This window comes from Hoplias malabaricus, chromosome 6 (genome assembly GCF_029633855.1).
Source record: "Hoplias malabaricus isolate fHopMal1 chromosome 6, fHopMal1.hap1, whole genome shotgun sequence".
Lineage (NCBI taxonomy): Eukaryota > Metazoa > Chordata > Actinopteri > Characiformes > Erythrinidae > Hoplias > Hoplias malabaricus.
The window spans coordinates 38288929-38433107 of record NC_089805.1 but is presented as its reverse complement, the minus strand read 5'-3'; the positions used below and the strand labels follow the sequence as shown (position 1 = coordinate 38433107).

General features: G+C 41.3%; 2 protein-coding genes across 3 annotated transcripts in view; one reads left to right on the top strand and one right to left on the bottom strand.

Annotated features, from left to right (window-relative positions):
- The first annotated feature begins 24756 nt into the window (after positions 1-24756).
- phf14 (PHD finger protein 14) lies at positions 24757-105908 on the top strand. 2 transcript variants are annotated; one of them, XM_066674239.1, is made up of 18 exons: positions 24757-24861; positions 25511-25627; positions 28191-28891; positions 30656-30797; positions 43718-43877; positions 44616-44727; positions 46555-46692; positions 50119-50265; positions 50614-50884; positions 53394-53500; positions 57401-57496; positions 61347-61453; positions 61582-61713; positions 64129-64291; positions 68034-68090; positions 68282-68403; positions 83576-83693; positions 104456-105908. In XM_066674239.1, coding segments are annotated over exons 1-18 (2766 nt in total). In that variant the 5' UTR covers positions 24757-24860; the 3' UTR covers positions 104531-105908. The 2 variants fall into 2 exon arrangements, with proteins under 2 accessions (XP_066530336.1, XP_066530337.1); XM_066674240.1 differs by lacking the exons at positions 83576-83693; positions 104456-105908 and adding an exon at positions 69114-71604.
- Positions 105909-133458: 27550 nt separating this feature from the next.
- Positions 133459-144179, bottom strand: part of smap2 (small ArfGAP2) — a 21406-nt gene continuing 10685 nt past the window's right edge. The window contains exons 2-10 of the mRNA XM_066674401.1: positions 140704-140837; positions 140476-140561; positions 140300-140378; positions 140152-140211; positions 139985-140060; positions 139489-139598; positions 138952-139135; positions 138237-138535; positions 133459-137280 (exon numbers count right to left, since the gene is read on the bottom strand). Coding sequence (XP_066530498.1) covers positions 137158-137280; positions 138237-138535; positions 138952-139135; positions 139489-139598; positions 139985-140060; positions 140152-140211; positions 140300-140378; positions 140476-140561; positions 140704-140837 — 1151 coding nt within the window. The 3' untranslated portion in view covers positions 133459-137157. The remainder of the gene's footprint in view (positions 137281-138236; positions 138536-138951; positions 139136-139488; positions 139599-139984; positions 140061-140151; positions 140212-140299; positions 140379-140475; positions 140562-140703; positions 140838-144179) is intronic.

Genomic DNA, 144179 nt, shown 5'->3' with positions numbered 1-144179 from the left:
TGTCCCTCACTCTATTATATTTAGACTAACTATTCAAGCTTAAACCACTTGAATGTTTTGACGTGATAAAGATGGTAAGAGGTTTACGATGTAAGCTGACCTTTCAAGTTTTTTTCTTTTAATCTAATTTACAAATTGTTACAAATGCTGACTTCATAAACATAATATTATAAATGAAGACACTTGCTGTCAAAGTTCTTTCGATTTTCATGAGTCATTAGGTTAATGGAGCTAATAATGTCTTAAGTTTCCGTTTGTTTTTTTGTGTGTTTTGTTCTTGTTCCTGTTCTGACTTTCCTGTCATTTTCTGTCTCTTTTTATCCATGTGCCCCATTTGTTTTCAAGTAACATTGTTTATGTTTTGGTCATTGTCTCCTTATTCTCCATGTTTTATCTGTATTTTTAGATAATATTGTCTCTCTCATAAAGGGCAGCACGGTGGTGCAGCAGGTAGTGTCGCAGTCACACAGCTCCAGGGGCCTGGAGGTTGTGGGTTTGATTCCCGCTCTGGGTGACTGTCTGTGGGGAGTATGGTGTGTTCTCCCTGTGTCTGCGTGGGTTTCCTCCGGGTGACTGTCTGTGAGGAGTGTGGTGTGTTCTCCCTGTGTCTGCGTGGGTTTCCTCCGGGTGACTGTCTGTGGGGAGTGTGGTGTGTTCTCCCTGTGTCTGCGTGGGTTTCCTCCGGGTGACTGTCTGTGAGGAGTGTGGTGTGTTCTGTGTGGGTTTCCTCCGGGTGCTCCAGTTTCCTCCCACAGTCCAAAAACACACGTTGGTAGGTGGATTGGTGACTCAAAAGTGACCGTAGGTGTGTCTGTGTTGCCCTGTGAAGGACTGGCGCTCCCTCCAGGGTGTATTCCCACCTTGCGCCCAATGAGTCCAGGTAGGCTCTGCACCCTCTCAGGGCTGTTTGTTTTTTTGTTTTTTTTTTGTGTTTGTTAAGTTTTGATATTGCTTAATTGAGTTTCTTTCAGATGCATCTAAGTCTCCAGTCTTCGACACATAACCTGATAAAGGCACTTAACGTATGTGTTTTGAAGGGTCAGTTTTCCCATACATGGATTAAGCCTAGTCTTAGTTGAATCGTTAATAGTAAACATACATTGTAATGTCTTTTTCATTCTGGTTATTAGTCTGGGTCTGAAAACTGGCCCAGAGTGTAATAAACATACAAGAGTATATTTGACCTCAATATAAGTAGAGGGTGGTGACAGTTTGCGTGGCATGAATAAGTGCATGTCTTGAGCCACTTTAAAGGACTTGCATGTAACTTTTTCCTTTATTAATCATTGCAAGTCCATTCAACTGATTATTCAAATATATAAACGGTTAACTGAGACAAAGTTATTCAGGGTTGTGTAATTTAACATTGGCTCATTACAGAAAAACAACTCCATGTTTAAATAATATTTAAAAAAAACCTAGGGTTTGCAAAATCTACAACGCAAGTGAAACCTCATCTCAGACTGTGGGAAATCAAGGTGTGAGGCAATGTACGTTTTTTAGTGTAGATTAGGACGTCTTAAACTCTTCAAACATCTGGTGAAAGATTCTGGCCTTGTGAGTAAACCACATCTGACCATTTGGAGTAAAATTGTTTATAATGTAACAGTTTACCTATCTATCTATTTATCTATCTATCAAATGCCATGACTGCAGGCTCAGCACTAGCAGACAGCAAGCAAAATAATCCCAGAGGCCTTTTGCTAGACTGGTAGACTTTGCCAGACAGGACATAGCTGTTTAACTTGTGTTTTCCTGGCTGTCTTGATTATATTATCAAACCAAGTTGTCAGAGCACATTCAAAACTTTAATTTGACTGAAACAGATCTTCTAGCAGATTACTGGATGCAGCAGAAATGACACACTCTGAGAGACAAAAGCTGGAGAGAGGAGAAAGAGGATGAGGCATTCTTCAGCTGCTCCCTGATCTACTAAAGCTCCCCACTGCTTAAGCCACTTTCTATAGAGGTGCGTGCATACTAATGACTGCCAAAGACAGTTCCTTGCCTTTTTTAATTGAACTGAAATTAAGTGGAAGAAACTGCAAGACAATTAACTGGGTTGTCCCCCTCCCCCTCTTTTTTTTTTTTTTTTTTTTTTTATCTGGGTAGTGCAGTCTGGAGCAGCTTCAGTGGCGAATTGGTGGTGGGCTGCTGGAGCTGCCAGGCACAATCTCATCCTCACCATTTCAGGGGGCTCTGTTTATCTCGTTTTTCAATTAACCTCCCCGGTTTAACTCCCCATCATAAAGCCATGCACATGTTTGCTCCAAAGAACAAATAAAATCGCCTCTTGTCTACGTTTCTCTCTCTCTCTCTCTCTATCTCTCTCTCTCTCTCTCTCTCTCTCTCTCTCTCTCTCTCTCTCTGCTGTGCTTCACAGAGCTGAGGCGGATTTTGAGGCAAAGAAGGGAGGGGGGGCACATGTTTCCGATTAAAGAGCCCAAATCTGTCGTAAGCAGAGAGAGCTTTGTAGATATTGCAATTTTGTGATAACTTCCTCCTCATTTGCCGCCATGGCTTCCTCTCTGGCAAAGCTAAGCAGAGACCAGAGTGAAAAAACAAGGATGAGAGAGAGAGAGAGAGAGAGAGAGAGAGAGGGAGGGAGAGAGAGAGAGACATTTCAAAGCTTGCAAATTTGGTTGGGTTTTATTTTCCATCTTTTCCTAAATGTAAAGAACAGATCGCTTCACTTTGTTTTCCTCATATAAAGTTCCTTACAAGGTTACTTAGATAAACGAATGCTTGTTCTCTGGCATCAGTCCTGGTGTACTACGCCATATTTAGGAAGAAAATAAAACGTAAAATTAATATGATATGTCTATTATGCACTGACAGATACACTGTCACTGTGGTGGTCCCCTCAAGGCTACATTTCAGTACGTTCAGTTTGGGAACATTATTGTATCATATTCTATTATAATTGTATCTTTAAAAACGGTGTAGATTTCATACGCCCCGTTTCATCTCCAGGACTTATATTACCTTCTTTTATTTTACACAGTTTTATAACGAAAGATTATAAACATTCACCTCTTCTTCCGGAGGAAGAGAGTGTAATGTACCTTTAGGGAACAAAACTGGACTTCAATAAGTTGTAATTTTAAAGGTACATTTACATTTTTTGTACTATTAATGACCAATATACCTCCACTCTACCTTTTTTCTGACCACACTGGTTTGTCAGAATTTACCATTCTTATTTTAGTAGTTCATTTTGTCAGCATTCTGTTGCTGTAATACCCAGCAAATGGTGATTAAATATTTTTATATTTTCATTCATTCATTCATTCATTATCTGTAAGCACTTATCCAGTTCAGGGTCGCGGTGGGTCCAGAGCCTACCTCGAATCATTGGGCGCAAGGCGGGAATACACCCTGGAGGGGGCGCCAGTCCTTCACAGGGCAACACAGACACACACACACATTCACTTACACACTCACACCTATGGACACTTTTGAGTCGCCAATCCACCTACCAACGTGCGTGTTTGGACTGTGGGAGGAAACCGGAGCACCCGGAGGAAACCCACGCAGACACAGGGAGAACACACCAACTCCTCACAGACAGTCACCCGGAGCGGGAATTGAACCCACAACCTCCAGGTCCCTGGAGCTGTGTGACTGCGACACTACCTGCGACACTACGGCCACCGTGCCGCCCTTATTTTTATATTTTCTAAATAAAGTTAGAATCACATGGTTTAAAATATCAAAGTGCTTTGTAGGCCCTGGAAGCAGTACACACCCCACATAGTAGGTCACCCACATGAGGCAACCATGTTTAAAATAGGTTTAGTCTAGAATCTCTGACACATCCAGGCCACTAGGTGTCAGGATTCTGTCGCTTTAATAACATGGAGAAGAATTACTGGGAGACATCACTAATTGCTCTTTTAAGTACATTAATATTTACACTTTTGAATTCTTCATCACTCTTTGGAAAACATCTTGGGTTACAGATAATCTGAACTCAGGGCCAATTCAAAATGGAGGCTGACAAAATGGAGTCCCCTTGCACTAGCTCTCCCCGATTAATCATCACTAATGAGCCGCAGACCCTGGGGAATACAACAAGAACCAAAACAAATTAATTGGGAGCAGTGCAGGAGATTGTAAAGTACTCATTACGTTTTTTTTTCTTCCACTTCCCTCTTAAACATGGCAAACAATAATTCCCTCATGCAATCAGAGCCATGGTTTATGAAATCAAACATACTATTGTCTTGGGAGAGCTGCTCTTTTGACAGGGCTGTGATTGAGTGCATCCATTATCCTTCCTCAAAGAAACGTTCTGTTCCACACACTGTAGCTCCAGTCTTTCTGGGGTTGGAGCGGTCAGTGTGTTCAGTGGTTCTTTCTACTCTTTCTGTTGTTGTCCTGCTAGGCCGTGTTTACATTTTGTTCATGTTACAAGCCTTATTTCCTCAAGATCCCATCTTCCTGGCCTCATGTCAGTCAAAGTGCCCTCAGTAATACTTTAATGGAGGTCAGGGGTATTCTGTTTCCCCAGGTCTAACTCCTTGGTCTCATAGTGGCATTTCACCTTGCTGCATTTGATTAATGCAGTGTTTTTAAAGCACATAAGAAACACTGGTTTAGAACCGGCTATAGAAAATAAATAACCATGAACTGCTTTGTCCGTTGATCTTTAAAAGTTCAGAATAAACATTCTTTACTTAAGCACAAACCATGCATTCCTCACACTTACATCCGTCTCAGGGCAACTCTATAAAACTGACCTGTCACAATCATTTGAATCAGTGACCATATTAACTGGATTAGCTATTTGTTTTTTCTATTACTGCAGTAATTTAATTTATTCATTCATTCATTATCTGTAACCGCTTATCCAATTCAGGGTCGCGGTGGGTCCAGGGCCTACTTGGAATCATTGGGCACAAGGCAGGAATACACCCTGGAGGGGGCGCCAGTCCCCCATAGGGCAACAAAGACACACACATTCACTCACACACTCACACCTACGGACACTTTTCAGTCGCCAATCCACCTACCAACATGATTTTTGGACTGTGGGAGGAAACCGGAGCACCCGGAGGAAACCCACGCGTACATGGGGAGAACACACCAACTCCTCACAGACAGTCACCCGGAGCGAGAATCGAACCCACAACCTCCAGGTCCCTGGAGCTGTGTGACCTAATTTAATTTAATGTAATATAAATTTAAAAGTAACAGCCCAAACAAATATTGTTTTACTAAGGTTATTATTTATTTGCTTTAACTTTTTACCAATTGGTCACAGATCCAGACAAAACCATCACTCTGTGCAGGTCTGGACCAAGGTCTGCCATCTTGTGATGCCTCTTAAAGACACAGAGACCCCTCCAAACCAACAGAGGTCGCTGTCCTCTGAACACTGGGTATTTGTGTATTCTTTGCACTGGGACGTAGTTTGTAAGATAATTAAGCTCTATTTTTTTCGTCATACTTGCAAAGCATTGCTGGAGCCTACTGTTTCTGAAAAGCCTACTGTTTCTAAAATTTCCTGGTTTTCAGACTTTTTGGTGGATACACTGGTTTGCTCTCACCCTAGGTTTTGGTGTGATTTATGATGGACATCTATGAAGACTACACCAATGCTAATTTTTATTATAGGGCGAATATGACTGATGCAGCCTTTAAGACAGCTGACATTTAATGAAATAAGTCTTTACACATGCTTGTGCAGGTTTATGTAAGCTGTCATGAAAGGCATATGTGGGTAGCATTATAACATCTCCCATGAAAATTCATGGCAAGGGTTACATGACACTGGATGTACAGTAATCTGTAATGACACATAATAACATCCTTTGACATCTGGTAGAACATGGTAATATCAGTGTTATATATCAGGAATCTAATAGCCATGCTTTTTCTCGCTGTCTTTGATTTCTATCCTTGTCATGAACTCTGTCTTGCACTTTCCCACCATGTGCTCTGTGTTTGCTTATGTCAGCCATGTGCTTGTGACTCCTCCTGTAATCTCTTGCCACACCCCCTTCTGTGTCATGTGACTGATGTTCACTGGCGTCTCTCCTTTCCCTGTATGCATATAAGCCTTCTTCCTTAGTCTTCCCCTGTGTCCCAATTCTTGCCCTAAGCCCTAAGGCCTTCCTGGAAGTGTGCACTTTGATGAAGTTTGATGACGTTGTCGAAGGGTGAGCAAAAGGGTCACTAGGGTTCAAGTGTTCAAGGTATCAGGCTGTTAATGCCCTTCAGTTGTTAACATCACTACGACTTTACAGTGTACACGAGAATTGCTCAATACGTTAATTAAACGAGTCTGTGACCTCCATTACATAGAGCAACATATATCAATCCAACCTTTACATAGAATTGTAAATATTTGTGCATAAATGTCTGGTTACCAGTGATGTCCTCTTACGCATAAAGTGTGCATAGGGGGCGCTCATGAGCACACTTGTTTTAAAGAATAAATGAATTGGGATACCCTAAAGCCTAGCACACTTGGCGGGCTTGTGCAAACGAAGGGTGCGAGGGCACAAGTGAGAGTATTGGGATGGAGGTTTGTCTTGTTGGTCATTTTATCTGTTCCTTACTTAGTTTTATTTATTGGTCATTCTCTGCCTCAGTCCTGTGTTAGGTCCTAGGTTCTCCTCTGTCGCTGTTTAGTGTTTAGTTCTTTTTTTATCTCTGTTTGGCAGTAGTTTAGTCTTGTTTTGTCATTAAACTCCACCACCTGCATTCGCCTCCTGATCGCTTCCTTCCACACTCAGTGGTACACAAATACATTTGAACAGAAAATGTAAGAAAATACACACTATGTCAAACTGCACACAAACTGATCTGAGCCCAGTTTTCCCAAAACGTTTTAATCTTATAATCAGAGAGAGTGTTTAACTTTACCATTTAAGGATGATCTTAATCCTACAAAGCCTTTGAGAAACCCCACCGTAGACAAAAGCACAAAGTGGAAAAATAATAGTTCCAACCATCTTTAAAATGTAATTCAAATGGACATGACTTCTTACTCCCCTGACAAATAGGTAGACTCATAAGTCCACATGTGTCATATGTTCGTGGATGCAGGATGGAATGTGTGATTCAGTTCACGCTTAGCAGAGAGGCGAAAAGCAGCAGCAGCAGCCAGAGAAAGTCTCTATGATTACTACTCAGCCATAATCCCTTTTCTCTGATCTCTGCTGATTTTAGTTTAATATTCCTGCGACTTTTTTAGAGGAAGGAATTATTCAAATACAAGCGCTCAGTGGAAATCTCTTCTCCACCTGCAGGCATTCAGAGGGAACTTGTGGAGGGCGGGAGTGATGGAGAGAGGGTGGGGGTGGGGGCAGCTGGGGGGAGGCAGGAGAAGATAAATCACAGGAAAGTGCTCAAATGCCCTCTGAGGATTTTTTTCCCCTCATGTTTCTCTCTGCACAGGGGTGGTGCTGGCCATCTTTAGCGCTGGAGGTCATTTCTTCTCCTGCCTTGTTAATTTAGGCGCAGGCCAGCGTTTAGAGCTGAGCCCTCGAGGCCACCGCGGCTTGAACTCTGATCTGGAGAAGCTGCTAATAGCCGGCTGATAGCGGCTTTACTCCGGATTTCATTCCACATCTCCCATCTCTCCGTGTACTGTATGTCCCATACTGTCATGGGTCTAATTGCACAGAGACCCTTCCATGTTAATTAAATTGAAGTGGAAATCTCATAGAGTTCCAGTGATAAGAATCGTAAGGGACGTAAAGCATGTAGACACTGGGCTGTGGATCGGTGGAAATTCGTTTTCTGGAGTGTTGGAACACCATGTAATTCCTTTGGGATGAGTTGGAATGCTGTATAACTAAGCATCCAACACCTGACATCACTAACAGTCTCGAAGCTGAATGCCATCAAATCTTTGCAGCAATGTTCCAACATCTAGTGACCAGTCTTGTTAGCTTATGCAAGCTTTGTTTGACTCTAAACTGTAAATATATTGTTGTGTATTAATCTTAAAATTTAACAATCCTTTCTGTATGACTTTGAAACTATAATAAATTCTACAAATGAAGACCTGAACCGGTACTGACGTACAGACTAGGTTTAAAGTCTTCAACTCATTCGTCTCAGCACCACGACTGGGCTTAGGCGAAACTGCATAAGTCCATGAAGATGTAGCTGACTTTAGCATAAGCTGCTGTGGAAGCTAGCGCTGCGGTGCAGAGTGATGTGCGTGTGGCTGCAGACTGAAGGTTTGGGCTGGAGGATCAGGTCCAGAACGGCTCCTCCAGCTTTCATCCTCGACTAGCTTTGAGTCTGCGCCAGCCTCAGCATCCACAGCCCGGGAACAGTCAGCCCTGCTGTCATCACACAAACACAACACAATGAGACTAAACCTGCTTATGTACCCTGACAATGTGCAGCTTAAAGCCCTCTGCCAGCTATCTGATTGAGGTGGCATTCAGCTGGAGATGCCAGCGGTAGCGCCAGCGTGGAGCCTCCAAGAAGGTTTAACATCAATATCTGAGTTTCTGGAGGCCACCTGTAAATGGATTTGCCAATGGTCTTCGATAAAGACGACCTCATTACATCCAGACGCCTTTGGTGGGAGTTGTTTAACATAAACACAAATGAGCGAAAAAGCCATTGTTCCTTACTTTTCTTCCATTGTCCAGACTACTCTCATTAAAATACTGTTTCTAAAACATAGTGAAACTGTAAATGAGACGTGCAACTAGGAAGAACCTTGGAGCCTCCGCAAAACGGTTCTATGTGAATAAATATGGAAAAAACAAATGCAATAAAATGTGCATCATTTAAATGGATTTATTTGTTTGTGTATATTTTCTTTTATTATATGTTTATGTCTAAAAGATTTATCTACTGATATATTTTGGGTTGAGATGGTGGTGGAGTCACAGGACATGTTTTAGGATGCGTTATATATTAAGTTTATGTTTTGCGAAATATACAGTACATGACTGAACATTTAATCCTGGTCCATGTACCAAAACACAACTAATAATAAAATGGATTAGAGTATTTATGGTGTTATATTTGTGAAACCAGAGCGTCTACTAAAAAAAAACTCTTGAAGAACTATTTTAAACGGTTAGAAAAGACCATATCTTGAAGAGACTCTTCAGAGGCTTGAGTGTAATTCAAACACTGGAGAAAAGCATTCAACACATACTCTGTTAAAAGACATGCTTTCACTGCAAACTGAGCTGCCAGCATATTGGCACATAGAGTGCCATCTGGAGGCATTTTACATACTGCAACTTTCCATACAGCCTCTTTCACCACACCTCCTTTATAACTCAGGAGGTTTTTCATTTTTTCCATCTTTTAAACACTTCACACGGTCAGGAAAATGAACTGTGTATCTCAAATGTTACACTATGTTCACTTATCCAGGCGGAAATGTGCATCTATGTCTTATTTTCTAAAGATGTTTTAAAAAGAATCATGAAATAATAGGCTGGAGTTATGAGAGGGTGTTATGTTTCATCACTAAATGTACTGACAACATACCCCTGAGGGGTCTACCTATGTTTTTTACCTCACAGAACAGTAAATACGCCACTAAACACTAACTAAAACAGTTACATATCATTGCTGTCAAACCCTTTTATCTCAAAATGTACATTTTGTAAAATGAGAAAAATTAATTAATTGATTAATTCATTCATTGTCTTGTAAGCGCTTATCCAGTTCAGGGTCACGGTGGGTCCGGAGCCTACCCGGAATCACTGGGCACAAGGCGGGAATACACCCTGGAGGGGGCGGGAACTCAATATTTAATGAAAATGAGATTGTAAAGAGATTTTATTTGAAGTCATTTTGATGTGTGTTTGGGTCATGTATCATGACATTATCATGTAGCGTAAAGAACAGCTTGCTTGATTGATGGCTTTATTTATATAAAAAAGAGATAAGAAAAATCAAACAAACCACACATGTATGTAATCCAGACAACGCAGAAACCCACAGACCAGCCCATAGTGTCTACAGCGCACCCAGGAATGAGTGGCAAAAACTGAGAAGAGCGTGTGTACATTTTGGGGCAGACAGATGAACGGCAATTAATCATACAGACAAACACTCCAGAACCCAGCACTGTTTCCCCTCTGCGCTTCCTCTCCATGCGGCAAATAACGGCCTGCCTGACACAGTCAGACACTCTGTCAAACAAATATGATCAAAACAAAACTAATGACGTGTAAATTGTTTATGATGTTCACTGCAACCAGAAGCCCCCATGAGTGTGTCTGTGTGTGTGTGTGTGTGTGTGTGTGTGTCTGTGCACGCTTGTGGGAGGTAATCACTGCCATCGGCTTGACATAATCAGGGGGAAATGAATATGAACATTGTACATCACACTTGGACTAGAGTGGAGCGGGGATCTGCAGACGTGTGATGAAACCGCTGCCATTTTCAGGTTGCCATCCTCTGTTGATGAATATTTGCAGAAAGGTGCGACTACAGACTGTAAATTGTGTTCGTGTGAAACGGAATCAAATGAAATGGCTTCCAGTGTTCTGGTCCTTTGTAATGTTCTGGATGAATGACAAAAATGCGTAGAATTATCTGCAAGTGTTTTACAAAAGAACCTTACATTTCTTTGGCTGTAATTTTCCATATGTGCTATGAATGCTATGTGTAAAAGAACACTGCTGTTTGCTAAAGAGGGAAGATTGAAGAGGGGTTCGGCAGGTTGTTGCTGGGGGTGGAGCTATAGAATAAAGCTCTAGAATTGCAGTGGAAAAAGGAAGATGACCGAAAAAGGCAGTACAAGGCTACAAACTGACAATATTTTACAAGCTAAGCATTTAGTCCATTTTGTGAATTTTAAAATTAGTTAATTGGGTTAAAATGTATTTATTAATTTACATTTATTAATTTTTAATAAAAATTATTATTGATGATTACATACATTACACAGACAACATCGTCGCTGTCCAGTTCAAAGTTTGTGTCTCCATTTTTGTGGATTTGTAGTTTACTACATCATTTGAACAAAGCAGCTGTCTTTCACACAATGTGAAAATGTAATGGTGAATGGACCAATAGAAATGCTCCAAAATTACTTTTGAAATAAAATTTTTTTACACTGACTTCCATTGAAAGTTAGGAAGTTTTTTCCTTCTGTAAAGTTATTTTGAAGGTTTTTCACTGGACAGAGACAATGTCAATGAAAGGGCAAGTGTGACCTGGTCACATGCTGTATCTGATGATTAAGAATATATGATTAAGATGGCAGGTTTAAGAATGTTGATGGAGAAGACAAAGTAGGAGCATTAACTGGCAAGTTCTGATTTTTTACAGTGTCCATGAATGTGCTCACTATTTGGCAAGCAACAAGAGGACATATTTCTGTAAGTACTTGTGACTTAACTAACAATTAATCTAATTTCAACCCTTTCTTATTTATTCATTCATTCATTATCTGTAAGCGCTTATCCAGTTCACCAATCCACCTACCAACGTGTGTTGGGGAAACCGGAGGACCCAGGAAACCCACACAGACTCAGGGAGAACACACCAAACTCCTCAAACTCCTCACAGACAGTCACCCGGAGGAAACCCACGCAGACACAGGGAGAACACACTAAACTTCTCACAGACAGTCACCCGGAGGAAACCCACGCCGACACAGGGAGAACACACCACACTTCTCACAGACAGTCACCCGGAGGAAACCCACGCAGACACAGGGAGAACACACCACACTCCTCACAGACAGTCACCCGGAGGAAACCCACGCAGATACTGACAGAACACACCAAACTTCTCACAGACAGCCACCCAGAGCGGGAATCGAACCCACAACCTCCAGGTCTCTGCGCCACCATGCCGCCCTCACCCTTTCTTAGTGTAGTCATATTGTTATTTTTGGTGAGGGCTGAGTAATTATTGTTGCTTCAATGGGTACAACCACTCCATCCTTTCTGGAAAATGTGCCATTGCTGATTTTGCTGATAGGCAGCACACATGCTCCACACTGCAGACACTGAAAGAATGAAGAGAGGCAGATGTTTTGTAGCATGTAATAAATTGGAAAACACACCCACACACACACACACATAGAGAGAGCAGGGTTTAACCTCCTCTGCTGCACAGACCGACAGACTTCCTGCTCTCGTATGAGGCTGAATCAGCTCCTGCCTGCAAGTCTGTCACACGTACACACAGCCAAACGGCAGCATTAGCAAGACTAATCCCACACACTCAGCCAGGGTGTCCTACTGCTCAGAACAATAACACACACACACACAAACACACACTCATTTCATTTCTGGAGGGATGCTTAGTCTTTGTTGGCCGGTAGTGATGGTAACTGAAAATGCTATTTTTGACAGACGGGTTGAGAATTATGGAACAGAGTATTGAAGCAGGCTGTTGCTCTGCTGTATCAGCAGCCACTGAAGTAACAAAAGAGACAAATGCTTGTTTTTAAGCATAAATATGCCATGGCTTTTGGAACAGAAGCTCATCTTTCTTAAAAAGACATGATATAAGACAGAGAAAAAAAATTATAAATGGCCCATATTCCTTTGAAAGGTTGTACCAACATCAGCCATATTTTTTTTTTTCAAATGGGCTTTTCCAACCTCTTCTTTATTAATATTGAACAGGCTGTTTTTGTCCTGATTTGACTGGCTGTCATGCGTTATTCCTTATTCAAAAAGCAGTTTATCACTCCAAAGTGTATAGGTGCAGATGAGAACAAAGGATTAAGAACAGTTTAATTACAGCTGGGTTGTCATATAAAGACATTGGCAAATTCAGCTCCAGAAAGTACAAATCCTTCTTAAAAATTTCAGTTGCCTGTCGGTTCTGAGGCTGGTTTGAAGTGATTAGTGAAGCCAGGCAGTTTGCAGTTGGCATGAAATATTGCAAAGGATTTTAATTTTACTTTTTCCACCTCATGTGTGGACTGTTTGAATGGGGCAGCAAACTGTGGTACATCAAAGTCATTTCATTTTAAAAATAAAGAAATAAAGACACATTTTTACTTTATTCTTACTTCTCATCCTCCAAGACACTTTAACTATTGAACAAAAAGACAGGGTTTTGTTCTGCCATCTGCAATATTAATTAAACTGGAAGTGTGCCATGGGTTCCTGAGAATCAGCTGGAGACTTACTCAAATCTGCAGTGTTCAAAATATAGATTTTGCTAAATTAATTTACTATATTTTATGCAATGTACAAATCATTGAACAAGGCAGGAATATGATAGAAATAATGTATGAATGGCTTTAATTGAGAGAAGAATCACTGTGGTGTCACACTTCCTGCTCCGTTTCTGTATTTTCTGAGTTCCCTTGTCTACCATGTGCTCCTTTATCATATGGCTCTGTTTTTGTTTTGTTCCAGTCTTCTCCCTTGTCTCCGCCCTCGCCCCACCTTCATCCTGCTTTGTATTCAGTGTTTCCACCTGTGTCTCTTTTGTAATCCTGTCCCCTCATTTCCCTTCTCAGGTGTTCCTTGTTTGTGCTGCTGTGTGTAAATATATATAAAACCCCTAGGTTTCAGTGTTTGTTTGTCTGGTGTTGTATGGAGATGTTTTTCTGTCTGTCTGTCAGTGGTTTACTCATGTCTACACCAGTTCACAGCTGTCTCCTGTTTAGTTTTATTTAGTTGTTTCTAGTTTGTTCTCTGGTTTATTTGTATATGGTTTATTTGTTTTGTTTTGTTTGCTTTTGTTTAGGTTAATAAACATATTCCCTTGCGTGTACGTCCACCTCTTCATTCCAACACAGAGGAATTTGTTCTCCACATTTAACACCAATCCGTGCAGTGAAACACACATTTACACACACACACAAACTAGTGAACACTAGGGGCAGTCAGCACATGCCCGGACCAGTGGCAGCCCTAGCCCTAGCTCAAGGTCACTTCAGTCATGACCTGCCGACTCCGGGGATCAAACAGGCAACCTTCCGATTCCAAGACCATTTCCCTAACCACCAGGTCACGGCTGCCCCTGACCTAGCCTGGCAGTGGTAGAATTATCCCCACAATTACCCTACACCCATGCACCTCTGAGGTTGTGTATATTTGTGTAATATTTCACAGGTCCATATAAAGAGACTGAGGTCTGAGAGCTGGTTTTGGGAAAAACACATTTCACAAAACCTCAAAACAGGACATTTTAAAACATCAACGTGTTTCCACCTTAGTAAAAAGACATATCCAAGATGGTGTCAGAACTTCAAGCCATTTCCGGTTATGTACCTGGGCTACACTCACTTCCATGGTTACGCTAGTGATGAGTTGTTAGGAGTAGCATGCGATGTTACTATCTAAAGGCTATGGAAAAAGTCCAATCTTGAATTTAGTTTTTTAATTTTTAAACTGGCAGATGAAGGGAAAGGCAAAATAAGCTGTGTTGAGAACACAAGCCATTATATCTGCACTATCTTTAATAACGTTACATTACCTAGCTGTACATAACCAGATAAATGGTGAACGTTTTTAGCTGCAGAGGTCATCACTTTCATTGTACCCACACTATGAAATTTTATAGGCTATATCCCCAAAACTATGCCCTGGGGACATATATAATGAAAGTGTTTTACTTACTTTTAACATGTATTATATCATGTTAGTGTCCAGCAGTGACAGTGAATGCAGAGAAAGATGTTTCATGTGCAGTTCACGCTACCTTTAATTCCTCCATGACTCTGATGTTGATACTGATGCAGTTTGTTATGTCTGAGGCTAAAGAAAACACGAAATTCTTCGACACAATCGCACAGCGCTGGAGATGGATTTCCCCCTCCAGGAAGCGATTGAACAAAAGGAACATTCAATATGTAATTACCTGCCATAGACACAGTCACACTCGCACAGGGAATTCAATATACACCCATGACACTTCCAGCATAATGTGACAGAAATAAATGTTTGCCTTGGTAGGTGGAGGACAGGGGGCTGGGATCATGCTGGAGAAATACGAAGACACTTTGTTCATCACGAGGCGTGTGCACAGCCAGACGTTTTGTCTTCTAGACTCCATACGTTTGCTTGTTCTGTGGAATGGACTCTGAACACCTGCTTGTTACAGGTGAAGATTTCCTCCGATGTTTTGGGGCTGGTTTTATTTCTCTCTCTCTCTCTCTCTCTCTCTCTGTATTTTTTTATTCTTATTAACTGCATGGGTGCAATTTATTTTGCTCTGCGGCGATGGAGGTGGTTGGAAGTGGGGGAGACTCTGGACGGAGCTGATAAGCCCACACTCACATTCAGGCCTGCAGCAGGGACCAGATTTACCAAGAAGACAATGTCCACTAGGTCTCACACCGTCTTACACATGCACACTCACTCACACGTGCACACACTCACACAAACTCCTTCAGAAGTCTTACATTTAGCGCTGATAAACTTTAAAGAGCCTTTCCTGACATTTTATTTTTCAGGTCAACCTATAACGTGGATGTGGTTTAACCAAAATGGTCATAATTATTATTTACATGAACATATCCAACCCTACCGTTTATGAGGCTACGTTTATGTCACATTTAAATCTGATACATGTTTCATATATGAACGGCCTTTACTCGTTTATGCTTATATACGGTCACACAAGGCACACTGCAGGGCACGCTGCAAGGCAGCCAATCAGGTGTGAGTGTGTGTGTGTAAGAAAGAAAGACGTCTCAGTTCTGATTGGCTGTCCTGCAGTGTGCCTTATACGTAGACATACAAGAATAAATGAAAAATTGTGCATATATTTACGGACACAGTTCATATAAGAAAATTAATTAGTTGTGTTAGGGATTGTTATAACAACCAACATTACAACCTCACCTACTGGGCATACTGCAATTTAGCCATGCTAAACTTACCTGGTTTTGAATGAGGTACAATACAATGCAGCCCACACACAGTGGGTGAAATTTTCCTGAGGAATGGACAAGTAGAAATGCTCTAAAATTACTTGGAATACATGTTTTTACATTGATTTCCACTGAAATCTAAGAATATATAAATATACATGTGTTTGTGTGTGGATAATTACCTGTGTTTAGTCTACGTATTGTATCAAATATTCCCTTTAACACATGCCTGCAGTGGACAAAGAAGAATCAAATGCAGATTCAAACACACACACACACACACACAGGCTCATACACACACAAACAACACACCAAAGATTTGCATTGCTTTTGTGGAGACCTTGGCTAACCTTAACCATACCTACTACTTCATTGTGGTCCCCACAAAGAAGGCGAGTCCCCATAAATGTAGTGTGTAAACAGATTTTGGATCCCACAGTGTGAGTGAAACCTGGTAAACACACAAACACACACACACACACACACAGGCTCATACACACACAAACACACACATGACCACACACAAAGTATCCAGTCTGAGCAGTGTTAAAATGCATAGTTAAAAAGCCAGGCAGTAATGTAACACTATTGCTCTCTAGTCGACTGTTTGTGTTTATGTCTGGATGCAGGGAGTAGAAGCCAAACGATAAGAGAGAAAAACGATGGTGCGCACTCTGGCGTCAGGAGCGCGGAGACGTCTATAAACTAAAAGAAGCACTGCTCTGTCGGAATATGACAGCCGATCCATCAGGGAAATAGAAGCTCCGTCTCCTGCACCAAGGAGAGCAGCCAGAACTTTTATAAATAGCCTTGCGTTTTTAAAAGAAATTGGAAGTTGTCAGACATATGCTATCCGCATCTTTTTTTTTTTTTCCGCAGGATCCTCTGACTTGGTCGTGTTGGTTGAACATGATTGAAACATCAAAGCATACAAAGTAGCAGAGTTGAAAGGCTACCTGGAAGGGGGGCTGCGGCTCCACTGGCCTTGGGGGAATATTACCACGGCCTCGTGTCTGGAGTTTAAGGGGCAGAAGGATAAGGACGAGGAACCGGTGTAAAACGCTGATAGTGTTTTCTGTGTTCCAGCTTTAGTTGGTGAGCTTTACCATGGTTATGTGTCACCCCACCCGTCAGAGACAGAGAGAAGAGAAAGAGGACTTCTCAATTTCATTCAGAAAACCCACAACCGCAGCCACTTCAAACATGAATTCTCAAAACCCAATCACAATCTCTATGGGAGAACTTTTTTTTTTTTTTTTGCATATTGTATTTTTTTAAGTAAATGGTCAATGAGGAGACATACAAAAAATGAAATATAAATTGAACTTCAAAGAGGCAACACAGTGTATCTAATTCAAATAATGGCTGGCTGAAATAGGCAAGAGAGGCGGATGATTAAAGCTGAATATCTCCTCACATGGAAATGTCAGGCAGCTGGATGAGAGTGCGTGTGGAAGAGAAGTAGCTGCAGGCCTCGGACCCAAACGTGCTCGTGGAGCTGTGGCCAGGCTTTCATCTCCACACGCCGGCTGAGGAAGATGGGCACAGAGACCCACACTATTAACCTTCAGAAAACTAGCATGGCCTTAGAGTCCTCAGGTACGTTTATACTGTGATTGTATAATCTTGTACAATATGGGCTTCTCTGATTTCTAAAACGCAAACATGTTCTATATGATGGGCCTCAGTTTTGACATCTAATATTAATACTTAAAATATCAATTTGCTTGCATAATGCCATCATATTTCAGTCAAATAAACTCCCTCAGTCAGTAAGAAATTAAGAAGTTTTAGTAAGAAATTGTTCGTTTGAGAGAAACAAAACAACTAATATTTCTGTACAGTTGTAGTGATAGGGACCAGTGCTGGTGATGTCTACAAAACATTCATTCATTCATTCATTTTCTGTAAGCGCTTATACAGTTCAGGATCACGGTGGGTCCGGAGCCTATCCAGAACCACTGGGCACAAGGTGGGCACACACCTCGGAGGGGGCGCCAGTCCTTCACAGGGTGTCACTGTCACACAGCTCCAAGGACCTGGAGGTTGTGTGAGGAGTTTAGTGTGTTCTCCCAGTGTCTGTCTGGGTTTCCTGTGGGTGCTCCAGTTTCCTCCCGGTTACAGATAATGATGATGATGACTTCATGGCACAAGGGGCTAAATAAAAGATAAGTCTTCATGAAAACTAGCATCACTTCATCTGCCAATCCTTGCCAAAGCAGGAGTATATCTATTCAGAGCTGAAAAATATATCAGGAAACATAGTTAATTCACAGTTAATCAATCGCTATCAATAATGCTGCACATGATTGAGTGATCTCATAATTGCTTGTAAGAACTATATATAATGTAGAATTAGAATGACTCATGGGATAAAGTGAATGGTGTAGTGTGTTGTACTACTGCCCTCCACACAATGGCTAGGGTTTGTTTCCCAGTCTGGAAAGGAACATCATACCAGTCGTTGGGTAAGACTCTTAACTCTGTATCAGCTTCTGTGTTGAACATGCACAGAAATGTGCATCATTCTGCAAAATGCCATAAATGTAAATGGGCATGTGAGGTTAAGTAAATGATTAGTTATGACCAAAAGGCCATGATCAATACTTTATGACTACACTCACCCTCTGAATGTACTAAGACATCAGTCTGGACAGTTCCCATTCCTTCTGACCCGAGATGAAAATAATCCTATCTAAAATGGCAATTAATTTGCTGTGGCCCGTTGGGGGAGGCACAAAGATAACATCTTCACGCTCAGAAGCACTGCACTTGTTATCAAATTCACTCAATTTCAACCTTGCACTTTAGCCAAAAAAAGCTTGCGGGAAAAGCAACGGGGCCTCAGTGAAGATAAACGATGCCCAACATGGTGTCGTATGATTTACACCATATGAATGGATAAATATTTCAATTTAAATGCAAAATGTTAAGGTGCTGGTGGAGTAGGGGCTTTACATGCCACTCCAGGATTCATAAATAATGCCCTGTGCAATTATTCCTGCTCAAATGAGGTTTTTAAAGCTGCCGTGGTAGGGTGCGTCTTTATAGTAATGTTTTTATTTCCTAAACCGTGTGTTATTCTTGTTCTTAATGTAATTGGTTCTGTCTTCTGGCTCATCGAGCTGACAGATATCAGTGCTGGGACAGTTTTTCAACATCTCTGTGTAGTGCCATGGCAGCAAGGCTTGGAGAAGCAAAGAATTTTTTTCACTTTAAGTCAAGCCATGAGGTCCTGGAGCCAATTCCACATTTAGGAATTCCACAAAGGAATTCAGCAGTCTAGAGTCTTATTTTCTTAATGGAAACTGTAAAATATGTCCTCTATCCATGGTTATAGAATCCTGATTATCTGGACCAGATGTGTCAGAAGTGGAAACAGAACCATACACTGGCTGGTGGGGGTCACCTAGGACTGGATTAAGATTCTCTGCAGTGTGCTCTGCTATAAGCAGATGACTTAGATATATTTGTCTGATAGAAGGGACACCGAGATCTAATCACTGTGTTAGGTAAGCAAATCCTTCTGTACTATAGAGATCAAGGGCCAGGCTCCTATACAGATATGGAACCTCAGGAATATCAGAATCAGTCTTTTTGTCCAGATAAGAAAGGCTTAGAGAGAATTGGATTTAGCAGTTGTAAAAACTACACATTGTTACAAAGCATATGCTAAGAATACATTAACTTTAAGTAAAACATTTTTTTTTCACATTGTTTTCACTGAAAAAAAAATCATTCTTTTTTTTAATACTCTGATGTCTGCAACACACTCTGAAATAAATTGGGTAAAAATAAGAATGAAAAACTGTTTCCTCATTTCATTCATTCATTATCTGTAAGCACTTATCCAGTTCAGGGTCGCGGTGGGTCTAGAGCCTACCTGGAATCATTGGGTGTAAGGTGGGAAAACACCCTGGAGGGGGCGCCAACCCTTCACAGGGCAACACACACACTCACGCATTCACTCACGCCTACGGACACGTTTGAGTCGCCAATCCACCTACCAACGTGTGTTTTTGGACTGTGGGAGGAAACCGGAGCACACGGAGGAAACCCACACAGACACAGGGAGAACACACCAAACTCCTCACAGACAGTCACCCGGAGGAAAACAAACGCAGACACAGGGAGAACACACCACACTCCTCACAGACAGTCACCCAGAGGAAACCCACGCAAATACAGGGAGAACACACCACACTCCTCACAGACAGTCATCCGGAGGAAACCCACGCAGACACAGGGAGAACACACCACACTCCTCACAGACAGTCACCCGGAGGAAGCCCACGCAGACACAGGGAGAACACACCACACTCCTCACAGACAGTCACCCGGAGGAAGCCCACGCAGACACAGGGAGAACACACCACACTCCTCACAGACAGTCATCCGGAGGAAACCCACGAGGACACAGGGAGAACACACCACACTCCTCACAGACAGTCACCCGGAGGAAACCCACGCAGACACAGGGAGAACACACCACACTCCTCACAGACAGTCACCCGGAGGAAACCCACGCAGACACAGGGAGAACACACCACACTGATTGTGGTAAAACAGTCAGAAATGGGGAAAAAAGGCTTTCTCTGAGATTCTTTGCTACCAATTCAAATAATGTCTTTTTAGTTAGAGCATTTCATGTTGAATCATCCTGAACGATAACTTACAGATTCATCATGCAATAACCCTCTTTAAAGAGTACCACAATATATTATAAAATCTAGAATAAAAACTACATTAAATATGAATAAAAAAAAATACAGTTCCCTTTGCAAAGTGTCATACTCCAGAACCAAGACTCAGTATTAAGGGTTTAGTTCAAGGACCCCTTGTAGACAACTGTTAAAAATGTTATTTTTGTCACGATACAATAAATTATGATTAATACCACCTTGATTAAAGTGTGAAGACGTAAGATTTGGTTTGCACTATGTGTCAGCTGCAATACTTTTAAAAAAACTATTACATTCAAAACTGACTAAGATGTGTGTGAGTTAATCTCTTCATATGGTGACTGCCCTTACCTTCTCCACCTTTAATAAATTAGTTAAACACCCCTGAAGCGTACCTATTATGGATGGATACGACTATTACATTAATAGATTAATAGATTATCCATGAAATGAGCAGGGGTTAAGCAGTTGAGATGAATCAATTATTAATTGATTACTGTTTTCAACAAAACGTATTGATCAGTTTTCAGATTTAATTGAAATGCCAATCCCTGCTACCTATATAACAGATTTGATCATTATCCCCTTCCTTTTTTAGCCACTCCCTGCCAGCTACTAGCCTCCGACAAAGTGGACTGGATAATTGAAAGTTGGCATGACGTTACTAACAGCAGGTACAGCAGGGTGTCCTGTAAAGTAACTGTACCTTTTGACCTTTGTAGAATAAAAGAATGTGCTTTTGATTCTCTTGAAGCTGGAGTAGGTGATTTTGTTTGAAACCAGTGTGTGAACACGGATGCTACTTCCAGCACTTCTTCCAAAGCCACTCCCCTAAAACACACGTGCACAGCTTGATGAGTCACACTGAGAAAAGCCTTCAAGCGCGTGTCTTATCAGAACTCAAGCGGGGTACAGTGGGTACAAACCCAAGTGGGCTACAGTGATGTAGTAGACAGGCTGGTAAACCACCCAAGCATTTTGTTTGGATGGAGATTTTACAGTCTGTAAAGAAATATTACGTGAAAATATTGCGTGAGTGTGTGGCAAATGACATTTGTTGTTGGAAGCGCATCCTTTCATTCTTAGTTTAAAAGACAGTTGCCTGTAAGTAGTAAAATGATGAATATTTCATGGTGTAATTCCATGTATACGATGTCCAGACAGGAATTATATATACACAACATTCTATTATAGTATACATACATATATAGAGGTTCCCTATGAATGACAGTGATGCAACAGAAGCACAACAGAGGGGAAAACACAGGAGCGGTTCTAAACCCAGCTATAGTTATGCAGGAGACGGAAAAAAAACACTTGGCAGGAAAAATTGAATTCTACTGTAATGTGTGTATTATATTGACCTTGGTTAATATGGAGCATTATCTATTTCATATTTAGGCAACATCAACATCATGTACAACAGGAAGCACAGGCAATAAAAGAGAGGTGACAGTGATGATGACGTTGATGGCTATGATGATATCCCAAAAGTGTTTTGATGCCAAGAGATAAAAAACGGTTGCTTTCCAGCACAATGCAGTGCCATTTGTCATCGGGCAAGGACAGTCGTAATCATCCCTTTCGCTCGCCTCCCCCATCAGTCTTCCCCTGCCGTGTATCAGGATCAATCTAGGCTCATTTATTTTAATCGTCTCCTGTTTTGCTAAACTGGCAAAGTCAAAGGAGGACAATAGAAACAAACCTTGCTCTGAAAACAAGCCAAAACAGTAATTTCCCCCAATCACACTGATGCTCTTGTTATTCACCATTCCACATACACATTCCCTAGCATGTTCAACCTTTAGGTTACACTTCAGTGCCCAAGAAACCTGGCTACATTGAATCAAGTGATCATAAGCTCAGATTTCTCTGTAAGCCTTTACAAAAACCAATCTGCTGAAAATGCCATGGTATGTAAATGAAGGCAGGGTAAGTATTTAATGCTCAGTTTAATACTGTCTTTAAACTCAGTAACTCACCTAGGCCTAAAGGCAAAAAAGACCTTTTCTAAAACAATGGAATAATGACAATCAATAGTATATATTTACAGTCCTCGCAACAAGGCTGGAATGAGATTTCTCACTCCATTAGACCTTGGCACTTCTATGGAGGAGAGAGGGGAAATGTGAAGAGAGTGAGAGATAAGACCCTCTCCATGACCCTGCTGACTCTGAATCTTCAGCAGTAAGAGTGTAAGAGCTGGCTGTGCACACAAGAGAGGCCGGTAGTCGTGGTGTTTCACTCTATAAATAAATGAAAACAAAAATCAAACCAAAAAGAAATGCTTGATCCACGGAAGCAAACCTCAGGGCTCCTCAAGTATACAGCAAATACTACATCAGTGACTTACAAAGGTATACAAATGTGTAAAATATGATGAATAATGCCAGTGAAACCAGCAGGTAGTGTGGCAGTAACACAGCTCCAGGTCTGTGAGGAGCTTGGTGTGTTCTCCCTGTGTCTGCGTTGGTTTCCTCCGGGTGACTGTCTGTGAGGAGTGTGGTGTGTTCTCCCTGTGTCCGCGTGGGTTTCCTCCGGGTGACTGTCTGTGAGGAGTGTGGTGTGTTCTCCCTGTGTCCGCGTGGGTTTCCTCCGGGTGACTGTCTGTGAGGAGTGTGGTGTGTTCTCCCTGTGTCCGCGTGGGTTTCCTCCGGGTGACTGTCTGTGAGGAGTGTGGTGTGTTCTCCCTGTGTCCGCGTGGGTTTCCTCCTGGTGACTGTCTGTGAGGAGTGTGGTGTGTTCTCCCTGTGTCCGCGTGGGTTTCCTCCGGGTGACTGTCTGTGAGGAGTGTGGTGTGTTCTCCCTGTGTCCGTGTGGGCTTCCTCCGGGTGACTGTCTGTGAGGAGTGTGGTGTGTTCTCCCTGTGTCCGTGTGGGCTTCCTCCGGGTGACTGTCTGTGAGGAGTGTGGTGTGTTCTCCCTGTGTCCGTGTGGGCTTCCTCCGGGTGACTGTCTGTGAGGTGTGTGGTGTGTTATCCCTGTGTCCGTCTGGGCTTCCTCCGGGTGCTCCGGTTTCCTCCCACGGTCCAAAAACACACGTTGGTAGGTGGATGGGCGGCTCAAAAAGTGTCCTTAGGTGTGAGTGTATGTGTGAGCGTGTGTCGCCCTGTGAAGGACTGGCGCCCCCTCCAGGGTGTGCTCCTGCCTTGTGCCCAGTGATTCCAAGTAGGCTCCGGACCGGCCGCGACCCTGAATTGGATAAGCGGTTACAGATAATGAATGAATATGTATTTTAGCCTTTAATTGTATAATTTATATATCTTTCAGCTATGATTGTATATTTTTACACAAGTACATTAGATTTTGCTCAGTCTTTATTTTGATTCATTTTCAGATTCAGATCACTCTTTTTCTTTAACATTTTTTATTCCCCAAATCACACTGTCTTCAGTAGTTTCAATTAAATATTTATGCATATTATGTCTCACGTTCTCTTGGAAGTTTCTGCCTATGAGTTTGTAGGTCTTTTTATAAGCTGATATCAGGATTTGATTATTCAAGTGGCCAAGGAACAAAGGATACCATGAAACATGTGGTTGACAAAGGATATTGGATTTATTGAATAGTCAGAGTTGAACATTTCTGACAGCTGGCCAACCACTAACCACTGCAATTTTCCCCTTCTCTGTGTTTTGGTGTCAAGATATTTAGCTACTGACAGCTCCCAACTTGGAAAGTCTGTGCTAATAAAAACAATCTGACATTTTAAAATTTTGTCAACAGGACTTGAAGGCAGCAAATGATTTCTGAACTCAGAAGTAGGAACTTTTAAAAAGGGCTTTAAGGCAGCAATAGTTTGAGGCTGTTGCTTAAGAAACAGACTCAAGAATGTGAGTAACCTTGCAGGAACAAACTCATTTTGTTGCAGTGAATGATGAGACATTCAGAACATTCTTGTTGTCAAGTCACAGTCTGATGCATCCTCGATATTTAGGATGAATAAAGAACAACATGGGTACTTTAAGTGTTCTTTGTATTTGTGTCCTTTAATATTGGAATGGGAAGATGAAGTCAAGCAAGAACACCGGGTCGTAAATATATAAGAACGTGTACACATTTTGAATAGTAAAAAACACGCAAGTTTTGAGCACTTATTGCTACATCATTTATGCTAATCGTTGTTGTTCGCCTTTGACGACGTCACGAAAGTGTGCACTTCAAAGAGAGCCTTAGGGTAAAAACTGGGGCCAGGGCCGTAAATCACAGGCTTCAGATTGGGATACGGCCGCTGCCTCAGCGGAAGACAGTGGAGGGGGTTGCTATGGTTTCAAGTCCAACCCTTGCGCACTACGTAGGCACACAGTGAAGACGTAGTGCGCAGGGGCTGAGGAGCTGCCCATTGTGCTGCTGTTCAGTGAAAATAGCAGAGACCGAGCTCTATAAAGTAGGTGATGCGTTTCGAAATGTTTTAAGTTCTGTACAAGTAATAGTTGTTTCGTTAAAAGAATTAGCAGCGAGTAGCTAACTCCTAGTCCGCGTGTACGTGTGTTTATCTGGGTTGAATGATGCTATTGTAGCTCGCTAAGCTAGCTTTGCTTAGCCTCTCTGCTCTGGTTCATTTATAAGAAGCCAGGAAGCTAATGTAATACTGCTCCCTCCTTTTGCAGTGTTCATTTACTTTCTCACATTACTCCCTTCTCCATTAGCCAGTCCTACTCACACAGCTCCATACATATTAACAATGAGGTGGCTGTTGGTGCTACAAGTGTAACGTTTATATGATTGTAGTTTTTGTCACTCATAATGGGCTGAATCCCAAATTAGTCAATGTTGGACAACAAGTATGCATTGTTTACTTTAAAAAGCACTGTTCAAAGCTCGTGTAGTCCAAAATGTAAGGACTCACCTTGAATATAGCACCTTAATTCACACCCTTACTGGTTTCATTCTGTGTAGGTGTTTATCTCATAGCCTTAGAGAAAAGGGATTTCTGTTGTTTGTTCAGATACAAATGTTTTTCAAATGACTATGTTGGGACAATATTGTAGGCATTCTTGTCATACATTTCTTTTAATATGTCTTCCCTCCTCCAGTGGATCGGGCCTCCAAACGCAGGCAGGTGAAGCCCCTGGCTGCCTCTCTTCTAGATGCTCTGGATTATGACAGCTCAGACGACAGTGATTTTGAAGTGGGAGATGCTGAAGGTTCTGGTAATAAATGCCAGTTTGATTAAACTTTTATATTCTAACTTTTTTTTTGGTTTAACTTTTTTTTCATCCATCCAACATTCAAAATGGGCATTTTAAAGGAACATTGAGCCCTGGCTGACAATAACACCCCACCAGTCTCACTCAGCAGTCATTTAAACCTGATGCAGTCATAACTATAATCCAAATATCCAAAGAAGCTATACAGAAAGATATGTGCCTACAAAAAAGTTCTTTAATATCTTTTTGTGGACAAGTTGGATGGAGATAAATGTCTGCCACGACAAGGGGAAAGTACATATTAAGAATAATAGATAATTAGTGTTCAACTCTGAAATATGACAAACATAGTCTCTCTGAACATCTCAAGAGGAAACCGCTCGCTTGTGTTCAATTGGTGTTTACATTTTTGAAGTGTATTGATGAATGTTGTCAGCTTTTGAGGACGTTCCTCTAAACTAAGCCAGCCATAGGCAGAAAAGTGAGGAAAGATCTAAATAAGGGTGGCTCTGAGAACTGAAATTACTTTGCCATACTAGAAATTGCACTCTCTAAAACGTGTTATTGTTATTAGGCCGATACTAGTTTTTTGTGTTGGTATGTCAGTGAGGCGTTGTTTACATGTTAGAAGAGGTATCATGCACAGCATATGCAGTCAGTACCATGGCTGAGCATTGAAACTGCAGAGTTCCAGAGACTCTGAGTAGATAAGGTTGAGAGCTTCTTACAATGACATTGTGGTTGTAACTGACCTCTTCAGAAGGGACCACGTGTAGTGGTGTGGGAGAGTGTTCTACTGACTGCAGGTGCATGATATCAGAGCTCAGTGAAGCCTGGGCAGCATTATAGAGGCAATGTAACTCTGGAAGGAATATAATAAAATATTAGTTATTTATGTTTTAATCAGCACTTTCTGTTGTTTATTATTTTAATAATTATAATATCATTTTTAGACTGGTTTAGAATTTTAGATCCGTGGTTCCTAACCTAACGGTTGACCTGTGGGTGTCATGCTGTGCAGACATTTGTGTTTTTTCTGATCCACAGACTGACCCAGCATGGAAGGAAAGTGGAGTAATTGTGTTAAAGGAAGGAAGTAACAACCATGCACATTGTGGGGCTGGTAACTTGACTGGGGTCTTGAACCCTTGTATGATCTGAGGGCTGTGCATAGTTAACTGCAAGATAACTAATTAAACAGGTCAGCAGGTTTTTTACTTGCTCAACTAAATGCAGTGTCATGCCAGACCAGCCTGCAACTTGTTTCCTGATAGCATTAGAAATTCTTACTAAGGTGGAAATGAAGAGTTCATCACCATGTGCCACAGTGTCTGTGCCCTTGTCTGTAAACTAGATCTTCTCAGGCACAGCCAGTTACACTGGTTTTTGCTCCATTTCCCTGTGATGGATGAGAGGTGGACACTGATGTACCTCATCTGGACTATGTCAGCAATGGTGCCGAAAGCTTGTCAGCTGATAATGAGATTCTGACACACTCTGATTCCTGTAACTCTCAAAGTATATCATGTGAACTTTGATGATTTGGAATAACAAACTTCTAATGCCATGGGGTAAAAAAAATAGTCACAGTGTAAATGGGCAACAGAATCTTCTGACAACGTTCACAGGAAGTAGTCTACATGGTAACAGTGTGCCTGACTGAGCCACTTTAAATATCTGTGAACGCAGAGCTGATGTTGTCACAGGCCACCTTTCAAAAACCTGTTGAAAACTGTAGGCTGGGGATAACACCTAATATTTAATTTTATTTCATGATATCATTTTCCTTTTCTGCAACTGCTTCATCCTGTTCAGGGTTCCGATGAGTCCACAGCCTACCCATAATCATCGTGCACAGTCTATCACGAGGCATCACACACTCACCCAGTCAATCTCGCACACACTGACACTTTTTGCGTAGCCTCTCCACTGACCAACATTTGATTTAGAACTGAGGGACAACATCGAAGCACCTGGGGGAAGCCCACACAGATACAGGGATAACACACCAAACTCCTCACAGAGACAGACCCAAAGCAAGTTCTGTAGCTATCATTACATTCCTCAGCCTCAGTGTATTGAAACAATTTACAAAGGTATTCTTATAGATTTTAAGTCAGTTAATGTGAATAACTCACATTTCCTGGGTTTCTCAGTGGCGTTATTGGTCCTGTATTTGATCCTTGCCTCGGGTCACTGTCTGTGAGATGTTTGGTGTATTCTTCCTGTGTCTGCACAGGTTTCCTCCATGTGATCTGGCTTCCTCTCACAGTAATATTGTTAGCTGGCTACTATGCGGACTTGCCCACTTGTGATTAATTATGATTTTTAAGCATTTAAATCAGACAGCCCTCACTTGTCCATTCCAAATATGGGCATAGTTTTCCCAAAATGTCTCCTACCTTCAAAAAGTACAATATCAGAAAAAGGTTTTAAGAAAATCTTGCTCTAAACACTACTCTGGAACCCCTGTAAACATGTTTATGACAGATGTGTGGGTTATTACATTTTAAATTCAACCCCAAGTTAAACTAAGTGGAAACCCCTATGTTTTTCTCTCTGTTAGGATCAGAAGGCACAGGTAATGGCAGTGATGAGGAGGGGTCTAAAGAGAGCGCTGCAGGCACTGACAGTGACTCGGATGCTGATGCCGCTGCCTCTGCGGATGAAGAGGGCATTGATGAAGAAGAGACCAAAGACCAGAATGAAGAATCTCTGGAAGAGGAGAAGGCCAAAGAGCAGCCTTCCTCAGAAGAGACAAACAGCAAAGAAACAGGGGGAGCCTCCAGAAGCCGCAAAAAAACTGAAAAAAGTGCTGAAACAGAACCCAATGGCAGCAGCTTAACAGAAGAAAACGCAGCAGAACCCAAAAAGTGGAATCTTCGGCGGAACCGGCCTATGCTGGACTTCACCACTATGGAGCAGCTGAATGAAATGGATGATTACGACAGCGAGGACGACAACGACTGGAGGCCGTCGGCAGGGAAGAAGAAAAGCAAGGCTGCTGGGAAGGATAAGGGAGGAGGGAGCGAGGGGGAGGGGGAGGAGGGGAGTGAAGAAGATGACAATGATGACGACGACGACGATGATGATGACGATGACGATGACAATGATGATGACAATGAAGACGATGATAACAATAACAGCAGTAGTGATGGAGAGCAGGTGGTGAAGAAGTTGAAGAAGAAAACAACCAAAAGCACAGGAACGTTTGATGAGGAGGAGACCAATGACAGCCATAGCACCTCCCAGGGAAAGGGAAATGAGGTGAGAGCCCCTCAAAAATCAGAACAGGTGGTTGCTTAAAGAGCTGTTTTGTCTGTAATTTTCATATAATGTACATGGTCATTTTGATGGATTGCAGTGCACTGACAGACACTATAGGATCAATTTCTTCTATTTCCGTAAGAGAAAAAAAAAGATTAGTTGCACAGATGGAAATTTGAGTAATGACAGCTCAGTGATAGAACATTCATTCATTCATTATCTGTAAGCGCTTATCCAATTCAGGGTCGCGGTGGGTCCAGAGCCTACCTGGAATTATTGGGCGCAAGGCGGGAATACACCCTGGAGGGGGCACCAGTCCTTCACAGGGCAACACAGACACACACACACACACACACACATTCACTCACACCTTCGGACACTTTTGAGTTGCCAATCCTCCTGCAACATGTGTTTTTGGACTGTGGGAGGAAACTGGAGCACCCGGAGGAAACCCACACAGACACAGGGAGAACACATCACACTCCTCACAGACAGTCACCCGGAGTGGGAAACGAACCCACAACCTCCAGGCCCCTGGAGCTGTGTGACTGCGACACTACCTGCTGCGCCACCGTGCCACCAGTGATAGAACAACATAAGCAAATAAAAGAAAACATAATAGTTAGGTTAGCGGATATCATTTAACAAAAGACACTTTCATAGAACTGCCCTAATTAGGGTGGCGCAGCTCCAGGGACCTAGAGGTTGTGGGTTCTGTGAGGAGTTTGGTGTATTCTCCCTGTGTCCGCGTGGGTTTCCTCCGGGTGCTCTGGTTTCCTCCCCATAGTCCAAAACACACATTGGTACGTCTATTGGCGACTCAAAAGTGTCCATAGGTTTGAATTTGTGTGTTAGCCAGAGAGCATACTTGTTTCAAGATACATTCTGATGACTTTAAATTGTTGCAGTGCCAAATTTACCTACACATCACATCCTTTTCTGATGTAAATCAGAGTTAGTTTGTAATTTAAAGAAACTGTTCCATAGACAGTTTAAATAGGCGGATTCAGACAACCATGGTTTCTTGCATCATAAACCTAAGGAGCCAAACCCTGTGAACTTGTAGGACAGATTTAGGGACTTCATATTCATAGATCTGCACAGACTGCCTGACGATGTAGAGCTACATCTAAGCCACTGCTAAGGCAGTAGGGGATAAGTACTTGGAAATACCTTTTAAAAATGTCATTGTGTGTTGGCCCTAGTTGCAGCCCTTCAGGCTTTGTTGGAATTTACTTGCAGTGCAATTTCGCACCTCAATCTGACGGTTGATTTTGGAAGTGTCCGCTCACTACAGACAGCTGAAGTGGCAGCTCATTGTAATAATGTATTGGAAAGTTACTCTTGTATAGAAAACAAAGCTGATCCCAGATTTAAAGGTCATGGATATAATTTGCAGTGTGTCCAAGTGAATGCACATGTGAGTTCTGAGCTGATCAGTCAGATAATGCAGTCACTGGCTTTTATGCCAATCAGATTGAACTTTTCAAAAGACTATTAGTTCTTTCCGATAATCGACTTATCTGGAAACTTGGAGGCAATGTATAAGACGGACTAATCTACCAGTCTCTGAGGTGAGAGATTGTCAGTGGCTTTGCTGGCATTTGGTGAAATGTGTAATTTTGCTCTACTCTGAGATCAGGCTGCTGTTTTAGGGCTGATGTTTAACACCCATCCTTGGGAGTAGAAAGCTGCTCTGAGATCAGTGCAGATGAACTGTGTTGTTTGCTGCCTGAGCTGGTTTTTTCTGGATGCTGTCCACAGGACTCCCTGCTGGACAGAGCTCAGCCATGGAGCACTCAGAGGATGGAGCACATCCTGATCTGCTGCGTGTGTCTCGGGGACAACAGCGAGGACGCCGACGAGATCATCCAGTGCGACAACTGTGGTGTGACCGTGCATGAAGGTAAATCCACACGCACACAGCTGTTCTCGGCTTAAATATTTATCTGAACAAACTTTTGAGTGTCAAACAGGTTCTAGGACATACTTTAAAATCCAGATGTGTAGATACCTTTAAAACTTTTCACATACTTTTTCCCCTACATGCTTTATCATTGTGTTAGGATGTTAGTTAGAGTTGGCCAACAGTACAGATGGTCTTTTAACTGATATTTAAAGCTACACAAGATCTCTCTTAGCTCCTGAGCTCTTCCTACTGTTGTAGAATGTCAGTCGCTTTCCCAGCACTGTCCCAAAACAAAGGGGGTCCTCTGAAAGTTACAAAGTGCAGTGCTGAGCCTAGAGTAGCAACAACAGAGGCTCTGTTTTCCCTATTAAATGTCATATAGGACAAGGTTAACTCATAGTTCCCCTCTTTCTCTGCATTCTTTGCACATGTTCATTTATGTGCCTGTAAAAGGCATGTGTATTTGAGGCCAGTGGCAAATCAATGAACAGCAATGGTATAAAGTCATGTAAATAACATTTGCACTCATCCTCAACCTCGAACGTTCCCTGACCTGATTTGATCCCATGTAGTTTAGCACCCCGCTGTTCTCTAGAACCGCCGAATCCTCTCGAGCTGCAGAGAGAGAAAGCGTGTGTGCGCGCGAGAGACAGAGAGAGAGAGAGAGGAACGAACAGTGAATGGAGAGTAAGCTTCATCATCCCACTTTATTAGCTCATTGTGTCTGTGACTTGTTGGAAACAAAATCAATTACTCTTTAAATCGTCTTTTAGCCTCCGCCTTCTCTTTCAGACAGACCTAGTTAGCGCTAGCCATGCCTTGCTGGATCAATGTGACACCGCTAATTTCCAATTACTCATTTGTCATTTATTTATTTATTATCCACTTATTTATTTGCTGATACTTTGCTGATTCTAGCATCCAACTAAACCCCTAACAGTGCGTTTTAAAAAGGCAGTCGTCTTCTATATCCAGTTAGCACAGGGTTAGCTTTATTTTTTTAGTAGAGTACAGTTTAATGATTACAAAGTTAGAAAGCTAGTGAATGGTATCTTTTTTTTGAAGGGACTTAACAGAACTCAGGCTGGATTTTAAGGGCGAGCAAAACCTGGCAGAACTTAATGATGTCAAAAGGTGTTCAAGATTTCAGAAAAACAGTCGTATTTAGGAGAAATACTCTGATTTTCGCCAAGTTTGCTAAAGTTCTCCAAGCATAAAGGACAGGATGTAGCGTGTATGTGTGAAAAGCACAGAATGTAAAGTCAGAAGCCTAAAACTAGGCCAATAAAAGGGTAGAACGGGCTCACATCCAGTCAGCTGTTAATTGTGCTGTTCATGCCATTATTATACACTGAATGGTGGTGCAGTGAACAGACCATTATCCATTCCAGAGTGTATTGACATATGAGGTAAGAGCCTAGGTGTATTTAAACTGAGGGGCTGACAGGTTATTATGGTAAAAAAATATATATAGGCTGTTACTTGAATATCATGCACACTTCAAGTTGTAATTCTGACACAATACAGAGAATCACATTGAGGCATTAGTGGAAATCGGCATTTGAGTTGCAGTGGGAATTATCTGCTTTAACCACTGACATATCAGGATAATAGCTTTATTACAACACAGAAAGTCCATGAAATACATAGTACTGCAGTCCCAGTGATGTGTCTTCAGCAAGTGTTGTAGCTTGGCACCTTTAGAATGCTCTAAACATGAGTAAGAGATTTTAAAGATTGGATTTAAAACCTTATTTCCCCTTTTTGTTTATTACTTTTATTAATTGGACCTTAGTTTCCCATTAACATTGTCCTTTGAGATTGCGAGACACTTCTGCTCTAAAGGAATTTAATTATTTGGTGAGAGAATTGTTTATTGCAGTTATTATTAATTATTTTTTAAACTGAGTTATGAATGCAGGTAGCCAAAACGAGGCTGTCTGCTTTAATAGAAATGCATATGGTGGTATTAATATCATAATATTGTCATGCCGCAGAGGTGTTTGTTTGGATTAAGTGGAGCTTAACTCCATGAGACGTGTTTGCATGGCTTCCGAGTGAAGGGTTTAAATGCTGACCTGTGCTGACCCAGTAAACAGAAAGAAATGGAGTCGTCTTATTTTTCTTTTCACCTCAGAAATCCCTTGGAGGTCTTGGTGTTAGACCTCTGGATGAGTGAACAGTAAATGTGTGTGTGGTAGGGCATGTCCTTGTGTTGTGATTTGGGGGGGTTTCACCTGAGGTTAGGTGTATTAAAGTGCATCACAGTGGCTGCTTCTTGCCATCCTGGCTCTGGGACGCTGGGAGATGGAGTAAAGTGTAGTGTGATGGCAGAGATGGACCATGGCCCTGGAGCTGCCACACACACACACACACACACACACACAAGGCTCCCCCTTTAGCGTCAGCTCACTGAAACAAGCTATTTCATAACCTGGTAGCAGTGAATCAGGGGGTGACCTTGGAACAGCAAGGGTTCTTTGATGTGCCAAACTCAGTGTTGCAGAGTCAGCCCTTAGAGCGACACACACTCTAATTCACACACACTCTCACACTCTAACTGTCTGTCTGCCTCTGTCCACTCTCACTATCTCCCTCTGTGTCTGTTCTTTGACTCTCTTCTGTGTCTACTTCTCTCCCACTCTGTCTCCCTCTCTCTCTCTCACTGCATCTGTGTTCTCTCTGACTTTGTCTGTCACTCTGTTTTCCAACTGCCTTTGTGTCTTACTCATTGTATCCATTTCTAATTTCTCTGAATATGTCTCAGTGTTCCTAATTGTTTCTGTTTTCCCTCACCTCTCTTGTTTGCTGTTTTTCCTATTTATATTTATATTCATATTCTTTCGCTGCATTTACACATACTTTCGCTCACACCCTTGCATAGTCTGTATCTCTCTCTGTCTCGCTCTCACACACATACACACACACACTTACTTCTGCATAGTCTCTGTCTCTCTCGGCTCTGAGCTGAGAGCTGGTTAATCTCCATGAGAAGAGGCCGCAGGGAGGCTGAGTGGCTTGCAGCGTGGGGCTTAAGGGATGGCAGTTGGAAGAAGTAGCACTCATGGCCAGTTCTTATCTACTTCTCTTCTACTCAAGATGGTCTGCCCCCCCCCCCCCCCCCCCTTCTTCGATGAAACAGCAACCGTACATTTGCCACTTACGTTGATCATGAGATTGCAGGCATTAATTTAAATATCTGTAATGTTTCTAGGGTTGTGATTGAGTAATAACCCCCCCCCCCCCCCCCAAAAAAAAAAAAGTTTAAAAACTATCTTCAGTCATTTATAGTCTTGCTAGAGTATGTGCTTCTGTGCCATGTGTTTTATAATAATGCTTATTTAATATGTGCTAAAATGGAGAAAAAAGTAATAATACAAATGTTATACTTAGGTTGTTTTGCGGTTTGTTATCTGAAAAGATCAGATTCCGCATGGAAAGCTTTTCTGATTTGGTAGAAATGTCACAAGCTTCATGCAAATGAATGGCATTATCACTTTCAAATTGTGAAAGCGAAGAAGCTGAACAGGAGGGTGTTGAATGGAAAGAGAACAGAAGTAAATAGACTGTAACTGAAGAGGATGAGGAGATACAAACGAGTAAGAAGGTGATGAAAACCTGTGAAGGGGAGTAAACTCCCAGTGTGTAGGAATGCACAATATGGAGAAAAATAACATCGCTATTATATTTCAGCAATGTGCACCATGCCTTACAGTATTAATAAGAAACTGCAACAAAGCTTATGTTTATTTTATGTAAGATATAATATGGTTTAGCTCCGGTTTCCTCCCACAGTCCAAAAACACACGTTGCAGGTGGATTGGTGACTCAAAAGTGTCCGTAGGTGTGAATGTGTGTGTGTGTGTCTGTGTTGCCCTGTGAAGGACTGGCGCCCCCTCCAGGGTGTGTTCCCACCTTGAGCCCAATGATTCCAGGTAGGCTCTGGACCCCCCGCGACCCTGAATTGGATAAGGGTTACAGATAATGAATGAATGAATGAATGAATAATATGGTTTATTGATTCATCAGATCCCTCACAGTAACTCTGGGCACAAATCTGACGTATTAGTGGAATCATTTGCATGTTAACATTGAAATATCACATAGCAGTAATGATTAGCAAACAAAATATTGCGCAACCCTATTATTTTCCCTCATTCTTTCTTTCTGTCTTGTGCAGCCTGTTGTTCTGGTGCACAGCTACTACTAGGGGCACAGCTGTTTTGAAACAGAAATTCACACTTTTTGCCAATTGCCTGCCACCCTCCAGTGCCAGCTGTGCCACATTGCCACCAGTCACTGCCTAGAGGGCTTTGTGGTGGGAGGAGTGTCTACACAGCTGCATCCGAGTCACACATACTCACCTGAGCCCTGTGCACTGGTCTGGAAAGGTGACCCATTAAGTTAGCTTGGCATACGATGGGTAGTTCCTGTTCCTGCATTACGAGGGCATTAGCCAGACTTGAATGCTGCTGGTTTTCTCTATGAGTTTGAGGTAACCAGCCATTTTCACTCTGCAGCTGGTTGCTCTGAATCAGAGCCTTACTTAAACAACTAGATTTCAGGCTGGACCTCGGGGTCCCCCACTCAATTCCCAAGTTTAATTGCTGCTTATATTTGTAACTGAGCAAACAGAATTGTAAATTAAGGGTATTCTCTAAAGCATTTTTAATTTTCACCACAGACAGTCTCGTTTGAAATATAGAGTTGTGTTCTGTTTCTTGCTAATTCCAGTTTGTTTGGTTATTCAAACATTACAGCTTTCAAATAAAAATCTTGCTCATGGCCAGTGTCGGGAAGTGTGACCATGTTTAGTTTTTTTTAATAAGGACACTGGGGGCAGGTTGGCAGCATGAGGCCGGTGGGGGAAATGCAGGTTCCTCTCTATTGGAAATTTGCCTATAAACATTCATTCATTCATTCATTCATTATCTGTAACCCTTATCCAGTTCAGGGTCGCGGTGGGTCCAGAGCCTACCTGGAATGATTGGGCACAAGGCGGGGAATACACCCTGGAGGGGGCGCCAGTCCTTCACAGGGCAACACACACACATTCACTCACACCTACGGACACTTTGGAGTCACCAATCCACCTACCAACGTGTGTTTTTGTACTGTGGGAAGAAACCGGAGCACCCAGAGGAAACCCACGCGGACACGGGGAGAACACACCAACTCCTCACAGACAGTCACCCGGAGCGGGAATCGAACCCACAACCTCCAGGTCCCTGGAGCTGTGTCACTGCGACAGCTACCTGCTGTACCACATTTTATCAACCAGGAGTAAAATATACTTGAAAAATGAGCAGTAGGAACCAGTTATCTGGTAGCAATATTTACATTTTTATACAAAGGTCAGACTGATAAAACAGTGCTGTATGTAATTCACAGCCTCGTTCCTCACTCACTGGTGTTCTGCCTTTTAATAATCCAGAGATTTTGCATATTTTAATGTAAAGTTGAAGTTAAACAAAAAGCTGTGCAATTGATCTCAACAGAAAGTAAGATGTGTCTGTGTATTTGTGTCATTATGACAGACGGGATAACTTTGGCTTTCTGCTCTATATTTTACAAAACCTAAAGGGTCACAGAAATGCCTCCGCACCTGAAGAAGAGACTATGATAATTTACCTAAACAACTTTCAACACATTCCTGTTCAAGGCTCTGGTAATGTTGGGCGGAGCTCCAACCGGTGTGTGCTTTCATTGTGTTTATGTCAGAGTGATATGAAGCCATGCAGGGAAAAGTGTGTCCCTAGGAAGGGTTTAGGGCTTGGGGCAAGACTTGGGACAGCAAATTTTCTTTGCATGTTTGGCGATTTAGAAATCCTGGCTGGACACGTTTTTAGGTTCCACAAAAAGAACATGCCCAGCAAAAAAGAGGATGTACGGTCACTTTGATGTCGAGTTCAGAATTCCAGTACAATAATATATCATTTGACCGAATTGCATGACAGATATTATCTTATAGAAGTTAAAGGGTCAAAATGGAAATCTTACAGCTGCAACGTAAAGCTGGTCAATACCTCGTATCCAGCACAACGACTGTGCTTTCAGAACTAAATGTTGTATGAAAATATACATTTGAATGCAGTGTAATAACTGGAATTCAACCATTTATAGGTAAGTGTTGTTATGTTAATTTAGGTGCCGCTAAACTGCAAAGATTAACAAACAAGTACAGATTGTTCCTTTTATTGAAATGTTTTGAAAAATGCATTTTTAACAGTATTTATAAAAAAAAGAAACCCAGAAATGTATATCTCCAGAGAAGGTGCATTTGTGGTTTAGAACTTTTTTTGGATAAAGACAGAAGGAGGGAAAGTAATAAAGAGTGGCAGTGGGGATAATAGGCAAGCATTGATTGTCTGCATCTTTAGGTGCATGCAAGTGTCTCGCTGGTTGATTGCAAAGCTTTGCAGTCTCTGGAGGCTTTCTCTTATAGACAAGCTAAGAGAAAAGCCTATGAGAGAGCACAGCAGAAGGCCTATCAGTGAGCAGAGGGCAGTGGAGGACTACTGCCTCCTGGGCTGAAGAACACACACACAATGCTTTTGATTAGCATCTAGACACAAACTGTGATTTATGTGGTCTGGGCTACAAAGTGTAATCTGGATGCTTCAAGCTAATTATGACTCTCTTTGTATCCCTCCATATAGTTATTTGTTTGTCTTTTAGAAGTTCTATAAAAAAAAAAAAGAAAACATAAAAAAAGCTGGAATGAGGCTATTCAAATCATACCCTGATAAAAGGCATCACATTTGTCCATTAATGTCCTTGGACTCACTGGAACACCAATTACCATGCTGCTAGTATTGATTTCAGTGAGACCTTAATGAGTTCTGGACCGTAAAGTTAATTATTTCCCTAAAACGCACGCAATTAATTTAGATTGTTTATTTGCCTGACTCTGGATTTCATAAAAATTTCTCAAGTTGCTTTGCGTTTACTCGTTCAAACTATTTGAATTTTGAGCAAAGTAATAATAAGCTCTTTGTGTTTTTTATTTAAAGGCTAGAAAACAACAACAACAACAAAAAAAAAACACTTCCAAACCCTTACACTCAAACTACACTTTATAAAATAGTTACAGCCCTACTGGGTTGTAGTGTATTCATTCAGACATCTTCTTGGCAGTGTTGCATGAGGACATCTAATCAAATTGTATCCAGAATATTTTAATTGGACTAAACATTATTTTATTGTGCGGCACAGTGGTGCAGCAGGTAGTGTCCCAGTCACACAGCTCCGGGGACCTGGAGGTTGTGGGTTTGATTCCCGCTCTGGGTGACTGTCTGTGAGGAGTGTGTTGTGTTCTCCCTGTGTCTGTGTGGGTTTCCTCCGGGTGACTGTCTGTGAGGAGTGTGTTGTGTTCTCCCTGTGTCTGTGTGGGTTTCCTCTGTGTGACTGTCTGTGAGGAGTGTGTTGTGTTCTCCCTGTGTCTGCGTGGGTTTCCTCCAGGAGACTGTCTGTGAGGAGTGTGGTGTGTTCTCCCTGTGTCTGCGTGGGTTTCCTCCAGGAGACTGTCTGTGAGGAGTGTGGTGTGTTCTCCCTGTGTCTGTGTGGGTTTCCTCCGGGTGACTGTCTGTGAGGAGTGTGGTGTGTTCTCCCTGTGTCTGTGTGGGTTTCCTCCGGGTGACTGTCTGTGAGGAGTGTGGTGCGTTCTCCCTGTGTCTGCGTGGGTTTCCTCCGGGTGACTGTCTGTGAGGAGTTGCGCCTTGTGCTGAATGATTCCAGGTAGGCCCTGAACTACCCGCGACCCTGAACTGGATAAGCGGTGATATAATGAATAATGAATAAATTAATTATTTTTACCGTTCACAAAATCTGTACTTCGGGATAAATGTTAGATTCCAACACTTTGATTTCCCTCTATCAAATTATCAGAGTGCTTTTTAAAGCGTACATCATTTATATTACTGGGCTAATTCCTCTTTAAAGGGTATGAGTGTAAATTTTTCCTTGGCAACTTTGTCATAAAGGTCTGTGTACTATTAACATTGTTAATAAGGTCTGAAGGCAGCTTTAAGCTGCATTACCGAATGTTCTAAGCACATGCCTGTATCCATTCCACTGCCCCTGACTCACTCTACACCCTGCATTATCCTTTTACACAGCTGGATAATTTCTCAGTTAATTTAAGTGTCTAACTCAAGGTTAAAAACATGCTTCCTTTCTATTCTGTCTAAACTCACTGTTCACATTCAGCTTACTCCCTCTGCTCCTTCTTGCTGCAATCAGTCAGGTTCCTTACAAGAACTTTGAACAGAACCATTGTAGACTAGTGTCTCATCTTGAAGTTTCTTAAATAATTTACTATTGGATCATATTGTATTTATTGAGAAAATGCACCGATATGTCCTAGGACACCGCAACCCTAATTAGGGCCTACCCTAAAAAGATAGGCCCTAATTGCTTTCCTGATAGGATCATGCAGTCTTTACTCAGTGATGTAGCCAGAAAATCAAGGAATGCAGCCACGTGTATTTGTTTTTCATTAGAATATGTTTTTTTAAGAGAAAGGCTTGCTGAACTATGGCGTGCACCGCTTTATGCATGGAGGGTCTTGAAAATCAAATTGAGGTGTAAAATTAAAATGTTATCTGCTGTGATGGAGACTTGGATTTTATGCACGTGTTTTGTTTTTGTTAGGCATATCTTCTTTCCTTTCCTCATAATGAGAAAATGATTTCTTCCACGGATTGCTGGTTATGGAAATGATTGTATTGTTTTTGTGAAAGGGAGAGCGCTAGCGTTAAGAAAAATCTCCTCTTTGTCTTATTATTGAGCTTTGATTCTGTGCAGATTCAGCTACCAATTGTGTTCTCCTTACTTCATCTAATTTCTTTCTCTTTTTTTTGTTTGACTTCCCCCTCTCCCATACCCCCATCTCACTTGAAAGGCTGCAGGTCCATCAGTTCTAATTGGCTGTGCTCATGCAGGCCCCTGCAACTGACTTCATTCCGTTGTTCGTCTCTGTGGTCCTGCTCTGCGGGCTGACTTTGCCAATAATGCTACAGCTCTCCAGTAGGCACTGTTAAGTTAATCTTGAATAGAAGTCGTCAGAATATAGGGCAAAACAGCAGGTTTAAAATTTCTTCATTTTTCTTTCTTTTTATTTTAATGAGCCCCTACTTTAATTTGATGTAATTTAAGAACACGTGTAAAGTGCAGGAATGGTGCTTTACTTCCATGTATTAATCTGGTTAGCTGAGTTAGTCTGAGGTAAAAAGTAAGTCATTTTTTATGTACTTTTTGATATGCCAGATATATATATATATATATATATATATATATATAATGTATGTATGTATGTTTAAGCACAGCTTTCCTCTAAGGCCTGCTCTGAAATACTGCCATGCTTATGGTGGTCATTTACATTGCTGCATGGCAACGGATTTGAACCAATACCCCATTCCGCTGGCTGCATTCCTCTCTTTTAACCCAAACACAATGCTACTGGGCTTGTGTTTTTCCCCACCCATCTTCAGAGTGTGACATCACCAGTCAGTGAGCTCGCACAGTGCCCTCTCCCTGTGGCTCTCTTAAAAGCACATGAATAAACTCTAGCCTTGTTCTTAGACACAAAACAGAAATTTGACACAACACACACCCCATAATTTTTTAATACCACCTTTGTTTTGAGATACGAAGTATACATTATTACCGCACAACACCGGTTTCCTCCCACAGTTCCAAAAACACACGTTGGTAGGTGGATTGGTGACATTGGTGTGTGTCTATGTTGCCCTGTGAAGGACTGGCGCCCCCTCCAGGGTATATTCCCGCCTTGCACCCAATGATTCCAGGTAGGCTCTGGACCCACCATGACCCTGAACTACAGACAATGAATGAATGAATGATGTAATTGCTTTTACCAAAGGTGTAGACAGAATTATATGCTTTAAAGTTAGCTGACTGTCAAGAGCTACAGGATGTTGAATGTTATCTATGTGATGTAATACTCTGGCTACCTAAGTTTGATAATATAATTGGAAATACTCTGGGGTGTCACCAACCTGGTCCCCATTGCTTTCCCATTATCACATGCTGTGTCACATAAGCACACACCGACCCAAAGCATGAGCTCCATCAACCCGTTCTGAACCTTTTCCCATTAAATCTTGATACCCTTTAAAGTACTCCTCTTGATTTTGTCAACACCCTCCCCTGGCCTCTCTCTAACTGCCAAGCTCGTCATTCCTGACACGGATAATCTTCACTTGGGGATTATGAAGCTATCCCGCAGTCATCACTTTTTTCTAGCTTAGCTCCTATTAGCCAGTACCCTGTGGCTTAGCGGTTCCAGCTTTGTATCTCAGTTCAAAAGGAACATCGCAGATTTGCTCGATGGTTCAGCAGTAAGTCGGTTAAACTGGCACGCTGATCGTCGGAAGCACCAGCACCATGGTTCAAAGCCCAATCAGTATTACGCGCCTAACTGTTGCCAACAGCGTTTCGGTAATACCTTTCTCTAAGGAAATAAACGTCGAGCTGAGCCGTACAATCCTTCAGAGGATGGTTCCTCCTGCCCTCACAGCTCACTGCAGGGTCAAAATCAGTGGAAAATGGAAAATGTTTATTTTGCACATCCAGGAAGGGTGTGTTTGTACTTTACATGTGCTGAAAAATTGATCAAACTCTTGTAAAGATGAATGACATTGTCTCTCCTCTACATGGATTTATTGACCTAGTTGCTGAAGAGGTGGTTCACTTAAAACAACCAACACTCGTCCATTTTGTGACTCTTTATCTAGAATTTCAACCCTAAAAGTTTCCCTTACAGTTTCCCCTTTAGCTTCTTAATATTGCTATCTATATTTTGGATTTTCCAGAGCACTTGGAAAATGTGGAAGGCACAAAACAGTTCTCTTTCCACGTTCACTCAGTCTGTGCTACCCGGCCTGCTTGTTATGATAAGCGTCGGGAACTCAAAGTTTGTTTGCCGGTCTTTCCCCATGCCCTTGCTGCCTGGAGGCTGCTTTGTTGAATTAGGAGTGAGAATGTTATCTCTGAAATGGTGGAAAGAAGCTGATTGCTGTCCTCATTGGTGGCATGGAGCACGTTTCCTGAGTTTAATAGGTGCCATGGAAACCCGATCAGCGCAATAATTGTTTTTGCAGCCCTGGAAAATTAAGAAGACAACATTTAGAATGCTTTGATTGACTTGGTGGTTGCAGTCTTTCGCTTGCGTGATATTACTGGTTGATCAAATGGCCTTGTTAGCCTAGTGGGTAAAGACAAAACCACCAAGTGTAGAGAGTGCTGGGAAATGGGCAGGTAGACAGGCGATGAGGCAGTCCCCTTGGCTTTCATCTTTCTGACATTTGTCTCCATTCTGCAGTGGTGCAGAAAACAAAGTGATGCAACATTTTTGTAATTATATTTGGAAGGAATTTGCTATCAATTATTAGATTGCCCTTGAGAAAACTTCAGAAAACTCATTTTCTTTTTCCACACTGATAACTCAGTGTCCTTAGAACATATTTATTAGAATTAATAGGCCTTAAAGGTTCATGAGATTATATTTCAGTGAGTAAATAAGATTACATATTATTGCATCAAAACCTTTTTTAAGTTGGTGCTACTGGCTCCTGAAAAATCTTACCTGAAATGTTTAGTTAATGTGCCCAAGAACACAAACTTGTCTGTCACATGAGAGTTTTCCCTCGACTAGGTTTCAGACTTTTCTAATAGACTTCTCGACGCTTCCAGTTTTATCAGACTAACAACGGCACCAAAACAATTCTGAAAACTCTTTACATGTGAATGCACGGTGTTATACTTTATGGATGCTGATTTTTAAAGACATAAAACCATTATTAATAACATGTCAATGTACAGTGGAACCTCTACTAACGAATGCCTATACTACGAACTTTGCAAGATACGAACTGGGAATATGAATATTTTTTGCCTCCACCAACGAACCATGACTCTAGAAACGAACCCGAGCCTCCGCCGAGCCGGCGGCTGGAAATGGCCACTGACCCCAATAGGCGAGTCTCCCAGCGCGCCCAGACTTGAGTGAGCTTTTAAGATTAGCAAATTGTAGCTTTAGCAATTTAGCATTAGTGTAAATAGCAGACATAGAAATTCGTGCTAAGTTAAGCCGTATCTACGCTTCGTCTCCCCACATTCACCGCCTACTCTCCGTTATTCCACCCACCCCCACCTCCCGTCATACAGCCAGTGCCTGTGTTACTCCTCCAGCCAGTCGTCACGTCTTCAAGGTAGCGATGTGTAACCACTTAACACTTTATTTCTTTTTTATTACTGTTTCCACTGTATTTCTTTTTTATTTTTAGTAACGCTACATGTATTTTTTTTACTAATTTGAGAGTGTTGTAAACATATATTTTTTTTTAAATTCTATTAGTCCATTGCTGTTTAGTGATTCGTGTATGTGATGTATGTAAGTCTGTAAGTTACTGAGACCTTGAATTTCCCCTGGGGATCAATAAAGTATCTATCTATCTATCTATCTATATATCAGTGCAAAAAGGGTGACTTTTGGGGTGGGGGCTGGAACGCGTTAATGGCTTTTCCATTATTTTAAATGTGGAAAATTGACTTGACAAACGAACTTTTTCACTTACGAACCGGGTCACGGAACGGATCAAGTTCATAGGTAGAGGGTCCACTGTATTATCAGGGATGTCTGAGGCATTAGTGTAGACGTAATTATAAACAGAGCATACAAACCCAAAGAATTATTCGTATTTGTCGCTATGGAAATGTGTAGGAATTTAAATAAAAGTGCCCTAACTAGGGTTTCCTTTATCGGTAAAAAAAGTTTCTTTAAGGATCACAAAGTTTGGACAGACAAGCCACACTGCCTATTTAAATGCAGGGGAAATGTAACATTATGAAATAAATGCATTTTGGTTTTAGTAATTACTACCTCTTCCCCTCAGGCTGCTATGGAGTTGATGGTGAGAGTGACTCGATCATGAGTTCGGCCTCTGAGAACTCCACTGAGCCATGGTTCTGCGACGCCTGCAAAAATGGAGTAACTCCCAGTTGTGAACTCTGCCCCAATCAGGATGGTATTTTCAAAGAGACAGACGCTGGAAGGTGAACTTTCAACCACATTTTTACTATCCTTTTCAACAGCAGCCATTACTTTGTTTGTTGTTTGTTGTTTTTGTGGAACAGTTTTAACTTTCTGGATTTTGTCATGCTCAGCAACATGGGGAAAAAAAAGCCAAACAGTTTCTCATTCATTAACATGAGGCTGAGCATTCTCAGGGAAAGGGGGGGAGCGAAGGTGAGAGAGGGGTAATGACGGAGGTAGAGTTGGGCCTGAGAGGGAGAGAGAAGGAGGGGTGAGAAGAGAGTTGTGTGGAGCGTGGAGACTCAAGCCACGTTATCGCTGATAGTGCTCCTCAGCTTGCCTGCACCCGAATTTGCTACTTCAGTAGAGCATGAAAAACACAGCAAATTAAAGTGTGCAGCGCGTGCTCGCCAGAGATGGATATCTTTATATTGGACTTTGGATTCCCGTCCCACAAGTCTGCATTTGAAATTTTGTCACAAGAAACGGTCAAGTTAGGGCTTGTTTGAGCCATCAAGAGAGGATTTGTGTTCTCTGGAAGTGGTGAAGGAGGTTTATTAGTCTTCCTCGATACAGGGTGGTTTAACTGTGGTATAATATAGTGGCAGCTTTGTCTTTTGTTCACTATACATTTGTAAATTAATGCATTAGTAGGGTGATGCATTAAGTTGAATGGGATTATGATTGATTCTCAGCCTGTGGAGTTATAAATGCATCACGTTATTGATCCTTTCACTAACTTTGCATTCTTTTGGAAGGTGGGTGCATGTTGTGTGCGCACTGTACGTTCCAGGGGTCGCATTCGGTGACATCGACAAACTGCGGCCAGTAACCCTCACAGAGATGAACTACACCAAGTATGGCGCTAAGGTAAATTTGAGCATGATCAGTTTGAACATGGGCTTGAATATACAGGGTGGGCATTTTTTATGGATACACCTTAGTAAAATGGGAATGGTTGGTGATATTAACTTCCTGTTTGTGGCACATTATTATATGGGAGGGGGAAAACTTTTCAAGATGGGTGGTGACCATGGCGGCCATTTTGAAGACAGCCATTTTGGATCCAACTTTTGGTTTTTCAATGGGAAGAGGGTCATGTGACACATCAAACTTATTGGGAATTTCACAAGAAAAACAATGGCGTGTTTGTTTTTAACGCAACTTTATTCTTTCACAAGTTATTTACTTAAAGTTTCTGACCACCCTGTACAAACCCCATTTTCAGAAACTGAGAATTCCCTGTCTGCAACAGATTCCAGAAAATTTGGGACAACCTGTTATATCATGTTCCTCTTAATTACACTTCTTAACCGTTATGGAACTGACTATTAAAATTGTTGCAGTCAATCATCATTTTTGTCTGATTATTTTTCTCTTGATTCACCATGGGTGACATGGCACATGCCCACTGTGTGAAGCTTGTGCAGAATGAATCATTCAGATATCTTTTTGTGTAGTACTGCTGTATGGCTTTCTCCTTGCATCATAGTGTTTAGGCTTCATTTCTTGATGCAGCAGCAGATTGTGTTAAATGATAATGGTTTTCTGAAGCAGCCTTTCTGAAATATAGCCCATGTTTCTAAGATTTTTCACACTAACGTGATGGTTTGGTGAAAACTACATTTTTTGCAGTCTGATATTGAGAAATTCTCTCACAATACGTATTAAGCCACGACACCTCTGTGCTTCCAGAAACTGAGCCTTTGGTCTGTAGTCAAGATAAAATATTATATGAGGATATATGTTTCATATTTCCTGCACTGTGATTCTGGTACCTTGTAAGTGCAAGGTATTTTTGACATTTTTCTTTAAGTACATTATGAGCATTTAATTCCAGATGACAGTGCTTTTCTTCTTGAGTTGGAACATCACAGTACCTACAGGTCTTATGGCTGTAATTCATGTATTTTACTTTTTAGAATGGATTAGGCTTCCAACAGAACAGAGTAGTATATGCGCAAGTGCTCTTAATCAACCCTTTTTGTTCATCAACCTATAAACCTTTTCTAACTGTACCTTTCCTGGCTGCTTCAAGACCATTCCATATATTGCTCCTAAGAATTTCTGCCTTTCAGTGGAGGCATTTTGACATTTACTTTACCTGAGAGTAAGTTTTGGGGTCAGTAAGCCAGAAGAGGCTCCTTATACTCTGAAGCAAATTACTTTTAAAAGCACTTCAAAGTCTTCCTTTAATGGTTTGTTCTTTACATTTGAAAGAAAATTGCTCCTGAAAAGACTATTATTATTTTAATTTTGAGCTCCTGTAATTGACATATTTTCAGGTTTCTGAAACGGTGACCTTCTCGTTCTCCAGGTACTGACAGGGTCAAATAGGCTTTTAGAGTCTGGTTGGCCACCTTATCTGTAATGGAGAGTTGTGCAATAAAAATGAATGTGGTCATTTTATAATGACGTTCTAAGCATTTTCACATTCAGTCTCTAATATACACACCATCTAGCAGAAATTCTTGATTAACTTTGATAAAATTAGACGTCATCTAACTTAATTAACATAATGGACTTCGTGAGTGTCATTTTGAAGTGTTTGACCATAAAAGATTTTTGAGGCAATTTAAATGATGAATGCTTTTTTTTTTTTTTTTTTTTTTTTTTTTTTTTTAATGGAGTCTCCTGGCTTTTTTGAAGACATGACAGTTTGCGATACGTTCCTAATTGAAGCAATGCATTTTGCAGGAGTGCAGTCTGTGTGAGGACACCCGTTTTGCCCGGACTGGGGTGTGTATCAGCTGTGACGCAGGCATGTGCCGCTCCTTTTTCCATGTGACGTGTGCTCAGCGGGAGGGGCTTCTGTCTGAGGCTGCTGCAGAAGAGGTATCCATATATGTACACACACACTTACTGGGATAAGTATTATGAAACTTATATTTGATGTTATGTATCAGTATTTCTTGCCATCACACCAACTTTTTATTTATTTATTTTTTGCTCTTGAAATAAGACATCTTTGCTCTCATGGCTGTAGGAATGAGAGGTCAGTTTGTTGCAGTGTGTAACAAGCTGAAGTCTGGCTGAATGTATGATGTAGTAAATTAATCTACATTATTTTGCAGTTCTAAATAGCAAGACACATACCAATGATGAACAATATTAGCTTTTTTAATCATTTTTGAGGCAGCCGTGTGTGTGTGTGTGTGTGTGTGTGTGTGTGTTTGTATTTGTGAATAGGAAGTGAATTAGATGTAGTAAAAGGCCTCTATGTCCATGTGAATCTAGTCGTAAATTTGAGACTGAGTTTGGAGGAGTTTTGGCCCAAGCTCTAAAGTGGAAATTTCTTTATCTATCTGTGGATGTGCTTGTCTGACTTCTTGATCTAATCTATCACCCTTTTTCTTTTGATCCTTCATGGAGCTATATCCTCTTCTCATAAAACCCATGTGCGGGAGCAGTGTTTGCTGTCCATCTGTGTGTGTGTGTGTCTGTGTGCGTGCGTGCACAGTGTAATAAAGCAGCCCTAAGCTGCTCTGAGTCCTTCATCATTTCAGAGGCTCTCCTCATGCAGGCGTGTTCACGCTCTGCTGCTGCCACCCAGGCACTCAGGCATGCTGGGATAAATCACACACCAGCACAGGGATACAGGAGGCATTAAGATTTACGCCTGCCAACAGCCATCACCAAGAGTGGGCATGATATTGCCAAATTAAAGATGTACTGTAATGATGATCAAATATGTCACCAAAAGCAGCTGCTGTATACGGAATTGAAGGTAATTTGTTTCAGCTACGTTGGAAAAGAAAGGCGTTTTTCCAGTTCATGCACTGCCCTGAGTCTTTGTTTTTTTAGAAAATATTATAATGTATTCCTCCTCTTCTTTTATGCTATTGTTATTATTACTACAATTGCTAATGTTGTTATTACTGTGGCTTTTAAATCTTGAAGGATCTATAGTCTAGATTTTTCTTGTGTTTAATTTTTTTAGGGTCATTTTTATATAACCATTTTCCAGCCGTTCCTTTATTGACTGATGTACGTAAATACATTTGTATGATTGGGGGCTCTGTATTTTGCCACATTGAAAAAGCAGCTTGGGCTTCAAAGATTGCAGCTACTACTGCTATATATTCTTATTTTTTCCTTAGCATGGATTAAAATAGACCTTTTTATTAATGCTTATTTTATTAATGTTTAAAAGGGAATATTGGGTATTTGCACTACATTTTCATTGAACTCATACTCCTATTTTGGTTATGTTGTAATGGTTGTTTAATAGTGTCAAATACAAATAAGAATTGAGGGTCTGATACCATACAACCATATTTGCATGTACACTAACGTAAGCTGTTTTTGTCATTAGACAAATGTTTGTCCCTTTTCATTACTACATATTAACTGTCCTCCTTATCACCCGCCTGGGGATCAGGCCGTCCAAATATAACAAGGTGGCTAAATCTCACGGTGCTGGGCCACAGTCACAGCCCATCAAGTTCATAGCTGAAATATGTAGCTCGTTTCCGAGAGGCCTGTGGTATAAAGGTGACGTTCTGTGCTGATAAACACTTGGGAAAAGTGCCTACTCGCCACAATCCACTTAATCCAGTCAGCTGTGCAAAGGGCCTCGTATCAACAGGTAAGCGGACTGATAGCATCCACCGAGACACCTTAAGCCTAAACGATTCCGTGGGCACCGGGAGTTGGAAAATGGCAGTGATTCCGGCAACCGCTACAGAGGTAGAAGGGGGAGGTGGGGGTCTGGGTCTGTGTGTGCATGCGTGTGTTGAATTCGGGGTTGCTGAGGAGAAAGTGTCTGCTGTCTTTAGACTCAGCAATGAAGCAGTTGTTACAGGTTCAGACTATTCAGACTGTGTCTCGCTGGAGGTCTGTTTCTGAGAAAAACAGAGCTGTAACTGCTTTCTGTTCCTGGAAGTCATGCCCAGTTTTGCTCTCACTCCCTACCCCAGGCTCCCATGCCTGCTCTCTGTAAAATGCTGTCGAGTCTTTAAAAAAAAAAAAAATGTACAGACCTGTTGTTGAGGCGTATTTGTCACAGTTATCTGTGCGCGCACAGGCTCCAGTCTGGAGCTCAGAACATCATTACCAACAACCACCAAAATGGGTGAGGCTGCCGCAGAGCAGATATGCCTATCTCCACCAATAATGAAACCATACATTAGAATTATCACACACACCAGGATTGGAAGACGCAGAGTGAAATCTGGAGAAATGGTGATGTTGGAGACACATCTAGAAATGTGAGAGTGTACATAATACTTCAAAGCGCAGAGATTGGGATTTGGAATCCACAAAGCTGCTTTACATGGTTCTCTACGCCCTTCACATCAGCCTGGGGATGTAATTGGAGTTTAAGCTTGCTGAAGCCTAATTTACTCTTTGCCTAGAGTGTACAGGTTATGGCTGAATATAGGAATTGTATTTGCTCTTCGGTTTTTGTTCAGTACCCCAGTGTACGGGTAACTGACGACAGCTTGACCTGTGGAAATGATCGCATTAAGCACGGTCTGGTCTATCAGGATGTCGTTAAAGTGGTTCGATATTTCTTGCTGATATAAAGTAGTTGTTTTGTTGTTGTTGTTTTTTTAAGGTAATCCTCATTCATAGCATGGATAGCTAAATGTGAAATTGTGCTGCTTATGTAGAAAAACATTCCCCCAGTTTTACTGTAGTTGAAGAGGTGTGGAAACAGCAATATTATTTTCTATCCAAAAATCGCCACTTGAGTATTGGGGAAATTGCAAATGGTGGAATGTTGGCGAATTAAAGAATATAGGTGTTCTCTCTGAGCTTTTTGTCTGACTGTGCCCTGCATGTACCCGTCTGCCAGGGATGGGTATGAAAGGAAAAAAAAAGAAAACAATTTCTTATGCCAGATTCTTACTTTGAAAATATCCTAAAGAGGTCTCTCAGGCATAAGGCGGCGTATTCATAACCATTTCATGCAATAACTTTCTGTGAGGGAGCCTTTAGAAGCATTAAATGCTTTAGACGTCTCACATTTCACATCAAAGCACTCTCACTGACTTTGTTTGCAGTTATAATTGAAATGGTTGGAATTCTTCTTTAGTATCTCAGTTAGTAGGCAGCTAGGAACAAGGCAGCAAAGCTAATCTCATTCATTTATAAATTCACTGTGTAAGCCGCATACACACTTTGCTTGTGCCAGCACAAAGTGACCTTTAGTCCATGCTGCTGTAATTGTACTTGCAAACCAAGCTTTGTACCATTATCACACATGTAGAAATCAGTACCCCGTCTCGACGTGACCATGCCTGTCTTTCTCTCCAGGACATTGCAGACCCCTTCTTTGCCTACTGCAAGCAGCATGCTGACCGCTTTGACAGGAAGTGGAAGAGGAAAAACTACCTGGCCTTGCAGTCTTACTGCAAAGTGTCTCTGCACGAGAGAGAAAAGCAGCTCACTCCTGAAGCCCAGGTCTGAACTAACACCATGGAGCGGCCAAGTCTCATAGAAGTCCCTCACCTTATACTGGTTCAAAGCATTGAATGTCTTTAATACTTCTACCACTGAGTGTCTATAGGTTCAGACACTACAGTCAGTGAAGAAAAATGGCTGAAATCTTCTTTTATGGTTCCTGGAGCAAACTGTGTGCTGTTGCTGTTGTAGTGAAACCTTGCATCTTCTAGTTTTGAAATGGTTCATAGGATGAGTATTTTTCATTAGCTATTGTTTTTCAGTCTTAGAGCGCTTTAGCAGTGATGTATGTATGTGAGGTTAATTTTTATTTCTTTATTTTCTTCTTCTTCTCTCCTGTAACCCCAGGCTAGGATCACCACGCGTTTGCAGCAGTACCGGGCAAAGGCGGAGCTCTCTCGGAACACGCGGCCACAGGCATGGGTGCCACGTGAGAAGTTGCCCCGCCCACTCACCTCCAGTGCCTCAGCCATCCGGAAGCTGATGCGCAAAGCTGAGCTCATGGGCATCAGCACGGACATCTTCCCTGTGGACACGTCCGACACTAGCGCCAGCATAGACGGCCGCCGCAAGCACAAGCAACCTGCCCTCACTGCGGACTTTGTCAACTACTACCTGGGTATGAAACGGTCACAAAGGAATTTGTGGAACTGAAAAAAAGCACATACTGACCTCAACTACAATGCCAGTGGTGCCAGTCCTGTTTAGTTTAGCCAGCCCTGTTTAGTTATGCATCAACCAAAACTAGGGGCGGGACTTTAATTTTGATTAATTAATTATGGCGAAAATAACTAAATAAAAAAATTTAACGCATTTTAATTGCACTTTGCACCATGGAAAGATTCTCAGTGCATGAGTTCCAGGCATACAAATTATAACAACTTACAATGTGATGAACATGATGGAGATGACGGAAGAGACTACGCTGGTGGATGGGAAATTTAAATACAAGAAACCTCCAGATGGAAGTACAAACAAAAATGTTGTTATTTGCACTTAATGCAGGAAGGAGTTTGCTTATCACAGGAGCACTTCCACCATTTGTTACCACCTGAACGCAAAACCTGTTGGGGCTAGCGCAGGTCAGTAATGTTAACAGTACAGTGATCCCTCGTTTTTCGTGGGGGATGCGTTTCAAGATCACCCGCGAAAAACGAATTTCTGTGAAGTAGAGGAAATATATTTTTTTATGTATTTAATGAGTGTTTGGACTTTTAATCCCCTCCCTGTTACTGTTAACAACCCACACTTTGCATTAAACAGTCATTCTGTAACGTGTTTCAGCTGGAACTACATGTGATATCCTACCAGTTACTTTAATAGAGTAATTCCTAAGCTGTGATTTAGCGTAAGTAAATTTCACTCAGATGTGGACATGAACAATACATGTACTGTATGTAAGAAATACTTGTAAATGATATATTTTGTCACCTACAGGCCTAGTCTAATACATGTAAATGATAAAAAAGCACCCTTGAAAAAACCCGCAAAGTAGCGAATCCGCGAAAGATGAACCGCAAAGTAGCGAGGGATTACAGTAACACAAACAGTGTCGCCAGTCAACACTCGACCACATGTCGGGGTTCACATTCAGAAACAAAATTGATCAATTCACTGGTAGAAAATGAACAAGATTTTGAATTTAAGCTTATGTTCGTTGATTCATTCATCAACCAAACTTAAATCAATATTTCTCATGCTAAATATTGAAATATGATTTAAATGTGATTAATTAATTACAAAGCTTCTAATTAATTCAATTATTTTTTTTAATCAAGTCCCACCCCTAGCAAAAACACAATGTACACTGTTTATATTCACAAGACTATAGGTGATCAGCCAATGTGGTTAGACTTGCCTGATGTCGTTATGTTGCTTTTTACTGGTGATACACTGACAATGTTTCTAACAAACACCAGAAATCTATAGACTTTTTATTTGTGTAAATATATTCCTAGTACTTCTTAATGCATATTCAGGTCTTCATTAAAATCACATAGATTGTCAGTAAGGTATAGGACCTGTGAGACCTACTGAAACAATGTCACTGTGGCTGTATTGTTTCCTAAAGCACAATGACATACCTGCATGACCTTAAAAAAAACTGGATGTATTTGGACAGAATCCCTGAGGACAAATTTTAAAAAGGGGGGAAAAACAAAAATAGAATTAATTTGTTTTTGTCAAAGTTAGTGTTTGTTTAATACAGTCAGGTCCTGAAATAAAGACGCAAAATTTTGACTTTAGACATGGGCTGTTTTACTAGATTTGTGGTAAGCAGAGAATTGTACAATTATTATTCACCAACCCGTTGCTTTAAAGTAAATTTAGGTAGTATTTTTACCTTTAAATGACAACCTCAAAGTCATTGTTATCATCCACTGACCTGTAATATGGAGGTTTTCCATTAATTATTGGCACACACTATTTGTGATAAAAGCTAAAATGATATAGATCCTTTTACCAAAATATTTGTGCATAGAACCAACATTTTTACAGTACATTAACATTTAGGATATTCGTTTTGATTCATTTTGTAACCCTTGATATACTCAAGCCTTGAGATATGTGCAAACAAGCTACAAACCTGTGCCTTTATAGAGTCAGAGGGGGAGCAACATATGCAATTCTAAAGCTTTGATAGGCAGTGTTAATGTGCTTATCAGCTGTATTGGTTGAAATCAGCATTGTTGTTGCTGATGTTGTTTGTCATTGATTGTTTAGAAATTCAACATTTTTCTAACCACTGTTGCTTATTTTAATGCAGAAAAGCACTCGCAACATCTGCTGCTTACTATCCTCAAACACTCATCTTTTACTGCAAAACAGCAGGCAAAATTAGGGAATCTGTGCCAGACATACATTCCACTCTGTAGGTAGCCTTGCAGAGAGGCACTCGCCCTCCAAATGAGTGATGCTAAGAGCAGATGTGTGGGGTAACCTTGGGCGCACACTCCATTAGGCTCCAGTAGGAGGCCTATCCTCCATCAGCTAGTGCATTTTCTCTCTCTCTCTCTCTCTCTCTCTCTCTCTCTCTCTCTCTCTTTCTGATGTGTTTTTTTTTTTCTTCTTCTTATAAGTAGATAACCATCTTTTGTATTGATCTGTATGTGTCCATTGGTATTCAGAGCGGAACATGAGGATGATCCAGATCCAGGACAACATCTCAGAGCAGAAGAACCTGAAAGACAAGTTGGAGAGTGAGCAGGAGAAGCTGCATGTGGAGTACAACAAGGTGAAGAAAAAGGAACAAAACATTTCATATATCTTCTGTGGTTTGTGCCAAGAACATGAAATTGATTAATCACTCAGATCAGGATGAAGTTCTTTCTTCTCTCCTCTGTCTCCGTCTCTCTGTCTTTGTCTCTGGCTCTCTCACTGTCCCACCCCCCGCTTTCTCTCTCTCACTCACTCACTCTCACACCAATTTCTTCAGACACGTAACACCAGTTACGCTCTATTTATTTACTTAAACATGTAGAAGGCCTACTGCTGGGGAGACGAATAATAATATGCAGAAGCATAGCCATAAGCAACATCGTGGGAGCCCCAGGTCAAATTATATGTCATGTTTGTTTTGAAAATATCTATTTTTTTTACATCCTTCGCAGGGCAGACATTTCTGTACTTTGTAATTTACAATCATTGCTAACTGAATTTAACATAAAAAAAGAGGAACAAACACACAATGGGGAATGTGCGTACATTATCGCTCATTTAATATTAACTTTAATAGTATGATATTATATTATAATATTAAGGAAATAAAATGTGTGCAAAATTTCTAGAAGAATGACATCATTGTTTGTTCCCTGTAGAGGATGTGTTTACTTTTTAAAAGTTTTTGTGGCCAAGGTGACCGGAGATTTACATAGAACGTATTAGCAGTAAAAATCTTATACAAAGGGTGCTCCCTTTTTTCCCCTCTCTGTTCTGTCCACGATATCTCCTGAGTCTGATCTCGGGCAATAGGAAGGCTGCAGCGCTCTGCAAGGCCCAGTGATGAAGGGAATAAGGGAGAGGAGTGGAAGTGAAGGGAGTTAATGTTGCGTTCAGTCTTTCTGTGCGACACATATTAAGCGTTATTAATGGAGTGTGTGTTGCTAATTGCACTGCTCGAATTGCTTTAAGACGACCCCGGCCTCGGAAAAAGACGGTGACAAATGGCTGGTCGAGGCAGCAGAACTGTTACTGTGCACATAAAGCAGATATATGTGTCAAACATGGAGGACAAGGGTCTGAATCATCAAGAAAATCTGAATGCTGAAGTATCAGCCCGATACAAGTCTGCCACATTCACCTTTACGTGATTGGAGAATATATACCCTATTATCTACTATTTGCATTCCTGATGTGTGTTGGGCTTCTATGTCCAGTGCAAAGCTGCATAATCACAAACACAGTTGACAAATATGTATTATAAATAATTAATATCACATTTGAATGTCTTTAGTCCTTTATCAGTCAGTTTGCAGTTTGTTGTAGAAATTAATTTTAGCTGTAATCCAACAGCACCCAGTTGATGAATCAGTGATGGCCATTTTAATTAGCTAACATTTTTAATTCTCCACACTATTGGCTAATATCATTTGATATTGGCAAAACAATTATAGTTATCTTAAGTTACTGCTGTGATAATCCCCAGATGTGTAGTCTTTTAAATCAAAATAAATTCACAGTATTTAAAAAATAATAAGAAAGCTTTAATAATACAAATATGAAACACACTGTATCCATTACTATTTAATGGGTGTTTAAATAAGTGATTGAATATGAAATAACTGTATTCTTTGTAATAGTTCTAAAATCCCATCTCATAATTTAACATTAATATTTTCTTAGTCTCATTCATATTGTGCTCAACTGACCAACATCCTTGTTTACAAAGAGATCATTAAGTTAAATGTAGTGTGGTGCAGTAGGTGGAACAATTCATATTTAATCACAGTAACAGTTTTTGATACAATGTTTTCCATGTTCATACACAGAATTTTTTCTAACTGACAGCTATATATGGCAAACACCCCACCCCCACACAAAAAATATATATATAATAAAAATAAATAAAAAACATACACATAAAATGTAGAATTATTGAATGACATTAACAATGGCATCCTCCTAATAAAGGAAATCTGCCAGGATTATTTACTTATTTTATTATTTACTTATTTTAAATACTATTAGACACAGTATATTAATTGTTTTATTGTGCTTAGTTCTCTTAACACTCAGGGTTTCTTTCAGACACTTAAGTTATACAATGCTGAACTCTGCATCAGTCTCCTGAGCAGTGATATTTACCCAAAGCATTAAAAAAAAAAAAAAAAAGGCATTATCTGTCATTTATTGGGAGTACAACTGATTCCAGTAAATCCATGAAACATTAATATCAACAGACTTTATCAAATCTTCAGTATCAGTCTGGTCTTAACTTAATCATTCTGTATATTTTGTGTCCTACTAGATGTCACACTAGATTACTAGCATCTTATACCAAAACAAATGCTTCGTATGCAGCCACGCCTCCCTCACTCCTATTTGTGTTCTCAGCAGGGACATTCTAAAAAAATTAACATGGAAAACGCATAAAATGGCTCAATGTACTAATACATTGACCTAGGAAGCACACATTTCTGTCACTTACTGCAGCTCATAATAGTTCTCTTCTGCTGAATGATGAACCTATATACCAAAGGGAAAATAATACATTGTGCATTAAGCTTTTTTTCATAATGGGTTTAAATTGGAAGAAAAGAAATTTAGCGTAAAATATATTTTTTAACTTGGTGTTTCTCTCTCTCTCTCTCTCTTTTATATATATATATATATATATATATATATATATATATATATATATATATATATATATATATATATATATATATATTTGTATATATCTCCCAGTCTGGCTAAGAGCAGAGACCAACACACACACACAGTGTTGTATTTAATTCTTTGATCAGGATGCCATTACCTCACTATATATATAACGTTTCGCCATCATCTCCAGGATGGGTCCGAATACACACAACGTTTAAACAAAATGCTTGGAGACTTTAAGATAATAATATCCATTCTCTCAAATGGCAGCAGAATTTATCAAATATTTGACCTAGATGAGCTGTGAGTGTTGAGCTGGGCGCGAGTGAGAGGAGACTCTTGTCACTGTGAGCTGATTTTTAAATGTTAGCGTTGGCTTCTCCGCGCATAGTCTCATCTTCACACACAGCAGAGATAAGAGCCAGCACTCTGTAGTTTAGATTCACACTCCCATAATAACTTCACCTCTCCACTGTTCCCTCTCATCATGCTCTCTATCACACGCCTGCCTGACGCTTATCTACTGTCTGGAGCTCCGAGTGGCCTTCGCACACTCAAATGCCAGAGCTCTGGGAGCTCTCCATGTGTGTCAGTCTGTGTGCGTGTGAGAGTGTATGAGTGTGCACTTGTGTCAAGGAGATATACAAGAAGTGAAATGCCACTGCTGTTTACTTCTTTGTTTACCGCAGCTGTGTGTCTCTTTGATTTTAGTGCGGGAGCCGGTGGGATCATATCCCCCGTTAGGCCCTAACTAAAATATTAAGCTGAATATGTTGAATTGACAACTCCCCTCTTGATATGAAGCACAATTATATGTGAGCTAATGGACTGAAACCAACAAAACTATTTAGAATGCTGCAAGACCTCCACCCTTTGCACTTCAGTATTTAGTATTTATATTACTTACTTAGTAATATCCCAGTCCACCAGTGTAGCATGGTTCAGGAAATGTATGTATGGGTATATAAAGATATATACAATAGATTTAGTCTAATATTGGATCATTTATTATGTTGTTCTATGGCATCATCAAGGCAGTTCACTTGTCAACAATTAGACAATTCCAAAAAAAATTGGAAAATGTGTGGAATTCTCATTTAATATCTCCCTGACAGATTTTATATCAATCAGGCTCTTCCATATGTTTGAGATTATGTTCTTTATGTTCTGGTGTGTGTTTAATAATATATGCATGTGAAGGGTATATATATATATATATATATATGTGTGTGTGTGTGGTAATGCACCGAACTGCCCAGCTTGTCCTTGTCTTATCTTATCTACTGCCTTGCTGCTGTTTTATCTGCCACAGCTGTGCGAGTCTCTGGAGGACCTACAGAATGTCAATGGGCTGCTGAGGACGGAGGGCCAGGCCATGTGGAGCATGATGGGGGGCATCCTTGGACAGGTACGTTTTTCCTCCTCCATGCCTTCTTTCACCTTTAACCCTGCTTCTCTTGTTCCTCTATCCATCTTTACTCTCCTCACTCAATCCACCTGCTTCTACCACGCACACGTGTATACACACCAGTACACACAACTTCATTGCTACGCCTCTCTTTTCTTCACTGCAGTGTCATTTAACTCATGGAAAGGTCTCTGTGTGGACGTCACAGAGGGCTATATAAGGAGATTGATGCTGTGGATATGTATAATAGAAAGTGCAGCCAGAAAGGGCTTTGACGGAATGGATTCACACTTTTTTTTTTAAATTATTATTATTATTTTTATTATTTTTTTTAATCCTGCTTCAGGTTGTCTTCATGTTTGTAAATATAAACAGCTTTGTAGTTTTCAATTTGAATGTGCACAGGCAGAATTGCATTCATTAAGAGAGGGATTTACGAATAACATCCTATTTTTGGTTTATGAATAATACTTACCTATGTGCTTACATTTCAGGATACTTTATAACCAGAAACTTTAATCCATCCTCCATTACGGCTGATACTGAAAACCCGTATTTATTTTAATTCAATTGATCAGCACAAAATATTGCATAATATTGGCTGTTTGGCCATTTCAGGGGCTGTAGAGTGAGAGAATGTATGTAAATGCAACATGCAAACACCACCTCTCCAGTTGAAATTTGTAGAAAAATGATACATTGATTCGTAGAACCTTGAGTGAACTTTCTCCCTCCTGTCTTAATCAAATATTGCTTCTGAATAAATAAATAGAAATCTTTCAAGACGTCAAGATTTATTTTACATGCTGCTTGATTGGATTTTTTGTCCAGCTGGATGCTTTGTCGTTGTCACCAAACCTGTGTCTGATCAGTAAACGTATTTTGAGCGCATTGTTAACAGATCCCTCGTCGTTTCGTATTTGAGTTCTCGGCATGCTTTAAAGGGAGAAATCCACCCTCTGTATTGCCCTGTGTGCACCATGGGAATGAGTTGTGATTGAGGGAAATCTAGATTGTGGGCAGCACCCCACGGGGTTGCTAGCGTCGGGTAATTCTCCTCACCGTAATGGCTCTGCTGTTTGTGAAATTCTTTCATTTGTGCTAACTGATTGACCTGTCATTGGCCATGCACTCAGCCCTGACTTGGCAGCTAAAAGCCCCCCAACCTCCCGCCACTCGCTATGGCAACTGCGTGGCCAAGGTGCGTCGCCATGGGTGACGGTACCTTAATGAGTGAGAAATGCATAGGTCTCTGCAATATTTCTTTATGGTGAAATAACAGCACTACTCAGGATGACATTTAAAATTGTGCGCGCTTGCCATTGGTAAGATCTAACGAGAATATTTCTAAGTTTGAGTTAGCTCCTGGATGTCTCATGAAACAACAATCTTCCATGTTTCTTGGATGACAGACAGCATGAGAGAATTCATATAAAGCCCTGGAGAAATTTCACTCTGCTCTTTGTGACATTGTGTTCTAAAAGTAAGGTTTTACAATCGTTTTTTCCCATCAGAAAAGGACAAAGTTAAAAAAGAATGAAAATGGGGGCGTATTATTAGAAAATAAAAAGGAGAGAAAAAACACACACACATTAAATGGCATAGAAAGAAGTGTTTATAGCCTGGGCAATAGAGGCAACATTGAATGCCTGAGTAGCACGTAACATAGTGTGAAATATAATTAGGAAAACGGGTCATTTACATGAGTGTTTTTATACATGTATACATAAAAATACTTCTGAGCAAACACTGGTAAATTTGGTGCGATTTTAACATTGTCGTAGTCAATATTATATGCTTTTCGAGCACATCATACCTGCATTTAACCTGTTTTCTGAATGAAGGTTATTTAGTTATAAAGTCTCAAAAATCATTTCATGCTGTTTCCCTCATAAACCTTTGCTGGTGCTCAGATCTGTAGAAGGGCGACTGAGTGACGTGCACAGAGGCAGAATGAGAATTTACTTTCAGACAAGCTGAGGCCTCACCACACACACACACGCAGGAGCATCAGGGAGATGGAATGTCACTGAGGAAGTATCACCAGTTGTCTGTATTTTGTCACCTTGTTAATCACTATGATGCACGCAGCAGCGCAGGGGCTGAAATGATGCCTCAGAGGGAATGTTAGGACGAAGACTGGACATCTGAGAAGCTACTATGAGTATAGATTTTGTTATATAACAAGTCATAAACCAAAACTCTAGGTATGTGGATGATTAAAAAACTCGTAAAACTACATCGCAAACATTATTTAGAATGATGGGTTTGCAGGACTTCAGGTCCAGCAACTTGCACAGTTTGAGTTCCTTTACACTTAAGAAATGGGTAAGTGAATAAAAGACTGCTTAATTAAAATAATCGGAACATTTCTCCTCAGGTCAGATAAATGGTGTAGTAATGGAGTAAGGGCATGGAAGGCAGCAGGCGGAGGTTTGGGGGAAGAGCGCCAGTGAATCTGCAATGATGGCCATAAATCACATAATTAGAAAACGTGCGCTGTTTAAGTAGCAACATCAGTCAAAGTGGCTTGTGCCTTTGTGTCATCTATCTGCTACATTTTCATTCCCGATCAGTCACCAGCGACTGTACATTACCCTCAAATTATTGATGTCCCCAAGAGAGGGCCACATCACTCATAGCAGTCAGAGTGGGTGTGAGTTTTCAGCAGAACACCTTAAGAAGAAGTTTGCTTGAGTAAAAGTGGATTGAAAGTACCCTCCAGTGTGCAAGGAATTTCTAAATTCATGGGTATTTCAGTGTGCATTTCAGCAGCTTGTAACATGCCATCACATCGTCTGTTTACCACTTAAATCTGTTGAATGAACTTCTGAATGATGCTAATGTTTGAATATTTCATTATTGACATTATTTGCAGTAATTTGCGAAGAAAGAAAAAAAGGCTGTTTTGAAACTTGTGTTAATTTTGCAACATCATTGTAGACTCCCAAGTTGAGTGGAGGATCAGTCAGTCATGTGATAGTCATGTGACCCTTCCCTAGAGACCATGGCAACTTCCAAACTGCGCATAAGGTAGCAAAACCTATCTATTTCCCACAGCACAGCCGCCAGATGGCCCTCCGCCTGGTACTTGTGCCTGTCCAAAACACCCAACACCACCCCCCCCCCCTTATTTCCTTTTCTCTAATCTTACTTAAATTACAAATGACTGGAGATGAGATGTATCTCTGAGGGTGGGGTGTTGGACGTCTCTTTAGCTGCTCTCTCTGGCCTGCTCTCAACCCTGTGGTCATGCACGAGCCATGGAGAGCCGGCGGCACTGTGTCCACGGTGAACCGAGCGCTCAGAACTCAGATTACATCCACTCTGGAGAGAAGGCAGACTGTGTTGCTGTGGCACCGAGCTCTGAGATAATTTTTCTAATTAACCCCGACAGCCACGATACAGCGGAGATGCAGAGAGAAAATCAACAAGGTCTTTCCCTCTCTGGCATTCCTCTGTGAGTCCCTTTTCTCACAGAACCCTCCCTGTCCTTCACCGCCTAGAGTAGCACTCAACACAAATTTAGGAAATCTTATTTTTTTTATGCGTATGTTTGTGATTGCTTCGAAATTCTGTTTTTGGATTGTTGTGTCACAAAATGTAAAGTTTGACAATACAGCATTGTCAAATATTTGACGAATTATCAGAGCTTTACTATGGGCAACAGTTCATACTAATAAGAACTGATATCATGTGTTGTCAAGGTTCTGTTCACTCATGTAACAGTGTTGTGTTTCCATTAGTGGTAATTTGTTTAGAGCATGGCTGTGGCTGTGTCTTGCAGCATCAGGTAAAATGTTAATAAATCTGTACTTGCCAGTGATTGGAGATTATACCGTTGTTGCAGAAACTAAACTCCCCAGCCATTTTGAAAGCCCCAAAGGAGAGAAAACCCAGCAAGAAAGAAGGTGGAAGTCCTGGCAAGTCCTCCAGTCTCCCCGCAGTGCTCTACAGGTAAATGCCAACCTGCCATTGCAGTCAAATATATGAATGCCAGCTCCATACTTGGTTGGAATCCTGTCTTACCCTTCAGTAAGTTGATCTGAACTCTGAATATGATCTCATGAATTTTTATTATGCAGCTGTGGGATCTGTAAGAAGAACCAGGACCAGCACCTTCTTCTGCTGTGTGACACATGCAAGCTGCACTACCACCTGGGCTGCCTGGACCCGCCCCTCACCCGCATGCCCAAAAAGACCAAGAACAGTTACTGGTGAGCTGAAGACTTGTGTGAAGTCAAGTAAGGCTTAAAAGCACTGCGCTTCACTCTCGGCTGCTATTCCTAGCTTTATTAATTAAGTCAGTAAAATGACTAATGGCTAGGCTAATCTCAGCGGTGGTACTCTGAAGTTACATTTCAGAACCTTACAGAACATAGTTGTATTATATTCTATAATAATTGTAGGTTTTAAAGATGTGTTGATTTCATCTACAGGACATATGCTTTTTTAGTTTACCTTGTGCAGTAATGACAGCTTATAAATATTCACCTCTCATTCTTAAAAAGAGTATGGAATGTAACCATAATGTACTTGTACCTTACTTTTTTCCGAGAGTGTAGTTGGATCCCAATTCTAGGAATATGTTCTCCCATTTTTAGGCCTCTGTTGAGTATTTCTTTTTAAGGTGAGTCTAAGGTGAGTCAGTAAATGAATCTTGACTCTCCCTGTGTGCATTTGTGTGCCTGCCTGTGCATTTTGTTTATTTGTCTGAATGAGGCCAATGCTTTTGTGCTGATTTGCGTAATTCATTTAATCCTTGAATAAGAAGGCAGAATGCCGTTCCGCACTGCCAGATGTAAATTAGAATGCATTCGAAAGATAAAATTATGAGGAGGCTAAGTCATGTCTAATTACCAGCACCCACATGCCTAGGAATGCAGCAGAATCCGAAGGTATTTTTTCTCTCTCTCTCTCTCTCTCTCACATTCAGTTACTAATTTACTTACAATTAGTTAGACCCACCACCAAAATAATACCTGCTCTGAGTTCTTATGGTCCTGTCAGTGTCCTGACTATTGATAAACAAGGTAAAGAGGGTTGGATAACAACTTGTGCAGAGTAGCACAGGGACTACAATCTGTAGAGTACAGAATGTCGCTATAGGATAAATGAACCACGTATAATAGACATTGATTGTAGATATGAGGTTAGGGTATATTTAAAGTGTCCAGCACGTAAGAAAGAGAGAGAGCGTGTGTATGTGTGTGTGTTGGAATGGACACGTATGCCTTACAACTACAGGAGATTTTGTGACATTCTGAATTTGATTTACACATTAATCTGTGATTAGGGCGGTACGGTGGCACAGCAGGTAGTGTCACACAGCTCCGGGGACCTGGAGGTTGTGGGTTCAAGTCCCACTCAGGGAGAACACACCTCACAGACAGTCACCCGGTGTCCACGTGGGTTTCCTCCGGGTGCTCCGGGTTCCTCCCACAGTCCAAAAACACACGTTGGTAGGTGAATTGGTGACTCAAAATTGTCCGTAGAGGTGCGTGTGCGTCACCTTTTGAAAGAATGGCGCCCCCTCCAGGTTGTGACCCTGAACTTGATAAGAAGTTACAGACAATGATTCCAGATGAACACAAGTGCACAAGGTAGTACAATAGAAAACAATCTTAAACAGTGAGTGTGCGTAGGTGTGTTTGCGCTGAGGCTGCCCTCGCATGGTAGACGTGTAATTGCGACAGGCACAAATCGGATGGGAGGCACTGACCGGCCGATCACCGGTTATGGCCGATCATGCTAAAAACCAGACGTTTCTGTTCATGGTTGAATAATCGGTGCATCTCTAGAATTAATCTGTAATTGGCTCCCTCTTTGTAGCTATAATACCTTGCACTTTTCCGGGAAGGCTTTCTACAAGACTGGAGTGTGTCTACGGGAATCTTTCCTCATTCATCCAGAAGAGCATTTGTGTTTCCACTGCTTCAGAGTCTAGTGGCGGCTTACTTTACACCACCACCCCCGACTCTTGGAATGGTGCTTGGTGATGTAAGGCTTGCATGCAGCTGCTCAGCAATGGAAACTCATGCCTTGAAGGTCCATGTTAATGCCAGACGAGCTTTGGAAATCTGCAGTGACTGATTCACCAGATTACTGAGATCCTCAGCACTTGGCGAAACTACTCTGTAATTTTACGTGATCTGCCACTTCATAGCTGAGTTGCTGTGGTTTATACATTCTTACTCTTTTTAAGAATACTGCTCACAGTTTATCATGGGAGGCAAAAAAAGTGGAATCCTATTACGGTACCACACTCAAATTCAATGAGTTCTTTAGTGTGACCTGTTTTTTTTTCACACGTTTGTAAAATGTTTTGCAGACCTCACTCCTAGGTGCGTGATTTTGTACACCTGTGGTGAAGAAGCACCTGAATTCTATGTTTAGAGGCTGTGTCCTAATACGTTGTATTTGCCAATAAGTTTATGTATATATTATGAGTTGTTATTGTGCCTTTCTGGAAGAACACTTGTCCAAATTTGTGGCACTCACGTCTTTGATGGAAAGACACAACATGGACCCTAAAAGCCTTTTTGCTATCTGTAATTTTTCTAGTTTGAAAAATCAATAAAAACAGAATTGAAGTGAATGAATCCTGGACTTCTGTCCCTTGCCCTTTTCAGGCAATGCTCTGAGTGTGACCAGGCCAGCAGTGATGAGGCAGACATCGCCATGGAGACGCTTCCAGACGGCACAAAGAGGTCCAGAAGGCAGATCAAGGGGCCAATCAAATTCATCCCTCAAGAGATGTCGCCAGAGCCTAAAAAGCTTCAAGTGAGAGGCACGGTGTGTACAAGGTTTAGACCTAGAAACTGTTTATATGAAATGTGTGTTTTTCTAAATTACTGAAATAACAAGCCCTTGGAAATGCCCTGCTGTCCTGCTTTTATGAACCTTAAAGGGCTTTTTTTTTTATAATCAACCCGGACCTCTGAACAAGAGGTATGAGGGAATTTATAACAATAGCATCTTTCTAATTCACTCCAACCTACTGTTTCTCTATGCATTGCCTGAGGTGAAAACATGTAGCTAATTGATTTCTAATTGCTTACTTGCCCCTAGCCTGAGAGATAATTCCGGTCAGCTCTCTCAAGCCTTCTCAAGGTCACGACTCCCCGCAATTTGAGAAAGTGCATTTCACTGAATTCCTCTTTGAAAGCTTTTATGAAGCAAGCCTTAAAGAAGATATCAGAAGAAACACTAAGCCTTTCATTGTGAAAAAAGGTTGATTGAAAGCACCCTGAAAGTGTGCCGGCCTTACAGCTTAATGTTTTCAACAGTGACTGTGCTACAGGAGAGCACCAAAACTCCCACTATGTTTGCCACACACACACACACACACACACACACACACATATATATATATATATAATAAAAAATATGCATGTGTGTGTTCTCTGAGCCGTTTGCAGGCTGGAGATAGGGCTCGTCTGTCAAGCTCTCCATGGCTTTCACTTATCACTGTCCACCACACTCTGATCCTGAGATAGCACTCCGGCAGCCCTGCTCCCTCAAGGAAGACAAAAGATCCCTATCAGAGAAAAGATGAGCTCTCCCGGCCTCCTGCGTTTTGTCTTTTTCATCCTTTTTGTTTTTAAGCTCTGTCAATAACCCAGCACCCTTTTTCTGAGCAGGACGTGAAAGCAGGAACTGGCATCTGCTTCCGTGCCCTAACTGAAGACTGTACAATTAGTTCCTCAGTTTACAGTGAAGAAAGACAGAGATTGAGATTTCAGAGTTGTGTTTTGTTTGCATCTCTCTTCAGCTGTTGTTTGTCTGTGCACAGATGTATACACATGTGCACACCTCCACACACTCTCTCTCTCTCTGTAAGTCACACTTTATCTTTCTTTCTTCCTTGGCCTTATTTCTGTTTTACTGATTCATCATTGTCTCTGTACTTTTCATTTTTACCTTTTTTCTTCTTCCTTTCACTCAAATGCTCTCTCACATTTATTTATACTCTCATAGTTTCTTTTTTAATTTCTTTCTCTATCTCTCTCTTTCTCTTTCAGTGCATTAGGTACTTTAATACAGCATTTATCTTCAGATGCACACCACACTGTGGCAGACGCTGAAAGGAGTCCCGCTTTGCATTTTTAATGCCTCTAACTGGGCGCTGCAACAGCGAGCCCTTGTACAGCCGTGTTCTCATTTATCAGCTGCAGCTAATCGACCCCCTACTGGTCAGCCACTCTGGAGCTGGTGCCACTAAGTGCGTCTAGCATGTGGAAGATATTTTACACGGATGTTTTGCCCTGTGCCCTAGTCACTCAAAAAGCACCTTCTTAAAGGCCTGATCAAGTGAATTCGTAAATGTCACAGTGATATTTTATTATGGCATTTCTTTGGCTAGGAAAAGTTGTCTTTTTTATAATGTTATTAAAGGAGCCGGGGCCGTGGTGTTATTATCGTAATTTTACTAAAAATGCCAACGGTACTTTCTGACAGCAGGAGGAAAAAAATCGAACGACTTTATTAATACTTTTTATTAACGGTTAAAGGAAGTGTCTCATCAAGTCAGGTGAAGGAGGACCCTGCTATAATTATTATTTCACATCATCTTTTGAGGAACATGTGCCATTAGTCTTTGGAGAGCCAACGCAGCATCGCCGCTGTGCTTCTGTATGCTTGGCTAATTTTTTTTCGTCCTGTGAGAATTGATTCAGGCCTTGTTAAAGATGCAGTGATGTACTTAATTAAAAGATTGATTTTAGCCAAGTCGTCTGGACTGCCTTCCACTTAATTTCCTCCGCCGAACGAGGCAGCGTTTTCGTTTACGTCAGCCAGCCCTCTACCTGGTTGCGTCTCCTCTACTGTTGCTTTTAAGAGTGGAAGTGGGGCTCTCTGCCGCAGCTCTCTGCTGATCTTTTCCTGGCCTTTAATAGATTACCTTAATCGAGTCTGCCGTAATGGAGGAATAATGAAATAAACGAGTGCCTTTGTTTGGTGCTGCCATCGAGGGAGAAGTGGCAGAGGGGTTTAAGAGCCAACTGGCAGCGTGGAAGCAGTTAGCATTTATAATGATAAGTGTTCCATCTGCCGTGTGGTGGCAAGCCAAAGGCGACAGATGGAATTGTTTTCACAATCTGTTTAAATATGTTGTCGATTTTTCTTCCCTTTTTAAAAAAGGCCCAGCTCGGCACTGTCACACTTTGCCCATCGCTGTTTGATTTGATTTTATTTATTTGTTTTAAACATATTTCTATTAGCTGTTAGCACTGATCCAGTGACAGGTGAAAGCGTCTGAAAGAGTGGAGGATGCCTGTCAGAGGCAAGATGCAGGTAAAGCCAGGAGCTTAAAACCAGGTATCCATTTAGCTTTTAGTCTCCCAAAAATAAATAAATAAACAAATGTTGTTTAGCGATGCTGGACGACCCACCTGTTGAGTGGCCTGTTCTCCATCCTGATGGCAGTGCTGGGCTGTTTACTGGCCTTCAGACAAAGAGATTGATTCCTGTTAATTTGACACAGAGTGAGCTGGACTCAACAAGAGATGTGGATTAGAGAGCAGTACCACTGTTTGACATCTGCACCACTTACAGTTGGCCACAGTCTCTATCCGCTTAACATGAGCTCTGTCATGGTGGACACACTGCCAGGCTTTTATTTGTTATTTATTTGTGTACTTTGGCTTTTCTTGTCTAAATTTGCGCTGCCAGAACACTTGGAGAATCGAAATGCCTTGCTATGCTTTCCTGTATATTTCTGCCTATGGCCAGTGAACGTGAGCAAATACCAAAGAATTGCGTGTATTTTTGTTTAAAAACTACTGAATTAAATGTGTTTTAAAGTTTTAAAAAAGTGATCATCTTACAGCTGTTTTTTCTCTTTTGTTTTTTTTTCTTTTAGTTCAAAAAACAAGTTTTTTTAACAGCTGTTTTTCTGTTTCAAATCAGTGCGATTTCTCACTAATTACGGAGATCCCCTCCACACAAAACCAAGTACATCGCTCATGTCTAAGCAGTGGTCAAGCAATCTGTGAACTGCTTAAACAACAGTTAATAAAGCATAGTCTTTTTTGACTTTCTTCTTGAAAGTGATGGTTAATGCCAATAGTTAGGCTTTTACTGTTTATCGAAAGAGTTATTAACTTCATGCTCTCAAAAATGAATGTAGTAATTACTTCACTCGGGCATAAAAGCACATTCATAAATAATAGAATAGTTTATACTGTATCAATACATATTTTGCAGCGTGCTTATCCCGGATCTTTTGCTGTATCTACGTTTTGAACTCTGCCTTGTCACCCGATTTTAGTGAGTCATTTTGATTAGTTCTTTTCCGCGAGCAGAAATGCATCAATTACTTGTTACTCCGTCTCAGTCCTCAGCCTAAAATATGCTGAGTGAGATCTTTGTGAGCCTGAAGAGCATTGTCTTTCACCACAATAGCTAGCAAAGATGTCAGATGTTACAAGTAAATTAGCTCTGACAAATTCAGCAAAAAAAGGGCAATTCAGCTATTGTGTTAAACTTGCCACCAGTCATTTTCCGAGTATCTGAAGATTTTTTTTTCTCTTTACAGCGAACCCGAGGCCAGAAGAGGAAGAGGGTGTCTATCTGTGAGGAAGAGAAAATAGAGGTGAGCTCATTCACTTTCTCCATTCTCTGCACTCGGCTAATGCTATCTGTCTCTCTCATCTGTCTCGAATATTGCAAAGAGGTGAGGGAATGTTTGCACAGCAGCCTCAGCTTTTCCAAGCACACACACACACACACACACACACACACACACACACACACGGTCGGCTCTAATGGCTTGTGTTTCCATAGGAACCAGCACCTCGGGAGCGGAGACAGCGGCAGTCTGCACTGCAGAAAAAGCCCAAAGCTGATGACACCAGGACGGAATGCGCCACCTGCAAAGGCCCCGGCGACAACGAGAACCTAGTTAGGTGGGTGAGCGTGCATGTTCAGTGTGAGTTCAGGTTTGTTTGGTTTGCTTTTTTTGTGTGTGTTCAGGGAGTGTATGAGAGCGTGTGTGTAGAGAAAGAAAGAAAGAGAAAGACAGTAGGGTCATATTCTGCCCCTGATTAAAGTTCAGTCTTCATAATGTGGATGCTGCCCTGCATCTTCAGAGGGAGGCAGAGGGCAGCTTCCATAGGCCTTCTCTCTAGAGCTGCCACCCGTATTTGTTCATATCATACTGTTTACCTGTAATGAGCTCTATAATCTCATCTCATCTCTTAGTTCTTTCCATGAGTCACCAGCTCCTCCAAAGATCTAATGACACGCCCAGTTCCATTGAATTATTCACTCTTTCTTTGCAAGCAAAGAGATCTTTCCTATTGGTTGGAAACTTGTATTGAAACGTATTAATTGAGGAGGGGCCAAATGGTCTCCAGGTGTCAAAAGAACCCAGCAAACCTCACCTTCTGAGTACTAAGGATATTTGCATTGTACGTTCAGGGCATAAAGTGATTTGATGTGTGAGCAAATTTTTTTAAATATTATTTATTTATTTTTTCAAAATATACTTTTGCTCAGCTGTCATCAGGCTGCTGATCTGTGCTCAGTAGGCTGGAGGAGCTGAGCTGTGTTTGAGCCTCGGCTGTGGTGTGAGGTGTGCTGCCCTGACTGACTGCTCTATCTTTGCGTTAAACAGGTTGTGAAAGCCGGGCACCCACCTCCCCACCCCTCCCCTAAAAACGGCACAGATGAGAGAGGGACAGAGAGAGGGAGAGAGAAAGAGAGGCAGATTAAATCGTTTGAAGAGCGGCGTTGGGGTCGGGCAGGAGTCGCAGAATCGGCCACCTCTGACCGTCACCTTCGACCGTCTTCTGCTCAAAACGGACCGTGCCATGGATTTTTAGCATGGTTTCGCAATGGTCCACTGAAAGAAAAGACTATCAGATATGGACTTAAAGAACTTACTGAAAAGTAAACACTTTCCCCCAAAAATAGCGCTCTTGTGGATCTTAACGCTTGCGTTTGAAGTGAGGGGAAGATCGCGCTGCACTGGACACTATAAAAGGACTGTAAGCGGATCTTGAAGATACTTAGGTAGCCCTTGTGAACGGAAAGAAGGCTTTTAAATTGCCACATGTATGGGAGAGTATTTTGATGCTGGACATCTAGCTGCTTGTGCTATGGACTACTAAACTGACAGACTCTAAAATAAACTTGGGACTTTCCACCTCTTTCCCAAAAAAAAAACCAAAAAAAACTCCCTGCTCTGCAGCTCACTGTCCTGCATCGTTCAGCTTGAGGCCTGCATGCCTGGAATAGTGCTCTCGAATCCCAGACGGTCGTTCTGGCCCCCTGACTCTCTCCCTGTCTCTTTCAGATGGGTCCTGCTTGGCCCTGCAATGCCACTCACCTCCCTGCAATTCCAGCTAACTGCTAATCATGAGACCCAATCAGCTATATTGACCGAGCGAAGAGGTTTTTGGCCTGAATGCTGAGTGCGTCCTCTGTGTATTTGCATTATGAATGCTCTTGGACCCTGATGTCTGTTGCTTTGTGCAATGTGAAATTAGTCTAGTAGAAAGTAGGTAGAGATCAAAAATGGAGAAGTTTTAGAAGTTTCTCCATGTAGTGTTTGCCTGTGTTGGTGCAATGTATTTCAATATGATAAGAGGAAATATTTACAACGTAGTCCCATATCAAGAAAATAGTTAGAAGGTTGAAACTGTGTTGAAAGCCGTATGTGTTTTTTTGTTTTCCCATTGAAGTTATCCCTTTGTGTCTTACAGAAGCAAAAATCTGACATGCCCTCAAAGCAGCCCACCCATCCCCTAGTGTTTTGCGCTTTTGACAGCTTAGCTGCCTTATGTTCTGTCAGGATGGGTGACAGGTGTCATATGGTGCCCTGAAATGTCCTCCTCTAGGGGGTCCTGGGGGTTCCTATCTGCATGCTAGAGGGAAAAGCCCCCCCCCACAGCCCTTCTCTAACTACTTACTACTTACACATACTACCACACAAAAAACATTCCCTAGCTAGCGATTTCCATGCGTCTGAATGACTTTAACGCCCTTTAAACTTTCACCTCCGGTATCTTCAGACTCAGCATAGCACTCCTGCCACCTCTGTATCTATCAGCCAGAAGCAGACATGCATGATTTTTAGTGTAGCATGTTGTGGGGCTTTCAGATGCGCATATTCAACATCTGCTTATCACTTATACAGCCAGGGTGTGCATAATCTATTAGTTTTGTGTTATTAGTTTTTGTGTTGTTGTGCAGCTGTGCCACTGTTTTTCACGTGCCTATCATGCACCATAATGCCATTATCATTCATGATTGATTTTTATTCTGAAAAAAAATGGTATTTGCACTCTGCGTTTGAAAATATGTAATTTATTTATATATTTATTTATGTAAATGGTTCCGTTTTGTTTTTTTATGGCATTTCCAGTTCTACTTGTGTAAGTGTTACATGGGCTGAAATAGTTGGTGTTGCATTTGTGAGTGCATGCATGTGCAGTGTGTGAGTCAAACAGCTGTTGGCGTGTGCACTAGGGATTTTGTGTTAGATTGACTGACCATAGCTTTGAGTTAGAAATTCAGTGTTATTTCATATACTACAGGAAACCAGTCCACTTCTCAGGCCTGGTTTAGTAAAATATATAAGTGTGCAGCTAAGCTTAAATAGTGAGGGAAGACACTTCTACATGAGGATGATGGGTTAGCTACGATGTAGTGTATTGAAAGCAAACCTCCTCAAGCAATAAGACTGGTATCTAGTTTATGATGTCAATGTGTCATGAGTTTATGGTCATTGTCACCAACCTATGGGTTTGTGAAAGGCACTATGTCAGTTGAATTAAACATTATTGCTTTTATTGTTTGAACCCAATCTGTTCTGTTTAATATTCATGGGGGCTGTTGACTTCATGTGCACTCTTGTACGTGGCCCCGCCCATCAGTAGAACATTCCGTCCACACGTGGGATATGTTTTAGTTTCATGGTGCATTGCTTGTCTCAATTCTTCCCAGTTAGCAATTGTTCCCAAACTAATGATGGACAGTTTATGGTCACAAACATTTGCCAAACACATCCCTAGTGTGTTCGCATATGCGCGTGTGAGTGTGTGTGAGTGTGGTCTCAGAGCTGTGGCCTCTGCATTGTGCAAGCTTTAATAAACTCTTGACTTTTTCACCTTATTGCCGCTTTGATGAATGAGTCTCCGCTGGGCTAATTAATAGCACTGAGTGTTGGCTTGTAGTAGCTGTGTGTGTGTCCACCGCCTCCTTGTCGTGGCTGATTTATTTCAGGGCCAGCGTGCGTGTCCAGGAGGGCCTGCTCTGCTAGCTTGGACTCGGAATGGGACAAACAAGTGAATGAAAGAAACAGAAAGAGTAAATGAGAGAGGTGGATTCACACGAACATGATCAGTTTATTTCAGCTGGGGTGGACTCCAGCACGGATTAGTGCATTACTTTTCTTCCCTGCCTCCTTTCTTTCTCTCTCTCTCTCTGACTGTGTGTCTCTTTCTTCTTTGTCTTTCTGTTCTTTCTCCATCTCATTTTTCAATCTCACACTAGTCTTTCTTTGTTCATCTTTTTTCTTAATCTCTGTCTTTCCTTTCATTCAACATTTCTCTATTCTCAGTCTCATTAATGTTGCCTTTCTCTCTTTGTTCCTCACTTCTTAATCAGTCTCTCTCTCTCTCTCTCTCTCTCTCTCTGTTTCTGTATCTGTCTCTCTCTCTCTCTCTCTCTCCCTGTCTGTCTGTCTCTCTCTCTTTCTGTCTCTGTCTCTCTCTCTCTGTCTGTCTCTCTCGCTCTGTCTTTCTCTCTCTCTCTGACTGTGTCTTTCTTCTTTGTCTTTCTGTTCTTTCTCCATCTCATTTCTCAATCTCACACTAGTCTTTCTTTGTTCATCTTTTTTCTTAATCTCTGTCTTTCCTTTCATTCAGCATTTCTCTATTCTCAGTCTCTCATTAATGTTGCCTTTCTCTCTTTGTTCCTCACTTCTTAATCAGTCTCTCTCTCTCTCTCTGTTTGTCTCTGTCCCTCTCTCTGTCTGTATCTGTCTCTCTCTCTCTGTCTGTATCTGTCTCTCTCTCTCTGTCTGTCTCTCTCTTTCTGTCTCTGTCTGTCTCTCTCTCTGCTTCTCTCTCTCTCTCTCGCTCTGTCTCTCTCTCTCTCTCTCTCTCTCTCTCTCTGACTCTGCCTCTCTCTCTCTGTCTCTCTCTCTCTCTGTCTCTCTCTCTCTCTCTCTCTCTGTCTCTCTCTCTCTCTCTCTCTCTCTCTCTCTCTGGTTCTTCATGTGCACCGTCTTCTGTTTTTCCTGCAGACATCCAAACTTGTCACCATATTACTCCATGTTCTCTCTCTCTCCTTTCATCCTTCCTTGCTTCTCAGCGCCAAGCTCACAGCTCGAGAGATGGACTGAGAGAGAGAGAGTGTGAGTGAGGGAGCGAGGAGAAGCTTTCATGGGGAAATCTGGTTAACCGCATAACAAAAAGCCCAGTGTGCCTGGCAGCGGGCGAATAGCATTTGTGCTTATACAACAACAACGGCAACAAACCAGCTCTGCTCCAAAGACGCAGAGCTGCAGCAGTGAGGCCCACCAAGCCTGAGCTACACAGCTGACAGATAGAATCAACACACTGCTGCCAGGGCATAAAGACCCCAATCCCTCATACACACACCAGGGGTGTGGTGCACGAGTCCACTGGGACCACCAGTTCTGCCATGTTCCAGTGAGGAGAGCAAGTGTGTGCCTGTGTGTGTCTGTAAGAGAGAGAGAGAGAGAAACGGGGGTATCCTGGAAGAGCCGTAACCTTTTCAATGATGGGTGCCTTTCCTATTACTGCACTGACACAGGATCCAGTGGGATGATTTAATGGCGGCATTTTGTTTTTGCTGACTTTACTTCTTTTTTTCTTGCCTCCCCACCACCATTAAAAGAGAAAACGCAAGCACTCGAGGTGCGCGGTGTGGGAAGAGTGGCCAAGCAGCTAAAATCTATTACTCCGCAACTTCCTCCCTGTCTTTTATCCCACTGAGCTGACTGTGGTGTGTGTGTGTGTGTGTGTGTGTACGTGTCTAGATATTGGCTCTTCCTCCTCACACAAACACACACAGACACACAATCACACACCCACTCCCAGTGTATGCCTAAGAGATGACAACCTGGAGCTCCAGAATTTCCTAATTAGCAGAAGGCTGGGAGAGGGGTCTTTTTCTTAGACCGCAGCTAGTTTGCAGTGTCCACAGCAGCGTGGGCCCACCGCTGAAACTGCCCTTTTCTCCTTACGGCTAGTTGTCTCTCTCTATCTCTCTCTTGCTGCATCCTTCCACTGGTTTAGCATTCACTAGTATGTGGCTAACATCAAACAAAAGCTAATTTTTTTCATGCTAATTTAAACTGGAGGCTATACTTGAGTTAACTGATTATTTTTTTTCTTCATATTTTACTGTTTTAATCCAAATGAAGCCATATTCATATCATAAGAATTGAATTAGGTGATTCCTACACATTAATTCATTAGTTGTTTAATGGTACAAACCCGTTTACTTACATTAGCTATTTATATTGTGTTTTATAGCATATTTGAATGGGCCTCCAAATCGTTTACCACAGCCATATCAACACTGCAGAGACTGTGTCAATGTTTAATGTTAGATAGTATACATTTAATTGATATTGTATTGAATGTGTGAGTGTGTGTTGCTCTGTGAAGGAGTGGCGCCCCCTCCAGGGTGTATTCCCGCCTTGCGCCCAATGATTCCAGGTAGGCTCTGGACCCACCGCGACCCTGAATTGGATAAGTGGTTACAGATAATGAATGAATGATATTGTATTCTGAATCATTTTGGCCTGGTTCTGTTGGTAAGTTTGTTGTAAAATGTTGAACATAATGAATAGGCAGCTTGGTTTTACCAATAAATCCAATCTCAAAATACAAGAAGAGATTTTGATGTGACACTAAGGAAAAAGCCAAACAGCAGATGCCTCTGCAACAGTTTTTTCCAAAAGTGGGATAAGTGTCCAGCAGTGTCTGAGTCTGACTCGTTGTGGCCCCCTGGTGAATATATGAAGCAGTACGCCACAACTCTGACTTATTTCCCACTTTATACTTTCAAAACTTGTGCTGTTTCCTGGCTGTGCCGGCTTTAAGTGATTGAGTGGGCAGTTTGGTAATGAACTAATGAAAGCGACTTAGTGTGGACTAGTCTCTCTCTAGAGGACTATCTACAGCTGCTTTCCTGCTCTCTGCAAGTTTTCCTTGTCAAACAATAGCTTGGTAATAATACTGTTCCCATCTCAACAGTAAATCAAAAAAAGGGAGGTGCACCAAGGCCAATAATCCACTCCTGCTATAGAAAGGATTCACAAAAAGCCACGGGTGCACTTTGTCATGGCTAGCGGTCAATGGCCAAGCGCTTTGTGTTCTATTGATCTGTCTCACGTGGCCTCTCCCCAGGTAATTGCGCTGGACCCATGTGATAAATTTGCTGTATTTGTTTCAGCCATTTTGGAAAAGGTATTGGGCCAAAGCACTAAGGCGTGGGACTCACCTTCCCCTCGTCAGCGGCGTAGAACCAGACGAATCTGTTTTGCAATGATGCGTTGGAATAAGATTGAAGTTTTTGACAGCTTTATCACATTATGGCGCTGAATACTAAAGCACTGAGGCCAGCCTGCTTCCAGCGAAATGAATCTCTCTTTTAAAGCTATAGAAGTGCTGCGGCACTAAAAGTCTTTGCAGTATTGACTAAATGGCTGTTTAAATTAAGCTCTGAAAGTTGCCAGCGCAGTTCAAGAGTCTTCTGCCCTCCATCTGAATGTTATTTAAGGTCAGTCTGGAAATTGCTCTCACTCCACTGTAAATTAATCCACAAAGGGCCAATCAGAATCGGCATGCAGATTAATCCCCAAACAAGGAACATTTAATTACAGTGTTCAAACATTGCTGGGATAATCCTGTCTTTATTTTGGTGTTAAAGGGGTGTTTTTCAGCTGTGCCTTATCTACAATATAGTTCCCCACCACTGCCCCGCATGCTTGCTGTGTTGTCTTAGTACTAAATGTCCCCAAGAGGCATGTAACATATTTTGCAGGTTTCTCTTGGGCTATTTATGTAACAATCTAAAGACCAATTCCTCTAACTCTTACCCCTGTGGTGAACATGTTAGCAAAAGGCCTGGGTAATTGTTGTTATGAATTGTGCATTTAAAATATGACCACTGAATTAGGAGATATTTGAATAGTCGACATGCTAAAATTGCTACAATACAAGCTAACGCTCCTGCGCACTGCAATGACGTTATACTAATGCCAGCTTACTCAAATTCTACTACTATTGCTTGAATATCCTCCTTTGGCAGTTTGCTGGTCTGGATGTGGTCGATGTCAATTGCAATTCAGGCGCACATGCAGCGATATTGATATTTTGGACACATGACCTTGTAGCTCCAGTGGTATGTACAGGACTAATGTACCCTGGCCAAAATGGCCGACGGTGTTCTCATAGACTAGATAAGCCAGGTTTTTATATATATATATATATATATATATATATACAGGCATGCTGCTACAAAACAATACCACCACTTCAGAGGTCTGTAAGGTGCTTCATTAAAAGTAAAAGGCTACACTGAATCATGCCTAATTATGCTATGACATTTTCCTAAAGGTATAGCAGCAGCAATCAAACACAGAGCATGTGCATTTATCTGGCTTACACTATTTACGTCATCAAATACGTAACACGCATCGTCCAAAATACAAATAACACATTGACTGCATGTTTGGCGCAAAGTCTTCCGATTGAATGATGCTTAATGTGAATTCTTCATAGCGTTAGTCTTTAAAGTCTTCAGTCATACAGTTTTCTCAAAGTGTTTAATAAATGAGAGTTTTTCAGACTGTGTTTCCACTGTATTACACTCTGGATATTGGGGTGTATATGCTGCATGATGACCTTTATTTGTAACTAGAAAGCAGTGTTTTAATGTCAGTCTGAATTTTGAGGATATTTATATCTAGGGTGACCAGACGTCCTCTTTTACCCGGACATGTCCTCTTTTTTAGACTTAAAAAAATGTCCGGGTGGAATTTCACAAACGTCCGGGATTTTGTTTTTCTAGAGTTTACATAGAACTTCGAGAAGCGTTTCGTTCACAAACTAGTCCCGCCCTCCCCTACTCCGATTGGTTCGCTTGAGTGAGAAGGGGGCGTGGTGAAGTAGCCTAAAATCTTCTGATTGGACGGTCTGACTGTAGAGCTACCGTTATTGGTCGATAACCTTCTCTGTAAACATTTAATTGGTCAGCCTCTTTTTTTCTCAAATTGTGGGTGGTTTTCATATGTAAGATTCTACTCTCTTAATCTTATGTTGACATTGCAGGCTTGTCCTTCATATCAGTTTATATTTCTACCCCATTTACACAACGAGTCATTTGTTTCTCATGAAAAAGCGATTTTCCTCATATATCTTATATATCAAGAATATAAAATTCATGTTTTGCTCCTTTAGTGTAAGCTCTGGCTGATGAGCAGCTAAGGAATTTTAACAGCCTATTTTACTCATTATCAAATGTGGCTGTAATTCTGCAGCTATCTGTAGGCCTCATGCTCTGTTTGAATATTTTCATGCAGTTTCTCAGAATAAGTCTTGATGTTCACTTTAATCACGGCGCCAGAGCCAGCTTTGCCCTTTTCTGTCTCTTCTTAGTTCCCCCGCAGGCTTAAATATTCCTGGAATCTGACTGATGTTAGAGATTGTCAGGACGCTCCCTTGAAAAGAAGGACGTGATTGAATTAAGAATGATCCAATAACTCGGCTCACGCGGCACCAAATGCCCACTTACTTAAACCTATCCCATCACTGTTATCTTGCCAAGATCTGGGATTGTATGATATCTCACTAAAACGTCCTTTGATTAAATTGAGCTGTCAGGGCTTGGCGGTGTAACGGCTGACCGCGTGGGCTCGGGGGGCGCCTGCCGCGTGCCCTTCTCTCTGCTGGCCAGGGGGCCGCAGCAGGGGGTCTGTAAGAACTCTCTCGGAGATTAAACAGTAGATGAAAGGGGATATGCCTCGCGAGCCGAGAGGAACATGTGTCGCAGACAAAAGCAATCAATCGTGTTTTCCCCTCACCTCACATCCCAATAAGATTAGCTCAATCAATAGGCTCTCTTATGAGTGATTGGATTCTGTCTGGGACTGGAGAGGGGCAGGAGAGAAAGGAGCAGCTCAATTTTCCCAATGATTAAAACAGGCCTAAATTGCTTTGATAGCATCAAGGACCTTCTTGTGGCCGGGTCTGTAAGGGCAGTCTTGGGAACAGATAGAGGCCGGGCGCCTGCGTATGACAGATACTGCGCAGGGATTAGACTGACACGTCGGCTCTGCACCGACAGAATCCTTTCACATGATTCATGCAGTGGCCCAGTGGCCAGACAGGCCTCAAGGTTAATACACTTCAGGATCTCTGGTCCTCGTGTTTACAAAAGCACTACACAACCTCGTACAAACTGACTGGGCTGTTTTTAATTACTTGGTCATAAAGGCCTGCAGAAATGAACACGTGTGTGTGTTTTTATTTTATTTTATAAATAGCTACCATTGCATTTTCACACATTTTACCTACAACACAGGAAGGAGGAATAATCATCATCAATATTTCACTACTTTGAGTATTTACAGAAACTCCAGGTGGAAGAGCAGGGTTCAAGGCCAGAGCTGGGACACACTTATTGGTCTACGTCTGCTTTTCACGTCAAGCTGTGGGTTAGGTTTTTTGACCCTTTCAGTCTTGTCTTCACAGCCGTAATGATGTGTGTTTGTTGCAGAATCTCCTATCACTGGTACGATAAAGCACTACTAGTGTTAATAAAACATTTTGGAATATTCTGATTAGTTTTCTCCAGTCGACATTATACTGTAAGTCTGTAACAACTTCACGTCTGCACTTTTGAAAATGTTGTGACTTTGTTTTAATTGGCTGCGGAAGTAACTCCTGGGCGAATTTGAGAGTGAATTTATAATTAAAGCAGCACACTTGGGCGTTTGTGGTATGCACCTGAAGTTCTAAGTGCATGAAAACAACATCCAACTGAAAGGTTAAGCTATTTCAGTACTTAGGTCTTGTCATTTTGAATTCCAATTAAGCATAATCATCTGTCCTCCGCCCGCTCGGGCCTGCATCACTGAGCAGTGTTTTAATTCAAAGATGTAAAGGCATGATACACAACAAACATTACAAAAGGTTCATTAAGGCAAAGTAATTAAAGAGGTAAAACGGCAAATCGTTGCGAGCTGCGCTAATAAAAATGGAAGGCTCCTGTGTCTGGGGCGGGGCTTAAACTTTCTCCTGCTTTATTCGCCAGAGTGGAGGATTCATATGAAATCAATCGGCGGCTGTGTGCAACAATAGCCGTGTGCTCATTAGCACAGCACACACACACACGCACTGCTGGTCGTTTGTCTTCTTTTCACAGGGCGGCCTGGAGGGTGATTTAAATTCTTCTTTCCTGGGCAGATATGCTCTCTCAGCCCCCTGTGTGTGTGTGTATGTTTGTAAGTATGTGTGGATGTTTGCATCCGTGCATTAGCTCACACACTGAAGTTAGTCTGAATTGGAGCTGCATCTACATCTTCCTAATGGAATATCCCTTTATCCTTTCTAAAACCGATATCACTGCCGTGCTGGTTATCATCATGATTATGATTGGTATACACTGAACAATCACTGGGTAGAAACGGTTACCTTATATCTACACCCATTGTCCGTTTTATTGCTCAATTGATTGATAATAGAGAGACCTTTGTAGTTCTGCAGACTGTAGTCAACCTGTTTCTTTGCATACTTTCCTATGCACATTTAACTCTGCTTTTCAATGGAACGCCACAGGACCATCATAGAGCAGGAATGATTTGGGTGGGGGATCCTTGGATCATTCTCAGCGCTGCTGTGACAATGACATGGTGGTGGTTTGTTAGTGTGGTCTGTGCTGGTACGAGTGGATTAGACACAGCAGTGCTACTGGAGTTTAAACACTGCGACCGCTCAGTCCACCGTTGGTGTTGGTCATCCTAGTTCTCCTTCAGTGTGCACGGGTTGGCGGGATATTTTTGGTTGGTGGACTTGTCTCAGTCCAGCAGTTATACCAAGGGCTTTAAAAACTCTAGCAGCTCTGCTGTGTCTGATCCATATCAGAATGATCCACCACCCAAATCATACCTGCTCTATCTTTGTCCTGTGGGGGTCCTCACCATTGAAGTTGTCTTACGTTATTTTACATATGACTTTTTCTCTTTAAAACTATGCCAAAAGAGACATTACAACAATAAACGTTGGATTTTATTTAACTGTTTGTGTATATACGCTAATTAAGCCATACACAATTAAACACAATTTAGTGCTCGTAATGAGGCAAACCCACACCATGTATTACACTGAATAGGCACAAATACACTTACCTGGATCAGGTTGTTTACATTAGAAAACTGCAACAAATGTCTGACTGGAAAAGCAATAATCGTTTAGCCAACTGCTTATTGTATGCCACAAAACAACTCCCTTTACGCACTCCTAATGTTATGATGATACATTTTAATAGCTGTTAAGCCTCCCAAAGAGAAAGCTTTATACCAAGCTTGTGTAGCCTTCTCTGAATTTTATAAACAGTGTACACTTGTTACCTCATTTATTTAGTAATTTCTAATGGAAAACAATAATATAAAAGGGCATTAGCACTCATTAACTATTCCTCTAACAAGTGACAGGAGGCGTTTATCGCACACAGCAGTGGGACGTGAGCAAGGCACGCTTTTCCTCACTTTCCATTTTTTTTTTCCCCCCTGCTCCTTCTCTTCAGAGGAGATCATGTAATGGAGGCAGCTTCGAGTTGACAGTCTGTCGCTGAGGGCAACCCGTTTCCTCATTGCTTTGTCACAATAAATATGTGGTTTAGATTGTGAAAGAAGCTCTGAGTACTAGCACGCCGGCAGTATACCCCATTAAAACAAGCTCACCAAATAAATGAAGAGATATGAGCTGTTTTATGGCAAGGGAGATTAAAATACTTGATATTTTATAGAAGTGGAGGTTCAAAAGGACTTGCGCTGATGTTGCATCAGCTTTGTTAAGCATGAATGAAATTGAATTTTTAGTTTTACTCCAGGTTTTTGATGACTGATCTCCTGTTAATACCTGCTGCAGGCTTCGTTGTCCATGCTGGAGGAAGACTTCCACTGACAAATTCACTGCTGTGTACATTTAGAGAATAACCTCTAATATTTTGCCAAGACCTGCACCTGGATTTTTTGGGTTTGACATTTGAGAAATAAGTGTAATTTGAGAACTGGTTTCCCAAACCCAGATTAACACATTGACTGAATAAACTGGGGTTTTTTTGACTTGTTGTTTGGTTAAAACAAACAAAGTTGCAATCAAATTGAAATGGCAACACTTACATTTAAATCGACACTCTTTCAAACTCAGTTTCAACATTAAAATCATTAATAAATCAGCTGTGTGGTGACCAAATAAACTACTTTCAGTTTTGTGGAGAAATGACTTCTCGCCTTTGCGTCCCATAATAATATCTCTTAAAGCCTGTGGAAAATCCACACTGGCAGGAGATATTAGGAAGCCTTTGACTTCCCCCTGCTCCATAGTGGAGAAGCTCTGTCCTGATCAGCACAGCTTATACTCTGAGAAATATTAGGTTGTCATGGTAACCACAGGTGAAAGTTGCCTTTTTCCATCTCTCAAGGGCCCCCCTGAGATGCTCTCTGAGGTTTTGAGGAGCTGATCTGGCTGTTTGGTTGGAAACTTCATGACCTTCTTATTGGTTTTCATCAGTGAAGTATTAGCCTCAATTCACTGCACCAGGTATTATTGCAAATTAAAATCTAGTCATTAGAATGGTGGATTTGTGTGTGATTAACGAGTTTCTGAGGATGCATAATCAAGCTCAGTTCATGTGGTAGCGAGAATCACTCGTGCTGTCCAACAAACTAATGCAGCAGTCAGCTCTGCCGTGTGAAGACTTGCCATCACAAGCTTGTATTTTCGTGATGTCGCCTTTTTGATGTAGTTTCGATCCCAGCCTTCATGATTTTGCTCTGTGGAATTGATTGAAATGGAATCTGCTTCCAGGGAGCATTCACGGATGGGAAGCTCCTGACTGACAGCATTGGGCTTCAGTGCCTCTTTGCCACATTTTTAGTGACATCTGAGCAGTTGTAAGCTTTGGTAAACTTTGTTTGTACTTTGTTTGGTTTGTAAAGAGCTCTTCTAAAGGGGGAATAGGATTGTTTGGGTGGTAATTTAGTAGGTAATTGCTATGCTACATCATATCTTTGCTTGATATGTATATGCTATGTGATGTTTAACCTATGAAATGCCAAGGAACAATCTGTGGGTCCAGGTTTTCATTTCTCAGCCCTGTATCTTAAGAAATACTGAGTCATCTTTCATTGTTTTCTTGGTTGATTATTAAGCCTTGGATGACAATAACACTTAAAAGAGGTGTGACAAACGATATTTTAGTCTTAAAATAAAATCTAAACATGTGGGAATATGTCACAAATAAAGCCCAGTTCCTTGTCTGTATGCTACGAGTCCAGCTTAAAGCTTAAGATCACTATAAGGTATGGATTGGCTGGCTGTGTGGAGTATTCTGTTTCCTAATTACTGTTGTGTTGTATCCATCACTGTCCGTTAATTAGCATTTTGGAGTCTCGGGTGGGCCGAGTTGTGAAAAGGGCTCTCGCGTCATTCGGCACTGCCTCCTGCCCCACCAAGCTTGACCCCACCTCTGGAAGCATGCTAATTGACAAGTTCTCTCTTATACCTGCCAATAAAAGATGGAGTCTTTTCTCTCTCTGTTTCCGTCTCCACTCTCCTCCTGCACACTCACTGATAAGAGCCCACTGCCACTCCGCGTGGAAGCGAATGAGGAGGGTGGGGCCTATTGACCTCCTCGGCCCTTATTTGCTTTATCTGATTTACATTGCCACATCTGAATCTTCACTATTGATTACAATGTAATTAGTTAATTATGGACAGGAAGGAGAGGGGAGATCATGGAGACTGGCCTGAAGGGCATTTGGGCTCTCACCAGTAACAGCCTGGGAATGATAAATGGAGCTTTCCCCTTTATTCAGCTATATGTCCCAAGCAGGCAACTTTCTTCAGTCGTGAAGTACTTTGCGTGTTTTTTCAGACTGAGTGAAGAATTATTTCCATTGACTGTGGCTGTTAGTTGTTTTACTGAACCAGGCGTATGAATTCATCTCTTGGGGTTTCTGTTAAATCTAGAAAGGATGGTTGTTGAGATCTTCAATGCAGAGCAAAAGTCAGAGATCACCCTTTTGTTTATTTAATTTCACGTTTTTATTGTCTCTTATTTATTGCTTATTTTCAGGAATTTTTTTTTTGCAGGCAATATGGTTGGAGTTGGTTCAGATTTAACATTGATTTGTAATTGTTCTTGTAAGTTGTGGGATTTTTGTTCCACACTTAAATTACCTTGATATCTCTGGATCCATAGCACAGTGTTGCCTTTTCACATTGGAAGCATATATGGGAATACCTGAGAAAGTTTTCAGATCTGACGCAAGAGGAGTTCCACACTTCTCTGAAAGATGAAAGGTGACAGGGTAGAACACGGTAAGATTATCGCATACAAAAGATCTCCTGAGATATATCTCCAGAAAAATGGATAACTTCAACAAAACTAAAACAGATTTAAACATTTTACAAAGAATTTAATGAAACAAAGCTGGTCTCTGGCTTGAGCACAGTACAGAACAGTGTGGAGGTGGGGATTTTTTTTTAATTTTTGGCTCGGAAATAAAAAACCTATAAAGATTTATTGGCGAGAGACACCGAAACCCATTTCAGCAGGGCCAATCAAGGCAGCATGTTTTATGATGGCTGTACAAGGCCATGTGAGAGGTGGTGAGCCAATGTGTTTTGAATCTATTAAGCATCTGTTACCTGACAGGAAACAGCTCTGTCACCATCCATCACATCGGCCTGATGAGGGCCAGGCCAGTTTCTTGGCAGGAGGCATGTATAGTGTGTGCGCGTGTGTGTCTGCTCCCTGCATTGAGCTATATTCCCTCTGGTAATAATGCTCTTGCTCTTCTCTAAGGTGTGATGAGTGTCGACTGTGTTACCACTTCGGCTGCTTGGACCCTCCCCTGAAGAAGTCTCCGAAGCAGACAGGCTACGGCTGGATCTGTCAGGAGTGTGACACCTCCTCATCAAAGGTGAGAGCCGCTATGGGAGAGTGGGGCTACGGATTCTTCTTCTCTCCCTGCTTCAGCTGTGATCACATGCCATCGTACCCCAAGCTCCATATCATCACTGTCATATCAGGACCTTGTAATTCCGTTTCTTTCTCTCATTTTCTGTTCTTTACACCAATTCAGAGTGCTAGCTGCCCTTACATAGGGTGAACATGTCCTGATAAATTGATCAACAGAATACCTTTACCACATTAACACATGCTAATGTTAATTATAGTTTAAAATATTATAGCTTTTGAATAGCGTAATAACTTTATAGCTCACCAATAAGATGTGAGGTATTCATTCAACAAAGACAAAATGTAGAGGAAATGAGTTATTTCCGGCTACTGAAATATTGTGTGATTCAGCTGAGATATGAGTAATATTGTTAACATTAGCACTGGGATACCTTTGGCAGACTCTCCTGGACAATTCCAATTAGATCCCTTCCATGCATAAATCAAGTAAGAGACCTGTATACATAAATTTATGAGAAGCTAACTGACAAAAGCTACAGTAGTATTATAGAATCAAAAATGAGGGAATTTTGACTATATATATATATATATATACATTTATGCTTTTAAAACACATTGTTACCTGAAACAACAGGGATGCTAACGCATTGTTAGGTGTCTTGCCCATGAACGCCACTCATGATGCATGGTTTTCCTGCTTGAGTGAGGAACCAAAGCCAACTTGTGTGAAGGGCCATTCCAGCCACTGTTAAAAATTGCATCCTGTGTTGATTCTGTGGAAATCACAGGAAATATAGGTGGTGCCTTTCCCTCAGGTGAGGCAGGTGCTGTGTAAAATGAATGAAGCAGTAATTTAGGAAAGGGTGGGAGCATGGAGCCCACTAGAGCACCTTTTCCTGGGTTTAATATTACATTTTTAATCATAATGGTATTCTTTTCATAATCATTCTTAAAATCCAAGTTACAACACTACGGTACTTTGCTGAAAACTTCTTTAGGACTGATGTTAATCATGTCCCTTCAAATATTTTCTACTTTCTTCAGAAATTTAACTTCAGCACAGCTATTCTACAAGCTCAAGGACATTATTTTACATTAGTTGTCAACTCAAGACATTTCATTCCTTATCTGCGGGTAGCCTCACTCCGGCAGTGGCCAGTATAGTTTCTCATATTTTATCCTAGTGGTTTTATTGAGAAGAACACCATTGATTTGATTCATTTAAATTGATTCAAGGCTGGTATATGAGCAGTTCAACACGGTTCTGCCATTAAAGGGCTTCTGTGAAATGGCAGAAATGTTCATCAGTTCTCTTTCATTTGAAGGATCACTTGAATATGGATACAGTGGGTAACTAGTCTCTTATGCTCATCATAAAAAAAGGCTTACAGAAAAAAGGCATCTAATCTGACCTCCGCTGCTGCCTCTATAAAATCACTAGAGCGTGGTAAATATCATTTGAATTAAAATAGTCAATATTATTATCCATGTTTAAAGAGATATGTTCACATAACAGTCAATCATTCCTAGTTCTGTGTTAGAAGATACACCTCAAACACAAAACTGTGCAGAAGCTCAGTTATTAATATTTAACTGTGCAGAAAAATGCAGATAACGTATATTTTAATAGGAAATTATACAGAAGCATCCATAACACACTATATTATCTTTAATTGCAGATTTTCTGTTATGATGAACAGCTTCTTGACAGCTCTACATTCTTTTTTTTTTATCCAAAGAGATGAGTTGATGTTCTCACAGTGGAAGGATGGACACAAACACCTGTGGACTTTCTCAGATGTGAAGTCCTTAGATGTTTAAAGTACGGTGTATTTGATGGGGACAGTTTTGGAAGCCTGCCGCATCTGTCAGAGTTTTCTCTCTTCCATAACTCCTTTGTTTATACGTTGATCTTCCTCTGACTTTCCACATTTCACATGCAGTGGATTATCTTAAGTCTGTCTCAATGGATGATTTCATGGGTGTTTTGAGAAGCTAATTAAATAATTGCTGATTTTTACAGAGGACTACATTTGGAGAAATTATAAACCTTCACTGAAGAACTCGATAAATAGACTTGTTCATGTCAGAGCTGGATTTGTGCCGTTTTGTATACTGTTTAAACGTTAAGAAAGAAAGCCTCTGGTGCTTTAGCAGCAAGCAGTGTTCTGTAGAGTGGCGACAAACTCCTGCACATCTCCCAACTCTCGCTGAGCTACTCGCCTCCTTGGCGCTCTTAATTACGGATCAAAGCGAAGTGGCTGGTGTTTGAAGTTTTAAGACGGTTCAGATGGCGGTGTGGACAGGGGAAATCAGCCCCTGCTTTTAATTCCTTCTATCTGCCTTAACCACACCACAGCCATCCATTTAAGAACAGCTGGCAGAGGGCTGCTACCTCAAATCTGGAGCCGAGGCACTCGGTTTAGTCAGACCTTTTCTTTCCGTGTTCATTTTTAATGCCTCTCTTCTATGTCCAACCACCGATGCTTTGCCCTGCGCATTTAAACATGTTTTTCCCCTTTTTTTTTCTTATTGAATTACAGTGTAATCAAAGGCAGCATGCGCCTGCTTCCAAACCTAATTACGTTAATAAATGTATCCGCTTTTCAATTTATCTTTAAAAGGGCAGTCCGGCCTGCCAGGCTCTATCTGCGTGGAAAATGGGGGTTAATTGATGTTGCCAAAGAGAAAGTGGGACGTACGAAGCATGGCGGCTTGTCTGCATGGTGGAAACGGTAACACAGAATTACCGCTCAGATTTAAAATTAAAAGGTTAATGCTGAGGTATGATCCAGACCTATTGTTGGATAAAATGGACGTTTCCCATCTGTAGAGGCCAGACTCTGCCTTTTTTTTTTAATCCAGTTACAATCATCTCCGCTAATAGTTGCTTGCTCATCTGTATCTGTGTTCAGCATCTGTGTTTGTCTTACATCACATATTGCATCTGTACTCTCTGGAGCTTTGAAAATACCCAGTGAAAAAAAGCGAGAGGTTTATTTATAGAAAATACCTTGATTTCAAAAGCTCTCCCTTTTTTTTTTTTTATTACAAAGAGCCCTAGTCCTTTGGTCATAAATTCATATGATAAAGAATTATGAGTCGGCAGTAGACCCCTTTCATGCACGCTGCATGTGGCTTGTAAATAGGGCTGTTGTAAGTCAAAGGCGTAGAAAAAAGCCTCAGATTGGTGACCTGCTGCTGCAATATAAGGGCTAAGCAGCTCTGAACAAAAGCAGTAGGTGGAAGCAGAGAAAGGAGCTTTAGACAGTGGGAGGCATACAGGGCCACGGGGATTAAACAAGCCTTTGCTTTTTAAACGCGTCACTTTGGCAGCCTGCAGAGGGACCAGCCTGTTCCCCGGAGACCCTGAAAGACCAGGCACAATCCTGTTTAATCACACACTTACACACAGCCTGTAAAAAAAAAAAAAACACACACACACACTTCCCTCTCTCTCGCAGTAGTCTGTACTCACTTTTCAGATATGAGCCATAGTTACTGCCTGGTACACGTCTATCCAGCTTTCCTCTGTGGACATGCATCCATTCTTATTCTTGTATCCCCCTGCACTTCCTACTCTCCTGTGAACTGTCTGATGCCCCCCAGCACCCTCTCCATTCCCCAGTCACACACACATTTCAGCATTAACCGTGGAGACATTCTGGAAAAAAAAATGCTTGGAGAAACATGCCTCGCAGTTGCTGTGTTATTTATATCAGCTATTGTTCTTTGAATTTATTTTTTCCTTTTTTTAACACTTGTTTTTGAACTTTTAGTCCAACTTTATTTGTGTTTTGAGCAAAATATACAAAAAAAATAGGTCTTCAACAGAGAAGTGTACATACATTTTAGCAAATTACTGAAATTATTTGAAAAAGGTGGTCATTTTTGGTAACTGGCTTTTCTTACCATTAGGTCTAGCCCCATTATACAATGCAGGTGAAAGCTGTTCCTCTGAAACATGAATCATGCCACCGCTTCCTTCTGAATTGCCGTTAATGTAAAGCCATTAGAGAGCTCAGCACACTTAGAGGACCCTACCAGACACCCAGGTTGGCTTTTGTGAGGAATGTAGGGAGGGGCAGTGCCATCACAGATTGTGGCTAAAAAAGAAAAAGGGAAAAAGTGTACCTCCTGCAGATAATGTTACAGCTACAAGATTGTCACTCGCCTAGTGGGGGACACTCAAACCTTTATTAGCTCTCAGTAGAGCAGTGACAGTTACTCTCCCAGGTCAGAGGTGCTGAGTGGAGTGGATGACAGCTTCTTTAACCAGGGTTAAAGTTACTCTCCCACTTCACTGTCAGACATTGAAACCCATGGGAACATAAGACTAGATGGAGTGCTGTAATGTTCTTCTATCAGGTTAAACGTGGAAACGTGTTGTTTACTTCCATTTTCTCATGTTTTTAGAAAATCTGCCACTCTTTTATTAAAAAAAACCCCGGATTTTCCACAAACACCAGTTCGGCAGAATGTCTTTTCAAAAAATCACCTACAGAAATGGATGGAAAACCCTCTCATTTTTCTAATTTCGACCAAAGAAGAAAAAAAAGGAATTCCTTCCTATTTTGTGTGTTGGATGAATAGCCCTCGGCTGATTCTAGGAATGTTTTTTGGGACAAAGCAGAGAAATTCTCTTCTAAGAAACATTCAAGTTTAATTTTTTAGAGCATATTTTTGCAGGTTTCAAAATGTCTGTGGCAAACAAAGGGCTGGAGGAGGCAGCCAGGCATTGTTTAAATAGTTCTGATTGTCACAAACTGTGTTGTTTAGCTTATTCATTTTTCCTCTCCTGAATATAATGGATTGTGGCTGAAAGTCTTTGGCAGTATCTGCCAGTGGATTCTGTTCTCAGAGCAAAAGCACTCTCGAGCCCCTACTTGAGTACTTTTTCTGTAATGTATTGAAAATGCCACGCTGTTAACCATTTTGCCCGCAGTTGGTCCGGATGTATTTCTCGTTCTTTTTATTTTTTCCTCCTTTTTTTAAATGCCATCTTAAAATGCAGCCAGCTTTAGCATAATTCACCTTCTTCCTGAGATGAAGGGGGGGAAGAGGGAGGGTCAGCATTAAAGAGGTGTGTTGCTCTGTGGCAGGCAGTGGGAGAATGAAGCAGCAGCAGTAGCCGTGGTGGTGATGGTTGGTGAAAGGTGGAAGTGGAGAGACGATTTGTTATCCCTTCCAGCCTTGACTAGAGATGAGAGCGGGGAAGCATTTAGAGAAATGTGAGAGGCTCACGCTCTGAGGCACCATCACCTCACACCGCGCTCTCAATCAAAGAACAGGGCAGAAACATATTCATGCTTCATGGACAGGCCACCGCAGACAGCGCACTGATACGCTGAGTTGGGGGAAAATGTTAGGAGACACTTGGTTGCTTTTCTAAGTGAAAATAAATTGGAACCAAGAGTACAGTTCTACACGCTCTAATGAGCAACTGCTGTTTATTTATGGAACATATGTAACATACTGGGGACAGTATGAAACACAATCTGTGTCCTGTCCAAAGGCTAAGGCTTAAATTAAATAAATAGCTTCAATAAAACAAAGTCGCTCTGAAATTGACCCTGTCCAGGGTGAGTCCAACCTTGCGTCCAATGATTCCGCCACGAACCCGTTCATATTCACCACCAAAACATTTCTTATTGGACCTGGGGTGCCCAATCTTTTGCTATCAATGTGAGACGAGAGCCGGTGATGTACCATGTGTGATCTGATCCGTCTCGCTGTCGTGCCACATGCTCGTCTGTCTTTCAATGGATTTCTCTCTTAACGCCTTTTTAAAGGTCACTGTAAATGGGTTTCTGCTTCTGAGATCTTGATTAATACCAAAAAAAAAAAACGAAGGTTGAAAATTTGTTTCTCCTTCAGTGTGCGCCCTGTATATCATAAAACAGCTTAATTGAGTCTGCCTATCTTAAAGAAAAGAAATGGAAGACTTAAAGAAACAATATATTTGGTTTAGTTTATGGTGGAGAAGGCTTACATGGAGCATGATGGGGGTCAGTGCGGCGTGGCTGTGTGAGCGTTGCCCTGCAGTAAAGGCTTTATTAGCTGGAGTTGAGTTCATTACGCCGACTGTGTATCCCCCTGCCTGCACACGTTAGATAAACCCCCCCGTCGTCGAAGGCCACATCCTACTGCTGTCACCCCAGGGCCTCTCCCAATTGATTCGGGTAATAAAATGACAGTTCTGCTGTAATATACGGATGGCCTTTAATTCGAGAGCTCCGTTAGGTGCCGGAGAGGGGCTTGCTTGAGCCTTATTTACACCCTCGCCTCGCCTCTGCTCGCCCTCATGATGAAACACACTGCCACATCCATGCTGCGTTTGAAGCACTCACACACACAAGCGGGACCACAGCGGAGGCTGACAAAATAATGGAAACACTTGGAAAATACAAAGCTCCCCACCTCAGACAACTTGAATATTATCAACTAATTGATAATTAATTTGATGGTAATTTAATGAGAGCATGCAACTACAAAAACAGTCTGCTGTACTGTTCATTTCACTGGGTCTTTTAAACGACGAATCTTGGTCCTCTAGTGTTCTCTTGATACCAGAAGACGCCAAAAAGACATTGGCGGTCTAAGCGCCATCATATTATGTCCAAAATTGAGTATATAATAATAAAACATAAACATAAAACATAATTATATTAATTTGATATTTGTCCATCCATTTTTTGGGGGAATTTCAGAGAGGGGGCTGTTTGAGAGTTTGTTTATACTCATGTCACCTCCGCCTGGCCTCATGATAAAGCGTTCCACCACATCTGTGCTGTGTTTGAAGCACTCACACACATACACACACTCTCTCACACTTGTTCTCTCTCTCTCACACACACAACAGAACATGCCCAGAGGACAGCGAGTGTGTGGGAAGAGTTCATCCGCACCATACGCTCCAGCCTTAAGTCTCGCTGCGGCCTCAATTACCGCACTTAGAAATGAGCAACTTCGGCGCGATGGAGCGCCCACAGGCTAAACCCAGCGCTGAACTGAGCTTGTCTTCTGAAACTACTTCTTGACCTTGAGCCTTCCCTTTTAACAGGTCATATTTATTAGGCCTGTTGACTTGGCCGTTAAGCGTGCGCGGCTTTTACAAGTCCAATGGACACTCCGTTAAGTGCTGTGTCATTATTTATGGGGCAGCAGTTAATGTGCTGTTTGATGTTAAGCCCAATTCTGAAGACGATTACCTTTACAAGCGCCACCATCAATCAGAGCAGTCACACACTGACCTGCAAAACAGCCTAATTAAGTTAGCCTAATTAACTTAATTAAGTGTCTCACTCCGGCTGCTTTACTATGGAGAGGAAATTGAAAGAGAAAATAGAGATCATTACTCATGAGACTGGATGGTGTTTGCGCAGCATCCTGATACGATTCAGGAAAAAAAATAACACTATTCACTATTGTCTTAATGGTCTGGAGTAAAGCTCAGACTTTTTCTGATGTACAGTACCCCGCTGAATCCGAGACCACCCTTCATTTATCTAATTTCCAGTCCCAATGGTCACTAAGTACAAGTTATTGATTTTGCAGGAGGCATTTTGGAGAGATTAGAATTAGCTCCCTTAATAAGGGGGTATGACTCAATTGCGTAAGGACAGGGAAAGTCAAAGTTTAGGGACAAACTGCAGTTTCCAAAGTGGAGTTTGATGACACAGAGAAAAGAAATTCAGATTTAGAGGAAATGGAACTCTCCACAGTTTCACAGTTTGAAATTTGGAGATTTGGAAAAATAAAACATAAAGGTAAATGCTGGACTTTTGAAATATTTTCTTTATTTCTATATTTTCCTTGGTCCTGAAAAATGTAATTTAATTAAATAATGAACTCCATTCTTATGTCTAGAAAATATATAAATGCAGCGTCGTCTGTGAGAGTGAAATAAACATTTGCATCATAATGTGCCGAGTCATCCGCAGCCCTCAAAGCCTACCCGCATATAAAAGCAATTGTCAGTAATGTTAATGGTCTCGCTTTGTAATCAGTCAACCTTATTGTTTGCATGTGGTTTTTACAACTATTTTAAATGTGCTGTATTATTTACCAGTGTCTACAGTATTGTTTTCCAGGCTGTATCTACAGTGCTAGCTCTGTTATCCTCTATTACTCTGTTATTCTTTCTCAGTTATCACCTGGACCGCTGTAGTGCTCTGTCCAAACACAGCTTTGAAGGTCAAGTGAATATGGCCCGCTGTAGAGGCTCTAAGGGCCATCTGCGAGGACTGATAGATGTGAGCCTGCGTTGTTTGTGCGTCGTACTTGTGACCAAGGTGTTAACTAAAGGTTAGTGTGTGATTTAGAGGGGCAGCGGGGACCTTTGGGGACTGGCCTGTGGGGGGCAGCCCCGGTGTTCCCTGCTCGCCGGTGGGCCAGATGGAGAGAGAGCATGAAGACAGAGGGAAAATCAATGCGGTGGAGTCACCTCCATCACTTTAACTAGGCTAGCCGGACGCCTCCTCCCCTCTCAGGGGCCAATTTGTGGAGTAAACAGGCACGGGGTGATGGTGGCAGCCATCCCCTCCGCTGCCCCTGCACCATTACTCAGCCCTGAGTGGGTTTTAATAAGCCTGGAACGGGGGACTCTTACACAAGGCCGCCCCAAAGAGGAGATCAGTCATAGCTGGGTTAAAGGCTTCAGCATTGTGAGAGCAAGCTGGGGAAAAGTTCACCATTCCTCTTAAAGTTTCCACTCACCCTTCTGGTGTAGTGCTAGTTGTAGTGACCTCCACAGTTCCCAGTGCTGAACTGCTGGGAGCTGTTCCTCACACACTCACAGTGGGGCTCTAAGGTGGAGGGCATCTTATTTAGAAAGAGTGCACCAGTGACTTTGGCCTGGATGATATTGTTTCTTGTTTCTGAATGCAGTAGTCTAGTATTGATTATAATAAGGCACCTGAGAAACTGAGAATTACAAAGCAGCTTAATCAAACAGTAAGAGTTTATTCTAATATTAGAATAAAGACAAATAACCTTATTACTGGGGCGGCAGTGTCGCAGTCACACAGCTCCAGGGACCTGGAGGTTATGGGTTCGATTCCCGCTCCGGGTGACTGTCTGTGAGGAGTGTGGTGTGTTCTCCCCGTGTCCGCATGGGTTTCCTCTGGGTGCTCCGGTTTCCTCCCATAGTCCAAAAACACACGTTGGTAGGTGGTTTAAACACACGTTGGTAGGTGGATTGGCGACTCAAAAATGTCTGTAGGTGTGTTTGTGTGTGTGTGTCTGTGTTGCCCTGTGAAGGACTGGCGCCCCCTCCAGGGTGTATTCCCGTCTTGCGCCCAATGATTACAGGTAGGTTCTGGACCCACCGCGACCCTGAACTGGATAAGGGTTACAGATAATGAATGAATGAATGAATGAACCTTATTACTGTAAGTAGTGATATACTGAGGGGGAATGTGTTGGTTTAAACCTTTCCAAATCTCTCTTCCGGGCAGTCCAGTGTTATTTGTGGTTATCCCTTGTTTCATATGATCAAGGAGAACATTTGGGAACAAACTCACTCACAACACAACTACTGCCTTTTAGGAAAATAATATTTTCACTTTTAAGGAAGTGGTTGTTCATATTCTTCCATGGAACAGCTTAAATATTCAGTAGTTCATTGGGATACTTCATGAGTAGAGTTAGTGCTAACATCATACATTCTTATGTTTACGAATTTAGAGGAGGTTAAACTCAACACTCCACAGGAGGGCAGTGAAGGGTCCCATGTAAGAGGTTCTATTTGGTCCAGTCCAAAGAACAAGGCATAGAAAGACTAAAGCAGCCATTAAGACACTGCATTGACGGAGAAGCACTGTGACACTAGAGAATATACAGCTCATTTTAACCTCTACATTCTGTAAATTCACTTCTAATTCATTGGAATTAAACAACATTAACTCATTTGTCATATTTCAACTAATGACACAATCATGTCACTGTGATGTTGAAAATAAAAGACTGTTTTAAGTTTAGCTTAATAAACAGCCGCAGCTCTAGAACGGAGAAGTGTTGGGAACTGTAGTTATATCAGCTCTGCCAATGACAGTGAGGCTGCAGGGAAGAGCAGAGTCCCACGACTGCATGCATTATTAATAAAGAGACTGGAGTTACCTTATCACACTCCTTAAAGGTGACATTGAACATGGTGGGGATCCGTAGCACTCAGACAGCACTGCCAGCTAATTGAGATGTTGCAGTAAAGGGCTGAGTCTGTTGGATAGAGAGTTTATTACAGTCTGTTTTTCTGTTTCAAAATGAAATCTATACACTGTAGGTTTGATCTGAAGGCTGACCTGCGTTAAACCTTTGTTTACAGTACTGTATAAAAGTCAGAGAGTAACCTTTCATTTATTACATTTTCTATGAAAGCAACAAGACACAATACCTTCATTTTTCAAAATCACAAAAGAGTCAGAAAAGCTTCGAGTACAAAATATAATATCAGATTTTTTCAGTATTTACCGTGTCCACATTTTACCTTCATTTCAGCTGCCGTTCTTTTCAAGCGACCTGCTTTCAGTTTTCAAAGAAACCTGCAGTGGTATCTAACACGCCTCCAATGTTCTGTTTTAAAAAGCTGCCTTTTGTGCAGTTATTTTTTAAGTAAAAAAGCTTAGAAATCATTGCTCCACTGAACTGTAACAGGGAGAATATAGCCTTGCTAGCTTTGCTAGTCTGGGTTAAGCACTGCAGAATGTACACTATGTACGTTTTTGAGGAGGGAAGGAACTTTGCCCTCAGTACAGTGCTGTAAAAATGAAATATACTGTGGGGAAGCTTTATGTTCATTGGTTTTTGAGACTGAAAATGTAACCGTAGACTTAATTTATCTTAAAAATACCTGCACTTTTATTTGCAGGCTGGATTTGCTCAGTCTGAGTTAGCATGAGTTTATGTGTTCATCTTAGGCTTTCCTGACTTTCTGGGTTAGATTTGGGCTCTGAGACAGTCCTGTATTATGCTGAGATTCTGGGCTCAGCCTGGATTGGCTCGGGTTAGCCTGGTTTAAGCTAGGTTTCTGAGATCACACTGGATTCAAGGGCTAGCGTGAATTTGGATTGGGCTTTGGGTTCCGATTAGCGTACTCTGTGTTCTGGGTTAAAGCAGGGGGGCTATTCTACAAAGCACGATTTCTCAGGTTAGCCAGATAACTTGAGCCCAAGTAAATTTTGTCCAAAAGGGAAAGAGCTGCGGGACATTCCTAATGGACAGTCCGAAAGTGTGGGATTGAGTTATCTGGTCAAATGAGAGATCTTGCTTAGTGAATTACCACCCCCACCCCACCCCACCCCCAGCCTGTTTTGTAGAGTTCATCCTCAGACCAGAATGTCTTGTACTACTCGGTCCATTTCCACCAGTCCACCCACCCCTTTCTACTGACCCCTGCTAGGCTTTACCAGCGATTGCCACTGTGCCTAGGGGGATCATTACGGCTTCTCGCCATTACTCACGATACAACAGCACCGATGCGCCTCATCTGTTTTCACCTGTGAATCCATCCTGTAGTAGCCACTTTATTAGTGCTGTGTTTAATGTCTCTGCTTTTATGGCTACTGTTTTTTTCACTTTTAGTTTGCTCTTCCTTCCCTGACTAAGAGCGAGCATCCTGCGAAGAAGCAGCCAATTTACCCATGGACTATGAGCACTCACATTTATTTGTGATTTAATATTATGCTCTAAATAACCGAAATTGGAAATGGAGAGAAAGTACTTTTCCTCACCGTATATTTCCCCTCAAGCATCAGGTCTTATCAGATGTTGGCAAAAAAAAAAAAAAAAAAAAGCCTGGCTTGTGCATTTTACCGCTGATTTAATTAGCCGTCTTCTCGTAAGTTCACCTCAGTATCTGTCACGCCTCACTAAAATGGAAATGCGTTCTTGGAGAAAAAGGCAGATTAATGAATGCCCTTTGTAATAAACGGAAAATGGGAAGCGCAAATATGCACAGTCATGAAGTTTAATTGTGCTATCTGGTGACTAGCTTTGGCTAGGGCTGAGAGAGAGAGAGAGAGAGAGAGAGAGAGAGAGAGAGAGAGAGAGAGAAAGGGATGACAGGGCCAGAGGTGGTTCAATGTAGCGCATAACACACAGCCTCAGCCGCCTAATGAACCGAGTGTTTATGACTAAACGCGCCTGTGTCACATCCACCAGTCTGACAACAGCTTTAAATCACATTCTCTCTCTCACACACACACACACACACACACACTTAGCAGACTAAACATTTACACATACACCAAGCTGTGTTTGTCCCTATACTTTATTTAGCCTGTAGTTATTTAAGCAACCCAGACAAATGAAATAGATCTGCTCAAGTGCAGCCATTCCCCACACCCATACAATTGTGCATTTACATATGCACAAGTCTCTTTCCCTTCAGGACTGGGTGATACAGCGCTCAATACATGTCATTATAATGTGTCATATTACTAACTGTTTGTTTTTAAGAACACGTTGGTGTAGAGAAAAAGAAACAACTAAAAGAACAGCTTTAAAAAAAAGGGCAGTGATAATTAGGAGCATTAATAAATACTTTTTTGTTTGTCCCCAATTTTTTTTGCCAAATCTTCATCCTAATAATTAGTCATGGCCATTTCCATGCTTTCAGTAAAGTAGGGTGACCAGATCTGAGATGGTGAAAAAGAGGACACGTCTCCGGGCAGGGGGTGGGGAGGTGGATGACTACTGACGTGCAGACTGACCAATTAAATGTTTACAGAGAAGGTTATCGACCAATAACGGTAGCTCTACAGTCAGACCGTCCAATCAGAAGATTTTAGGCTACTTCACCACGCCCCCTTCTCACTCAATCGAACCAATCGGAGTAGGGGAGGGCAGGACTAGTTTGTGAACAAAACTTCTCGAAGTTCTATGTAAGCTCTAGAAAAACAAAATCCCGGACGTTTGTGAAATTCTGCTTGGACATTTTTTTAAGTCTAAAAAAGAGGACGTCTGGTCACCCTAAGTAAAGTCTCTCCTAACTGCATACAGTACCACCAGCCTTGGGAGGGTTTTTTATTCTGAGACACTACATCTTTTTAAACTGCTCCTAATGCAACACCACTGAACACAGAGAACACAACCTTCCCAGAACTGTCTCGGATCTATCCGCCACTGTGAACAGAGAGAGATGGCAAAAGGGGCCATCCTTTACTACCCAACCAGAGAGCGAGGTTAATTGTGCTCTCTCAAGGACTCCCAGCCTCAGATGACTGAGGCATCCCTGCAGATTAAACCCTCATAAGCGTTATTTTAATTCAATTATACAGATTTATTTAATTTAATCTACTAAAACAACATCTTGGAGAAGGAACTGAGGATAGGACAGAGAGTAGAACAATGGGGTCACATCCAATCAGCTTCCTACTATTGTACGGTTCATACAGTAAGTGTACAATGGTTGTTCTTTCCCTAATTAATGTATTATGGCAAACAGAGTTATTCCGTGTTTGGGATGCACTTAGCACTTCCTTAAACATAAGCAATGCACTGTGCACTGTACATCCTTCAGGTCCTTTACGTATCTGCAGCACAAAGAACAACACCACCAGACACAGCAGTTAAACAGGCTGCAAGTGTTTGATGTTCTTGAAGTGGGCCAGTGCTCCCCGTGCAACAGTAAAGGTCTGAATGTTTTACACCAGACCCCTGGGGTAAATTGTTTTGTTTTGAGCCACAACCTTAAGAAGCAGAACCTTTCTGTTGACATCATCGCTCAGCTTCATTAGACCGATTCATTTGACTGAGCTAATGGCTGCTAAGGAGGGGTCTTCAGAGAGTAGGACCTTGGCTACCTTGGCTGCAGCCCAGGCTTTGGGACGCTGCTGTAGATTTATAATGTATGTAGGCATTTTCATTTTTCTTAGAATTCCCCTTTATGAACCGCACAGATTGAGGAAGGAATGAACAAATTTTCCAGGCCTGTGTCTCTCTCGCGCTGCTCCTCCCTCCCTCACCCTCTCTCTATCCCTCTCTCGCCCTCTCCGTGTGCAGCAGCCCTTTTCTGAAGGCACCCGTTGCCTTGCGTCACTCTGCTTCATTTCTCTGGATGTTATTCCTGCTCTCTTACACGCTGTGTGTTTTCATCATCATTGTGGGACATCAATCTGTCTTGTGCAATGCAGCCAGGCTTAGACACACAGCAGCAGCACCTATCAAACAGGAGGAGGCAATAAAGCAGACCCCCACCCCCCCCCCCACACACTACATAAAAGCCACTTTCTGTGCACTATACACACACACAAGTAAATACAATGAAAGCAGAAAACACGATAAGGAAATAAGTCATACTAATTAGCCTGTTAATTCTTTGAGGACTGCGCCAGCTTGATAAAGGATGCTAAAGCTTATTAAAGCAAAAGCAGCGTTGTAAATTTTAATTCTTTTTACCCAGCTTTATTTTAATCCCACTTTATGAAGTTGACTGTGTGTGTGTGCGGGTGTGTGTGGGTGGGTGGAAGGCAGGCAGGAGAGGGGAAGGAGGGGCTGCAGTTCCATCAGGCTGCAGGGGTCTCTCCCTCTATCACATTAACACTGCACAAGGCTCTGTTGCCACCTAGGGTTCAGTTCTGTACACTCTACTTTCTACAGCGACTCTGCTTTATACCGAATATGTTTTCTCTCTCTCTCTCTCTCTCTCTCGCTCTTTCCTTCTCCCACTGTCTCCCTTTTTACTTTCATTCTTTATCTTGCTTTCATCTTTCTCTCAGTGTTCTCTTTCTGCCTTTTCCCCATTTCTCTTGTATATTCCTCTTTGTCAGGATTTTTCTCGTTTTTTCCTCACTCTTTTTCTCATTTTGTCCTTTGTTTAATTTTTTCTTATTTGCTTTTCTTTCTTCTTTCTTTTTCTCCTTTACTTGCATCTCTCGGTCCCTCACTCATCCTCTCTTTCCCTATTTCTTTTACTTCCACCCCTCACCCCCCACCCCCTAAACACACTCCTGTACTGAATACCTAAGATGTAATTAGAAAAAAAAAGGTATTTCATTATCATGCATAAGTGTATAAGCAGTAGCTACAGGGCTGGCTGCTGTGTGGAGCGTGTGTGTGTGTGTGAGTGAGTGAATGAGTGGCAGGATGCGTACCCCCTCTCTTCCCCAGAGGAGAGGGATGGAGATATCCCACAATGCCGCTGCCTGTCAGCTGGAGGGGGCCTGGAGAGGGCCGCTGTCCTCGAGCTCTGCTCAGAGAAGAAAATGTCACTCTGTCAGCAGAAAACAGCCAGGCACAGTTTCTGTGAGCGGAGATTTACACTGAAGGTTTACAGAGGGAGAGCACAGAGAGACTGGACAAAACACTCACTGTTTTGACGGAAAAGTAAGAATTTAGCGTAAAATAGAAGAGATTTACCAAAGTGTAATAAGTTTACTGTGTTTTAAATGAGAGATCTTGACATTTCAGATACCACTAGTAATACGTTGAAATGAGTGTTTATTGGAGGAGAATAAAACTCACTGTTATACTTTAACACTGTATTTTAAAACGAAGAAGGAAATATGCCTGTAGTAAAGACGTTAAGACAAACTGAGTCGACCAAGAGAACCACTGTAGCACTATTCTCTTTTCTTCTGGCAAAATAAACACTCAAATGAAGCCCTTTAGACAAAGTTTTAATATTTATTATTGTTACCCACAGTGTACAGGTGGCAAGTATTCGTAGCATAATTAGAAGATTGTTGTGTTATTCTTTTATTATCGAGGTAAGTTACTTCAAACAGTGTAAAACACTATGTAATTATTTAAGATCACAATTCATTTAATTTCTAAACGGCCAGGTACTTTTCCAAATTTGAAATGGCCAAATGCCATGTGTTAAATATATTAAATTGACTCAAACACTTTTACTAACTGCAATGTTACTGATTTCATCCTTTAGTGTCTCTGCCCTTCGTCTTTATTACAGACTCTTTTTAGACTGATTGGTTATATAATGCAATGTTATCATATTTGCAGGTATACGTGTTTGACACCTCCAGTGTTCAGTCCTAGAAGCTGGCTGCATTTTCTGCTGCTTACAATCCACGTGATTCCTTTCTGTGTATCCCATGTTGTTGGCGTCTGGGCTCTAGGAGGCTGTCCATTGTTCTGGTAACAACAGCATCTGCTGCTACTTTACACCTGTGGTTATGTTCGGATCTGAACTGAGAATGAACTTGATTTTCTCCTCTGTCTCAAAGATAAAATCTTTAAATAATATTTTCAGGTCGGGACCGTTTTTGTTGTTAGTCTGTTAGGTCATGCGTAGTTGTCCAATCAAATCAAATCAGGTTTATTGTCACATCACATAACACAAGTGTAAGGTGAGTGGAAATACTTGGGAGTCCATCACAATAGTAAAAAAGGAATTGTTTTGAATCATTTTGACTGATGTTTTTGATTAGTTTTCTTTTACTTTGTCCCTACACTGTGCAAGTGGATTATCTCCTCGGAGATATATCCTGACAAATTAATTGTGGTTTTGTCTAACATTCACAGATAGGAAGTTTGCTAGAGTCTGTTTAATGGGTCTGCAATGTCAGATATTACAAACCAGAGGCGATTGCTCTAAGAAGCTTAGCTTCCCCTAAAATGTCAAAAAATAAGTGATCAAATATATACTGTTGTGTGTACATGTCATTGAATAAATATGCACTACAACGCGCTCAACTTTTGTTCAGAATCAGCTTCTTATCACTGGTAAAGATGCGGCTTTCCTCTCAATCATTCCCGCAGCTTCACAGTGCTTTAAACAGCGTCCACACCGTTCAATAGCGAAGCAGCGAAGTGCAGCAAAACGAGACGAGTCATTGGATAAATGCTGGGCTTTGTCCCGCCCATCGGACGCTCAGCGTCTCTGGGGGTCTATGGGGCAGTGGGCTGGCCTCGGCTGGCTCGGACGCTCAGCTTCTGCATGATGATTGGATGATCTGTCTGAGGCTGAATCCCTTTTTGATTGACAGCGAAATGAGCGAATCAGCGATCCTTTGGTGTAAAGATCCGTGAGAGCACAGGCGGACACACTTCACATGGGCCAAGGCCGTTTAAGCAGCCTAGCTCTGCTGGCCATTGAGAGGACACTAGTCAAGTCCCTGGAAAAGACGCCTTGTTGGTACGACAGGGTCACAGATCATTTTCTTAAAAAGGGACGGAGGGTAGAATTTACGTATAAATAAACCGACACATTTTATGATGTAGGCCGAAATTGAGCTTCCCCTCCTTGAAAGACCTGCATCCTCCACTGTTACAAACATTTAAAAATACAACAGTGCTTCTAAAGTCAAGTTGTGCTCCCTAAATTTACATTATATTCTCTTCTCCAGAGAGAGGCGGATATTTGAAGTCTTGGACATGAAGTGGGGTAATAGAAATCAACACAACATAAAAGTACAGAATATCTGAGGGTACAACCACAGTGACAGTTCTTCTGAGAGTGTTGTTACGGTGTGTTTTACTGTACTTTTCCTATTTTCTGACACTCAAAGTGACAGATTTGCGAAACACCTGAAGCTTAAGAAGTGTTTTCTCACTCCCTCTCCACTGCCGTCTCACTCCTCTCCCCAGTTGGACTCCTCTGAGCCACTTTGCTGCAGTGGATGAGGTTGTGGCTAGTGTGTAAACGCTGCCAACAGCAACTGAGTCTCAGCTGTAACTCATGAGCCGAAACGAGTCCTCTGCTGTCCCCCAGAGGAGAGGGGGGCGGAGGAGGGCCGCTCAGCGGGACCCACAAATCAGTCCAGAGTATCCAGGAGCACTGGTGTCATCCCTTCCCCAGGGACACACTATAAATCACAGCTAAGACAAAAAATAAAATGTGTGGAAGGGGGGGAAAAGTGGGGCAGTTAGCCTAACTAAGGCACTTAGCATGCAGCAGCCCCACCCCACCATCTTGTTTCTCATTTAAGCACTGACTGGCCTGGTGATAACGTATGGCGCCACAGGTAATTGGAAAATTGGCAGGCTTGTCAGAGAGATTTGGTAGATGGCACCGGCAGATCCAGCGCTGGGGTTCATGAGGTGTCGCCCCTCTTGGAGATTTATATCCCCTAAGGGCCAGGAGCAACAAAGTATCCAGAGTTCAGGAAAAAAGTACCACATTTTTCATAAGAACCAGACTGTAGATCAAAAGTTCCCTCCGGACACAGAGACTCCAGACTGAGACGCTGCTGGATCAAGCCAAAGCTGCCTCTGCAGATTAAACTGAACTGAACTCCGGCGGTCCACCTTTACCAGCTCGAGATACTACTGTTGTTAAGGTCAGATAAAGCATGAGGTTTTACAGTTCCTGCATCAAGACTGCGCCACATCTACAGGTCCAGTGTTCTCCAGCAAACACCATTAAACACAGATGCTGGGCTTGAGCATCTGTGGACGGTATCTCAAAATGAGGGCTGTATTTATGACGTGTGTGTGGTTTGTCAAATTTCTGTTCTGTGTCCTAAAGTACAAAGCCATAAAGTTATTTTATGTGCATTTAAGAGTTCCACAGGGAGGGGGGCGCTGTGGGAGCACCCTGACTGTCACACTGAGAACGGGTAGGGGAAAAAACACAAGCCCAGTAGCCAACTGCAGTTGTGAGTTTAGTGCTGTGTTTGGGTTAAAAGAGAGAGGAATTAAGCTTAAAACAGATAAAATCCTGTTCTAAAATAGGAAACTGACAAGCAAAATAAGAGTAAATACGTGGAGAACCTTCTAGAAATTGTGAGGGGCAGCCTTGGACTGAGTGAAAGGGTACTCAATTTTATGCTCTCAGGCTTTATTCTCTAAATATGTGTGTTTTGAACCTCAGTTTGCTGGAGAACCATCTGCTGCGGTGTGTTAAACCACAAGCGCCTGTCTTATTGAATTTATTTTAAAACTTTTCTGTTCCTCCAGCACAGTTCTCTGAAATTTGCTCTTTCAGAAACAGGTTTTATGGCCAACGTGTGTCGGTGTGCACTGTCGGGCTGTGCTGAGCTGAACAGCACAGTGCCGAAAACCCTTCATTAGAGCCGCACTCAGAGATATGAGGCTTACGCTGCCTGACAATGCACCCTCCTCCCCATGGTAATACTGTGATAATATTTTGAGAGGGTTTGAAAAGTGTGGATACTGCCCATCCCTATTCAGGTCTTTAACATTTTTCCTCACCTTCTCACATTCTAAAATGTCCTCCAGCATGTGCTTTCCTTCTTCATCCTGTTTTATTCACACAGTTCACTGTTTCTAGATTCTCATTCCTCCCTTTCACTCAGTCCTAGGCTGCCCCTCACAATTTCTAGAAGGTTCTCCACCTATTTACTCTTTTATTTTGCTTGTCACTTTCCTATTTTAGAACAGTGTATGTCTTATATATAATTAGAGAATATTTGCTGATTGCTTCATGGCCTTTGAAATGCTGCATATAACTTGGAGGAAATTTGTAAATGTAATGTCAGTATTAGCTGTTACCGAGGTATGGCTTTTGTTACAGAAAATGGTGCGTCCATATTTTTCAACCTTATTTCAATGTTTCAACTCAAAATCAATGTTTGTGACAGTTTGAAGTATGGAGTGTGACTCGGAATCATAAGAGAGGCTGGTGTTTTCTAAGGCTGAGGTGTGATCTGAGGTGTGAGGGAATACAGCAGTAGTAGAGGGTTGGTGTGAGGGCAGTGTGTGGTTGGGAATAGATAATCACACATGGCTGGATGTAGATGTGTGTATTAACCCCAGGAAGAGGGGATAATTGCATCTGTCAGATTCATTTAACTTTTGAGATGGCCGTCGTTTTCTATTTGTGTCCTCCTCTAAATCTGCGGGAGCTTGAAGTGACTCCGGCATGATGCTAGCAGGAACATTTGTAGATTGGTATGAAGCAAGGAGATGAGGATAAAATAATAATAATAATAATAAAAATTTAAAATCTGACATTTGTACTGTGCAACCCAGTAAAAGCCTGTTTGAGACGCAGTGTATGTGAAATACAGATCCAATTAATTTCATTTTGCTAAATGTCTTCACTAGTAGAGAATACTCCAGGGGGTTTGTCATAGCTGTAATTCACATGTATAACATGGCAGGCATACTCATCCTGAGTGACTTATGATTTTAATCAAATGACAGAATGTAGTGTCAGGAGTCTTGCCTAAGGACTAATATTGACAAAGTGTATGTGTTTACCTGGGCAAGAACCCATGTTTACTGCCTACACAGCAGTGGTGTTATCCACTACACTAGAACACCTGCTAAAACGGCTGTCTCTTGGTTTTCGTTAGTGAGTTTCTGTTATGGCTGATGTGTTGCTCACACACAGTTTTATTGAAAACATGTTTTGAGGCAGTCCACTTTTCCTGTTTACACTGATATTTATTTCCTTATATAACTTTAAAAAATAGTGGTCCAGAAATAACAGAGTAATCGGATTTAGTGTCACTTTAGCATTAGCGCCTATGCTAACTTAATATAAGAATGTGATAACATGTTTTGCAGAGACCTGGCAGTGGGTATCCTATTAGTTATGGCATCTGATGCAACTGGGTTTTTTGAGCTTCAACATTCACAACCACTCAGAACGAAACAACCCACACAAGCATGTTCCTATACATTTTAATGGCGTTGTAAAACAACACTGGTGAAGTCATTACTCGCATTTTATTCAGAAAACTGTGAATATCAAATCCTGAGTTGAAAATCGAGTATACATTTGCACCCCGGTTTAACACGATGATCCTTATAAAACCAGAAATAAGTAATCTATTGATTAATACATGTTTAACCCTCTCATGTCTGCCACTAAATAACCCACTCTCCCCGTTTCAGGAAGAAGAAGAGGTGCGTGAGGTGGAGGAGGAGTCTGTGAAAGAGGAAGCAGCAGAGCAGGAGAATTCAAACTGAATTACCTCACTTTCGCCATTAGTGTTCAGTCCGCAGAGTTAGAGCTGTCACCTCCAATTCCTTTAGAAACATAAGCTTCAGACTCTCACAGTGTTACGCCTTCACAGCCAGCAGTGCCACTCTGGTCTTGGCCCTCATTGACACTCCTTATTGCGTTATTACCAGAGACACAGAGACATGTATCTGCTTTGCCAGAGAAAATTGTAACCAGCAATTTATTGATCTTGTTTTTTTTTTTTTTTTAAGCAAAGAATATGATGGCTTTAATCTGTAAGCTGTTTTGTTTATATATTTTTAAAAGCAAATGGAAGTTGTTGTTGGAACAAAACCTTGAACATTATTTTCCAATATTTTTGACCAATTCCTCTTGCTCCATTCATTCTGAACATTTAACAGTGTAAAGGGCAGGTCACATTCTGTAAATGAATTTCTAAAGCCATTGTGATGCAAGGTTTTGTTCCAGCGGTAGTGATATGCTCATGCACATTTACTGTACCACACGTACTAGACCTCAAGAAAAGAAAACTGGAGAAATTGGAGGTGATTGCACTGGCATTTTCTTGTCGACACCATTTCATCACAGTCACCATCTGTGAATCTATGTGAGATGAGTCATGAGTGTTAAAGATCACTCTGAGAAAAAGAGGCTTTGGACTTCTGGCACCGACTGCTGGAAGGAGAACTCTGCTTTTTCTTCCTCCATCTCCTGAAACAAGGCTGGTTCTAAAGACATGGCTGATCCTGGACCTGCATCTGGAGTAACCTCTGTCATGCTCTGTGCTGTAATGTGAATCCAGTCCAATCGAGCTCTTTTCTTCAGGTTATTTTCATACACTAAACATTCCCACGGCCTTCCCAACCTGAATGTGAATATCCTGTGTGATATATTATCATACTAAAGTTGTGTTGCCAATATTTCTACAACACTATCTTTCTGACATATATTTCTGTACAGAGAGAGATTTACTATTGTTATATATTGATTACTCTCAAGTAAAAAATTGAATTTATTATTATTTTTTTGCTTTGTAGTTGATTTCTTCCATTTGCCCATCTGCATGTTTGCATCATACAGAGTGAGGCTATTATCATTTCAGTATTATCACAGTATTTACATTGGCTGAAATGTTTTGTTAGCATCTACTGAGAGTAATTAATAATTAATAAAACACTCAGATATCAGAGCAAACACTATTTTTGCATTTTCTACAGTGCTCTGTATACAGGGCCATGGGCGTATACAGATGTGCAACCACATGGCCTCATATTATCCAGGTGGTAAATGGTCGTCATGAATCTAAATTCTTGCCTTCATCTCACTGTGTTGCAGAATTTTGGAACACTTTGCCTGCCACACGAGTTTACACAAGAGTCTGTATTTAGGTACTTTGTAAATGTGTAATTCTTAATAAACATTACTTGTGAAAGTTGTGATGCTAATCATTTGCATATATTCAGCATATATTCATTCTAGTTATTTTTAAGATGAGTTGATTTCATAGGCTCCATTTCATCTCCAGAATTTATTTGTTATTCGTTCATTCATTCATTTTCTGCAAGTGCTTATCCAGTTCAGGGTCGTGGTGGTCTGGAGCCTACCCAGAATCACTGGGTGCAAGGTAGGAACACACCCTGGAGGGGGCGCCAGTCCTTTACAGGGCGACACACACTCACATTCCCTCAAACCTATGGACAAATTTGAGTCACCAATCCACCTACGTGTGTTTTTGGACCGTGGGAGGAAACTGGAGCACCCGGAGGAAACCCATGCAGACACAGGGAGAACACACAAACACCTCACACACAGTCACCCAGAGTGGGACTGGAACCCACAACCCCAGGACGCTTGAGCTGTGTGACAGTGACTCTACCTACTGCACTTATTTTATTTTAAAAATATAAAGGAATCTTACAAATATTCATCTATCCTTCTGGACAGAAGAATGTAATGTTGTGTACTTTAAGAGAACACAACTGCACTTCAAAAGCACTACTGTACCTAAAGGTATACTCTTTGTACCTTCAGTGAGGCTAATGCACCTGTCCAGTAACTTATTGTGTGACAGAGTGTGCTAATGTGGTGTTAGAAGTCTTGCTCGAAAAATTTCTATTAGTGTTGTGTCACTGCCCAAGTTAGGAATTGAACCTTACTCTCTGCCATGTACAAACCGGATTCCAAAAAAGTTGGGACACTAAACAAATTGTGAATAAAAACTGAATGCAATGATGTGGAGGTGCCAACATCTAATATTGTATTCAGAATAGAACACAAATCACAGATCAAAAGTTTAAACTGAGAGAATGTATCATTTTAAGGGAAAAACATGTTTCAAAATTTCATGGCGTCAACAAATCCCAAAAAAGTTGGGACAAGGCCATTTTTTACCACTGTGTGGCATCCCCCCTTCTTCTTACAACACTCAACAGACGTCTGGGGACAGAGGAGACCAGTTTCTGAAGTTTAGAAACAGGAATGCTCTCCCATTCATGTCTAATACAGGCCTCTAACTGTTCAATCGTCTTGGACCTTCTTTGTCACACCTTCCTCTTTATGATGCGCCAAATGTTCTCTATAGGTAAAAGATCTGGACTGCAGGCTGCCATTTCAGTACCCGGATCCTTCTCCTACGTAGCCATGATGTTGTGATTGCTGCAGAATGTGGTCTGGCATTATCTTGTTGAAAAATGCAGGGTCTTCCCTGAAAGAGATGACGTCTAGATGGGAGCATATGTTTTTCTTGAACCTGAACATAGTTCTCTGCATTAATGGTGCCTTTCCAGACATGCAAGCTGCCCATGCCACAAGCACTCATGCAACCCCATACCATCAGTGATGCAGGCTTCTGAACGGAGGGTTGATAACAACTTGGGTTATCCTTGTCCTCTCTGGTCCGGATGACATGGCGTCCCATTGTTCCATAAAGAACTTCAAATCGTGACTCATCTGACCACAGAACAGTCTTCCATTTTGCCACACTCCATTTTAAAAGACCCCTGGCCCAGTGCAAACGTCTGAGCTTGTGGAGCTTGCTTAGAAATGGCTTCCTCTTTGCACTGTAGAGTTTCAGCTGGCAACGGCAGATGGCACGGTGGATTGTGTTCACTGACAATGCTTTCTGGAAGTATTCCTGAGCCCATTCTGTTATTTCCTTGACAGTGGCATTCCTGTTTGAGGTGCAGTGACGTTTAAGGGTCCGGAGATCACGAGCATCCAGTAGAGTTTTACGGCCTTGACCCTTACGCAAAGCAATTGTTCCAGATTCTTTTGATGACGTAATGCACGGTTGATGATGATAACTTAAAAGTCTTTGCTATTTTACGCTGGGTAACACCATTCTGGTATTGCTGCACTATCTTTCTGCTGAACAATGGTGGAATTGGTGATCCTCTTACCATCTTGGCTTCAGAGAGACACTGACACTCTGAGAAGCTCTTTTTATACCCAATCATGTTGTCAATTGAACAAATTAGTGTTAATTGGTCTTCCAGCTGTTCGTTATATGTTCAATTTCCTTTTTCCCACCACTTGTCCCAACTTTTTTGGGATTTGTTGACACTGTGAAATTTTGAATCAACATATCTTTCCTTTAAAATGTTACATTTACTCAGATGAAACTTTTGATCTGTCTATTGATGTTCTATTACGAATAAAATATTGACATTTGCCATCTCCACATCATTGCATTCAGTTTTTATTCACAATTTGTTTAGTGTCCCAAATTTTTGGAATCCGGTTTGTACATGGCAGAGAGTAAGGTTCAATTCTTAACTTGGGCAGTGACACAACACTAATAGAATTTTTTCGGGCAAGACTTCTAACACCACATTAGCACTCTCTGTCACACAATAAGTTACTGGACAGGTGCATTAGGTGAATATGTGAGTGTGTTTCACTCTGCTAAGGACTGGCGCCCCCTCCAAGGTGTGTTCCCACCTTGTGCCCAATGATTCCGGGTAGGCTCCGGACCCACCGCGACCCTGAACTGGATAAACTGTTTCAGACAAATAATGAATGAATAAAAGGTTATAACTGAGGAACTTGATGAATACTGATATACAGGGGTTGGACAATAAAAGTGAAACACCTGGTTTTAGACCACAATAATTTATTAGTATGGTGTAGCCTCCTTTTGCAGCCAATACAGCGTCTTGGGAATGACATATACACGTCCTGCACAGTGGTCAGAGGGATTTTAAGCCATTCTTCTTGCAGGATAGTGGCCAGGTCTCTACGTGATGCTGGTGGAGGAAAACGTTTCCTGACTCGCTCCTCCAAAACACCCCAAAGTGGCTCAATAATATTTAGATCTGGTGACTGTGCAGGCCATGGGAGATGTTCAACTTCACTTTCATGTTCATCAAACCAATCTTTCAGTCTTGCTGTGTGTATTGGTGTATTGTCGTCCTGATACACGGCACCACCTTCAGGACACAATGTTTGAACCATTGGATGCACATGGTCTTACTAGTGCCCATCAGGCTGCTCCAATTTAGCCATGAAACCTCCCACACTACAATGACAGGTGTTTCAGTTTCATTGTCCAACCCCTGTATGTTATCCATGTGCAATAACATAGGACTGTGGAGCCCATAGCGCTATGTAGTTTTATTGTGTAAAGTATGGCTTCAACTGATGTAGGAAAAAAAAAAGAAACACAATGCTGGTGGATATTGCAGTCCCACCGCCCACCACCACCACCCCCCACCCCCTCCCCCTCTGTCTCTTGCCTCTGTCAGGGAGGTGGCTGAGCTTGTGACATTAATGCATTGAGGGGTGTAATTCCAATTTGTTTCAAAGCAACTATTAATTTGCCCATTTCAAGGCCATGCAGGAGGGAACCCCTGTAAGGCCACTGAACCATGAAAGACATTATCTGGAGGGCTCTGGCTCGTTTTTTTTCCAGTGTGGGAAGGATGCTGCGGCGGCGATTGATGCGCTTTGATGAGGCATCGGCAGCCTCTCCAGCCGGCAGAGACGGACCCCCCGTGGCCCGACTCCCAGCATGCTGTGCGAGGAGGATGTCATTAGGCCTGTAATAACAGCACCGGGCTCGCTAATGTCGGAGTGGCCCGCTCGGTCAGATGCACCAAACCCCCTCCACCCTCCGCACATATACACACACCCTCTGCATACCAAACAGGCCCTTAATGATACACACGCACTCCCAGAGTGGAGCTGTGCTCAACAAGCAGCTGCCTGAGGAACACACACTCGCATTAAAAGTCTCTAAAAGACTCCACACAACAGAGGGAGAGGAAGACTAATGCTGATGACATCCACTGATTCCCTGGAAAATGGCTGAAAGTGAAAAACGATGTGTACAGTCTGAAGCAAAACCTTAAGAACCGGTCCAAAGAAATTGTACAGATGTTTTTAAACACTGCGCCCACTCTGGCAGACACTCCTACCTCGTTAGTCCTCCTTGTAGATGGAAAGTCTGAAACAGTAGCTTATCTGTTGTGCACAGTTTGGTCGCTCCACTAGTCCTTCATCAGTGGACACAGGATGCTGTTCGCTGGATGTTTTTAGTTGGTGGACTATTCTCAGCAGTGACGCCGAGGGCTTTGAAAACTCCTGCAGCAGTGCTGTGTCTGATCCACTTGTCCCCGCATAACATACACTGCCACATCACCACCACGTCAGCGTCACTGCAGCACTCTTGTGGCTGAATGCCATCAAATTCTCACTGCAATGTTCCAGTATCTAGTGTAAAGTCTTGACAGAATAGTAGAAGCTGTAACTACAGCAAATGGAGCAGGCTTCCTATTGATACCCTTCCATAAAGGTGTCATCTGTCATCGTCTGTCAGCTCAGATGTTCCTTTGGTCTGTGTCATTAATAACAATTTAGCAGAAGTTCTAGAGGCCTGAGGTAAACAAGAACCCAACTTCTAGGAAATAACACACAATGTCTCAGGTGCTTGGCTCAGTGTAACCTCAGCTAACTTTATCTTCCTGTTATTTTCCATCAGTCGTCTCTTTCTTTCGATTTCATGTGATTCTCTTTTCTCTCTTTTTTTCTAGCTGTCTTTTGTCTCTCTCCTCTATCTGTTCTTCTCTCTCTCTCCTCTTTCTGCTTTTTACTAGTTCTATAATTGTCTTTATTGTCTCTCATACTGTCCTCTCTCTCTCAAACACACACACTTCTTTTTAATCTGTTTCTCTTTCTCTCAAATTCCCTGTCTTTTGTCTTGCTGTCTTTAGTCCTAGTTGTATCATTCTGTCTTTTATATCTTTCTATTCTTCTACTCTGTACTCTTCCATAACCCCCCTCTCCCCCTCCCCCTCTGTCTGTGGGTTTTAATTGCTGTGAATGTGAATACTGTCTGAAATAAGGTCTCTTCAGTAGCTGAGAGCTGGTGGATGACCTTTTCCCGGCGTGGTGGTGTTGTGACAGAGTCATTTTCCCGTCTTTAATGCACTGAGAGTTTTCAGTGTTGGGGGAGTGTTCGCAGGGTGCTAATCTCTGCCTCTCAACACCTCAGCACACTCTCATTAAGACTCGGGGTCCTAAAAGGGTCCCTGACACCTCGGAGTCGGACTTGCTAATGACTCGCATTTCTGAACAGAAAGACGAGCACATCTTCTGGGTTTTGTGCTAAAGGAGACGCTGCAAGATTCAATGGCATTCTTTCCTCAGGAGAAACCATTCCACGTAAAAGTACCCACCAGTGTGTCTGTGTCTTATGATAATAATCATTTTTATTATTAAATACTTGATGTTTACAGTTTATTAACATCTCTCTCTCTCTCTCTCTCTCTCTCACACACACACACCCTAATACACTCCTTATCTTTCTCTGCCACTTACTTTTTCTCTCTTTTGCCTTTCTCGTTTTTACACGTTTTCTTCTATTGCTTTATCTCCTTTAGTTTTCTTTACCCCCCCACCCACACATTACTTATAAGACCCTGAAACTCACTCTCTCTCTCTCTCTCTCTCTCTCACCCCCACTGCAGTCTTTATAAAGCAGGTTGGTTTTCAGTGACTTTGGTTCTGGTAAAATTTACACCCACATAAAAAGGTAAATAGCCTGCAAGGCCTTTACTGATATAAGCTACTGATTGTCTCCCTATTACAGTTTTATGGATGGTGTAATTCAGATGGACACTACACAGCCTCCTGGACATGGCTGTGCCTCTGGAGACGTGAGCAGCCCCCAGAGACCACCGCTTTCAGAGGCATTACTGTTTATGTCAGCTTAGGGATTTTATGGAGGAAGATAGATAGCTTCACTGGCAAATTATTATTTTCTTTTTTAAACAAAATAGAATCTACAGCAAAATCTCAAATTACAGAATGAATCCCCTTTATGCCTCAGTGAGATCCAGACAGACGTGTGTTCGCTATGTACCTCCTGCTGGAATGTAACACAAGGGGTCGGGCAATGATGCCAACGTTACAAATAGTGAATGGAAGTGAAGGGGTGAATGCTAATTAATCTCTGTAAATTCTGGTTTTAAAGACTATAATATTTGGGATGTTATTATTAACAACAGTATGCACTTACAAATTATTGTTATATATATATATATATATTTTTTTTTTCAGATAAGCCTGTAAACAATTATTATTATTATTATTGTTATTATTATTATTATTAGTAGTAGTAGTAGTACCCAACTCCAAGATTGTTTCTGTCCATCCTTCCACTGTGAGATTGCAACCATTTGATTAGTGACAACAAGTCGTTTAAAATCTCCAGTGGCACTGCTGTGTCTGATCCACTCATTCCAGTACAACACACTGAGTGGCAATAAGTGTTGAGAATGATCCATCAACCAGATCATACCTGCTCTATGGTGGTCCAGTGGGGATCCTGACCATAGGGTGAAAGTTGACAAACAAAGAACATACAATGGACCGTATTCTGTAGCTACAGAAGTTCAAAGTTCACAGATAATGGACATTGGAGCTGATCAAATGGACAAGAAACGACGTATAACTCTGTATCTACATTGGTTTTCATTTTCATATCTTAAAGTATTTGGTCTTCATGTTTAAACTGCAAATACTAATAATTCAGAAATAGCATCTAAGCCGACTGACACAAACAGTTCATTTAGTTGCCCTTTGATGCTGAAGTTTAAGTTAAGAGGCACTTAGTCCGAGAGAGACGCCATCACACTGCACTTACAATGAGCTGCAAATGCCAGAGTTTAATGTATTCTGCATCTCTGCCACATATTACCACAGCTCCCTGCATCCTACATATCCTACTATTTTCTACCTCTCTCTTCCTCCCCCTCTACATTTTTCCTTTTCTCTCAGAGCCCCTGTATTTATTGTATGTAATGAGCTGCTTTTAGATGATGCCAGTATAGGATCAATATCATAGTGTTTTTTAATAATTTATTAGAAAAATATAAAAACATATTAGCTGTGGATGTTGATATCTGCAGTAAGAACGATAAGTAATGTTTCATGTTGCAAAATTTTCCAAGCTATTTTTTGCTATGACACCAAATAAAATCTTTTAGATCTAACCTTTAGACTTTTTTCTCTAACCATATCTTGGTGGAGAAGGACTGGTGTGTTCCCGCCTTGTGTGGACCCACCGTGGCCCTTAACTGGATTAGCGGTTATAGACAATTGTGCAAACAGGCATGAGATGTAAGGTTATATATATATATATATTGTAAGTAAAGTGTAGGTTTTCAAGGTTAAGGTTTGAAGTGCAAGCTGTCCACTGTTGTTAAAGGGTGCTACAGCTCTGGGGAAGGAGCCGTTGGCATGTCTCATTGGCCCTGAGCCTTCTACCACAAGGAATGTTTGGAAGAGGTGATATCCAGGATGAGAGGGGTCAGCTGTAGTTTTGCCAGAACTACAATCGTAGTATTTCATTTATATTCTCCACCCACTTGCATGATTTAATAATTACAATATGCGCATGTTTTGCATGTAATCTTATCCCCTCCTGCCCAGTGACCCTCTCCAATGTTTTCCTTATGAGCCCTTCTTTTATGACAGAGTTTGTAATATAGAAGTTTTTATCGAAGTATTAATTCAGCACAGATTATTCATTTAAATATTTTCCCAGCATGTTTACTCAACCTTCTGACCAGTAGTGCCCACAGTTACATCTGGAACCTTCCTATATTTCTTAAGCTCCTTCACAATAACATTTGCCAGGGTGTTCCTTTATTAAATGGCCATTGTGTTCTAGTGCTCCCCATGACCTGCCAAGGATAAAGAATCTGTTTACTGTAAATTGCACCACGCTTCCTTCCAACTACCATCTGCTGCTTAGTCCGCTGCTGTGTAGATCCACTAAAAATAGAGGCTCTGACTGACTCCTGAGGAGACGGGGGCCAATGTTGCCCAAAGCCTTGAAATAGCCTCATCAGATTATCTAAATACCTCAACAAACAAAACCCTTATTTTTAAGCCTCATCTGACTATTAATCTAAAGCATGTGATGAGTTACGCATCTTATTTATAAAAGTAATTCCCTAAACATCTAAAGGTTATTTAGGGAGAAGGACCGCAGTTTTTAAAAGTGAAAACGAAGACATGTTTGTTGAACATTTTCCACAAAGGAAGTAGGCTCTGGCCACTAGCCAATCAAAATGCAGTGATTCATAAACAATCCACAGTTTAATTATTTGCCTCAGTGGCAGTTGGGGCCATCACTGAAAAATTCACACAGCTGGGCCCAGATTCCCAAAAACATCGTAGTTACTCAAAATATGTCCATGGGTGTGAGTGTGTGAGTGAATGTGTGAGTATGTGTTGCCCTGCGAAGTGTGTTGCGACCCACCAATGAACGAGTGAATTGTGTCAAAACAGACTGAAGTCACCTTAAGTCCCTACATCATCTATTTAATTGCATTTTATTTATTTACTTTCTAAAATATTAGGCTTTTAAAAAAAAGGTATCTCTAAAGTGCCTTTATTTCTCCTGATGAATTCTTCAGAGGAAAATGGGTTGAGGGTCAGTCAGAAAGAAATTTAAATTAGTGTGTCTCTTATCAATCCATTTTATTACATTTGTCATGTTGAAATGGATGACGGATCTTTTTTTTTTTTATTGTACACCTTTTTAACAATGGATTCATTAGCAATTCTGAACCAGACAGCACTGGAATTCTACTTAGATTCTCTAAATATGCATCCCTTTAAGTGCAGCTATTAGCGACAATGCTAAATTCAGTAAAGATGGCTGCAGTTTGGTAAAATGGATCATTTCTAGCAATGTCATTTCCATTTTTCTTCCATGTGCGAGCAGTATGTTGTTGGACACCTTTGCTCTGAGAAAGCAGGCCAGACTTTAGGCCTCTCATATTTCATATTTAAATGAATTCAGTATGATATGCTCAGTGTTTGTAGACACTAAGTAAACCTGTTCTTTAAAATGGTAAAAGATTCGTCTGGAAATACCTCTGGCTGCAGGGCACTCTCTTAACTCCAATGTGTCCCCATATAATTTATATTTGACAATCTCTCAGTTTCAGAGGTACTGCTAAGAGTCTTGTGCAGATACTCTTACTAGTTTAGCATGGTGTGCTTGCCCATATTGGGAACCGAAATGCAGCTTGCCTCCAGAGAACCTATTTGTCACTCACTGTTCTATCCCAACTGCTTGAAATCTAATTTACAGCATTTGGCTTACAGTACAGTATTTTAATCGTGCTAGAGATTGTAAAGTTAAAAGTCCCAAGGACCCTTATTGGTCTAGTGTGGTGTGTTTGGGCGCTGAACCCACTGTCTGAAGGGAGATGGTTGCACGTTTTTGTTGTTGTTGTTTTTTTGGTATGTAAATATAAAATGCTTAATATTTAATTAGTTTAAAATTTTGTAAGAAAATCTCTTAATTTAATCTTATTAAATCAAAGGATATATATATATATATATATATATATATAAACGAAGGTCACTAGTAACGGTTTAGGGAACCAATGGAAACAGGAGGTCCTCCGGTTACGTCAGTCCCGAGTTACGATGTTTCGTGGTTACGACACATCTCCCATTTACTGTATAAAGCCTTGTTTCGACTTAAGTGGTTTTGCGTCATAAACGTCGTAACGCGAACTTCGTGTGTGGTGTGCGCAGCGGAAGAATACACGGTTACGCGGCTCGGGACCGAGGAGGATAGGTGTTAGGATAGGATAAGTGCTTACAGTACGTTATTTACGTACAGTATCTACGTATGTTCCGACTTACACCGAAAATCGGTTTACGACACGACGTAGGAACGGATCATCGTCGTAAGTCGAGGACCCCCTGTATTTACAAAATGGCTACAATTAAGCCTGTTATGTATTTATAATGTTTTAAATTTTTAGTGATGAATCATTTTTTTATCAATATGGTGTCGTGACAAAACCAAACAAATACATCACAATTTACAACAGAGTTTACAATACTCTGATCCTTTCATTAATGGAGTTTTAGGTTTAAACACGATGCAGTCCCACTATAAATGTACTTCCCATAAATCCCACTGTCACGGGTTCCTCAACAGCACTCGGATTTCCATAAAATTTCACATTGGGATGGAATTTAAGTCTGGTTCTGTACGTCGCGCCAAGGAAGAAGGCAGGAAATCTCCCTTCACCTCATCACTGTTATTTGATTCAGTGGAAGGAAAGGCAGCCTCTTTTCCTTCCAGATTTCTCTGAAGTGTCACTATTTGTCCGGGTGATACAGTTGCCTGGAAATTGAGGCTGCTATAACTGCAAGCTCCTCCACATAAACACTTCACACAAACCCACAGGGCTAATGTTGTTATCCTAAATGAAGCAGCTGTGTGTATGGGCAGGAAATGGAGGCGAAGAGAAAGAGAGGGAGAGTTGCGAGGGAACCTGCCATAAGTTTTCGCTGCCGTTTGGCCTGTCTCGGGCGGCTGTGGAGCCGGGCTGGCTGTAATTGGCTCACCGTGCTCATTCACGCCTCTGTCAATGTGATTTGCCAGTTTGCTGATGTGGAGAGACAGAGGTGCTGCTTGTGTGTCTCTTTGTGTTTGACTTTATAGGATCGGTTAAAGCCTTATCAGAGGGCAGGGATGTGGCGGGGATTCTAAAGCTGGGTCTCATTTCACCACCTTCACACTCTCACGCAGATGGTGATGGAAGGGCGATGTTAGCTAAGAGTTCAGTCATTTTAACACAATATCAAACAATCAGACAAATGAACGCTCCAACCTATGTCAAATATAACGTTTTGATATTGTATTGCCATTTACTGTCTTCAGAGGTCTCTGATAGGCCTTCACCCTTTGAAACCAAAGTAAATGATCACAACAAGGCATCTGGTGCAAACTATCAGAGGCAAGAGAATGGATTAAGAGGAAGGGTTATCAATGTAGAGTACTGTGCCTGTCTTAGGCATTTAAAATTATTATAATTATTTAAAACAGGTATCATCTCAATACCTGTGGCACTAATATAAAATTATATATGATTACAATCCATCTAAGACATAAATACAGATTGGATTTGTTACTATAATTATTCATTCATGCATTCATTCATTATCTGTAAGCGCTTATCCAGTTCAGGGTCGTGGTGGGTCCAGAGTCTACCTGGAATCATTGGGCACAAGGCGGGAACACACCCTGGAGAGGGCGCCAGTCTTTCACAGGGCAACACACACATTCACTCACACCTACGGACACTTTCCAGTCGCCAATCCACCTACCAACGTGTGTTTTTGGACTGTGGGAGGAAACCGGAGCACCCGGAGGAAACCCACACAGACACAGAGAGAACACACCAACTCCTCACAGACGGTCACCCAGAGCAGGAATCGAACCCACAACCTGGCCCCCGGAGCTGTGTGACAGCGACACTACCTGCTTAGTAGATGCATTATGTACATAAGTGTAAAGAACAAAATTTGTTTTCAGATGTTTTCATTGATTGTATGGATTTGTTAAATAAACAGCACTCTAATAAACAGTATCTATAAACCAGTAAAACAAGCTATTGGATGATAACCTTAAACAATACCAGAAGGAGAGATTTAGAGTTAAACCAACACTTTCACACACAGAATATCACTACTTTCTCTAAAATGATATTTGTCTTTATTCCATGTTATAGATTTTTAAAGCAAATGTTCTCTTACTGCTCCGATTAATAGATTTGTAAACATTATTTTCTCAGGTGCATAATATTTTTTTGCACCGTATTGTAACGGCATCCTATAATTCAGCAGCATGGTGTGTATCAAAAATGTTTTTTTTAGAAGCTAAAAATCCAATGAACCTGGCTTGAAACACTATTGTAAATCACTCACTCATGTTTTGTAGACACAAGCTCTTGCTGTTTTATGTGAGTGGTGCTCCCCTTCAATGACAATGTGTCTTGCTGTCTGTTGAACAAAGGAGGATGCCTTACCCCTTACAGGTCTTGCTTCCTCTCAAGGTTTTTTTATTTCCCTAGCCACTGTTGCCTTTATCTTGTTCAAATGAGGTCTGTAAAGCTGCTTGTGGTGAGTTTTTGTTGTAAAAATTATTAATTAAATATATATCATTCATTCATTATCTGTAAGCGGTTATCCAGTTCAGGGTCACGGTGGGTCCAGAGCCTCCCTCGAATCATTGGGCGCAAGGCAGGAATACACCCTGAAGGGAGCGCCAGTCCTTCACAGGGCAACACACACACACACTCACACATTCACACCTACGACCAACGTGTGTTTTTGGACTGTGGGAGGAAACCGGAGCACCCGGAGGAAACCAGCACGGACACGGAGAACACACCACACTTCTCACAGACAGTCACACCTGGAGGAAACCCACGCGGACACAGGGAGAACACACCACACTCCTCACAGACAGTCACCCAGAGGAAACCCACGCGGACACAGGGAGAACACACCACACTCCTCACAGACAGTCACCCAGAGGAAACCCACGCGGACACAGGGAGAACACACCACACTCCTCACAGACAGTCACCCAGAGGAAACTCACGCAGACACAGGGAGAACACACCACACTCCTCACAGACAGTCACCCAGAGGAAACCCACGCGGACACAGGGAGAACACACCACACTCCTCACAGACAGTCACCCAGAGGAAACCCACGCGGACACAGGGAGAACACACCACACTCCTCACAGACAGTCACCCAGAGGAAACCCACGCGGACACAGGGAGAACACACCACACTCCTCACAGACAGTCACCTGGAGCAGGAAACCCATGCGGACACAGGGAGAACACACCACACTCCTCACAGACAGTCACCCGGAGTGCAAATCGAACCCACAACCTTCAGGTCCCTGGAGCTGTGTGACTGCGACACTACCTGCTGCACCACCATACAATAAAATATATATAATATGAATAAAAGTTGAATGATCGACAAAGGTAAGAAATTGATAGCATATTTCAGTAAATAGAATGGAGTATATGAATGGTATAAATCAGTGTGCAAAATCATATTAAATGATGTGTATCAACAAGTGCTATATAAAATGTCGGAGGAACATGTCTGTTTTCTTTACTCCAATTATAGAATCTGCTCTGACTTTGCAATCACATTCACTGTCCTCCAAACAATGAAACTTCTTTCTAAGTCGGACAGTCTGGTGAAAGATAAAGCAGTCCTCTTTAAAGAGACCTGCTGAATTTATAATAATTTTCTGCAGATGGCAGCCATATCTCCAGCATGCCACATATTTAAAGGTCATCTGTGGTTTTACAAGAGCTGGTAATGGTGCTGCTGCGTTTGGGTGAATTGGCCGATCTGTCACAGGAAGAGTCTTGTTTATGAGCGGTCGGCAGCCCCCTCCTGTCCAGCCTGAGCACAGAGCTCATTTCAGTGGCCGTAAAATCTACAATTGCTCCGATTCATCACAGAATTAGTAGGAATGTGACAGCACCCATTGGAGGGGGCTCTCCACTGATCCAGGTACAGCTGCTGAGATCTATGGAAAAGCAGGGGCAAAATATGCTCTTAGGAGATGTCCAGTGAGTGACCAGCGCTGCAGGACTCATGAGCAAAATAAGAGGATGCTTGTGTAAATATTAAGGCACTTCAGTCAAACATTCCACAACAAAAACAAACATGTTAATATTTGCAGTTGAATAAAGAATGTCCAGGAAAATAACAAACCAGCCAAAGAAACAAAAAGGAAAGGTAAGATAACATTTCAGAAAAGCTATGACAAACATACCATTTTTCATATTTGTTTGGGTGGTAACCTCTGGCATTAAGAGAAAATATCATAGCCAAGCTTCTTAATTGTGAGCATTAAGCGGTTAAAGGGAAGTGGGTTAAAAGCACAATGAATGCTCAACAGCATCATTATTACTTATTATAATCATACACAAGATGTAAAATATCCTATGCCAATCCATTTGAGCTTCACATACGGCCCACTCCACTCTCTTCCTACCAGCAGCCACCTAATTTCTATTATTCCAATCCTACAGCTACACCCTAATGTTGCTGTGTATGATTCGATCAGCAAACAGCTGAATTATGCCCACAACACCTCCAGAAGTCTCAACAGTGAAGTCTGGGGTCCCAGACCCACCCCAATCCGAGCTAGTTTTACAGTCCTCATTGTCCGAGCTAGTTTTACAGTCACCTTACCCTTAAGCATCAATAACCATAAATCCACACTGGCCTCCCTGGTGACTAAAGCTGTACCTAGCCCCACTGGCACCGTTAATTCATGCTCAGTGCCAATAGTTCCATGTGATCCCTACGTGCTACGTAAGCAGGACAACAGCACCTCTACAGTGCATTTGCCCAACTAGTCTGTGTTCTCCTCATCCACAACCACTGACTAGACCTTTCAGCTGTTTTTGATAACTCTTTCAAAGCTGTTTCTGACCCCTGATGCTCAACTGCACACGCAGGGATGTGGCAGACTTGGCTACAAATCACCTAACACCTATCTCTACCGGTCTGACATGTACTTTCAGAATAAAGCACCATATCTGGCTTCAGTGTAGTTAATGCAAAGGGTTAAATTCACCCTCACGCACAAACCTAATCACTTTATTACTACAACCACTCGTTAATGTGTTTACCTCTAAGTGTTTGCTGTCCAACAAACATGCTAAAACCTTTAGCACCTGATTAAGTCTCCATGTATACCTGCGACAAATTAAACTTACAAGCTGATAGAATATGCGTCAGCGTGCTGACCCCTGTACAAAACTACAATTAGGGTCTTCACCTACCCACTGTCCAAGAGGAGTTGTGGAGTTGGAAAGACATCATAAGAGGCTCCAAGCAAAAACGTAATACAACTTGCCTCCATCGCCCACACTTCTTGCCATGTGACCTTCTGCTTTTATAGATTCTCCCAGCAAAGCCACTGGCTTTGTTTTGCCTGTGATGCTGCTGTTGCACATCGTGCCTACTCTTCCTGATCGCAAATAAATCTAGTCATTATTTGCCTTCACTCTGGTGATGTGGCCTTACTAAACACTTTCCACAAATCACCTGACCCAAGGCTCACTCGTTCATATTACAGAATAATAATTAATAATAAGTGCAGCTAAATATAACAAACAAAACAAGTATGTTAAGAGTTTAAAGACACTTTTTTTTATAAATGTTGCTAGTCATAAATAAGGACAAAAATCCAGTATTATTTGTTTTTTTTTTATAATTTTATCATTTATTCAGTGTTGGCACGGTGGTGCAGCAGGTATTGTCACAGGCACACAGCTCCAGGGACCTGGATTGGGGGTTCAAGTCCTGCTCCGGGTGACTGCGAGGAGTTCATTGTGTTCACCACCACAGGGACCAAAGGGTCTACCAAAGTAGTCCCCGTGTCCACGTAGGTTTCATCCAGGTGCTCCAGTTTCCTCCCACGGTCCAAAAACACATGTTGGCCCATAGGTTTGAGTGTGTGAGTGAATGTGCGTGTCGCCCTGCAAAGGACTGGCGCCCCCTCCAGGGTATGTTCCTGCCTTGTGCTCAATGATTCTACCCAAAATCATTGAGCGCAAGGCAGGAACACACCATGGAGGGGCCACAAGTCCTTCGCAGGGTGACACACACTCATACATTCATTCACACACTCACACCTATGGACACTTTTGAGTCGCCAATCCACCTACCAGCTCTGACACTATCTGCTGCACAACCATAACATCCTAAATCTTATTAATACCAAAAAAACATATTCCAGCAACAAAAATAGAGCGAAATTACTTTTTACTACGATATGAACTCCAACCTAAATTTATAAATCTGAATGGGACTTTCCCCAAAATAATTTAAAGCTTTTCCCTCCTTGCAATGTTTGCTAAAAATGAAAGCAATTGTGGGCAAAGTATCAATGGGCCAATTAAGCAGGCACAACTGTTGTTGGTCAAGTGAAATGTTTTGCTGATTTTCTAAGGGTGCGTATTGATGCAGGATTTTGGCACAGACTAGATCTTGGTAACAATAAGCAACCATTCATTAATTTTCTTTAACTGCTTCATTACAGAGTACTACATGCTCACACCTAAGGACACATTTTCACAGCCTATTCCTCTATCAGTTATTTATTTATTAATTATTCTGAGAGGAAATCAGACCACCTGGACAAAATGTAGACATGGGGGGAACACTGCAAACTCCTCTCAAACTATTACCTATTAAGTGGGAATTAAACCCACAACCCTAGGACCCTGGAGCTGTCAGTAAAACTGACAGTACCTAATAGCAATCTTACCTGTTTCACCACAGTGCCACCCTTGAAAGAGATAGGTGATGGTGTTTTATGACAGTGAATATATTAGATAACTGATGCTCACAGGAATTTAATACACACAATAATGAGATGCTCTAAAAATAGCGAATTCCCTGATTAGGACCTAAGAATTGAACTAGGAAAGACACTGTAACTGAATAAATAGCAAATACATATGCTCCCTAAGGAAAATTCATGGTGTAAAATTACTCTTTACATTCTGACTTCAGGGGTGGTGGAGTCGTGAATGGGGTACAAAAACCTAGCAGCAGCCAGTATGTGCAGGTCGTGAAGCATACTGTCTTTAGGCATGCAAATAAGTCCTTGGGAAGATTCTTTACACTAAATTCACCTATATTAGAAGCAGACTAAATTGTAAGTCTCTTTGGATATAAAATATATTGCCATGAATAAATAAAACATTTTTTAACACAGAGAATCCGCTCCAGCATGCTGGGCTTCTGTCTGCATAACAGCCCTGAGAGAGCCATATTAGCCCATTGTGTCTTACTAATAATACTTGTCTTCTCTAATAAAAGCTGAGGCCTATTAGCCCATGTGTCAGCACTGTAACCATCACTTCTAAAGCACCAGTGCTATTAGTGGACAGGATTTTTTTGGGCCAGCTTACAGAGCCTCTAAATAGCCTTTAAAAGCCATATATTTAACTATTAATTAAAGAAAAGGCCATTTTACCGAGTAGGACCTCAGCAAAGTGGTTTGGAATAAAATCATAATCACATGTTACACGGTAAGGCAATCACTGGTTAAACAGCAGAGCGCCCGCCTGACCTCTGTTTACAAACGCAAGGCCTATTATTTCTTACATCAGTAAAAATACACAGTCCTTCTGAGTTTTCTACAGGCTCCAAATAACTGAGTTTGTTATGATGGATGCGATGGGTGCAAAGATACGAGACGTTGGCCTTACAGTTTATATCTCAGGCCATTCACCGTGCGCGAGGCTTGGATTTAGGAGCCATAGTTTTAAAGCTTGTGTTTAACTATAGGATGCTGCTTCAGACAGATAGGGGCTGAGTGGTTGACTGAGGTCATTTCTTTTTCTCTTTCTCTCACACTCTCTCTCCCTCGCTCTCTCACCCTACACATCTATCTCTCACCTGAGCAGGCCTGCCTTTGGTGATAGCGCCCTAGGCGAGCTGTAATTTCCCTGCGTTTTCTCATCTTTATCTGCGGCCGATTCCCGCTCCCTGACTCGCGGAGAGCGAGCGTGTTGGACACACCCAGCAGCGTAATCTCCACTTGTGCCAGCTCATTTAAATGAGTTCCTCTTTCAGGTTCAGAACCTCTTTCTCTATTTCACATTCACAAAGGTCAGCCAGAGTGCAGCTGCTTAAACACGAGCCTGGACAGCACATTAGCGCGCTCACACTGGAGCAGCTGATAGAGCAGAGCTGTATATCATGGCTTACTACACCAAAAAAAAAAAAAAAGCAGCCTCTCCTGGAATTGAGAGGGGAAAAGGTAACATATCTACAGCACACAATCACAGACGTATGAGGGGGAACCAGCATTAAAGCTTAATCCAGCATTAAAACCTAAGGATTACACTTTAATCCAGATAATTCATCTTATTCTTACGCACATAAATTAAATACATCCAAATAGATGTGTAAATAGATGACTGAATAATTATTATTGTGGGTTTGCCAAATACATATGAACAGATTTATGAATATTTAACTCTCATTGCCATGTATGGCAGAGCCAAAATAATGAATGGGCGTAGCATGTTTAAGTTTCATTTCAATTTATGCAAAAAATTAAACAAAAAATAAGAAAAAATTAAAGAGACAAAATCGTTAACATCAGTGGTTTGATGTGAAACACTGCAGATTTAAATACTCTATTTACATCAGTGAGTATTGGAACCAGTGAGATACACTACATGATCCTGATTCTTCTATGTAGTACATGAGAAAATATATGAGAAATAAATAGAGAAATCTGCATGTGCCACTTCTCCCTGAATGTACTCCTAGTTTTATTGTAAAACAGGGTCTTAGGCATCAAACAAATGATCCATAAACATAAATCTACCTTATATTACTAACAATATTAGCACTTCTGTTATATCATTGAATGTATTAGTGTTCAGTCACATCGTAAGTAAATTTTTCAATGCCTGAGTGTATTTTGTGTCTGTGGTGACAGAGCTGAACTGATTGATCACAGCAGTGATGGCAGTCAGAGGCTAGAGCACTGTGTGTGTAAGAATTGAGAGACTCGGCTGGCGGCTGATAAAAGCGGCACAATGAGAGCCATCACAGCCATTCAGCTCATGAAACACGTTCTCTCAGAAACGGAGACAATGGTGCCCTTTTCTGCCCTGAGCTAACGTTGGGGGAACGTCCTGGGAATGCTTAGGGAACATTTCCTTGTCTCCTGCAGCAGTGGATGAGTGTGTGTGTGTGTGGTGGTGAAGCGTCGGGGGAGGTAAAGCCCGGAGCATTAGAATCTGTTGGAGCCCTGACAATTGGCACCTGACTGTAAAGGGGGTGAAGCTGCTGCTGAGAGCCGCTGGGTGACTGGCAGCTAAAGCCCATCACACTCACATCTGAACTGTCCATGATAAGCCTTCATTAGCATAAGTTTATTTTCTCCCATTCAAGAGGCTGACTGAAACAAAAGGCCAGTTGATTATTTTTGCTTGATCATTGTACCATTCAAGGCATGAGGCTGAAAAGAGGGCGGAACAATGGGCCGTCCCACAGGAGCCCGGGGGCCGATCCGATGACGGGACATCAGTGTGGCCAGGCGTGACAACAGACCCATGGGACGAGGAGAGGCGCACATACTCTCAAACTGAATCTGTCAGGGCTGAACGCTGCCCACTCAAAACGGCCAGCATCTCCCGAGTGCATCCTTCGTTATTAAACAATACCAACTCCAGCAATTCTTCAACAGCACCTTTCTGGCCGTAAAAAAAAGGCTTCCTGTGATGTTACAAATGTACGTATTCTGCGGGAAAAGTCCACTAATGAAGAGCATAGGGGACTGGCAATTTTTTTTTCTTGAATAACACACTGCCGAAAGGGTCTTCAAACACAACAAAAACCATGCAATCTTAGAAACAATGTACTGTACTGGTAAATCAGTATTCACCAACATTTTCCACTAGACAAATCTGTTACCTAGTCCCTGAAAGTGGAAACTTTCTTAGTTCCTGCTGGAGCCTGGTTCTAAACATGGACTAAATGTGATGTGTAAACATTGCAGCGCATGAGTGGCCAGAGGTAGCCACAGGTAAATCTCCAACCGACAGTAGTGACCACGTTGTTCTATCCGACTCACAACGGCAGCTCGTAAAAGTGCACTCCTTGGATTGGTGGCAGATGAAAGAAAACAGTGAGAGCCAGAATGGAGCAACAAGAAATGAAAAAACTCCACTGATGACCCTGAATCTATGTGCGGTGAGTGGTGTTCAGTCCCAAACCACAACAACAAAACACACATACACAATGAGTAAACAACACAATGTTACCGTTGTCATAGAAACATTTGTAGGAATGTTGTATTGTGACATCATCTGCTACATTTCAGGACGGGGGGCACTTTATAGTGGAAGACCAACCAAGTTAGAGACCAAGGAGGAATAGACCAGGCACCATCGAGTGGAAAAGTGCCATAAATGTACTCTCTAAAGATACATGATACTATGGTTTTAATATCAAAGTGTGCAACTAAAACGATACGCTACACACACTCCCCTGGGGTGGGGAGGTGTTTGTAACTTTTCATGACGTAACATTTAACCTCTTAATCAAGTAAAAAGTTAGCTTTTATGGAGCAGTTTTCTGCGTAATATAAATTTTACCAATTGCTGATCAGAACCATTCTGGGCTATTAAACACCGTCTACAAAGGCTTCCAGTGATATAACTGCAAATATTCTGAGATCCATTAATGAAATTATATGAAAATTCCCTTTAAACACCAATAGACTAGAAGCACGTTACCACCAAATTCTGTTAATAGTGTGTTAAAGGTCAAGTTTCTTCTTTACCCTTCTTCAGTGTCAGATCTCTGTCCACTCTGTTAGACACACCTACTTTAATGGTCCACCTTGAAGATGTAAAGTGAGTGACAGTAGCTCATCTGTTGCTGCACAGTTTGGGTTGGTTGTCCTCCAATCATCAGTGGACACAGGACGCTGTTGGGTGAATATATTTGGTTGGTGGGCTATTCTCAGACCAGCAGAGACAATGAGGAGTTTCAAAATTCCACCAGCACTGCCGTGTCTGATCCACTTTTACCAGCATAACACACACTAACACATCACCAGCACGTCAGTGTCACTGCAGCACTGAGAACGATTTATTACCCAAATCATATTTGCTCTGAGGTGGTCCTGATAATTAAAAAACAAGGCAAACAAGATAATAACAGATGTAATTGACTACATTCAGTAACTGTAGACCTTCAGTGTGCACCAGTACGGTCGGTGGAGCTGACAGAATGGACAATGAGTGTAGAAAGGATGTTATGTTAATATCATTGTTCAGCTGTGTCTAGGGAAATATGGCTCTTTTGTGGCACTGCTCCAAGACCCTTCTTGACATGTTTATCCTTAAGACTGTGCTCAAATGAGTAAGATTGTGAAGAAAACACAAAACATAAACCACAAGATAACCGCACATCGTGTTAGTATTGATGCAGCCTAACAGTAGCACACAGGATCAGCAAAGCAACTCGTTTCTTAAGAGGATTAATATGCTTGGAAATTGGCATTGAATAGGACAATACCAACAGGCGTAAGAGGGACCGAACACAGGATTACATGCAGCTTTCTGCCTCCTGATGTGATTTTTAAAAGACAGTTTTACCTTTTTTTGTGCACTTCAGTGAGAATAGCAGGGAGGTTCAGATTAGAGGAACATGTTTTTCCTCAAAGCCGATTAAGCCTGAATTGAAACACACACAAACTGAGTATCTTATCCCCCCCCCCCCCTTTTTTTTTCTTCAAAAACACCCAGTGACAAAAACCTTTGTGCCTTTGTGTCCTCTGAATTTCTCCCTGTTCAATTCTTCAAGCGGGATCATTTTTAAAAAAAATTCTAGCATTGTTTCTGCGTTCGTGTTTGTACTTTAGGGGACCCCATCGCTCCTATTAACCCCTACAATTAATTACATGCCCTTTATATGCACTATACTGTGTGCGCAAGGCCGAAATGTTCATTAGGAACATCCACAGAGGATGGGATTCATTTTTCACATTTACAGCAAGAGGTCTGGGCACATTTTACCCATTTACTTCTTTTGCTCTAATGGTGCATTTAAAACAAGAGAATCTGAAATGCAAAGATTCTTTTACATTATGATAGGTTATTTTACATTACTGCTGACCTATTGCTGTTGGAGTCAGACTGCCATCTAGTGGACGATGTATTATGAACGTGGCCCTCCAAAAGTCTCATACAAAACATTTATATTCACAGACGTGTTACTAAAACAGAAATGTAATATGTGAATTTGATATACATTACCCAGCATGCCTAGTAGCAGATCTAGAAAGAGTTTACGGGGGGGGGGGGGGGGGGAGAAAATAGGAAAAATCAAACGTTAAAATGTTTATAGATATTCCATGTAGTTAATGAACCCATTTATATTGAGGTAGACACTGACTGAGGTTAGGTCACCATGCCTGAGGCCAAGCACTGTCCAGACAGATATAAAGCCACCCGGCATTGGGCTGTGGAGCAGTTGAACTGTGCTCACTGGAGTACGTTTTATCATACTCTAAGGATGAGACAGAGTGGCCTTTGTGATACAGAGCTGATCATCTAACATCAGTACCTGACATATTAAACATTGTCACAGCTTGAGTGCTATCTGATCTTCATACCAGGTTTTCAACATCTAGTGTGATGTTTCAGAAAAGAGTATAAACAGTTACTGCAGCAAGTTGGGGGAGGTGGTACCTACACATTAATACACTTGATTTCAGAAGAAACAGCTGATAAGTCTATGTCCACAATCCTTTGGCCATGGATTCTATAGAATATACATAAATGTAGTACAGGTTTATTTAGTGAACTGACTAAACAATTTCCTTACAGAACGTTGTACAATTTACAATGAAATTTCTCCTCTGAATTTAACCAATTCATGGTGGTGAACACACACACACACACACACACACACATCTGCAGCAGGCAGGATATGGATATGTACCCTCCACAACCACCTCCTATGCTTTGGAGTAGGGTTGTTACATGTTCTTATTTTGCGTTTCTTTTAACATTCGTTTTTATTTTAAATGCTACATGCTCCTCTCCCAAGATGCAGTGCATTGCTCGCGAATAAAAACTTGCATCTGCACCTGTTTTGTGGGTGGACTCAACCATTTCATATAGAGGGGGGGGGGGACAATCAGGCAGTGACGAGGCTCTTAATTTTTGCCAGAGAATGACCATGAAAGACAACGTTTTAACGCGTTAAATAACGCGTTGGGTTGGATGTAGAGTTAGCATTTCCACCCCACATAAGACTTCTGCTTAAATTTGATACGCAAACATTTAACAATATAGGACAACACTGGTTTATGTAATGTGGGTCTACATAAAGCATTAACGTCGTTATTTTGAGAAATTATGGCCTATTCGAATGACAATAAATAAACAAATAAATAAATAAGAATCAACAGAAGAAAGTTCAAAAGAAGACGGTTTATTTCTAAACATATTTAGGGTGTTTTTATTTCTACTCAATTTTATCTCTCCCACGACGTTATTGCTCTCTTCTACAGCGTCAGTTACTAATAGACGTTTATGCAAATTATGCGATGACATCATTTGGCGACTTTTACGACAGCCAACCGCTACTTTCCTTACTGAGGAGTTGGCAACTGATACGGATATGACACGGTCAGTTGTAAAAAATAAACACTTTGCAGATACTCCAGTTGTTTAAAACTGTAAAGGACAGTGAGAAAAGGCACCTGTTTATTTGTATTTAAATGTTACTCACTCGTGAAGATAAAGCTCCCTTCTGCTTTGGAAAACAATCTGCTGCTATAAGCTACATGCGTGTAGGTCTGCGCATGCGCAATCCAAATCGGGCAGGTCGCGCAAATCGGGTAGGGCGTTTCAGCCGTGGATTCAGGGTTATTCCTTTACTCCCCCGACCCGGAACTGTGGATTAAACCATAGAACTTCCCTCTCAATGTCGTTTCTTTAACCATTAGGCAACGGCTGACCCGCTTGTCGGTAAAGAGTCATTATATTAGACATAGTAGTGCACAATCATGAACACTGTTTTAAGTATAAGTATTTTAAATCAAGTACTGTAATTCATAAACGAGGCCTCCAGTTTCTGACACAAGTGGTGAAATTCGTCACATCACACAAAATGAAAAAGCATATACAAATTATAAAAGTAAAACTAATTTAGTTTAGGGTGACCAGACGTGCTCTTTTACCCGGACATGTCCTCTTTTTTAGACTTACAAAAATGTCCGGGCGGAATTTCATAAACGTCCGGGATTTTGTTTTTCTAGAGCTTACATAGAACTTCGAGAAGTTTCGTTCACAGACTAGTCCCGCCCTCCTCTACTCCGATTGGTTCGCTTGAGTGAGAAAGGGGCGTGGTGAAGTAGCCTAAAATCTTCTGATTGGACGGTCTGACTGTAGCGCTACCGTTATTGATAACCTTCTCTGTAAACATTTAATTATTTAATTGGTCAGTCTGCACGTCAGTAGTCCTTGTTTACGTCAGGCAAAGCTCATGTACCCACCCTCATCTCGAGCAGCTATGCCGAAACGTAAATGTAAGTTCTCGGATGAATAAAAAAAAAAATCCCATGTTTTGTGTAGCAAATAAAGGTGTAAAGGACCTAAAAGCACACATAGGTTCAGCTAAGCATACAACGCCCCCCCCCATGTGGTATATATTGAACTTATGTTCAATATATACCACATGCTCCAGTATACCAAATTTCCAAGACTTATGACGAAGCCTTGTAAAAAGGGAAATTAAGCAAACCATGCTGCTTAAACTTAAAACCTATTAAGTTACAAATTAAAAACGGTTTAATAAAAGATTTTACCTAAACTTCACACTGTTCGACCTGTGCTTTCTGTGGATTCATACGACGTAACAGTTCTGCTGTAGCTGCAATCTGCTGTGAGATGAGGACCTCTAGCGGTCTTTAAAGGGACTGCTCTGCTGTTTAAATTTCCCATTATTAGCAGTGACTGTGATGCATTTACAGCCAGCTTTTCTCACAGCAAAAACCTTGCAAAGGCACATGCTGCAGTAAGGAATATTATAAAAACATTATCTGCTAAAGGGCTGGCACTACAGGGCTGAGGATCAGCATGCCAGAGACAGTGAGACTGACAAATTAGTTTTTTCACTGATCAGTTGCTGCTTTTCATTTTAATCCATACCAGGGCCTTGCCTCAGCTGATCTTATGATATTGCATTTTGAGAATGTTCATGTAATAACACTTTTGCTGGTTAATTATTGCACATTTGCTGGTATATTTCTGTATTGTTTCATATTTGGACACTGCTGCAGTTGGAGTCTGATTCCCTCAACAAGGGAACATCCTCGATCTTAGGGAAAAGCTGTTCTCTCTGGTTTGTCCACGTTTAGCAGCTCAGCGTCTTTTAAGGTATAGCGGTATGTTTGAGGACCAGAACGACTGTTCGTACGTGGCTGAGGTTTAACTTGTCTGTAAGATTTTATTCACTGTTTAAAGTACATCAGAAACTCATTTGTAATTCTAGCTGTTTAGTTCTGTAGCACTTTCGGTCTGTGATTACTTTCATGCAGTTATCCTTCGCCTGAATTTGGAGACATTTCCAACTTAAGTAACAACAAACAACAAGTCATTATTACCTACCTATGCAGCAGGAATAGAGCAATATCCTCATCTTGGTTGGTGCTTTTTAAAGTTTGGAGGCATCTGTTGTATGCCATTTCTCTACCGTGAGCAGAAAAAAAATCCTTTTTTTAAAATCCATTTACAGACACTGGGTCTTGGTAAACACATTAGACCCGTTTAGAGCCTGCAAACTGACTGAAGAGTGGCAAATGGTGAGGAATTATCCTCAGAATGTTATGAAAAGTGTTTTTGGTTAAAATCCTGGACATCACTTTTAATGTATATCCACTTCTAATATTATTAATCTGTTTCAGGGTAGTGATATGATAATAATTTACCTTAAATTTTATTCTTTAATTAGTTCAAAAAACTAGGGAGTGTGTAATCAACTCTCTCTCTCTCTCTGTGTGTGTGTATATATATATATATATATATATATATATATACCCCTGATAATTTTCGGATCAGCAATTTCAGGTAAACATATCAAAAAACAAAATTAGGCAGGGTGCCCTTGTCGTTTTATCGATTTGAATACCTTTAGCACTAGTTATTAAGCTCATTGATCCTTGGTGGCCATTTGCAAGTTTTTCTCCTCTTTGCATCTTCTCTGAAGAGTGGCAGCATGGGAGCCTCAAAACAACTCTCAAATGACCTGAAAACAAAGATTGTTCAACGTCACTGTTTAGGGGAGTGATACAAAAAGCAATCTCAGAGATTTCAGCTGTCAGTTTCCACTGTGAGGAACATAGTGAGGGAATGGAAGACCACAGGCACAGTTCTAGTTAAGAAAAATCTCAGATAAGCAGAGGCGCAGGATGGTGAGAACGGTCATAGTCAACCCACAGACCAGCTCCAAAGACCTACAACATCATCTTGCTGCAGATGGTGTCACTGTGCATCGTTCAACTATTCAGCGCACTATGCACAAGGAGAGGCTGTATGGGAGAGTAATGCAGAAGAAGCCCTTTCTGTGCACACACCACAAACAGAGTCGCTTGAGGTATGCTAAAGCACATTTGGACAAGCTGGCTTCATTTAGGAATAAGGTGCTGTGGACAGATGAAACCAAAATTGAGTTATCTGGACATAATAAGGGGCGGTATGCATGGTGGAAAGAGAACACAACATTCCAAGAGAAACACTTGCTACCCACAGTAAAACTTGGTGGCGGTTCCATCGTGCTGTGGGGCTGTGTGGCCAGTGCAGGTGCTGGGAATCTTGATAAAGGTGAGGGTCACATGGATTCCAGTCAATATCAGCAGATTCTTGAGAACAATGTTCAAGAATCTGTCAAAGTTGAAGCTGCACCGGGCTGGATACTTCAACAAGACAATGATCCTAAACACTGCTCAAAATCATGCAGAGGAACAATTACAATGTTCTGGAATGGCCATCTCAGTCACCAGACCTGAACTTTATTGTAAATCTGTGGTGTGATTTAAATTGGGCTCTCCATACTCGGAAACCATCAAACCTGACTCAACTGGAGATGTTTTGTAAAGAAGAATGGTCCAAAATACCTTCAGCCAGCATCTAAACTCTCATTGGAAGCTATAGGAAGCGTTTAGAGGCTGTTATTTCTACTAAATATCGGTGTCATTTTTTTTGGGGGGGTGCCCAAATGTATTTATTTAATATTTATTCCCAAATTTTTCTGGTTAATTCAGTGCCACATAAGGGCACGAGGGTTACAGCCAGCCTGTATTGGTTTGGGGCCTTGTCCTGTTCTCTGGATTCTCAGAATTTTTTAATTATGCCATAGATACCATACACCATTGATGAAGGAATCCCCAGGTTCTTTACTGTTTTAAGTTGAAAAATGTACATTTTTCAAGTGTTGCATTATTTATTTGTGCAGTTTTTCATACGATGGTGAATCCCATGATGACCACCACTTATTTGTGATGTTCATTTTAAACGCAATCATGTAACTGACCTTTTGCCAATTAACTTGTTTTTCTGTAGCAATACACTATTGTATCAGTTTTTTGGCCATTCTGCTGTCATCAAATACAAAATAGACATATATTAAAAATCTAGAGCATAGAGAAACTAGGCAAGCCTATTTTTGCGCTGAAGAACCTATTGCTCTTTGGTCCCAGCTGGGAACTAATTTTTCTGGTTCACGAACCAGTTTGTCAGTGGAAACGTGCCGTACGGTTCCAAATTTAATTCACAAACTGGAACATGAAATATAGCTGAATTAACAACAGACGGCGTAGTAGCGCCACCTTAAGATCTCTCTGTGAAATACAGCTGAACTAACAGTTCCTACTCACGCACTCGCATTTCAATATTAGGAGTCAGTCACTAGGCCGGGCCAGAAGGCGTTCTGGTAAAAATAATGTCAGTGTAGTATGTTTAATTAAACCTTTACATAGATTGCACACATTTGCATTGTTTTTATTTACATTTTGCCCAACTCTCCTGAAAAACGGGGTTTGTACTATACACTTGAACCCACTGTAATCTGGGTCATGGTGTGTCCAAAGCCTACAAAGAATCACTGGGTGTAAGGAAAGTACACACCTTCATTGAATCAGTTTATTGCAGGTCAATATACACCCTTACACTCATATGTTGACAATCTCATACAGACAATGCACTTCCCAATGTGTGATTTAGACTTTGGAAACAATCTGGAACAACCAAAAGGAAACCCATACAGACATGGAGAGAACACACCAACCTCCTCACGGACAGTGGCCCAAAATCAGGATTAAACCCATGACCCAAAGTGGATTTCTTACTTCAGATGAGAAACAATGCTTTTTGCACAAGAATATATACAAAAAGTTCTTTCAGAAATCATTTATATTATTCAGAATAAACATGACTCTTGTCACACGTGAACAAACCTCAACATTAAAAGCAGAGGCTGAGGGATTAGAGCACAAGCAAATCAATGTGGATAAAAGATATTTCTTTATTAATCATTTCACTTTTGAGCCTTTGTAATACACACAATTCAATTTCCTAAAACTTATCAAAAGAAGCAGATATGATTGAGCATTAAACATTGCAAATAACTCACAAATGTATGCATTCATAACCTTGAAACAGGAAAGACATTCAGAAATAGTTATTTTGATTTGCTCTTATACTGACGACTGACGATAGAGAAAGCAAATGTGTTAGACAACAGCTCTGCACTTATAATGATGAGCTGAACGCACTTTAGCACCACAAGGCCAAGAGTAGTTTATCCACCAATGTTGTGTGTACTGGGACATCGGATTGCCGTGTGTGTTAATGATACTCAACAAATAAAATCTAGAAAATATATTGATAATGTTTTACAGACACACCACAGAATATAGCTGACTTTTAACGTCATTGTTTCTTCTTTTAAACTCATTGCCAATAGCTGAAGAGAGAATCAGTGGCCCTTGGTGGACAGTGTCCTAAAAAGAGATTTCTTAACAAGCAAACATTCTCCTTTTAATACCTTTAGTTGCTAATACAGTTCTTCAGTATTGCTTTATTTAAAAAGTCTTGAAACAAGAAATTCTCATTTATTAAGACACACCAAGAAAACCTGCGTAACAAAGCAACCAGAGACCACCCTAAGATTTATTTCATGTTCAGTCAAAACAGTGTAATCTGCAAGTTAAATACCAGTGGTTTGGTCACTTCAGAGTCCAGACCTCAACATCCCTGAATGCGATTAGGATTAGGATCCAGACTATCACTAGCTGGCTATTTTGAATGGAATAAAATAAATGGAGAGAGGTCTCTGACGTCTTGCACTGCACTGTAGCTGCTCTTTCAGCCTTGTTCTTTAATGGTGTACACATTCAGTGGTGATCAATTATGGAATGGCCAGTGCAATTTCCTCATGGAATGGCATCATTAACCTTGTGTAGTATTTTCTCCTGACTTTAACGGTACTAATCAACATCTCGGATTACATCAGCAGACACATGCATACTTCTTCATTAAAGTGCCATTATAATATGATTGTGATTTTTAAGGAAGTACATATTCAAGAAGACAACGCCTGGATGCACATCCTAACACTGCAGATGTGTACATGAAAGATTATTCTCATATGATGGAAGCATACATGCAAAAATAGGAACATACTCTGCTGCTTGAATATAGGTACTGGCAGATAATGGCTTAAAACAATGATTTAACATCAGACAGATGTTTCGAATTGACAGACATCTAAGCAAGTTTGTGCTGCCTTATATGATTTATCCATTTTAGGGCATTAGGATTGCTCTATATTTATGTATTACTCGTCCCAGTAATGCTAGCCCTGGTGGATCTAGACTTCTTTTTAATATGTTTATTTATTTAACATTTTATACACACACACACGCATGAAAAAAAATATCAAACATAGACTGACCCACCATCCTCATTTTGCTGCACCTCTACAGAGACACAAATGAGAATCTGCAGCACATAATCGGATAAACACAATTAACAAATCTAACATACAGCAGAACAGGGACCACATTCAGCATCTGCAAAATTGACACCACATTCCAAACGTCCTGACACTCCTCAGCAGCTTGAGTGCAGTGAGTTAAAAAGAGAGACTATGTAAGAAAGAAAATCCATGAACCTTAAACCGCTGATGTGTCAGAGAGGAACTAATCAAATGCTGCCAAATCTATTAGTAGAAGAGCAGCTCCTACTTGCCATGTTCGTTTTGCATAATCCCATTTAACCTGTAAATGCAGTTACAAGGCATACGTCTCTACAGTTATACATGACGGCGACATCTTATACATTCATCCAAATGGTCCCAGACAAGTCTGTAGCTGCTCTATGAAAGAGCCAAGAAGTGCTCTTTAGTGGTCTAAGTGCCAAATCTTACTGGTGCGGTCCAGACGCACTAGTCCATGCAATATGGCCCACCTCTGACCCACCACTACAATCTGGAAGTACTTCTCTCAGGACCCACCCAAAGATGCAGAGGATAATGTGAGAGAGACATTCAACTGGTCTCCATACCGACTGAAGTGGTGAGGTACCGCTGATTGATTTAAAAACCCTGCAGTTGGTAAATTAAAATGTTCTAGCTTCAGCACTACTGTAGCACACAGTGAAGGAAAAAACAGTGCTCAGTTCATACAATCAAAGGTGGTACTGAGCCCTTGAGTTGAGGCTCAGATACAATCAGATAAATCACAGGACTAGATCATACCTCTTAAGCGTGTAACATAGTAATCTTCTGTGCAAACATCTAAACCCAATATGTGGTTAAACTAACTTAGCAAACATCTGTAAGTCTTTGGCTAAAAGATTTATTTATTTATTTATTTATTTATTTTCATTTGAGCCAACAATACCAGCTTGATACAAGATCCATATCCTTTCTATGTCTGTGAAACTCCTGAGATGAGAGTGTAAATAAGAAGGAGAAGAAGTGAAAACCCACAACATCTCCACAGCATTATCCTGGGTCACACAGGAAGAAAGGGTCAATATTCTCCAGCCAAATGCAATAGGCTGAAACATCCGAAGCAAGAACAGCCAACAGGAGAACACTCAAACTCAGCAGCAACACGTTACTTATGGTAGAGACACTATATGCTCATTAAATTCTCCTTCCCTTTTTGCCTTATGAATCACTTTTACAAGTGCATGCATGTTTTATGGGCGATTATAAGTGCGTACCACTAAGTACAGTGTTACAAGCATAAAGACAACAACGCAGATGAAAGGAAATACACACATAGCTTATCACAGAAAGCATACACAACCCAAAATACCGAGGTACATCTTCCCACCCACATGCAACCAAAATATTGTAGTTAGTCAGAAGAACTGAAATTGATGCTGTGGGCAGGGTACTGCTGAGAAAAACAGAGAGGCCCAGAATAGCACATTAGAGGGAGAAAAACAAACAAACAAACAAAAACGCTGGACACACGGGCCATGTTACATCCCAGCTTACATCAAATAAGACAATGGCTGTGAAAATGAAGGAGGTAGAAACTCTTCTTCTTAATTCTCCAAAACAGCATCCCCTCTTCACCACGCAAACGCCTCTGAATGTTTGATGACGAAGAGTGTGTAAACGCCCCTCCATTCTCTTCCACAATATATTGCGGAGCCCCCGAGCCCACCATTCAAATTTCACAACTTCCTCATATATGTTTCACTTCCATACATGAGAGCCAAGCATATTGGTGTTGGGAGCTGATGCCCCTCCCATGGGCTGCCCATATCCCATCATACTATTGGTACCGTAAAAGTTCATGCCTGCCATGTGTTGAGTCACCTGTGGAGAAACCAAAATAACAAACCAACTTTGTAATGTTCTTTTAAAGTCCAATGTATTTTAATGATTTAAAGATTTCCAAGCTCTGTTATGGTTCTTAAAATATTCTGAGATTTAAACATTATTATTTTTTTATTAACAGAGGTAATTTACATAGGTACTACACCAGCTGAGGCCATAAATATGTCATAATTCATTCAGGATTTCCAGAGTAATCTCTCAATTAGGTTAGTAGTTAGGGGAGTAGTACTACAATACTTAGATTTTAGGAGTTTTGATGACTCTAATTAAGGTCATAGACATTTAGTTTTTAGTTCAAATAAATCCTTAATGCTTCGCTGAAAGCCTAAAAATGGATGTTTCACACATTGTGTACTTTACTGAGCATTCAAATAGAGTAACATGAAAAAAAAAAAAATCATGAATTATCTTGCAATTCCCAAATAAGGTTTTTGACAGAGCATATCGTCACAGTCTGAAGAAAACCAGTCATTTTATAGAAGAAGGAACATATCCTTTTTAACTACAATGAAAGTCAATGTTCGCAGATTTTATTGCAAGTAATTTTGGAGAAACTTGACTAGTCCATTCATCTTCAAAGTGTCACACAATGTAAAGAACAGCTGCTGTGTTCAAATAATGTACTAAGCCAAAAAGATACAAATATTGAGACATGTTTTTCATTTCGACAACAAAGACACTATGTATCACTGAGCATATCAGGACAGAAGCAGCCGATTCCATCTCACATTAAACCAACTGGTGACATCAATAGGGAAGCTACTTATGTAAATATTTTATAAATACACTGTCAATAACATTAGTGGTGCACTCATTTCACAGAGTATATTCATAACTGGAATATTTTAAAACCATTCAGGCAATAATAAAGATATCCACACATTAAGAAAAAACATCCAAATCACTCATCCCTAGTACTGCAGGTTAGTACTAACCTGTGCGATGTTCCATTGTAGCTGCTGTGCGTGCTGCGTTGTGTATGGCTGCTGAGGCAGTGTCCCAACACCCCCCATCATGCCACTCTGAACTCCCATCATCCTCCCCTGCACTCCTGTCACGTATGGATTTGGAGTAACCACTGCTGACTGCGGCATGACACCCGGATGCCCCAGCATGTTCACCTGAGGGGCCATCATGGTCCCCATCATGCTTTGCTGGGTTGGCAGAGCCTGGTAGTGCCCGTACCCAGCAGAAGGGGCATAGCCTATTGGAGTTGCTCCCATATACATGCCAGCTGCAAACAAAGGGATATCATGAAACAGCATGTCTAACTGCATGTTACATGACTGAAAACTTTAGTCATCAGTAAATATCACACTGGTTACACAGATATGCAGAAATGGGTGAAGGACTCTGCATATTAAGTGTCCTCTTATTCGTGCCATAAATCTAAATGCATTTTAAGTAGATTTAATATGATATATGAATTTTGGCTGAAAGTATTTATAGAAATAATTTTATTAGTAGCCCCAAAATGATATATGTTGTGTCGAGAATCTAACTGAAGATTAGTACAAATTGCCTACAGAGAGCACACTTTAAATCTTTAACTAAAACCCTAAATTTAACCATTATATATTTACATTCACAACTAAACGTGTATTTTGACCCAGGGTGTTTTTGGTATAGCACTGTATGATAAATTCTTACCATGAGCAGCCATGTTAGTCTGAGGTGTCACACTGCTGTATAGGGAAAGGATGGAGTCTTTGGACATTTTTTTGTTGCTCTCCTCATTTTTGGTAGGTGGGTCCAGGAAGAGGCTGAGATTCTCTGGTACTGATGCTGCTACCCGACCTTTTGGCATGGAGCCGGTAATGGAACTGGAGCCAGGCTAAAACAAAACAGTAAATCATTAGTACTTTAGGTAAGCTACATTTTCTTCTACGGTGCTGTGAAATATTATTTGCCCCTTACAGATTGTTTTGTTTGTGCTTTTTTGTCTTCTCTTCATAAATAAAAATCATCATTTAAAACCTGCTTTTTGTATTAACTCAGGTAGTCTTTGTCTGATATTCAAATACATTTTATACTCTTTATTTAAGTATGACAAAAAAAGCACAAACAAAAGAATTCTGTAACCAAATACCTTCCCACAGCACTGTATATGCATGATAATGTTAAGCTATATATTCATATCAGGTACAATATTATGAATAACGTGTCTCAATATAAAAAAACCCTTACTGTGCTCTTAGCTGAGTTTGAGTTGGCAGCAGGCAAAGAGCTGAATAAATCCAAAGCAGGGCTCTGTTCAGGACTTGGTTTTCCATTTGCCACAGGCACTGGAGGAGCATCTACGAAAAAGGCATCTATTACATTGACACCTGGGCAAACAAATGCAGCCACAAGTGTGACAAAACCTATTGAACTGAACAATGTAGCTGAGGTGTTTAATAGAATATTTCCACATGCAATTTTAGAACTGCTTAGTTTGAAAATAAAACAGGATTTACCTGGGCCTTTATTTCACAAAAAAAACATGATCAGTTAAACCATTAGTTTAATAAAAACATGACACATTGGGATGTTAAATACTGCTTGATAAACAAGATTGTCATGACATTATGAAGATTACTTCAGAAGCTAGTTATACATAAATCCATAACACAGTAAATGGTTCTAAACCTTCACAAACAATATTTCTCACAACTGTAAATATGGGTCAGTGTCCAAACATTACCTAGCCCTAAAAGGTCATTGACAGAGTGAGACTGCTTCTTTGGACTATTCCTTAAAGGTGGAGGCTCCTCCTTCTTCTGTAAAACAAAGGAATGTATTGGCTCACTCTGTAATTCTTTTTGAAAAAAATAAATATATATATATCTGACACATTCTCAAACAACAAACCGGTTTCATCTTCTCAAACACAACGGGTGCCTCTTTGGTTACAGTCTCAGTTTTCTCTTTCTGAAAAATGACAACAAAAAGTCTTGTTCAGATCACTGACATTAAAATGAAACCAGAAATTATGTGTTGACATGGATAGTACACTCACTCTGAAAGCCTGGATATCAATGCATTTGTCAATATATTTCTTCTTTTCATATTTGTCCCTAATGAATGTCTCAGCAGATCTATACAAGAGTATTTAAAGAAAACAATGGCATTGGGATTGTAAGTGTCTGAACTTGCACATTTGATCCTAGGAAAATCAATTTTGGAAAAGGATACTGGTCTGTCTCTGGACGCTGGAAGCACTCTGGTAAGAAGGCCTCATAGAGGCGGCGTGCCTTGGCATTCCCCATTTCCTGCATGCACTAAACATAAGACAAAACCATACAGAATCATTCATACATTTGTATATGTCATAAGTATTTGTTATGGGAAACAAAACAAAAAACCTAAAGAAAACCACTGGTTCAACATTATCCATATGTGGTTGTAGTTAGGCTTGAATACCTGAATCTGATCCTGAGTCCACTGGTCCAGGTTCACCGACTTGACCCGGGATATGTGCACACCAAGATTCCGGTGGATTCCTGCACATCGAATACAGATAAAGATTCCCAGGTTCCAGGATGCCCATCTGGGACCTAATAAAACGTGGGAGGCAAGAAAAAGAACACATGAGAATTTGTTTTTAACTAAATGACTCACCCTCTCAGACTATTTTGTGGCTCCAAAAGAGCTTGATTTACCAGAACTAAGTGCAATCACAGACAGGAAGGCGTTAGTGTTTTGTGCTTGTGCTCTTACACATTGTGGTGTGTTGTCAAGTACAGTGAACATGTAAGTGAGAGTACTACAAGTGAGTAAGTATTCATTTGTCACGATTTTGCAGAAGTCTGGGCTCCTTTCTCTCTTCCATCTGACTCAATCCACATGACAAAGCAAAGTGAATGACTCTTCTCGGGCTTGTGGGAGGACCACTCTATCCTCAGCCCCAGAGAGCAGTGAATCACAGCAGACCTGTGGGTTTGTATGGGGCTTACACAGAACATCTGTCCACTGAAGGAGTGTTGGGAACACCAGCTGCTCAAGAGAAGAATAATAATCAGCCTTCCTTTTCTTTATTTGCTTTCCAAAACAAATTATGTAAGTGCCCTGTTTCAAGACATGAGGAGGCTTCAAACAGAATACTAGAGCTCGTCTCTCTACTCGAGTGGGATCTGCTAAGCTTTTCAGCCTGGCAGCCGTACAGTGAGAGTGGCCATTAGATGGCAGCACCCTGTTACTTATCACCATGCAGTGCACTAATCTCTTGTCAGTTTTTGAGTGTTATCCGATTTTTTTTTAATCTCGGGTACAAAAACATTACATCTGAGGAATGTTACTTATTTAAAATATTTTTGAAGTTACATGTACAGAATTAATTTAAATATATAATGCAGAATACTCTAAAATGTATGTTTGCTGATTAATGTAGCTGTCTAAAATAATTACAGCATTAAGCGCGTTATAGAGAATGCCTCAGCAGTGTGACAAAATCATTCTGATAAAACACCTATTCATCATAGCTTTGTGACAAGCAACATGTCTCAACACTATTATTTGCTTCAGTGGGATTCAGGGGTGTCTTAATATGGCATAAGAAGTGACTGAAAACTAAAAATAAAATGGCACAGCAGCCCAGAGATTGATTAAATGGAAAAAGATGATGAAGAAGACACAGGGAAATGTCATGTTGAATATGGTGAAGGACTGACATGACAAAATTAACAAATCCTCCTGGATAAAATAATGAAAGAAAAAAAAAAACACACAGAGCATTTGGGTTAAAATGCAGGCTGAACATTACATGACAGAACATGAGTGATTTCTCCTGATTCTGAGTCAGAAGTGTCACAGCCAGAAGCTCTGCCAATCAGTCCAATGATAACCATCTACAGTGGTCAGCTTAACTGCTAACTGAAGTACAAGCATTTGGCTGTAAAGAGCGGAGGGATCTTTAGTGGGTCCCACATTTCTCAGATTTCTGATCATGCTGTTAATGTAACAAGGCAAAAGACCTTGAAAATGGGATATCCCCAAAGGGACACACTACTGGCAAAGACCAACCAACAAAATGCTTGTCATCCTCAGCCAATCCAATTTCCCTCTCTGAGCCATGCTTGTGGCCCAGGGTAATCAGCTTGTGGAGCTTTACCAAAGGATACTGGTTGGTCATAGTGGCATGGGAGGTAGTGTTATGTGTGTGGTTTGCCAGGATAGAGACGTGTGACAGAACATGTGAGTCTGTGATCACCTCCCACGTGAAGTCCAACAGGTTTTAGGCTGACTCACAGATAAGCAGAAGCACCAAACAGCACTCATTCGGAATACTGGCACTGGATGCAACACATCACGCTAATCATCAGCATGTGGACTACACAAATGAACACCAACAAAGGCATAAACTCAGCAAACTAACATCTTTTGATACACATTCTTTATGTTTGAAACTTTGACTTATGAATGAATCAACGTTAGGGTGAACAGACGTCCCCTTTTCGGGACCTAAAAAAATGTGTTTTACTGGAGCCTCGAACAGAAATGTATTGAAAGTTGTTAAGGTAATTTATCATTGTCTCTTCTTCGTATTTGGAAGAATACGAGCCTTTAACTTTCTGCTCTTAAAAAAAACGAAAGTCGTCACTTCTGTCCCTATAACGACACAAATACACGGACCCACCTGACTGTTACTGACTCTGACGAGTTAATCAAGTTACATCTGCGCAGTTCTTCTGCTTAACATTAACTTTAGAAGAAAACAGGCCATTCACTCTTTAAAGCCGGAACAGGGGACTGAATTATATCACACACAGCACATTTTATCAGCAAAGCCATATAAAACATGAAGTATTTTTTACATAAATGTCTGGATCCTAGCGATGCTCTGATCAAGTCTGTATTAATGGTTGGTAAAATGTGGTGCTTGCTTTTATTAATGTTTAAAAAAACACAGTTAAGAAGTAAACTCGTCAGTTTCTGTCATGATCATGAGTTTTCTGGTGTAAACAAGTCGCTTTAATAAAGGGCTTCAGTTTTGAAGTTTGGTGTGAACAGAAAATAACAGGTTTCAGTGATAATAAACTGTCAAGAAATGACAAAAATATAATTTTTGCTTAGAGCCAAATGTTAAATGGAAAGAAATCTGTCCAAAAAGGCATTTGTTTTTTACCTTGTTAACGAGTATCTGTTTATGTATTAAATTTCAGCCGCATTTGTGCTGCCAACCTGCCCCATGAGTCCTCTTTTTTGAAAACTCAAATATGGTCACCCTAATCGACTTACATATTTTTCGAGATACGAGCCATCGCTCGATCAATGTTTTGCTTTGTGATGTGAGGTGATATCTCGAGTTACAAGAGAGCGAGCTTGTTCAGTTCCCTGGATTATCTTACAGCATGGATGTAGTTTCATTTTCCTCATATCGGTCGGTATTGTTTTCTTGACAGAATATACACACGTATTGTTGCCATTCGTCCCATAAAATATGGAACTGTCCTGTATTAGGACAATAAAAGATGCGTTCCGTTTTGAACCGATATGGGGCACGTTTTGTTACGTTTATTTGAGGTCACACGTTTATGTTTGAGACAGAAACACGCAGCTCTCTCTCAGCCGGAGCGAGGGGCAGGTTCTGGACGGCTCCTAAACAAAGAACATGATTTTCATTGGTTGTCACCTTTATTTAGCCAATCAGCAGCAGGAGTTATCCGTCCATCATTCAGAGCTGCAGCCAATGGACTCAGTCCCTCCTTCAGCGGTTTGTTTTGCGGAGGCGCTGAGAGCAGCGGTTCAGAGCTGAAACACTGGGAACTACACCTCTGCTTTAGATAGAACTAATGTTATCTTAGCTCCTTGTGGCTTTGCTTAATCTGTACCTCGTCAAAGAAATTTGCTGCTGTGAGGCAATTACCCCAGGCCCCCTGGTTAAAGCCTAACCCCCCTAA

Coding starts and splice junctions, on each gene's coding strand:
- phf14 (XM_066674239.1), top strand. Junction 28,892..30,655: donor CCCAGGGAAAGGGAAATGAG/GTGAGAGCCCCT, acceptor TGCTGTCCACAG/GACTCCCTGCTGGACAGAGC. Junction 68,091..68,281: donor GTGAGGAAGAGAAAATAGAG/GTGAGCTCATTC, acceptor GTGTTTCCATAG/GAACCAGCACCTCGGGAGCG.